Here is a 144,179-nt window from a genome sequence, read left to right as displayed (position 1 = left end):
GATGGTTCAGGTCTTGTGTCCTTCTTGTGTCCCTGCTCGAACTGCTTGTGGTATCGTTATACTGCGCTTGAAATTCCTGCGCTGACATTGACAACGCGATTATTGCACAGAGTTGCGCTTGAGATCTGGCTCCTTACTTTTAGCGCGTTATTCTGCATTGTAACGATTTGATGTAAATGTGCCTCATTTTGTCTGCAGAGATCAATTGAAATTATTGCGCTTTTAATTTGAGTGTGCCTTCGTTGCTCTCTTCTGTGGCGCTCTATTGGTAGTGATTGGCGCTTTGCTGCTCGTGCTTTTCCACACGCCGCCATTTGGTTGTTGTTGTTTTTCCCTGCAAGGCCGTCCTCTAGAGCCCGCCCCGCCTCCCAGCTGAGCCCCCCTCGCCCCTCCCCCTCCTCCCATATATGCCAGCTGCACCCACGCGCAGCGTCTACGCGCAGCGACCGCGCCCCATTCGCGCCGAAGGTGCGCCAAAGGTAAGCCCGTCTACGCCCGTCCGCGCCTGGACCGCGCCCAGCGCCAGAGCCCCTGGTCCTCGTAAAGTCCACCCCTCCCGCATTACTTACGATGCCACCACCCTCCTAGCCCTCAACCCCGGCCGTTCCCCCAACTGCGTCCAAGCTGCTCCTGGACACACCCATGGACCCTTTTCCTGCAACTCCTGCAAGTTCGACGGCACCAAGAACAACTCCTCATCTACGAACACACAACAGATATCCGACCCCAACCACCTACAATGCATCCTGCTGAACACCCGATCGGTCCACAGGCACGCCATTGACCTCTGGAATCTACTAGACACCATCTCTCCGGAAGTCGCCTTCCTAACAGAAACATGGATGAACGCCACATCAGCCCCAGACATCACCATTGCCATCCCGGAAGACTATAAGATCATACGCAAGGACCGTACTGGCCACACAGGAGGAGGTATCGCTATCGTCCATAAGAAATCCATCCACATCTCAACCAGCTCAGACGTCAATCTCGCCATCTCTGAACACCTTCACTTCCAGATCCACATCGAACCCAAGACCACACTCAGAGGCACCCTCCTTTACAGGACACCAGGACCCCGCGCACAGTTTAGTGAAGACATCACAGACTTCATCACTCCACACGTGCTCCCCTCCGAGGATTACATCCTTTTGGGAGACCTCAACTTTCACCTTGAAAACAACAACGACCGCAACACCACCACCCTTTTGGACAACCTCGCCAACCTCGGACTTAAACAACTCGTCACAACCCCCACCCACATCGCAGGTCACACACTCGACCCTATCTTCACCTCCAGCAAACATGTCTCCTTCAGCCACACCACAGCTCTCCTTTGGACTGACCACAGCTGCGTTCACTTTACCTACAACAAGCCCACTTCCAACAACCACCCCCAACCCACTCTGCAGAGAAACTGGAACAAAATCACCATCGACCAGATCTCCTCATCGATTCTTCAAAACCCCCCAGCCCACTCCTCAAACCCAGACCAAGCAGCCACCAACCTCACCCAATGGTTATCCAACAGCGCCGACATCTTAGCACCACTGAAAAAACGACAAATCAAACTAGGCAGCAAGAAGGCCTCCTGGTTCAACGATGATCTTAAGAAATCCAAGAAACTCTGCCGCTCCCTTGAGAAGGCCTGGAAAAAAAACCCAACCACCAGCACCAAGGACGCCTTCAAAAACGCCACCCGCATACACCACCAACTGATCCGGAATGCCAAGAAAGCCGCTTTCAAGGACCGACTAGATAACAACGCCCACAACAGCAAGGAATTATTCAACATCGTCAAGGAATTTACCAACCCCTCGGCCAACTCCAACGACATCACCCCCTCTCAAGCCCTCTGCGACTCCCTAGCCTCATTCTTCCACAACAAAATTGCAGACATCCACAACAGCTTCGACAACCAACCCGAAGACCAACCCACCCAAACCCTTGCAGGACCCCCACCCCCCCTGAACATCCTCAATGACTGGAAGCCAATCTCCACTGAGGACACCATCCGTCTGATGAACTCTATCCACTCAGGATCCCCCACAGACCCATGCCCTCACCACATCTTTAACAAAGCAGACTCCATTATAGCACCGCACCTCCGAGACGTCATCAACTGCTCCCTCAACTCCGCAACCTTCCCGGAAAGCTGGAAACATGCCGAACTCAGCGCCCTCCTGAAGAAACCCACAGCTGACCCCACCGAACTCAAAAACTACCGCCCTATCTCACTCCTTCCATTCCCGGCCAAAGTCATCGAGAAAGTGGTCAACAACCAGCTCGCCGCATTCCTCGAAACCAACAAATCCCTCGACTCCTCACAATCCGGCTTCCGAGCCAAGCACAGCACTGAAACCGCCCTCATCGCAGCAACAGACGACATTCGAACTCTACTGGACAATGGAGACACAGTCGCCCTCATCCTCCTCGACCTCTCCGCAGCCTTAGACACGGTCTGTCATAGCACCCTTTTACAACGCCTCAGAAACGTCGGAATCCATGGAAAAGCACTGGAATGGATCACCTCGTTCCTCACCGGAAGAACCCAGAGAGTCCGCCTCCCACCATTCAAGTCAGAGGCCACTGAAGTCATCTGCGGCGTACCACAAGGATCTTCACTCAGCCTCACCCTCTTCAACGTATACATGAGCCTCCTCGCGGTCATCGCACGCCAACACAACCTCAACATCATCTCCTACGCCGACGACACTCAACTGATCCTATCACTCACCAGAGACCCTAACACTGCCAAAACCAACCTGCATGAAGGAATGAAAGAAGTAGCCGAATGGATGAAGCACGCAAACAAAAGGACAGCCGTCTGAAACTGAACTCAGACAAAACAGAAGTCCTCATCCTAGGCACCTCCCCCTCCGCCTGGGATGACTCTTGGTGGCCAGAGGCCCTTGGAAAAGCACCCATCCCGACGGACCACGCAAGGAACCTGGGCGTCATCCTGGATTCCTCACTCTCGATGAACAGACAAGTCAACGCCGTTTCTTCATCTTGCTTCAACATTCTTCGCATGCTCAAAAAAACATTTCGCTGGATCCCCACCGAAACTAGAAAAACAGTCACTCACGCTCTGGTCACGAGCCGACTGGACTACGGAAACACCCTCTACGCCGGTACCACCGCAAAAATCCAGAAAAAACTCCAACGCATCCAGAACGCTTCAGCCAGGCTCATATTAGACATCCCGCGTAAAGAACACATCTCTGGCCACCTGAAAAACCTCCACTGGCTCCCCGTCAATAAGAGGATCACTTTCCGGCTCCTAACCCACACACACAAAGCACTCTACGAAATCGGACCCGAATGCCTCAACAAACGACTGTCCTTCTACACACCCTCCCGCCAGCTACGATCCTTCAACCAAGCCCTTGCCACTGTACCTCGCATCAACAAATCCACCATGGGAGGTAGATCCTTCTCCTACCTGGCAGCTAAAACCTGGAACTCACTTCCCACTCACCTTCGCCTTACTCAGAACCACCTAGCATTCAGAAAGCAACTTAAAACGTGGATATTTGACAAGTAATTCCCCACCCTCCTTCAAGCGCCTTGAGACCCTCTGGGTATGTAGCGCGCTATACAAATTTTTGGCTTGACTTGACTTGACTTCGGGAGGGGGCCGCGACAGCGTCAGCAGGGCTCCGATGGTTCCGTTCCGTAGGTTCGAGGATGAGCCGCGACAACGTCAGCAGGGCTCAGTGGGTCAGAGTCTGTTCTCCTCAAAGTTAGCCGCGATCAGATCAGCAGGGCTTTCTTGTCCAAGATACAACTGCCGACTAGATGGAAGGCAGGCTGTCTTATAGTACTGGAGCTCTTTGATGTCCGGACCCTCAGAGGCAGGAGGCCGGAGGTCCGAGGGCCAGGCGCCCGATTGTCTGGCGGTTGGTTCTTTGATGCTTTGGACCATGCGTCCAGGGGATCCCAGACGCCCATCAAGGCCTGGAGCCAGCCCGCTAGGAGGTCCAAGGTGTGATCGAAACCAGCCCCCAGGGACTTTTCAGAGGTGTGAGGGAAACCAGTTCCTCGGAAGGGGGCCGGAGGTGCGATGGAGGTCTTGGTTTCGGGTACTTGAGGAGTCGTTCACCCCCCGGGCGGATCTGGGCGCGCCGAACGAGCATGCTTGGCTGTAGCCAGGAGTGGCCAGGGGCTGCCGAAAGGAAAGCAGGTGGCCGGCCAGCCGGGGTGGCTAAACATGGAGTTTGATGGTCACGTGCACGGGTGCAAGAACGCGGTCTGGGGATCGTCTCAGGTCAGGGGTAGAAGTGTCATGTACAGTTCTGGGTGGATGGGAATCAGTTCCACCCGTAGATCCGGAGCTGCGGAGATCAGCGAGGACCACGCCACGAGGCCGGGTCCAACACACATGCACAACCACACACAACCACAACCACACACACACAACCACCCACACATACAACCACACACACACACAACCACACACACACAACCACAACCACACACGCACAACCACAACCACACTACTACACAAACACACACAGCCACAACCACACACACAACCAGACACACACAACCACAACCACACACGCATAAACTCTCAACCACACACACAGTGTGGTTGGAGTAGTGTGGCTCACTGGTTAGAGGCGGCAGACCCGGAAGCAGAGAATGGCTCGGGACCAGGGTTCAATTCCTGACGCGGCAGGGTCGTGGACCAGGGTCAGCGGACTCGATAATTCTCGCCTCGGTGCCTACTCTAACCAGGGATCACACTCAGCAACTCTGGGCATTAGCTTGCCTCATCTCTACAACGGCCCCCCGCATTCATCGCGGATGCCTGGTTTCACCTTGGAGATACCCAGTAGGGACCATCTCACAGGGATAGTCAGGACGGGTTCCCCAGCGTTCTACAGCACCACAACGCCTCAGGGCAGCAGTGTGCTTTAATAGACACATACATATACATATACATATACACACACAGCCACTCCCACACACAACCACACACACATCCACAACCACACACACAACCACACACACACACAACAACAACACACGCACAAACACACAACCACACACAATCACACACAGCCACACACACAACCATAACCACACACACACCCTCACACACAACCACACACAAAACCACACACACATAATCACACTCACAACCACATGCACAACCACAACCATACACACACAACCACACACACATACAACCACACACACACACACAACCACACACACAACCACACACACAACCACAACCACACATGCACAACCACACAAGCACAACCACACTACTACACACACACACACAAACACACACAGCCACACCCACACACAACTACACACACACACACACACACACACACACACCACAACCACACATGCATAAACCCTCAACCACACACAACAACACACACACAGCCACACCCACACACAACCACACGCACAACCACAACCACACACACAACCACACAGACAACCACAACCAGACAATGACACACACACACAACCACACACACAACCACACACGCACAAACCCATAACCACAACTACACACACATACAACCACACACCGAACCACACATACAACCACACACAACCACATACACACACACAACCACACACACACACACAGACACACCCAACCACACACACACACAACACACACACAACCACACACACTCAACCACACACACACACAACCACATACACACACACACACAAACACAACCACACACACCAACACAACCACACACAACCACACACACAACCACACACACACACAACCAAAACCACACACACAACTGCACACAGCCACACACACAACCAGAACCACACACACAGCCTCACACACAACCACACACAAAATCACACACACACAGCCACACACACAACCACATGCACAACCACACACAACCACAACCACGACACACAACCACACACACAGACAAACACACACACATACAACCGCACACACCACCACAAACACACAACCACAACCACACATGCACAACCACACAACCACAACCACACACACAACCACAATCACACACACAACCACACAGACAACCACAACCACACAACACACACACAACCACACACACAACCACACATGCACAAGCCCACAACCACACAAATCACACACAGCCACAACCACACACAACCATACACACAACCGCACACACACAACCACAATTACACACAACCACAACCACACACACAACCACACAACCACACCATCACTCATAAACCACACCCACACACACACAAAACCACACACAACCACACACATACACAACCACACACACACCCATACTCACACAAACACACACACAACCACAACTACATACACACACAACCACACACTGACCCACACACACAACTACACAACCACACACAACCACATACACACACCCAACCACACACACACACAACCACACACACAACCACACACACACACACACAACCACACACACAAACACAACCACACATAAAACCACACACACAACCACAACCACACACAACCACACATACAACCATACACACACAACCACAGACAAACACAACCACACACAGGCACACACACAACCACACACACACAACCACACACACCACCGCAACCACACAAAACCACACACACAACCATAACCACACAACCAACCGCACACACAACCACACACACACACACAACCACACACACAACCACACACACACAACAACACAAACACACAACCACACACAAACAACCACCACCACACACACAACCACAACCACGCACAACCACACACACACAACCACACACACACACAACCACAACCACACACAACCACACACACAACCGCACACAAACACACAACCACAAACCACACACAACCACTAACACAACCACACACACACACAACTATAACCTCACAATGGCACACACACAACCACACACACATACAACCACACACACACAATCACACACACATCCCAAACACAGAACCACAAAATCACACACACAACCACACACACACAACCACAAACGCATAAACCCACAACCACACACACACAGCCACACCCACACACAACCACAATCATACACACAACCACACACACAACCACAACCACACAATGACACATACACAACCACACACATACAACCACACACACAACCAAACACATACACAACCACACACACAACCACACAACCACACACATACAACCACACACACAAAACCACACACACCCAACCACACACACAATCACAACCACACAACCAGACACACACACACAACCACACCATCACTCACAAACCACACCCACACACAACCACACACACAACCACACACAACCACACACAACCACACACACAACCACACACACACAACCACACACACAAAACCACACACACACAACCACACACACAATCACACACACAATCACCACAACCACACACACAAACAACCACACACAACCACAACCACCCACACACAGACACAAACACACACACACAACCACACAAATACACAGCCACACACACACAACCAATGACACAACCACAACCACACACAACCACACACACACAACCACAAATACAACCACACACACAACCACACACACACAACCACACACACACAACCACACACACAACCACACAACACCACAAACCACACACAACCACAAACCAAACCCACACACAACCACACACACACACACACGCACAACCACACACACAACCAAACACATACACAACCACACACACATACAACCACACACACACACACAGCCACACACACACAATCACAACCACAACCACTCATACAACCACACACACAACCACACACACAAAACCCCAACCACACACACAACCACACACACACAACAACACAAACACACAACCACGCACACACAACCACAACCACACACACAACCACAACCATGCACAACCACACACACACAACCACACACACAACCACAACCACACACAACCACACACACAACCACACACAAACACACAACCACAAACCACACCCACACACAACCACACACACAACCACACACACACACAACCACACACATACACAACCACGCACACAAACACATACAACCACACAACCACACACACACATCCACACACACACAGCCACACACACACAACCACACACACAATCACAACCACACATACAACCACACACACAAACAACCACACACACACAACCACAACCACACACACAACACCACACACACACACAACCACAACCATGCACAACCATACACACAACCACAAACACGCACAACCACACACACACACAACCACACACACACACAACCACACACACACACACACAACCACACACACAACTACACACACAACTACACACAACCACTTACACAACCACACCCACCCACCACACACACAACCACACACACAACCACATGCACAACCACACATACACACAACCACACATACACACAACCACACACATAACCACAACCACACACACAACCACAACCACAACTACACCCAACCACACACAACCTCAACCACACACACAACTACGCCCACAAGCACACCCACAACCACACACAACCACACACACAACCACAAACACACACACAACCACAACTACACACAACCACACACAACCGCCACACACAACCACAACCACACCCACAACCACACACATACACAACCACACACACAACCACACACACCTAAACAAACACACAAAACCACTGACACACAACCACACACACACAACCACAGAGACACACAACCACAACCACACAACCACACACACACACACAACCACACACAATCCCACACACACAACCACACACACCTCGCCCCCTTGGCATTCCCCCTTCACCTCCATGGCACAAGCCCTTCCTCCCACTGGCCTGGCAGCTACCCTTCACCCCTTGCACTCACCCTTCCCCTCCCTGGCACTCACCTTTGACCCTCCTGGCTCTTACATTCCACCTCCATGGCACTCAACCTTCATCTCTCTGGCACTCACCCTTCATCCCCCTGACCTGGCACTCAACCTTCACCTCCGTGGCACTAGCCTTTCACCCCCCTGGCCTGGCAGCTACCCCTCACCCCGCCACTCATACTCCCCTTCTCGGCACTCACCCTTCCCCTCCCTGACACTCACCCTTAACCCTCCTGACTCTTACGTCTCATCTCCCTGGAACTCACTCCTCACCTCTCTGGCACTCACCCTTCACCCCCATGGCCCCAAGAACAAAAAATAACAAGCATTGGCATAGCCAATAGGTCTCGCCTTTGGGACCTTATAAGTGTTTAGCCACGGAACAGTTGATATCGTTGCACCAAGGATATTGTGCTGCATAACTAAATACTTAGAAGGTCCCAAAAGCGAGACCTATTGGCTATGCCAATGCTTGTTAATTACTGAGACCCCGGGACAAAGCCAAATGAAAGCACTGCTCCTGGGGAAAATTAAGCATTTCCAATAAGGTAAGAGGCATTAATGTATATAATAATATTGAGGTACAGCAACTCAGAATAATCTCCTCTACCCATCCCAGGTAAATCTGGTACCCCTGTCAATCTCTTCCAGTAGAAACAGTGTGGCCTCTTGGATCACCCGGCGTCATCTCTCCCAGAGACAGGATTCTTGATCTCTGCTTGATGCATCTACTTAGCACTGTACAATCCACCCTCTAATGGCTGTGATCATCTGTCCAATGTCTTGAGACTCTTGACCTGAGTGAGTCATTTTCGCCCAGTTGTTAATTTCTCCTACCTCACTCTGTTGATTTCTTGAGTCCTTAGGATTCCGTAAAGATAGACTAAATCCTTGAATCTTGTTCAATGCCTCCAGCCTCGGACGTTGCAGCCATCACGAGCCTGGCAATATTAATACCACCACAATTGTTACCTGTTCCTCTCATTCTGTCACCCACACCTCCAATGTTTGCCTTGGGTTTTTGGCATTTCTACAGTTGGTGACTACATCCACTGTGCACAGTGGTGCAAGCAATGTAACTTCCAGATCTTCCCCACACTCTGCAGGTCTGTTCCTTTCCCCACTCATGGCTTCACTCCTCTTTGGATAGCTCTTGTGCATCTTATCTTCCTGCTGGCTTAGTTTTGGCTTTTTGTTTACCTTAAAGGTAGCCTCCACACAGCAGCGCCCCATGCAGATAAGAGCGGTGGGGCGGTGTGTCCAGGTGGGTGGCAGGGGGTATCGACAGACGACAACAGAAATTGTATGATTTATTTCATTTTCCCTCATGGTCGTCGCTCAAATCCCCCCAACCCGGCCCTACTTCCACCTGCACGGGACGCTGCTGCCTCCGCTGCTTCTCTCAGGTGTCTCGTCAGCACAGCACCCCATGCAAGACTCCAGGTGTCACATTCCTCTAAACAACGTGGGTCCCTTTTGCCCCTCCACTAGTGAAAAATAGTTTACTAGGTAGCCTCCTGCAGGCTTTTATCTGTTGACAACCTCAGTGTCTCTTGAGAGGCCCGGTGTCAATATTATTGCTATGGCACAGGCCTCAGTTTACCATCTTGATTTCACTGCGCACGTTTGTGTGGGGTTATACCTGCCATTGCGTTTAGATTTGTTTGTGGCAAAATGCAATTTATTGCCAAATATATAGCCACAATATTTCCTGACAGTGGACAGTGCCTCCCTAAGCTTCCGCAGCTAGATCCCACTGTCTGCATATAGATGTCATCAACTGTGCATCCACTTTTTCCAGCACCCCAAAAATCATAATATATCTCAAAGACAATCTCATTTGTTAGAGCTACTCATATTCGTGGGCGACTACTTTCGGGGAGCTACAGATGCATTTTGTTAGTGTTGTTTTAATCACATAATGTGCCATGTTTTTGAATTACATGTTTTGTCCATAGTCGAATGAACATTCATACTGTATTCACAAATATATACTTTTGTGTTGGCCACACAGATGCTTAGATCAGTCGTTTAGTGAATGTTAATAGCTACAATCCACTAGGAATAATCCATAGTGAAACTCCATAGTTTATGACTTAGGAAAGCGTTTCAAGTGAGAGATTTGAGTAAAAACAAGTTTGGGATAGAATGAACCTCTTAGAGACAACCTTCATGTCTTGATATTTCAGACCTAGGTTGCATCTAGCTGCTCTGTTGTGAATAAGGTGAAGTTGTTTTGCAGATTTGTCGTAAGCCAACTTGCAAGCAGATCAGGCTCAATATCAGTGTCTTCTCTAGGTGAAACCTTTTTGCATTGTTGTTGTTTTAGGAGTATCTGAAACTGAAATGCTGTAGAAAGATCACCAATGTTACAGAAACATTGAACAGAAGATTATAAGTCAAACTATGATGGGAACAATGTGGGAAATAAGAAGAGGTAAGTACAGCAGTGGTTTTACATATCAGTCCAGATGACATTTGTGGTGTATCAGGTGCCATTTCTGTTGGTAGTCTTCAGGAACCATGAGGAGATTCTTGACTGGTTTGTTCAATAGGAGAGTTAATAGCCTAAACCAAAAAAAGGTGCATGGAGTACTTATTTGGATTCAGCCACTCGCTCATTATTAGGGTTGTTACAGGATAAGTTGACTAGACATGTTAAGGAAGGCGATTTAGGTTGCAGATGGGGGTTGCGTTTCATACTAATTTAGAAGAAACAACACAACATTTGTACAAGGCCATTATGTACAGTGAGACAGTCCTCCTAATTTCTTCAAAGAGTGTGGAGAGTAAGCCTAGAAGGTCGAAAAATGTAGGGGTAGCAAAGATAAGGACTTTTCCCCATAAATTCGAAGAAGTGATGTGTGAGACTAACAGTGGCACAGGGAATAGTATGTTCATCTTTGTCATATCATGTATAAAGTGAGGTTGAGAATGTGAGGTTGGGACTGATCCAGCAAATACCAATTAGGTGGTAGGTGGCAGATATAGCAATTGAGATGGAAAGAACACTATGAAGGATTCCCAGGGGTGGAAGGATGCTGTCTTGGTGCATTGTGAAGGGAAATATTTTTTATGTAGACTGATATAAAGAAAGAAGATGTTTTCAGTTTATTGCTGTGTTCAAATGACATTTCGTCACCTTCAAATGCAGAATAGGTAATGCAGTTGCCACATGCTGTTGGAGCGAGAGGATAAGCGTAGTAAGCGACAATTTTGAGTGTCATCAGAATATATCTGTTGAAAAGATCTGCAATACTGTGGTGACCATGCAGAACTTGAGATGCACTGCCCTGATCAATATAGTACCATCAATTAAATTTTTGAAATTTGAGATGAGTTGTAGATGCACATGCCATGCATTATTCTACAATTTTGCAGGTGGCTCCAGAATTGTCTCCAAGTCTTAAAAAAGTAACATAGGGACAATTTATTTGAGAGCATGAGTGTAACAATACCCCCCTTAGAGTCTTAGAGTCCCTTGACATCTTAAGGATTTTTTCTGAGCAGTTTCTTTTTTCTTCTTTTTGTTAATAAAGCTTTTGCTTCACAATTATTCCATCATCAGGGTGGCACATTTCTAACATTGTTTACCCAATTCAAGGGAATCAAGCCCTGCGCAAACCTGCTTTCACTTCTCAGCATCTCTCATTCCACTGAGAAAATAACCAATAATATAAACCTTTTCATCAATAGAATTCACATTATTGGCTAAAGCATTGACACTGTTGTCGCCAACTTCCACAATGCAGCCCTTTCACACACCACCACCACTCCTTCCTATTGCTCTCATTCACAAGCATATTGGACAGCTTCTGGTCCCTCAAAAGTGAGTCCTGCAAACTTACAAATGACTCTGGTCATCTATGATAAAGTCTTTCTCACTGGCAGGTGTTACTCCCTCTATGAACTTTCCTCTCCACCCTAAAAACACAAGTTTTATCCTCTGTTTACAGAATAAAGTCAAACTACTGCCGCCTCATTCCTCATATCTTCTGCCTGGACATGGTCCTAGAAAAAACAACAGCACTGTCTTTTTCACAAAACCTATTGCCAGTGGCAGCTGCTGTCTAAGGAAAGTGGCGAGTAGTGTGGGGGAGAATAAAGAATAAATTTAAAAAGTTACTTGTCCGCCGGCAGCCGCCTCGCTGCTGTACTTCAGTCCTGTCCCGTCAGTCCATGGGCTGGTGCAGAGGATCCCAGACCCTTGTGAGATCCCCTACACTAATCCAGATGCAGCTCTCATGCTGGTAATACTAATAGGTAGCATGAGAGAAGCGCCTGGATTGGTCGAAGCGAGCTGGTCTGGCGCTCAGTCAGGCCCTGGGAGCCTGTGCCTGTTGGCTGTGCAGAGGTTGGAGAGATTTCAATCAATTAATCAGGATTTAAAAGCACGGCTAATCAGCCAATAGGTGCCATGAGCCTAAGTGCGCATGCCTGGCTGGCCATTGTAAGACAACCAGGCAAACGGACATGCACACTTACATTGCTCACCACTGTTCCACCCAGCTGTAGCTGATGTCAAGGAAGCCCTGGCCTGCTGAGGCTTTGGCTGTCAGCCTACAGGCTGAAAAAAAATTATAAGAACGTTTTTTTATTACCATTTAATTTTTTATGATTGCTTTTGCTGCTTAGGCACACCACAGTGGAGCAATGCACCTTCACCCTAATGGAGGAGCCGCCATTGCCTATGCAAGCCCAGTAATCATACACTTCTGTCATGGCTGCAGCATCAAAATTGCAAATCTGACAGTTGTTGACAATGCTCCTTAGATCACTGACAAAGGTAAACCCTGCATTTCTGGATTCACGTTTTGCATTATTCCAACATCAAGTGGTTGCGTTCTGGAATTGTTTATTTTAGTCCCTTCTCTCTTATTAGGTTTGATGTTAGGAAAGACCTTTTGATTTTTCCAAATTTATAAATGTAATATAATTACTTTTAGGGGGTTTCAGACCAGCTGTCTTCATCCATTGGCCTACAGTGTCATTCACATTTGTCTTCTGGTCTCTACAACATACAGCATAGGGCAATAAGTCAACCTGCTTTAGCCACTGGCTGACCTCATTGTGAGTGCAGCATATTGCCCTGTCAAAAGGAGCACAAGTAAACATGAATTTGCTGTCTCTGCAGGTTGCTGCTACTATACCGAGGCACTTTGTGAAAACCCATGGAGAAAACTTTATCCCAAAGGATAAAACCTTGAACTGATAATGTACCTTGTTTATGAGAAGGAGGAACATTTTGTGTCCACTGGTATGTGTAGGTACTGATCCCTGATGTCTATAGTTGTCATAAAGGCCCCTCTTTTAAGGCATGGGATAACCTCCTGTAGTGTTGTCATCTTAAATCTTTGTGTCTTTATAAAATTGTTCAGCACGCTTAAGTCTAAGATGGGCCTGAGTGTCTTGTCCATTTATAGTACAAGAAAGTAAAAGGAATAGACTCCTTAGTTCTTTTCCTTTGATAGTGGAACCCTTGCTATTGCTTTCATGAGGAAGAGATCTGTGACCTCTCAACACAGATGCCGCTGTTCTTTGTTGCATGTCTCTGTCTTTGGTTTGATTGTTGAAGGTCCCTTTCACAATGTTATGCAGGAAGCATGTTGAATTATGTTCAGTATGCATGTGTCAGAGGCGATTTCCTTCCCCTCCTGGGTGGAACATATGATCCTGCAAATGTACAAGTGTTTTATTTAGAAGTACCCCTGTTGGTAAGTCTTTTACTGGAGGGTCCGACCCTGTTGGAGTTGTTCCTCTTCCTCTGGGTCTTCCACAAAAGCTGCCTCTCAATGGTGAAGAGTACTACAACTGTGATGGTGCGCTTGGTGTGGCACTTTGTGATTTGGATGTGAAAAGCTGTAAAGCTCCCGTTGTGGGCTTCTCTTGTTGGGTGTAATCCCTCCTTATGTTATGTTATATTAACCACATTTGATATAGCGCATAACGAATCATCGCCGAAGGAGTGGCTTGGTGCTAGGCTAATACAGACAAGCAACACCAATTACGCTAGAGCAAGTGAATAAAATAGCAATGTTTTTTAAAGTTTTTGTAACTTTCCAAATTAGGAGCATAATTGAATATGCAAAGGTAGTTTGTTCCAGTGGAAGGGAGCAAGATAGGAGAACAATCTCCCGGCATATCTGGCCATGCGAATTGGCGGAATTTGCAGACTTTGCAATAAGGGTTGTCTTTACATCTTAATAGTCAGGTTGGGTTCTGCTGCCTGAGCTTGCTTTGCAGGTATTATGGAGTATTCCCATATAGTGAACAATGTGTAAGACAGCATCGTCCAGGAGGATATTTTTCTCATACAGTCAGAAAAGCGGAATTTGACCTCTTCTTGGTCAAAAGAGATGGCCAATTGTGTGAAATGAAATGAAATGAAAGCGGGATTTCTATAGCGCATGGCTGCCCGGGAGCGTCCCAGCGCTGAGATTGCATTGACAGCTGAGGGGAGAAGCAAAGGGGTAGAAGGGTCAGGGTTATTGCGGGAAAAGGTGAGTCTTAAGTAGCTTCCGGAATTTCATGTGGTTAGGTTCGGTACGTAGCTGGGTTGGCAGGGCGTTCCATAGAGTTGCAGCTGTCACCGAAAAGCGACGCCCTCCAGTGCGGGCTTTCTTGACTCTGTGGACAGTAGCCAGGTTACCTTGGGAGGAACGTAGGGACCTGTTGGGTTTATATGGGTAGAGCATGGCCTTAAGCATCGGGGGCCCTTGATTTCTGTGGGTGGTACATAAGGCCTTGAATTTGACCCTTTCACGGATCGGCAGCCAGTGGAGAGCTTTTAGGGCTGGTATGGCTGTCATCGATGTATGAGATTGTCCCGAAACTACTTGCCTTGATGATCAGTTCAAGAGGGGTGCAACTTTGACAAAAACAAGGACCCCCTGCTATGGATCAATATCCTGGGACAGGGCAAACAATATATGTGAAATAACAATCCCAGGCATACAGGCAAGGTAATGGCACACTAGATTGAGGCAAACACATAACTAATTCAATATGAAAAAATACATTTTTAATATAATAATCTTTTTATTGTGAAACATATGTATTAGTACAATGTTATTTTATCAATCTGGATCAATGTATTGATTTTTATTGTATGTCTTTATTATATTAAAAATGTATTTTTTCATATTGAATTAGTTATGTGTTTGCCTCAATCTAGTGTGCCATTACCTTGCCTGTATGCCTGGGATTGTTATTTCACATACAGTGCAAGAGGGGTAACATAAACGTTAAGTAACATAGGGCTAAGTGTGGATACCTGTTGTACCCCTTTGTCAATGGGCATGTTGTGAGATTTAAAGATGTTCTGAGAAATGGATTGGGTACGATCTTTTAGAAAGTTGATTAACCATTTGAGCGCTTTTCCATAAACCTCAACGTCATGCAGCCTACAATTGAAGATCCTATGTGAGATTATATCTAAGGCCACTGTTAGATCTAGAAGTACTAGCATTGCTGAGGTGCCCATATCCAGGGACAGTCTAATAGTGTCAGTGACAGCGATCAGCGCTGCGTCTGTTCTGTGGCACGCTGTAAAGCCAGACTGGGAGTCAAGGAGCTGTGTTTTTCCAGGAAAGTAGAGAGATGCTTGTTTATGATGTCCTCCATTCATTTGCCAAGGAGAGGGGATAGTAAAATGGGATGGTAATCAGATGGACTGCTTAGGCCAGCTTTTGGTTTTTTTAAGATGGGGAAGACTAGAACAGTTTTGCATGTGGAGAGGTTAAAGAGGGACATGAAGGAAGGAGCAATTACGCTGGTGATGCTCTCCGTAATGCTAGGTAGACACAGGTCTAGTGGAGATCTAGATTTGGCAGATTAGAGCAGTCTGCTCTAATGTACATGGTGAGAAGCTCTCCAAATGGTAAGTGGTCATAGGAGAGGGCAGATTGGAATCAGGTGTGTTTTCAGACTAGCTCCAGGTCCTAGAAAGTTTGCATGGATTTTGTATTTTTCCCTCAAAGAAATTGGCCAGTGTGACGCATAATTCTCGAAAAGCTGGGATATCATGCACACAGGCACACAGTTCAATAAAGTCGTTGAGTGTTTTAAAAAGAGCTTTTGTACAATTTCCTGCTTGCCCAATTTTCAATTTAAATATTATGATGGTAGCTTTTAAGCAGCAATTTTAGTGCTTCTTTATCTGAAAGGGATTTAGTCTTATGCCATTGCCTTTCAACCTTTTGAGGGGGGCGACTTGGTCAAAGCCCTGAATGAGAGAGTCATGAAAACTGCCCAGAGCAATGTCCATGTTTGAATCACACAGAAGCACAGGGGGAGAAAATTTCATAGCAAAAGTGAGACTGATTTCTATTGTCTCTAATCCAGCCTGCTCTCTTTCTTGGGTAATACAGATTCACCTGACTTAGACATATGGAAAACTATCAGGTAATGATCCGTCCAAAGCACCCTACACACAATTGGCAAAGATCAGGTCTAAGGTATGACCTGCCGAGTGGGTGGGACCCACCATGATCTGAGTTATGCCCAACATCTCCATATCAGCTAGAAGCTGTGCTACCTCATAATTTTAAGTATTTTCAACATGGAAATTAAAATCCTCCAATAGTACATTAGTGCTTGGAAGCCAGAATATATGGAGCAATGTGTTCTGCTTGAAGTGGACACTCTTTGCTCCCAGCGGATGGTAAATCAAAGCGTCCTTCCAAAAATCAGTAGCTGAGAGTTAAATTCTAAAAATAATAATTTCTACCCACTCAGCCAGCAAGGTCTCGATTTACTACTATATTGACTGTGTTTCTGAAAGCGATAGCCACGCCTCCCCAGGTCTAGTGTCTCTTTCCAGATTTAGCAATTGATATGACTCTGGGAGAGCTAGTGGAATACATGGTACCATGGCTGCACTCTGCCAAGTTACAGTTAAAAAACACACGTCTGAAGATAGGGGGATCAACAAGCCGCAAAGTTTTGTTGCATGCTTTGACATTGGTCTGATATTACAATATGAGCTATTTAAAGCACTTGTGTAGAAAGGGACATGTGGCTGGGAGTAGCGAACAGTCGATCGGACTTCTAACTCTTTATAGAGGTTGGGCACTTGGAGTTAACTGATACGGACCTAGCAGCTAGAACAGCATGAAGCGGAGAGGGAATAGAGGAACGGGGGAACCTGCATGTTAAACAAGTGACAGGCCCTTCTTGGATAGAAGGGAAATGGCCAGGGCAGTGCTAGAGGAGGACGCCAGAGTACCGGGGGTAGAATTGTAGAGTTGAAGCTTTGCGGAGGAGTAGTATAGCTTTGTTATGGAATTAGATTTTCTAGTTAAAGCAGTGAAGTTCTGGGTTCCTGGCGACATTCAGGCATGGACTGGTACAGAAGGACTTGCCTTGGGCCTTCCTTTGGTGCATCCTCACCTTCATTTGCCCTAAAGAGGCGTCTCTGACGAGTGAGCAGAGATTACCTAAGCAGTCTTGTACTTTTTCAGGTGCTGTAATGCATCATCCACTGTGGTGCCAAAGAGGCTGTCCCCTGTGAGAGGCATGTTTATGGGAGAGGCTTGCATCTCCTTTTAAACTGTTAGCTTTGCTTCTGAAAGTGGGAGCCTTGCAAAGCTGTCTGCTGACCATGTCTGCAGCTTTAAGTGAGGACGTTTAGCAAGTGTTGGCTATTTATTTGCCTTCCTGAAGTACAGTTTTCACTCCTGTATTTCTCATGAGATATTGCATTACATATTGCATTAGGTCCTCAGTTTTGTCCCATTGTTAATAGGCATATATGTTTAGGAGTGCACTGGAGTAGGCGATGCACCACTGTGCTGCTGATGATCTTTCACTTTTGGGGCCCACCATGTTCACTTGTCTTCTCTGCTTATCAGGACTGGGTCTTATAGTGGCTGGTGCATTTGCTATTTTATGTGCCGTTGTGAGTGAAGCCTCTGCCACTTTGCCCCTGACGTAACTTTGTAACCAGGTAGAGCGCCTTCACTTCTTTTCTACCTTTAGTGTGACAGCAAAAGGCCTCCTGTCTTTGGTCCAGGATGCTGTACAGTCTGGACACATAGTGGTTCTTTTCCTGTAAGGGTAGAAGTGTTTCCTGGTGAAAACAAGAACCAGTCTGTTCATCTTTAAGCTGTATACAGTGCTGTCATCTGGTGCAAAAGTATGGATGGGTAGGAGTTGACTCCTTAATACATTGAATATGTCCAAAGAACCAACAGCGGACCTCAGATCCTGCACCTCTTTCCGTGTTAAATAAAGTGAGGTCCTGTGCACTGCAATCCTGTACCCGCCATTGATTGGTAACAGTGCGTCGCAGATAGAAACTGACACTTTGAGCTAAATGGTGCACCAGGCGGATATGTCTCTTTCCAATAAAATACTACATGATGTGTCTTTGTAGAAATAAATTCAATCATTTTAGACTTTTGGATTTGTGTGTCAGGTGATTTATTCTTGCGGGTATACTTGATGGGAGCACATTCCCCATGGACCATACATGTATTGGGAAATTCTTTGTAGCTTATTTCTGACACTGATTCCAAGACATTGATAAACCCTGAAGAAGTTCAGAATTTTTTTTTTTTACTGAACGAAATGCGTTGGCTGAATGATCTTTTCATGTGAAAATGCCTGTTTTACAGAAGATAATAAAGGATTGAATTTATTTCTACAAAGATACATCATCTTGAAGTTTATTGGAAAGAGACATATCCTCCTGGTGCACCATTCCACTCAAAGTATACATTGAATATGTGTAGAGATACAGCTACTCATCTGTAGTGTCTTCTCCTTGGAAAGATTTATTCTTGAGTTGCCCCTCCTCTGGTTCCTCTTCATATTCAAAGAATTCCTCTTCTGCCTCTTGGTGGGGCTCTGGTGTGGATGGAGGATGCAGCTCAATGGGTTCTCCTACATTGGTCTTTTCTGTCGATGACTTTTAAGGGATTCTGAAGGTTTTCAAGGAGTCATCAAATGTGTTCTTCCTCCTCAGTATGGCCTCCATCTCGAAGCTCTGTTTCTTCCTTTTGACTTTTGAGCATATCCCTCCTGTGATCTTGCTCACACTTTGGAGTCGAGGACAGTTCTGAGGACTTGCCTCAGAAGTTGTATTTTGGTCTCAACTCTTGGACGTCTTATTGCCTCTGTCTCTTTTCAATCTCCAGTGTTTTCAGCACCAAGGTTGCCTTTGTGTGCCTCAAGGCTGAATATTTCGGTTCAGCTGTCCTATGCCCTGGAGGTGGTACCTGGCCTTTCTGGCTATCACCATTCTTTTCTGCAACTATTCTTACTCAACCTCAACTATTTCTTCTGTGTCAGAGCCCTACCCCTTGTGCCAATACAGTTTCTTTGGGGTTTTCCTCTTTGCTTGACAAGACCAGATCTGTAAGCAACCTGTTTTTGCTGGTAGACCACCATAGCATGATGTGCCCACTTCTGTCGACTTCAGGGGCTTGGCCTGAAAAGCAGCATATTCCTTTGATTTGTGGTCTTTCATGAAACAAAGGTTGCACACATCTGTCTGTTGTTCTTCTGTGCAAACTTGGGGTGGCAGTTGGTTCAAAATCTAAATGGGATGTGATCCATACCTCTTGCTCTTTCTTTGACCCAAATGGTTGGTACTTCCTTCAGAAACTCTTAGACGAATTTCAGATTTCTTCAATGCCTTTTTGAATTCCTTGTCATTTGTCTGCAGTTTAGTTAAAATCCTCCAGGTTTTGGTGACATCATAGAACTTTGGATGAAAACATTTTCATTCCTTGGTGCTCTTGCCTCTGCTTCCAACCCAACGGTGAAAAAAAATAATCTGAATATGGCTACCAGGACAAAGAGACAGGTAGGAATGTGGCCCACAACAAAATAAAAAGAGAGAAAAGTGACTAAAAGAGACAAATCCAGACCCGCTCACTAGATGGCAGAATAATGCACAGCATGTGAATTCAAAATATGGAGCACTCCAAGGCAATGGGCCTCTAGATCAATCATCTTTAAGTACCAGTATTCTAATATGATATCATCCTCCACCAATATGTGAACGATATGGATCCCACTACTGAAGGTTGGCTACATTCCATTCATTCATGGATGTCTGATATGTACAACAAACTTAACACTATTATAACAGAATTGGTTCTTATCAACAGTAAAAAAAAGTGCATGCTCAGACCTTACTGGGCTATGACCAATGCAACATCCCCATTTCTCTCTCCTCTTCTCCGCCATGCCAAAGGTCACACCAACAAAAACCTCAAAGAGCCTGAAACCAAATCTGCCTTCTGTGCAATATCACCATTTCTAAAGTCCAACACTATCCAAACAACTGTAAGAACTCTCAGCCTTGTCCACATTGGAAGACTGAACACATTTCTTATTGGTCTTTTAGACACCACACTCCTCCCACTTCAAGTAGGTTTCCATGTATCTTTTCTTCAGATCACCAGAAAAAGTGAGCACAATTATACATCTACAATAAAACCTGGCTACTTTACTAGGAAACTCTCCTTTGACATGTATACATGTACCACACCTAGCTCCAACCAACTGATTTTAGATGGTCAAGAAAGAATCCTTCTCTTCACTTTCTAATTTCTCAATCACACATTCATCGACACCCCGCCTCACTGAAATATCGCTTACTTATAACGACACTATATTTCGTTATGCCATACCGTAGCTAAGTAATTTCCTGTATGCTGCAAGCTTGTATGTTTTGTATATTCAGTAAACTATTTACAATACGTTACTTATAAAGTTCCTCCTATAAAAAATCCCACACTATGTCATCTCTATATGCACCTTATTTAAATGCTCTCTGTGTTACTGTACCTTATTAACACTTGATGCTTAGTTCTATGTAAATTGCTCCACTATACCTGGGGTATTCAGCTGTACAGAAATTCTCGAATACAGTGTTTCTTAACCTGTGGTCAGCGGCCCCTGGTCACAAAGCCTACTCATGGGGTCCGTGACTGCATAGAAAATAAACATTATTAATAACATAATCAAGTGTACACAAATAATGAAGCAAATTTGAAATTTGAAGATCTTAAAACATTTTGTAAATGTGAAGGAATTCGAAATTAGAGGCTAAAAATTAAATTAGTATCCTTAAATTGGTTCGTGATAGCAGAGCAAGTGCATCAAACAAAGTATAGTTTGGACAATGAGTGGCCTCAATTGAATTTAGAAAAGCTCCAACTTTCCTAGTAAAATAAAAAAAATGTATATCCGTTTGTGAATTACATAAAATAGTTCATCATTTTTATATTTGTTTAATGAATACTTGATTCACAACCAAAAACTCTGTACATAATCTATTAACTGTTGAATCGAAGTCCACAATCATATCACAATGTCCATCCACATCCACTTATTCACCTCCATTGCCTTGTGCTACAAAATTCGTTCCATCTGGCTTCCTCCCCCTGTTCGTCATCCTCCGCTTTAAGCTCGGTCATGATCACCCTAGTAACTAGAGTGGTGACTACATAACCCTGCCACCACCCTAACCCACTCCAATTCCTCTTCCTCATTTCCCCAAGAGCCCCACATGTTTTCAAATTTGTGTGGACATCCCCAGGACCTAATAATTTTGTGTATTGTTTTGAAGTTCAATCCTTGAATATATACTACCGTAATATAATTTCAAGGAAGATGATATTCCACGTTGATGCTTTGTTTTCAATATAGAATGGCACAAATCCATGTTTCTCATTGGGTTCCGAGCATTTATACATTCTATTTGGCAATGTTGGTTGTTCTCTATTCTCTCAGAGAATATCATTATCGAGTCTTACGTTTAATGCAATGCTACTATGCAGGACCAGCATCTTCCCTTCAGACTGGCACCCATGTCTTGGTATTAAACATCGAGCTGATTGAATAGGGCACCTTGTCATGTTCCCTAAAGAAGATTAAAGTTATACATTATGGGTCTGATTCTCAAATCTTAATTTCCATGAATAGGTGTGACCGTCTTCTTGAAAGTAATAACCACGTCCACTCACCAAGAACGTCTTTGTATATTGAGCCTTATGATCTCATTACTCCCAGTCGTCTTATGGAATCTGGAAAGAAGTCCTCACACTTGAAAGAATATAACCTCTTAGTAATGAAACTTGTCCGGACTCATAATAAATATTTTGGCAATTGAATTCTCTCTATGATTTAATAAACATAATCAGAGCTCTCAAACCACTATCCTTTACGTCCCCGCTCCATTCGAGTTTTGTTCACAATGCCCTTTGGAGTTGCTCAAATTTAGGTCCATAGACATAGGCAATATGAAGATGGCTAACATCATGGAAGATATACACATTCCCTTAATTTATTACAGAGCTACATCCACTGAGCAGGTAACCACTTTACATCGAGTTCTTTATTGTAGCAGAGCATTTACAACACTTGGTACTGCACACAAAATATTTGTGTTTTGTGTGCAGTTGAAAAAAGATAACAGAATATATGAGAGTATGTAATTCGGACAGTACCATACAGTAGTTATTTATTTTTCACATCACAAATTGCATTACACTTATTTACAAACTGAGACAGACTAAACTACCCGGAATAGCATGATTCTTTTTTAATTGACGAAAGGCACAATTAGAACCCAGGTCTTCATGTACAAGGTAAACACCAAAGTTACTAGAACAACTATTCCTATCCAAGGGCGTGCCCTTCAGACACTACCCAATAAACTATTTTTTTCCAGAAAACTCTGCAAGACAATTTGTAAATCAACATGAGATGGAATCATAATGCATTGCAAATAACTCAATGGCGGGTTAACCCCTTCGCTGCGGCGGCTATTCCGCCGCAGCGCTAAAGGGGCGGGGCGGCCGCGCGGCCGCCGCATGCTGGTGACAGAACCGCTCCGTCACCAGCTACAGTTGAGCTGTGCTGGTGACGGAGCGGTTCCGTCATGACCCGCCCCGCTCTTTAGAACGCCCGCGCAGGCGCGAAATCAGCGCCGCGCAGGCGCGGCGGCCGGGCCATGACGGAACCGCTCCGTCATCAGCACAGCTCAACTGTAGCTGATGACGGAGCGATTCCGTCATCAGCATGGAAGGGGTTAATGCTGGAAATCTGAATCCTCAGGATTTTTGTCACAAATGAGAGAATGGATACAGACAATAACTTAAGCCCACAAGAGGTGATTTCAGTTTCAGTCATACACTCTATAAATAATCTTATTAGAACATATAATAGGATTTATAATCTACGTTCTTCATTCTCAGGCTTTCAGTTACAGCAGAGTATGATGGCCCAATGAAAGAATGCAATAATTATTGTGATTTCAAACATTCTTCATGTTAGATGGATTGACATTCATTCATTAGCTGTCAAAGGATGGTTTAATGTTAATGGCGGTAGGCGATACTCTGAATGTGTTAAAGTAGCAATGCTATGTAAGCAAAAGTAATGAGTCTTTGAAGTGTTGAAACAAAGCAATTATATTTTCATTTCATTTAGTTAGGGGAAGTAACTTCTGAGTAAATTGTGAACATTGAATGTTTAGCTATTAAAAAAAGTTATTTGCTTAGGAGACTATAAAGCTCTGGTAAACTCTGGAGTTGATTTTGAAGAGCTTTTCTTGTTTCGATCCAGATTTTCACAATTGCCATTCTGGAGTTCCCTTTTCCACTAGGCCAGCTCTTGTAATATCCCTGGCTAGTACCTGTAAAATTAATCTGTCCATAGTAGTTAATTAGTTGTCCTCAACTCATCAAACCAGGTTTAGGGAATAATTTATCTTAATTACAATTGGTCCTTGTTAATTTGTTAGGTCATCCACAGATAGGGTCACATCTCTCTTTATAAAACGATTTCGAGATAGGAACTGGAGGTTGAAATCATATTAAGGTACAGGTATTGCATGGTTGATTTCATAGCTTGGGAAGAGAGGTAAGTAGACAAATGGTTCAGACCTGTAAAGCATCTTTGTAGTCTACCCTGCATTTTAAGCTGCTAAGGGTTTTCCTCCCCCGGTGCTGGGATCCCACATTTACCATTGTTCATGACGAGCTCAGCTCGTCATGAGTGTATGGAGGTGTACATCATGACGAGCTGAGCTCGTCATGAGCGTCCAAGGGGTTAAGATTATGGGTTTTGAATGGGGAAGGAGACATTACGTTAATTTAATTTAGCTAGTCAGAGGATTGTGTTCTGAATGCATCTGATAACTCTAGAGAGACTACTCATTCTAAAGCAAAGACATTACAGGGAAGTTATGTTTCTTGATGAGATACAGGAAGGTCAATCTAGAAGATGCATACAATAATTCTGTATTGTTAACAATGTTAGGTGACTGAAAATTATGAATATGAGAATTGGATAATACTGTAGTCATGAGTAGATTGGGGCACTTGAATAACCACAGTGCAAGAATCAATAGAATTGGATAAAATGGGGCTCCCTTAGACACATGGGCAGATATAGATATCCTGTTGCCAAAGGGGGAAGTACTCCATAGATGACAACATGAAATGGTTTGTTGTGTTTCATCAACCATACAGGCTGCCAGTCAAAGTACATAAGAAAGACAGGTCATGTTCTGAGATGTGCTGAAGAGGTCTTGGAACCGAGGTTGACTTGTGGGAATATCCCAGGATATAATGAGTTTGGCAATTTGTCCTGCACAAAATAGATATAACACTGGAACTTGCAAGGAATGCATCCATGATAGCATCAATACTAGGAGTCCCATTGGTCCACCAGCCAATGCCAGGTCAACATGGAGTGGAGGCTGATTTCTCTGATAAATGCCTTCTGGATTATATTGAGGCACTGGTAAACAGGAGCTACGCAACTCATTAGAGAGTGGACCAATCGGATGCACCAAGTAGCGTCTATAAAGGCAGTCCTGCTAGTAAATATGAAGTGAGAAAGAGCTGGGGCTGCTTCAGATGAGTAAATTGATTGGACCTAAACTGCTCATGTTCCTATATTATTGAACATATTGATTTGTTTTATTTATTATTGTTTAATTTTATTTCTTCTGTTTCACAGAGAGTAATGTTTAGGTTGGTGTTAGTTGAGACTCGGTTTATGGAGAAAGTATAGGGGACGGGGGTTTAAAATTCCAGTGTGTTCAGACTATTGAACGGTATTGTACTTGCTACGTTTTTGAGTCACTGCACCGGCTGAAATGTTTTTAATAAAATATTACTTAAAATAAGAGGTGGTTTCTGTATTTTGGGGTAGAAAGGTGGGCAATATTTGAGTTGCATGCGGTGCAGAAATCAGTAGGGGGCATGGCAGAGAGGGTGAATTATAAAAAATGCAGTCGGTGATGGAAGTGCAGTAATCTAAAGGATAAGACATAAACGGCTTCGGTCTTTGGTAGTGTTTTGGTATTTGAGGCACTTAGAGGAGGCAGGAATCAGGAGAATGAATTTTAGACAGGTTATGTCTGTGGACACCTGAGTATATTTGTTGATGTTTAAGAGGTACAAAAAAGTGGGATAGTAAAGTGTTGGGTTTTGGGAGAAGGGATTATTTGGGATATGTTTGAGTAAAAGTGCAAGAGGCAGAAGGAAGTGATGGTATACTGGATATAAAAATATTGCTTAAATATGTTCTTTAGGAAGCTGGTGTATACTGCTGCCTGGTCTGTGGGAGTGATTGAACTTCAGGTAAATAGGGATGAAGAAGCAGGAACAGGAAAACAACAAGATACTGTGATTGCGGCATGTTTGCATTAAGGGGTGCTTGGATTTTTGGAATCACCTGGATGACTCTCCCTAGGCGCATCTTGACTGTCTCTTTCTGATACCCGTTGCAGGGGGCAGAACTGACAGCTGGCATCTTTGCTCCCATAGGCCCAGCAGTCTGGCCCTACACACTCGCAGCAGGCATTGTGGAACCACCGGTACCGTGAAGCTCCTACAGACTCGCAGGATTGACGGCATCGCTTCATAGACATGCAGGAACCGAAGTACAGGACAGTGCAGAGAGCTGAGCCATTGCCAGGGGTATCTTCAAGCGCTAGAGTAGGAAGAGAGGTACAGAGGTCAGACAAAGAGTAGCCAACTTTATACACAGAGAGACATAAGGGCCAGGACTCAACAGTTGAAGAGATTGGCATACAGCTAAAGAATGAGGAACAAGGGTCAGTCACCATTGAGGATGCGAGACATTCGGCAAAAAGCAGATCTTCTACCTGTCCTATTTAGATACAGTCTAATAGGTTGGATCAGACATCTGCTGCTTTTTGCTGGATATTCTACATCTGCAAAGCTGTAAATAACCTCCAGACTACTAATAATGGTATAAGATGAGTCAGACACTGATGAGACATTTAAAGAGAAAGTGAGGCGAGGCGACAGAGGAAAACAATTTTTTGACAGGATCATCAACTGTTTAAAAGTTTATACCAAGAGAGTTCAGAAAATAGGAGTCAGTCAATCAGAAAATGATGTGAAATAGCCACTGAGGAACCCTGCATGTAATGTGACATGCAAAATGGAGACAGCAGTCAGCTAATGAAGAGGTAGCTGCAGAGAGAGAGTCATACTGGGCAGGCATTAGCCTTACTGAAGTCAAGTATCAAAGGGCGGTCAGGAAATATATGGCTCCCTTCAAAATTAGAGTTCAGCAGCACAGACAGTAACCTGATTTGTAAATAGTCAGAAACTTGGACTAGCCATGGTGCAATACACTAAGCTGGTAATTAGGTAAAAGAATCAAAATTACAAATACAACTATAATTATCTCTGCATGTTTTTTTGTTTCTGGACTTGCCTGCGGTACAAGATTTACTTCCAAGTAAAGATGCCTGGAAATAAAGCTAGTTACTCACCAATGCATTGGGCCTAGGCGACTAAGCTTAGCTTGAATGAAATAACCTTACCTGTAACAGTATCGCACCTTAATCTTTTGTACGGATTGACATAATGTGTATAATTGTACGATATAGAAAATGGTTTCACTGATTTCTTTAAGCTTCCCCAAAAATATATTCATGGGATCCACTTGACGCTGAATGTAGCGCGACAATGTATTTGCTTCAAAAGATCAACTGATTAGTGTTAACATGAGTGCAATTCCACACTTTTGCTTGACACCTGTAGATTATAGGCTATTCCCTAGGTTTATCTTAAACAGACATCAAGCTGAAAAGTGTTGTTATAGTGCAATACCGCTGACTTTTGCATCATGAACGTATTCTTGATGCATGTAATGTGAATGAGGGAGCAAGTAATGCCCTTAAGGGAGGTAGGTTAGTGGTGGTGGCAGGTGGCTATCCAACTCTTAATACTGCTTGTCCGCCCTATGCATATTGTCTGATCTTTAAGAACAGAGAGTAATGTTTTGTAAATGTGTAAAATTAGTGCTTTGTAGTAGCTCTAAAGATGTCATGTAATCGTACGTTTCCAAAGAGCATCACAATAGCCACTTTCCTACTTAGAGTGTTATTTAGATGTACCCCTCACTTATTTCCTTGCAAGCTGACAGCATTCGTGTATGTTGCCCGCTTTTTAGTATGTAACATTGAATGTAAATGCATCTGAACCCTTTAGCAAGAATCCAAAACCCACAAGTAGGTATTGCCCCGGTTACTTACCGGTAATCTTCATTACTCCAAGTATAGTCTTCCTCGCCACATGACTTACATAGTGAGCTTCAGCTCCACACCAGAACCCTCCAAAGCAAAAAGTTAGCCTCCCATCCCTTCCCAAGATGGCCGACCCATTACCACCTGACCTCTATAAGAGGCGGGCCGGCCCAACCATCAGCCTGAAACAACCAAACACAAACATGAAGCCGATAGCCAGACAGGGAGGGAGGGATGGGAACTCATGCGGCGAGGAAGACTATAAGTAACCGGGGCATTACCTCCTCGTTAGTCTCCCTCGCCACATGACTTACATAGTGAGCACATACTAAAGCCAAGCGGCTTCATGGAAAACTCACAAGAAACCAACAGACCAGAAGGAGATGTCCACGAAAGAGGGCAAACCCAACAGACCAGGACAAGTGGAAGGACCTCCCAGGAGAGAGGCAACCACGAGTAGGAGAACCAACCCGGGACCGAAGACACCGGGAAGACCGAAAAACAAACCGGATCCCAGAGACACCAAATGCCGCCAGGAAAACCGCCCCAACCGAAGGAAGGCAGAGGTAGGCACGGGACCAGACCGCACGGAGCCAAAAGGGCAACAGCAACCAGGGCCAGAACAGAACAGAAAGTGCAGGCCTGACCAACACACCAGGGCAGCCCAACAGGCAGCACAAAGCGAGAGGCGAGCAAAAGCCCAAAGAGAGGAACCGAACGAACAGAGGGGCATCCCCACCACAGCGACCCAACAAAAAAAATCACTAGCAGAAGAGACAACCAGTCCGACCAACACAGCAATACCGCAAGGGCGATCACAACCCGCGAGAGAGCCGAACCAGAAAAACTGGGAAGCGGCACCAGAGCCATCCAACAGACAGGCAAGAGCCGGAAAAATGGGAAAGGGTGCCGAAAAGAAACAGAAGGGGGACAAACCCCCGTCACACAAAGGGCCCCCGGAAGGGACCGCGACTCCAAGGAGAGAACCCAGGCAGGAACCAGGGAAAACGAACCCAGGAAGGAGCCGGAAACGACACCGAAGAGACCCGGAGGAGAACCAACCGGGCAAAGGAGAAAAACCACAGGCCCGCCCACGGCCAGAAGAGAGGAGAAGAGGCAGAAACAGCCAACCTGCCAGGCACGGAAACACCCCGCTCAGGGACAAAGTAAACCGGCCCAGGAAGAAACACAAAAAAGGGAGCGAGCCGCCGAAGAGAGCACCCAGGCGGCCAAACAGACAGCCAGCCCACAACCAGGCCCAGCCCAGCGAGGCAAAGAAGAACTGACTGGCATAGGAGCGCGACAGCAACACACCAAAGGCGTGAAGAACAGAAGGGCAGGGCGAAGACGAGTCCGAGCCATGACAAGATACCCAGGGAGCCACCAGAGCCAACAGGACCCGGGACCCCAAACCAGATACAAAAACCAGCAAGGGAAAGAGAAGGCAGGGGCAGGACACAAAACCCGCACCCCAAGAGGCAAAACAAGGACCAACAGCAGCAGGGTCCAAGCCAACCACCGCCGAAGCAGATGGAGACGCACACAGGGGAGCACCACCAACCGGAGGAAACGCAAAGCAGGAAGCCCAGGCGAGAAGGCCGAAGAGTCAAACCCGAGACCCAAAGGAAGCAGACAGGACCAGACGGACCCAGGAGACTCCCGAACCAGGCACCAAAATCGGCCCGACCCGACGAGAACAAGAGCGTACAGGGCCAGAAAGGCCGGAGCCAAAAATGACCCATGCAATGACAGCACCAATGCGTCAAAAGACAACAGGGGCGAACCCCGCACACACCCCAGAACACGAGGCAGGGGACAAACCCACCAGAAAGGCAACCAGCAAGCCCCAGCAAGGCAGGGGAACAACCCAGAGAAGCCAAGGACCGGAAAATAGAAGCCAGATGGAAAAAACACCCGCAGGGAAACCCACCGGCCTAGCACAGACCGGGAACCCAAGCATGCCCCCAGGAAGGCAACACCAACACACGGGAAGGAGGAACCCTGAGCCCAAGACCCGCCGAGGCGGGGAAACGAACCCTGGTCCCGGGCTAGACACCTGCAACAGGGCCTGCCGCTCCAATCATTGAGCCAAACTTCACACAGCAGAGCAACTGAAGAGCCACAGCGAGGGCGAAGAGGGCACGGAGTATCGAACGGTCCTCTGAATCCTGGAAGAGCGACCACTAGTAGGGAACATTGGTGGCATGACCGGCACATCGGGCTCGACCGAATCCGGATGGGCACTGCAGATTTGAGGTGGTACTGACCCATTCCCACGGGAGGCCGAGAAAGCACAGTGCTTCAGCACTGGTGGGATATCGGCGCTGTTGGACCTGGCCTCGTGGCGTGGTTTCCCCCCGCGACACAGCTCCCCGTTAGCCCAGCTCCGTACCTAGAAACCCCTAGCTGCCCTGGCCATGTCCGACCAAACGCCCACGACCCGCATTGGCCTGTCCCCGGCCACCTTCCTAGCCTGCGCGCCCTGAACACGCAAGGCCCCATAAGCCCCCCGGCAGCCATTTCCCTTCCCGAGATCCCTGACTCCATGGGCCTAGCATGACCCCAGCCCCAGCGCAGCGTAGGCTCCAGACGCGCCAGCCCCTGTTGGGAGGGTGAGGGCTACCCTAGTGAGAGAAGACAAGGAGTTTCGGTGGCACCTCCGGCCTCCCCTGAGAGACTGGTTTCTGTCACACCTCTGGCCTTCCCCTGGGGGCCAGTTTCGATTGCACTTCTGGCCTCCCCGAGTGCTGGCTCCAGACCTGCTGGGCGTCTGGGAATTCCCGGACGCATCCTCAAAGGGATCAAAGGACCAACCTCCAGACCTCACCCATGGGCCGCCCCCAAAGCCTCGGACCTCCGCCTGTGAGGGTCCGGACATCAAAGGGCCACTGGACTATATCAAGGCCCGCCCCTGAACTAGCGGCAGTTGTATCTTGGACAAGGAAGCCCTGCTGATCTGATGACGGCTGAACTGAACCTCGTGAACTCTTGAAGCCCTGCTGACGCTGTCGCGGCTCGTTCTTGGAACTGAAACATCGGAGCACTGCTGACCTCGTCGCGGCTCGAGCTTGAATCTTGAAGACCTCTACCGAACCTTCTGAGCCCTGCTGGCGTGGTTGCGGCTCCCCCAGAACTTCCTCCAGAGCGAGCCCTGCTAACGTCGTCGCGGCTCAAGGAACACTCTAGTCCGTCTGGACTATCGACGCTACCAACCCGAGTTGAATCATCACCAAGTGAGTAGAACCTCCAGTGCGGTTACCATCATCCATATCCCCCGGCTCGAGGATTGAGAGCTGTGCGCAGGGTACGCTCCGTACTGGCCTACGACCCTAAGACTGTCCCGCTACCCCATCCCTAAAGACTTGAGACTTTCTGCGATCCCTCGATCATTGTATCTAAGAGTGATAATACTTTTTATGTGATTATAAAGAAGTTGATAACAAAACCCACGGTGTGGTGTCTGTTCGTAAGTGTGGTGTGGTCCTCGTGTGTACAATTCTCTACCTGAGGTCTTCCCCGGTGGAGATCTCTCATAAAGCTCGGCATTATTGGTGGGAGAGGTGGGTTACGGAGGAGTTGGGTAGACATAACCTGCCCTCTGGGATCGCCCCTGCTAACAGGCGCTAACTGGCGCTAACTGACGCCGACGATCCGCTGCCTGAGGAGCATCGGGGGCAACCGGAGGCCGGGCACTCGCCACTCACTGCACCTGAAGAGCGGACCCGCTGGCTCCCACTATCTGGGAGAGAGTGGGGAAGAAGTTTCCCCCCCCCATCCGAGAGGGCGAGGCAGGCGCTGGCGGCTAACACGCAGATCAAATGGGGAAGCCCAAGGGGAAAGTGGAGGAGGCTGCGAGCTCTGGGGCGGCGGATGGAACAAGACAGGCCCCTGCGGATCTGCAGCAGCTACAAACCTGTATCCTGGAAGCCATCCAGGCCACGAAGAAGGCGCTGCAGCAGGATATTGCCCAGGTGGTGACGGGACTGGAGCTTCTGCGAGCTGATCATGATAAACTGAAAGACAGAGTTAAAAGTACAGAAGACACCCTGCAGGAGATATTGCCTGAGCACAAATCCATGGAGGGACGGCTGGTGGATGCGCTCGATCGCATACAAGCACTGGAGAGGAGAGCAGAAGATGTGGATAACCGCGACAGACGCAACAACGTGCGCTTAGAGGGCCTTCCGGAACAAAACGAAGGTGATGACATGATGGGGTACCTAGAGCACTGGTTGAAGACGGAAGTAGCGCCGAGTTTCCTTACGTTGGAGCGGGCGCATCAGGTCCCAGCTCGACCCCGTAGACCGGGCCAGCAGCCCCGTCCAGTGGTGATAAAACTGTTACATTACAAGGACCGAGACTGGCTGCTGCTAAGGGCCAGGGACATGGGCCCTTTCCAAGTGGACAACAGTAGGGTAACGCTTTTCCCTGACTACACGTTTGAGACTCCGAAACTGCGCGCCTCCTTCCTGTCACTTAAGCGAGAACTACGAGCGGAAGGCATAGCATACTCGCTCCTTTTCCCGGCCAAACTCAGAGTAGTGGTGGATGAGAAGACGCTCTTCTTCCCTACATCGGCAGACGCTTGGGCATGGTGGGACACTTACAAGGCTGGTACTGATGGCGCAAAATACAGAGCCGAAGAGGAGCGGAATCGGCAACCAACCCGGAAATCGAAGAGGCTCCGTAAGCACCGACAGAGTCACAGACAGTGAGAGGAGGGCAGCATTATGTTATGTTATGTTATGTTATGTTATGTTATGTTATTTTATTTTATTTTATATAGCGCGCGGATGCCGCAGTCAAGTGGCGTCCCGGCGCTTTGGAGATTTGAGTAACACAACACATCAGAGAAGGTCAAAGAAAAGGGCCTAAACTGTAGAGAATAGGAAGGTTTTTAATGCCTTCCTAAAAGGAAGCAAGTCAGGGATGGAACGGAGAGGGGCTGGTAGGGAGTTCCAAAGGGCAGCAGCCAGCACTGAGAAAGAGCGTCCACCCATTCTAGTTTTTTTAAAACGTGGCACAATGGCAAGATTTAATCCAGCAGAGCGGAGGGCTCTGGCAGGGACATAATGAAGAATAGTCTGTGAGAGAATAGGAGGGGAGGCTAATTTAAGAATTTTAAAAGTTAAGCAGAGAGCTTTAAACTTAATTCTTTGCCCTACCGGTAGCCAATGGAGATCTTGGATAGTTCGACGAGCCGAGACAAACTTCGGGAGGCCGACTAGCATCCTGGCCGCCGCATTTTGGACCCTCTGGAGGCGGGATAGCTCGGCCTGATTTAGACCCAAAAACAGAGAGCTGGCGTAGTCCAATCTGGTAAGAACCAGGGCTTGGACTATAATCTGTCTGGTCTCCGCATCAAAAAACTTAAAAATAGGTCGAAGACACTGCAGAGTACCTAAGCATGTGCCAGCCACACGTTTAGTATGGGAAGTAATAGAGAGCTTGTCATCAAACCACACCCCGAGGTTTCTGACTTCAGTCACGGGGGTGAGAACAGGGCCTAGTTCAGAAGGCCACCATTGATCTCCCCATAACCCACTTTCCCTACCAAAAATAATGACCTCGTTTTTAGAGGCATTAAGTTGGAGTCGATTGTTCGCCATACAGCCAGCCACAGCTTTTAGAGCTGACTGAAAGGTGGGGGCATCCATGTTGGAATCGCCATTAAGTGCCACCGCCAGCTGCGTGTCATCGGCGTATGACACCAAGGAGAGACCAAAACTATGGGCAACCTCGGCCAATGGCTGAACATATAAATTAAATAAGGTAGGGCTAAGGGCCGATCCTTGGGGAACACCCTGAAGTATAGGGCGAGAAGCAGAGACAAAAGGAGGTGTAGATACTTTGAAGCCTCGATCCTTAAGAAAGGAACGAAACCACCTCTCCAACTCCTGCCTCCACCAGACGATGTAAAAGAATCTGGTGGGACACCGTATCGAAGGCGGCACTGAGATCCAATAGGATCAGTGCCGCCGTCTGACCCTGGTCCAGCAGCTTCCTGATGTGCTCCACCACAGCCAAAAGAGCAGTCTCGGTGCTATGACCCGCACGGAATCCGTTCTGGGAATTATCCAGTATATTCCCTTCCTGCAGGTGAGATGATAAAATATAATTAGCATGCGCTTCTGCTAATTTGGCTGGCCAGGGGAGAAGGGAAATGGGTCGATAGTGTTCTAGTTTAGTAGGGTCAAGGGCGGGTTTTTTAAGAATAGGAATGACCGTTGCTTGTTTCCAAGCCTTGGGAACACTGCCCGTGCTAAATTACAAGCAGTGATCGATTTGTCGGGGACTGTGAGGACTCGATCATGCGGGAGCTCGGACTTGGAGGGCCATGCCACTGGCTCGGAAACGGACCTATCAGAACTAAATGGTGCCAAGGGCCCAGTGGTGACACCGCAGACGTCGGGAGGGCTAATTGACGTTTGATAATGGAGACGATTCATGCTGACTTTGGATGATGCCTGGAGAGGACCGGAGCCAACCGATGCTGAAGGACACAATAAAGTAGGATGGATGTTCGGGAGTGATTGAGGGGGATTGTGGGGTCGGGGGGAGGGTGCCGAGAGTAGTTGGGGGGGCTCGAGGTGGGATGGTTGGGGGGGGGGATTGCTGTGTTGGGGCTGGGGAGGAAGAGTGCGACCCTGTGCGCCTGGATGCAAACTACTGCTAGCTTTCATCGGACAACATGGGACTATGGCTAGTACTGGAACTGTGAAATGTGTAACCTGGAACGTGAGGGGACTACATACGATGGCAAGGAGGCATAAAATGCACGCTTACTTGGTTCGGAGAGGGGTGCAGATTGCGCTCTTGCAGGAAACGCATTTGCCGAAGCAGGAGGGCATTGCGCTGTAAAGAAGATGGAGGGGGCAACTGTTCAATACCACATACTCTGCATTTGCAAGGGGCACGCTGGTCTAGATACGAGCGGGGACCCCTTTCCAGGTGATCAGGCACACAATAGACCCAGAGGGCAGGTTTGTGGCAGTTGAAGGGAAACTGAAGGGCAAGGACATAGTGCTATGTAGTGTGTACGCGCCCAATACTGATCAATCGTCTTTCTTCACAAAACTTTCCGGAGCACTGGCGGGGTTCTTAGCGGGCCCCATTGTTATGGGTGGGGACTTTAATTCAGTAACAGATACTGTATTGGACAGGTCCCATCCGCCTCTGGGAGCGTTCCCAGTGCACCGTCTGGTGAAGCGTAGATTCGAATGGCAAGAGAGTTGGGAGTTGCAGGACGCCTGGCGGGTGCAACACCTGACAGCGAGGGATCACTCCTATTATTCTAGCCTGCATGACCTCCATGTCCTCCTTGACACCTTCTTATGCTCCCCACAGGTGCTCCCGGCGGTGACAAACACAGAATACTTAACTTGCACACTATCTGATCATAATCCCTTGCTGCTCACCCTTAATTGGATAACTGAGACCTCACGTGTCCCATTGTGGCAACTGAGGTCGGACACACTAGATGACTTACTGTTTCGAGAAGCGCTGGGGGATAGGATCACACATTACTTTGGAGTAAACGATGGCACCGCGACATTCAGAGCGATGGAGTGGAACGCCTTTAAGAGTGTTGTTAGAGGCCACTGTATTGGGAAATATACCGGAGCGCGCAAGGCCTTACTAGATGATCTGGAGTAGGCGGAGAGAACTCTGCGGGAGGCTGACATAGCGCGCCCCAATCATCCGGAATTGCAGGAGACGGTATGCACCGTATGCACGGCCAAGGAAGCGGTGGCCGCTGAAAAGGAGCGGCTCCGCTGCTTTGATCATAACACTTATATGACAAGAGCACATGCGGAGGGGGATAAGGCGGGGACGCTACTTGCCTGGTTGGCTAACCCCACAAGGCGTAGCCACCCGATCTTAGCCATAGAGGGGGAGGATGGCCTTACGCATGACACCCAAATGGAAATACTGGAATGCTTCCGCTCGTATTATGAAACGCTCTACGAGAGCGCGCTGGAAGGGCAGGATAAAAATATCGATGCCTTTCTGGAAGGACTGCAGTTGCCGCAACTAGAACAAGAGCAGGCGGAGGCCCTGGGCAAGAATATAGAACTAGGAGAGATTAGGAGCGTGGTGAAGAATATGGCTCGTAACAAGACCCCAGGTTTGGATGGGCTGCCTATAGAATTTTACAGCAAATATATAGAACAATTGGCTCCGCGGCTCTGGGTAGTGTACAACGAGGCTAAGTCTCGGGGTAGACTGCCTGACTCCATGTGTGAAGCTTTGATGATACCGTTGTTGAGACAAGGTAGAGAGAGCAGGTACCCAGCATCCTATAGGCCACTGTCTATGCTGACGACGGACTACAAAATTCTGAGCACCATACTGGCGACCAGGTTATTGCAGCACATGTCAGAGCTGGTCCATAGTGACCAATCTGGATTTATTCCCACCTGAAACACAACTGTCAACATACGCCGACTGATACGCCTGCTGGGAGAGCCGATGCCAGACACGCAAACGCCTGTAGTACTATCGATTGACATTGAGAAAGCATTTGACAGTTTAGAATGGGAATACCTGTACAGGGTCATGCAAAGCTTTGGCCTCGGAGATGGCTACATACGCTGGACGAAAGTGCTATACGCCTCGGCGATGGCACGAGTACGGGTGGGCTCCCTCGTATCGCACCAATACCCGGTGTGCCGCGGCACTAGACAGGGGTGCTCACTTTCCCCCCTGTTATTTGCATTACTGATAGAACCCTTTGCAGCAGAAGCCAGGAAGGGACATTTTTATAAGGGCCTAGTCTATCGGGGAAGTCCACAGATTATTTCGCTGTATGCGGACGACCTCTTGTTATTCCTAGAGAATGCGAGTGAGGCGTTGGAGGGGGCAGAGAGACTCCTGGTGTTATTTGGCAGGCTATCCGGTCTAAAGGTTAATTGGTCTAAATCTTGCTTATTTCCATTACGACAGGAGGAAACGAGACCCGCCACCCGTCCACTGCTTAACTGGGAGCCTGACTGTCTGAAATATTTGGGAGTGCACATATATCATGTCAAGTCAAGTCAAGTCAAAAGATTTATATAGCGCGCTACATACCCGGAGGGTCTCAAGGCGCTTGAAGAAGGGTGGGGAGTTACTTGTCGAATATCCAAGTTTAAAGTTGCTTTCTGAATGCTAGATGGTTCTGAGTGAGACGAAGGTGAGTGGGGAGTGAGTTCCAGGTTTTAGCTGCGAGGTAGGAGAAGGATCTACCTCCCATGGTGGTTTTATTGATGCGAGGTACGGTAGCAAGGGCTTGGTTGGAGGATCGTAGCTGGCGGGAGGGGGTGTAGAAGGAAAGTCGTGTGTTGAGGCATTCGGGTCCAAGTTCGTAAAGTGCTTTGTGTGCGTGGGTTAGGAGTCGGAAAGTAATCCTCTTATTGACGGGGAGCCAGTGAAGGTTTTTCAGGTGACTAGAGATGTGGTCTTTACGCGGGATGTCTAGTATGAGTCTGGCTGATGCGTTCTGGATGCGTTGGAGTTTTTTCTGGAGTTTTGCGGTGATACCGGCGTATAGGGTGTTTCCGTAGTCCAGGCGGCTAGTAACCAATGCATGGGTGACCGTTTTTCTGGTTTCGGTGGGGATCCAGCGAAATGTTTTTTTGAGCATGCGAAGAATGTTGAAGCAAGATGATGAAACGGCGTTGACTTGTCTGTTCATAGAGAGTGAGGAGTCCAGGATGACGCCCAGGTTCCGTGCATGGTCCGTCGGGATGGGTGCTTTTCCAAGGGCCTCTGGCCACCAAGAGTCGTCCCAGGCGGAGGGGGAGGTGCCTAAGATAAGGACTTCTGTTTTGTCTGAGTTCAGTTTCAGATGGCTGTGCTTCATCCACTCGGCTACTTCTTTCATTCCTTCATGTAGGTTGGTTTTGGCGGTGTTAGGGTCTTTGGTGAGTGATAGGATCAGTTGAGTGTCATCCGCGTAGGAGATGATGTTGAGGTTGTGTTGGCGCGCGATGGTCGCGAGGGGGCTCATGTATACGTTGAAGAGGGTGGGACTGAGTGAGGACCCTTGGGGTACGCCGCAGATGACTTCAGTGGCCTCTGAGTTGAATGGTGGGAGGCGGACTCTCTGGGTTCTTCCAGTGAGGAACGAGGTGATCCATTCCAGAGCTTTTCCTTGGATTCCGATGTTTCTGAGGCGCTGTAGAAGGGTGCTATGGCAGACTGTGTCGAAGGCAGCGGAGAGGTCGAGGAGGATGAGGGCGACTGTGTCTCCATTGTCCAGAAGAGTTCGAATGTCGTCTGTTGCTGCGATGAGGGCGGTCTCCGTGCTGTGTTTGGCTCGGAAGCCGGACTGTGAGGAGTCGAGGGATCTGTTGGTTTCGAGGAAGGCGGCGAGCTGGTTGTTGACGGCTTTCTCGATGACTTTGGCCGGGAATGGAAGGAGCGAGATGGGGCGGTAGTTTTTGAGTTCGGTGGGGTCCGCTGTGGGTTTTTTCAGAAGGGCGCTAAGTTCTGCGTGTTTCCAGCTTTCCGGGAAGGTGGCGGAGTTGAGGGAGCAGTTGATGACGTCTCGGAGGTGTGGTGCTATGATGGAGTCTGCTTTGTTGAAGATGTGGTGAGGGCAGGGGTCTGTGGGGGATCCTGAGTGGATGGAGTTCATCAGGCGGATGGTGTCCTCAGTGGAGATTGGGTTCCAGTCATTAAGGATGTTCAGGGGGGGTGAAAGTCCTGCAGAAGGTTGGGTGGGTTGGTCTCCGGGTCGGTTGTCGAAGCTGTTGTGGATGTCTGCGATTTTGTTGTGGAAGAACGAAGCTAGGGAGTCGCAGAGGGCTTGAGAGGGGGTGATGTCGTTGGAGTTGGCTGAGGGGTTGGTAAATTCTTTGACGATGTTGAATAATTCCTTGCTGTTGTGGGCGTTGTTGTCTAGTCAGTCTTTGAATGCGGTTTTCTTGGCAGATCGGATTAGTTGGTGGTGTATGCGGGTTGCGTTTTTGAAGGCGTCCTTGGTGTTGGTGTTTGGGTCTTTTTTCCAGGCCTTCTCGAGGGAGCGACAGAGTTTCTTCGATTTCTTAAGATCCTCGTTGAACCAGGAGGCGTTTTTGCTGCCTAGTTTGATTTGACGTTGCTGCGGACCTGCTCGAGGGCAATGTGGGCCGCTGTATACGGGCGTTGTGGGGCAGTATGACATTTTGGGCCACCCTCCCGCTTTCGGTGATGGGACGTATATACCTGGTGAAAATGATAGCCTTGCTGTGCCTCCTTTACTACTTTTGCACACTGCCTGTGTGGATACCTAGATCCATCTTTCAACAATTGAAGTCTTTACTGATATCTTTCCTCTGGGGCACGGGCAGGCGTAGAATAGCTCTGACCACGTTGCTTCGTCCGAAAGATGAGGGAGGTCTGGCGGTCCCTGATTTCGAGCTCTATTACTTGGCAGCTCAATTGCAGATTTTCACGCAGGAGGTGGCGAGGGTGTATTGAGGGCCGGAGCACAAGAGAGAGAGGGGTACCCCCCGGCATGTGCTGGCGTTCATAGCCCTGCAGCAGAAGCTGACTATCAGAGATCTATCGCTGGAAGAGCAGACGTACAGACTCTGCTGGAACCGAGCACAGAGGCGAGCGGGGGTACGACACATGTACGCACCTAAAATACCGCTGGGTATGGTGACAGCACTTCCTCATGGCGGGGATTGGTCGCGGTTGCAGGGATGGGAGGATGCGGGGCTGCAGATGCTGGGAGATCTATATGGGGATGGGGCGCTGATCCCATACCAAACCCTGCAGGATCGTTTTGACCTCCCGAGGGGGGACTTCCTGATGCATGCGGCTATAATACGGGCGATGCAGGTACATTGGGGGGAAGGGATCCAAGAGCCCACCACATCCATGGCTTGCCAATACACCATGATGGCAGCCGGCACGTATATAGCGGTGACGTGCCTCTACTCAAGGATGCTGCGCGAGACGCTGCAACCCCTAACAGCACTGAAAACTGCATGGGAACTAGATTTACAGATAGAGATCCCTGATACTACTTGGGTGCAGATAGTGAGGCGGGCGAGGAAGAGCACGAGGAACGCACGTTTTCAGTTAATACATTTTTACGTCCTACATAGAGCCTACCTTACACCAGGGAAGATTGGGAAGTATTTTGGTGTGGTGAGCGTGGCATGCCCTAGGTGTAACACGATAGGAGCGGACCTGGGACATATGCTTCGGGACTGCACACACCTACGGGACTATTGGAGGGAGATTATTGAGACATTAAACAGTGTGACGGACAGGGAGTTACAATTCACCAAGGCGGTAAGTGTGCTGCACTGTTTCCGCATACACCCAGGAATAGGATTTCGAGCAAATTTGTAGACATGGGCCTGATCTTAGCCAAAAGAGAATTAACAAGAAATTGGAAATCGAAGAACTGTCAGACGCTCATACGATGGACTAATGAGATGCTTAAGTGGGCAGCGAGTGAAAGTACACTTAGATACCAGCTAGCCCGCCGCAGGTCGGATGACAAAGCAATGGAGGCAGCTATGGAATGGGAGATGCTAGTGCAGACTTTGCGAGACAGCACAGTGGAGGAGGAGGAGGGACTCCCTGAATTAGGCGATGAGGCCCCCATACACATACCGGGAGCACATTCTCAATAGTGCATTAGTCACTCCTGACAGTACACATACACGTATATCAACGTAGAGCTCAGGGGAAAACACTCGGGGTGGGTGGGAAGGTTGGGGGAGGAGGGAGGGGGGGATCAGGGTGGAGGGAGTTGAAGGACAGTTGGAGGCAGGGGTGGAAGGGGCGAAAAAGTTAAAAGCGGAATAAGGAACTCCTGGCAAGTAGAACAACCATATTCAAGGGATATCAAGAAGGGGGATCCACCGATTGACGCCGCCCGACCTACGGGTTGTGGGCTTAATGGCTGTGTGAAAAATATATGTGATACGAGAGTGGCGCATTAGCGTCAGCGGACCAGGAGTAATGTAAGAATATGCTGTGGACTGTGTTTTCTGCAATAAAAACGGTTTAAAAAAAAAAATTAAGGTTTATCTCCTTAGTGATAAAAATCAGCCGAAATGCATGAATATCGCTGAAAAGTCAGCGATATTCATGCATTACCGAGCTAATGCTCTTAGCCATGTTATCCACCTACCATTGGATAACATGGCTAAGAACTGCTCAGCGGCAGGTGTTAGCTTTTGGAGATATTCGCGCTTAGCACGAATATCTCCAAAAGTTGGTAATAGGAGATAGCGATGTTAGCGACTGTTTCCAGTCGCTAACATCTTGGCACGCCCACTTTGCATGTCATTAGGGATAAATATCACTGACATGCAAAGCGGGGCCCAAGATTGTCGCTATCTTCTACTAGCTGTCGCTAACTGGTGTTAGCGACAGCTAGGTAATAGGGAGATAATTTTATCTCCGCTTTCTTGGCTTTTAAAGCCAAAAAAGCGGAGATAAACCCCCTTGATAATATGCCCCCTGGTAACTAATTCGGCCTTTGCTGTTTTTGCAGTGCATTGCTTTCACTTTTACAATGCTCCCGCTTATACATAGTCATCAAAAATAACCTGCGTCGCAAGAGGCTGGGTAGTAGCCTCATATATACTTTCATTTTTCCTCATAAAGGCAAGTGGGCTCTACTGGCTTCCTGGAGGCGAGTCTCTTAAAGGGCACTAAATGAGGTTCTAAAGTTCTCCAAATGTCACTGGACTACAGATCAGCTGTAATTACACGTCACAGGACTGAGGTGCATTATTAGAGCTCTCTGAGTTTTCTGTACAAAACTGCTTCAAAGCCCCAGTGGCACGCATTGACATCACTGTGTATGGGGTCTCAGGAATGGAACAGCAGATGTACTGGAGGCCAAACATTAGAGTGTTTTGGTTAATCTGGGTGGGTCCCACTTCTGGGATTAAGGCACTGGCCTGTGTTCAATATCATCATTGAGATAGGAATGGGTGTTGCACCACATGAACGCGATGCACTGGCTGAGCGGTGTATTGTATTATAAGTGCATTTATATCGCACTTACTACCCCATACAAAGCATTTAAGTGCTTTATGCTGAGCAGCACATTGCTCAGTGGTTAATCCTGTGGTTGTAGATTGTTGTTGATTATTGGGATTACGTTGTAATTAAAGAAATCCTTGAGCCAGGTATATATAGCACGCTGGATTTAATAAAGCTTAGTTCCAAGTTAAGTTTCAAGTAGGTAAGTAAAAGATGACAAAGCCCCACCAGGAGTAGCCTCCCTGCTGCTCAGCCTGCATCCACCAACTGCCACTCATCCCATCTCCAGACCCCAAGACTTGCATGACATCACACACATCCAACATTCCAAACATCATCAAGCAGACCAGCACTCATTCTGGCTGAGCAGTAGGGAAGAGAAATGTAGGGAAGAGGAATGGCAACACATAAGTTATAACAGATTAGTCTTGTGCTCTCAAGGAAATCTTTTTATGTATTTGCTGCAGTTTCTGTGGGGCAGATTAGACAAACAGGGGTTAGATGTTTTAGAGTAGTTGGGGCCAGGGCCGTTTCTACCATTAGGCAAGCCTAGGCGGCCGCCTAGGGTGGCAAAAGGGGGAGGGCGGCAAAAAAACAAATGCGTGGGAGGGGGCACTTTACGAACCATTGCATTTAAGCTGTTGCCTGCAATTGGAAATGTGTATCATGCGTTGGGCCAGTCGATAGACACTTCGGAAGTAAACTGAGGAAAAACCAGCAGACAAGCAGATGGAATTAGGAGGTACAAGTCAGTAAATGCGCGCCTATTTATAGTACAATAGCACAATAATTGGTTGTTGTGCCTCTTTTCTTGTGAGTCCATTGGCCTCTGTGTCCACTGGCATGAAACATACAAATTTGCCTTTTTCTTTCTCACTTTTCCAAACTAATTAGATACGCTGGCCTGGGTAATCGTACATAAGAAGCAGGGTCGCACTGGCCTATTGGCCAATCTGGCAGCTCATGAAAGCATTAGCACTTTAAAGAAGGCATTGCTCCTTCAAGGGTCCTTAACGCTTTCAGAAGGACATGGAAAGGGGATGCTCCTGTGTCACTGACATTTCACGTTTAAGCATTGCATGGCCTCATTTCTCACCTAGCCCCGGGGACACTCAAGAAGCCAAAGCACCCTTCTTGCGCAAGTACCTTCCAAACACCCTGTCCTCTGCCCATTGAAGACGCGCCATTTGCCCATGACTTCCTGGGAGGAGCCACACCCCTTGCGTGTAATGCATTATACACGTCACTACAGAGATTGGGTTGAGGAAGCTTGATGGTCCTGGGGCGTCTTCCTTATTATGAGTTCTTCGGAAGTACCGTCATCAGAAGAGATGCGCACGCTTGCAGTACTCGAAGAAATACGGTCATTCTGAACTTCAGAGTTATTTCTGATGAAAAAAACTGGGAGATAAAACCTGGTTAGATTTCCACGGAGGACGAGGTGACCAAGAAAATGACCAACCTCGCAATCTCCAAAATGGGTGTAAATATGGCACTGGAGTTTCTTCCTTTGGTGAAGTTTTGTTCTTCACTGGCGGTATTACTGCATTGAAATGACCTGCAACTTGTAATGAGGACCTAAGCAGTAAGCACTCCGAGTTCAGCACAGAAGAAACATTTTCAAGCAAGCATCAGTTTTAGAACATTGTATTTCAGTACGTCACGTATTTGTGTTTCGTTTCCAGGGTCAAGGGAGTTGTGCTGCAGAATGTATTTACCCCATGTTCCTAATCCAAACCATAGTGTCACATGATGATTAAATGGATTGCGTTTCTAGACTATTCTTTTGTATTCTTTCCTTTTGAATAATAATTTGAGTCATTGAAGTCACTGCAGCTCACAAGTGTTCACACGTTTTCATGGCCTGTTAGCAAGCCAAAGGGCAGGCAGGGCGGGATGCATGGGCACCCAGCGCATGCTTTGGGACTAGACTTTGTGTCACGCACGCCATTAAACAATCTCACCAGGTGTCCAAATCACGTATTTTGTATTCTCATGTGTGCAAAGCTCCAACGAGTTCGTTAAACTCAAACAATTTATAACTGAAGACAACTCTGAGTAGTGAGAACGGAGACCACCAGAACCCCAGTAAATATATCCAAGTCTTTTTTGCAGTTGCAGTTTTATAGAGCGCAAATTTGGTTCAAGAGCATTACAGCATTTTACAAGAGCACCAGAGATTACATTACACAAGGTTGGATTCATTTTTTAAAGGTAGTGGAGAGCTCTGCCCGTTAGGAGACATCTCATGACTATGCACATCACATGAAGGTGAGTGAGAGGCAGCTCCATCGGGGGCTGCACAAATGTCTGCCCTAACAGCGCTGTGGGCTGGGCTGGAGATGGGAGAGGTACGTGGGCAAACAGGTGTTTGACAACAAGCACAATGCAATGTATGTATCAACGGATGGGATGGTATAGACAGTATGCATGAAAGTAACAATGTGACCGCGGTACCCTGCTGCGAAGGCCCGTCTCCTCTGCTGTTGTCAACCCGCTCTCTCCCCTTTGATGTACAACATTGTTTGTCAGTCACAGATCATCAGCCAGGCCTTCAGGGCAGGTAGCAGGCAGCAGGGGTCTGACGACGTCACTGAACTTCATATTGTTTTCAGTTCTACCAAAGATGACCCCGGGTCAACCGGTACAGACAGCTACGTCAGATAGAGGAACATAATTCCCTGGGAAGGTGTTTCATATATTGTTCTCATAAGACTAATTTGGGAGTGTTTAAGAATGCGGTATAGAAAACAGTCTTTGTAAAGCGAGGAAAGTTTTGTAAGGGTGGAGGTATGCAGAGCGTGGGCTTAGACCATCTAAGACGTATGACCAGCTAAGTGTTGGACCGTGTTCGAGCGTGGCACGAAGTGGACCTGGCGAGGTGGGAGAATGAGTGAAAGGTGTAGTATGCGAGATGGAATCTTTAATACGGATTTGACAGTCCAGATTAGATAGAGAGGCACTAAAGTAGGCCCCTGTTCCCCAACACCTGGATGACAGGGGGAGAGAGTGATGGTAGTAAAAGGGAGGGGGCGTCATTTTTCAATTATCGCCTAGGGTGGCAAAATACCTACAAACGGCCCTGGTTGGGGCTATGTAAATTCAAGTGAATGACTGGTGGTCTTAACAGCTATGTCCTCTAACATTATTATCATCACAAAGTTGCTATATCTTTTGCGTGCAGCCAAAAACTCTCAGGGCCTCATCTATAAGAAAATTATGCAGCGCGGCGCTGCAAGCCATTTAGCTGTGCCATGCTGCATCATCTTCAAAGCACAGGGATTCATCGTATTAACTATAATCCGACGCATCCCTTTGCTTTCCTCTGTGTGGGTGTACAATTGGCTGCCATGCGCCAGCACACGCACCCTTGCGTCGTTTTGCAAGGGGGTCTGTGCTGCAGGAATAATTGGGTTTGTGCAGGAAGGGTAATGAAACTGTTATCGGATGGATGCACAGCGGTATTTTATTAAGAGGTAAACGCTCATCTGTTAAGTAGTGTTTATGGTTGTTTTTATGGTGCTCTGCAAGGTGACGTCGAGGGCCCAACGACGTCAATCAAAATACTTTAGAACGTGAGACTAGAGGATCTCTAGTCTCATCCCTTTGCTGGCACACACTTGGTTGTCTTTCCTTGGGTCAAAAAAAGACTTTCATTCAATGTTTCTTATTGTGTGTCTTTTAATTTTGCTTCAAGATTGAATTCCTGATTTGCGACATTGTTTCTTATGTCTTCAAAATCATTATCAACAATATTGAATTCAGGCAATGTCTTTCAAACGTGTCCAATGCATTTCGGGCATTTTTAACATGCCCTTCATCAGGGAATTGACACTCTCCGTCGGTACACCGAGCGTCCCTCTGAGCAATCTGGGGGGGCAAATATTGTTGATAATGATTTTTTTTGACCCAAGGAAAGACAACCAAGTTTGTGCAGGAAGGGACACCTATCTGCACAAAACCTATAATTAATGGCATTTTCTTTTTTCTTTGTGTGCTGTAGAATTTAGCACGCCTAGAAGGAGGAAAAAATAAGGAGAAATAAAATAATTTCTATGCTTCCCCTGGGGAAGCATAGGATTCTGACACATTCCCAATTTTACAAAATGTTGTAAATTAGGGAATGCATCAAGTTCCATGGATGTTGTGTGGGACCACCCACAGTGACACCCATGGAATGAATCTTTCATGGAGAGTAATGCTTGAAAGGTGCCCATATTTACATAGCCATGAAAGTTCATGCAGGTGACTTTGCGTCACCTTGTAAATCTGGGCAAGCCTCTTGCGCTGGCGATGCGTCAAAAACAGTGACGCACCGGCAGACCAATGGGCTTGTAAATAAGCCCCTCAATATTTCCTTGTCTATTTGTACAGTCATTTCTTTACACTTGCAAACCTTGAGATGATCAGATGTCCTTGCAGAAGCGGTGGTCTACAGGGCTCCTAGCAGTGGACAAACAGTTTCTTGTGTATAGTGGCTTTTACAAACACCTAATATAGCACTATCTCACATGCAATTAAGTCATTTCCTTCTACAGTTTGGCATCCTTCATTTGCATGCTATCTCAAAAATCTTCCCCTGTATTCATAAAACCATGGATGAAAAAATGACCTAAACTTCGAATTGTCACCCCTCCTTGTTTTCTTTCGAATTGCCCTCTCTTCACTCTCCATCTTCTGCATGACTCCTCTCTCGAAGTACAGCCTATTCTAAGTCTCAAGCCTGTCTGCCTTAATCTCTATCATTGTAAAATACCTACACCTCATTTCATAGATCAGAACCTCTCCTCCTTTGAAATCATTCCCCTTGCAATCTAAAAATACCTAATCTCGTCTAGCCGATCTGTTATTTTTTTTTTTATTTCATCGGATTTTATTACAAGATTTTGTAGGTACAGTACAGATATGGTGAAGGCAATATTGTTGTCGGTGTACGCCAGTGGGGTTACAATTGGCGTCACTCGTTCCGGCTTGCTCATGTAGGCGACTGGTAGAAAATGTCATAGGCTAGGCATACTGCGACTTGGCCTTGTTTGTGTATTGCCCTCCTAGGAAGGAAAAGAAAAAGTGGGAAAGAAGAGATAGAGTTGTGGTCGATGCTATTGGCGTCTCTTGCTAAGTGCCATCATGCTGGAGTACACCTATGTGTGTGTGGGGAGTGTGTTGGGGTGGTGATCCCTGTAAATTGCCTACGGAGGCTTGCGTGATGCCAGGTAGTTGTCCAGGGCATGCCACATCTCTCCCTTCGCGGTAGAGTTGGGTGTGTGCTTTGATGTTATGTTATCAGCTCCTCTGAGGAAGCTGATCCAATTAAACCAACTCTTGAAGGATGCTTTCCCCGTGTCTTTCCAGTTTGCTAGGATTGTCTTGATTGCTGCTGTGAGTAGGATGACTATTAGCTCGCTGTCATTCTTAGATTGAGTTTCTTGGGCCATGAAGGCCGCGACTACCCCTGCGAAGTCTTTTTGCAGTGGGAATCCCATTGTGCTATTTGTGAAGTCTCTTTTTTTGTTCCAGAATGTTTTGACTTTGGGACAGTGAAAGAGAAGATGAGCAAGGTCACCTTTATGTTTGTGGCAGTTCCAGCATAGGTCGTTGTCTCGGATCCCTACGGCCGCTAGTTTGGCCGGGGTCCAGTATGCTTTGCGTAGGAGCCAGTATTTTGTCTGTGCTAGGATTGGGTGACTTTGTTTGTGCTTGCTGAGTTCCACAGGTGAGTTTTTTTCTTATCATTGAAACACCTATTTTGTTGGCCTTCCCAATACTCTAGTGTCTTGACGTTTAGCTTTGTAGAAGTTGGGCTTAGTAGTTTGTAAAGGTGCGATGTTTGGTGGCTAATTTTGTTTAGGTTAGACGTTTATTGTAGGATTGATGGGGTTATTTTGTTTAGATCTGCCTTGGTGAGTGCCAACCTTATTTTTAGGAATCTGTAGAAATCTATGTCTGGTAGATTGTGGAGAGATTTAAGGGTGTCAAATGTGAGTGGTGTGCCTAATTTTTCCAGTTGGCTGGGGGTGGAGATGCCTCGTTCGTACCAAGAGCTCATGTTTAGTGTCTTGTCCTTGTATTTTATTTTTGTGTTGAACCAAATGGATTCCCACCTTGTATTGTTAATGCTATTCTCCATTTTCTTGTCTACTTTAAGAAGAGCGTTCTTAGTGTTTTTAAAAATGGTGCTGTTGGCTTCAGGGTGTCTGTTGGCTGAGAGTAGGGCTAGGGGTTCGAGACCATTTAGGATTGCTCTTTCTAGCGGTAGCCAAGCCGGTGTGAAATCATTTCCCTTGCAATCTAAAAATACCTAATCTCGTCTAGCCGATCTGTTATTTCTACCAACTATTTGGTCACAGAGTTTGAGTGCCTGGAAGCACTGAAGAATGGGTGTGCAGTGTGTTGACAGAGTTAAGGATGCTCAGCGCTCACCTTAGTGCACATTATGTACCTCTGCAGCCTAAGTATACCTATCTGTATGTGTGGTTAATATTCATCTTTGTGTACTCAGCAATTACTTTAAGTACTGACCTTTGAGCAGTTGGTTCTCTCCTCTGTGCAAGCAGTACTGACACTCTGACTCAGCACGTACCACTTTATATTTGGCAAAGCGTGTGCCTGAAAAAGGATTCCAAGCGGAGTGGTGTTTGCTGTGGTGCTAACTGTGCATGTGAAATTCTGATTTACGCACACTTGAAAAAGTTCCATGGTGCGCGAATTCGAATTTTACACTATTTGTCAAGAACATCCTCACCAGCTTGTACCTCCCGAAAACGTAATTGCAAACAACAATTTGCACATGGAAAATACCACTTGACTTAGAACCTCAAGTCAGCCTCAAACAGTTTGCAACTATACTAGAAAGTGAATACGCCCAGTAGTTGTAACTAGGGCCTTAGTTCTCACGTTAAGGTCAGTTCAGCACTGGCTGCTTAATAGCATCTCTACCATTGACTCTTGCATGAGCAGTTACATCTGTACTTTCAGCATTCACATCTGTGTAAGCAGATGTCACATGTTTCCTCTCAGAGTGCCCCTCTATTTGATCAGCACTCTATCAAACATCAGGGTGCAATACCACACACTAAGTACTCAAATCAGTGAGGTCAATACTCATCTCTTTACATTCAGTACCCACTGCTGTGAATTTAGAACTCACCTCTGTGAGTCCCTAGAACCAGGTGGTGCTCATGATGCTGTTGTTGAACCTCTTCCGACACAGGCAAGGAGAAGCTGCTCCAGCCCAGTGGGGGGTCGTTGTCAGAGACAGTGGAGAGTGCACGAAATAGTGATGGGATGGGGGCTGGAAGATCTTCAACAGAGCTGCGTGAGGCCGGATGAGTGTCCACTCTACCCCTCTCCTTACAGAGGCCTGGCCAGTGTGGGGGAAAAGAAAAAACAAGAATAGACATTGGCAAAGCGAACAGGCATTGCCTTTTTTTTATTACTGCTAGCAAACACCCAACATCAGTCACACACCTGCTAGGCCAGCCTTCCTTTTACACATGGACACACCACTGGAGAACACAAAACATACCCTTAAACATGTAAACACTTGAGTAAATAATGGTGGTGGTAATAGTTGTGATGGCTATGATGTGGTTGTAGTAGTGGTGATAGTGCTTGTAATAGAAGTGATGATTGTGGCAGTTGAAGTGGTGGTGGCAGCAGTAGTAGTAGTGATGCCTAAAGTGTCAGTCGTTGAGATGTTGGTGATAGTTTTAGTGGCACTGGTGAAATTGGTAGTGGTGGTGGTGTAGTGGTGATAGTGGTAGCAATAATGTTTGTGAAAATGGTGGTTATGATAACAGCTGTGATAGAGGTGGTGGAAGTGATGATAGTGACGGCGATAGTGAAAGTGATGTTGGTGATATTGGTTCCAATGATGGCATTAGTAATAACATTTACAGTGACAATGATAGTAACGGTTGTGTAATGATGTAGAAATTGTGGCAGCAATAATGGTGATGGTGCTGTGGTAGTGGTGGTGCAGATAATGGTGGTGGTAGTCGTGGTGGGCATGATGGTGGTGTTAATAGTAATATGCTAATAGTGGTTGTAGCAATGGTGGTGGAGTGGTAGAGGGAACTCTGGCATGATAATGATGGTGATTGTACTGGCACTGGCAATGATGGGGTTGGTTCTAATATTGGTGATGGATATAATGGCTGTCATGGTGGTAGTAATGGCAGTTGTGGTTATTTTTATAACAGTAATGCTGATGTTGGTAGTAGTGGTGATAATGTTGAGTATAAATAATGTAAAAAAAATTGCGGTGGTTCTAATTAGAACAGGAGTAAAGATGGAGGTAATGGTGGTGGTGGTAATGGTGTGGTAATGGTTGAGTCAATGATTATGGTGGTAATGGTGGTTGTAATAGTCAGGGCCACTGGAATTATGCATCAGGAGAAGGCTAAATAATGGGGCCGGTTTTAGTCATTTATACAGCCAGAAAAGGCAAATTATGCGGAAAAATGCAGCACATTTTATAATAGTATTACTTCATTATTTAGTCATTGTTAAACTTGGTAACACTGGCTGAGCATTGGTTGCACTCACTAGCACCAGTTTAACACCCACATTTAGTAATAAACAACAAAAAGGTGACCCGTCCAGTTTTGCCAACGGCCTTCCAGTGTGCTGCAAGACTTGTCGCTCCATATTTAGTACCTTTTGAACCATTTGAGCCAGAAACAAAAAAATATTTTTGTTAAAATCTGCAGATTGAGCGGCAAATGACAGATTATGTGACAAATGCAGTAAATCTATAATTATGCGAAAACCGCTGCGGTCATACAATCACATAATTCCAGTGACCCTGGTAATAGTGGAGGTGGTGGCAAGTGGTAATGAGCAGATGGTATTGGTGGTAATAATTGTAGTGTAGAAATGGTGGCATTTGTGGTGCTTGTGGTAATAGCGCTAGTGGGAATTGGGGAGGTTGTACTCGTGGTGATATTGGTGGTAGTGGTAATGGTAGTGATAGTTATGTTCTGGATGTGGTAATGGTGGTCGCAGTAGTAATTGTTGCGGTGGTAATAGTTGTAGTAATGGTGGTGGTGGCAATGCTTGTGGTGGTAATGGTAGTGGTGTGGTAGTAATGGTAGTGGTAATGATGGTAATATTGGTAGCAGTGTTAATGATGGTAGTGTAATAGTGATGGTAGTAATGGTGGCGGTATTGGTAATAATGGTGGTAATATTGGTGGTGGTGATACTAGTGGTGGTAATGGTGGATATGATGTTGGTCATAATGGCGGTGGTAGAGGTGGTAATGGTGGTGATAATATTCAAAGTGGTAATGGTTAATGGTAATGTTGGTGACTAAAATTGTGGTGACTGGGCAGTCGCACACTGGTCATAGGTATGTCTCAGTCCTTTCCCGGACATCATGGTAAATGAAGATCAATGTAGATGTTAACTTACAGTTTTTCTTGTCGTCGCTCAAGTGTTGAGGCACAGCCAGTGATGTTAGCTCCTGTCACCAGTGTTTAGTTCTTTTGAACTCTTCAGAAGGGCAAAGTGTCTCTTGAGGGGAACATGACTCCCTGCTTTCTGTTTGTGGATAAGTGCCAAGCAGCTCCCAGATGCAGACGCATGGCTTTGGAAGCCGATCACCAACCTTCCTAAGGGACAGGAGCTTGTATACATTGCCAGGGAGTAGAGTCACATACTGGTCACAGGTTTATCTTAGTTCTCCCCAGGCCATCATGGTAAATGAAATCAAGGTAGTCCACAACTTACAGTTGTTTCTTGTGGTCGCTGGGCAGTTGAACCACAGTCTGTGCTTCTAGACCTTGACACCAGTGTTCCATTCTTCTGAACTCTTCTGAAGGGCAAACAGTGTATTGGGCGACTATGACCTGCTGTTTAGATTCTGGGGATAATTGCCAAGCAGCTCCCAGGTACGGACATTTTGCTCTGGAAACCTTTCACCACCTGCCCCAATGGGACAAGAGCTAGTATACACATTGCTGACACTGAGTCACACACTGGTTGCACATGTGTTCCAGTTTCCCCTGTGTATCATGGTAAATGCAATTCAAGGTAGTTCATAATTTGCAGTTTTTGTTGCGGCAGCTTGAGTGTTGAAGCTAGGCTTGTGCTACTAGCCCTTGACACAAGTACTGGTAATGACAATGGTGGGCGTAATATGGGTGTCTGTGGTAATGGCGGAGAAAATGATGGTGGTGGTAATGGGGAAGGTAATGGTGCTAATGGTGATGTCATTTTGATAATCAGTGTGGTTCAGGTAATGGTGGTTTTAATGGTAGTTGTAATAGTAATAGTGGTGGTACCTGTATTGTGGTGGTGGTGGTGATAATATTGGTGGGCCTCGTTACAGTGATGGTGATAATGTGTTGCTGGTACTTGGCGAAGTTTGTGGTGGTGATGTTGGAAATTCGTATTGGGAGCTGTGGTAATGAAGGTTGTTGTGTTGCTATTGGTAGTAATATTGTAATATTACTTGTGGTGTTCATGGTAATGTTGATGTGGCAATGTGGTTGCTAATTTTTAAAAGAATGAGTGTCAAAGATCAAGGTTTTGCTCATAATTCTGTAACCAGCTCTATCAAATGTTAGATTGCCAAATACCAAGGCTGTTTTGTCTCGGCTCCAACTCATGCCTCTTTCCTACACCACCAGACACATCCTGCCTCTATATCTCAATCTTTCAGGTTATTTTTCATCCCTACTTTCTTCCTATGTCATTGTTTTCCCAGGTGTCTCTCCCTCCTTCGCCCCCAGTTTTGTGTGTTTCTGTCTCTTGCTCTGGGTCAAAGTATGATGAGTAAAAATAAGTGCCAGTCCTCAAACATGGGTGCTGGTGGACCTCCCTACAACTAACAGCTAAAAATCAACCCTGGATGCTGTGTGTCGTAATTGTGATGGAAGATGGTGATGGTGGTGGTGATGATTGTGGTCATTGCTGTGGTAATTTTGCAGTAGTGGATATGGTGATGTTAGATATAATAACAGTTATAATAGTGGCAGTGATACTGGTGGTGCTGGTGGAGGTGGTGGTTATTTCTATGGCTGTAATGGTGGTGGTAGTGGTAATGGTATTACCGGAGGTGGTTGTAATGGTGACAGTGTTGACAATGGCAGTAGTAATGGTACTGATGGCAGTGGTAATGGTGGTGTTTGTGCTGGTGGTATTGGTAATGGTGGTAGCAGTAGTAATGATGTTGGTAGTTGTAATTTGTGTGGCAGCCTTGGTGGTAATGGTGACACTGGTCATGATGATGGTGGTTATAATAGTATTGATAGCTTCATTAATGGTGGTAATAGTTATTCTGGTTGCTATGGTCGTGGTAATGATGGTAGTAATGGTAGTAATGGTGGCAATGATGGTAATGGTGGTGGCAGTGGTGATATTGGCAGCAATATTGAAAGTGGTGGTGATGGTAATGGTGATTCTGGGAGTGTGGTGAGAATGATGGTGGATTTTGAAGTTGTGATGGCAGTGGAGGTGGTAATGGCGGTGGTTGTGATAGCGGTAATGGTGATGGTAGTGTTAATGGTTGGAATCATGTTTGTGGTGATTTTGCAGTGGTGGTAATGGTGGTGATGGTTATAGTCCCCATCATAACAGTGGTGGTGATATTGGTGGTAGTAGTAACTGTTGGGGTTGTCGTAATGGTGGTGGTAGTGATGGTGGTGGTACAGATAACAGTTTTGGGTGTAATCTTGGTAACAGTAGTAATAAAGGTGCTGTCAATGGTGGTACTAGTAATCATGCCAATAGCAGTTATACCTGTGGTAATTTTGGTGATTATGGTGTAACTGTAGCAGTAATCACATTTGTGACAATGGTGGTAAATGTAATGGTGGTGTTAATGGTTGCAGTAATGGAAGTAGTAGAAGGGGTATTAATGGTGATGATGGTGGTAATGCCAGTGGTAATGGTGGTGATGACAGAGGTAATGGTGGTGGTAATGGAGATGTTGTAGAGGTGGAAATGGTAATGATAGTATTAATAGTAATGGTGGTACTGGTGATGGTGAAAATGGTGGTGAAGACAGCGGTAATGATGGGGTTAAGACAGTGGTAATGATGATAGGAATCATGGTGGTGGTTGTGTTGGTGCAAGTCATAATAGTGGTGGCAGTAATGGCAGTGGTAGGGGTGGTAAGAGAGGTGGTGATTGTGGCAAAATGGGTTATCGTATGTAGATAGAAGTGGTAATGTGTGTGCGATATTAGAGGTGGTAATGGTCATGGAGGAGATAGTGGGGGTGATGGGAATGGTGGTTGTGGTAATAGTGCTGATAATGGTGGTGTTTGATATATGGTGTTGGTGGTGTAATGGTGGTAGTAATGTCAGTGGTAATAGCCATACTAATAATAGTGTCTCCTTAGTACAAAGGCACTACAGTGTCAAGATATCAAATGTTTGTGAATTGGTGCTGTGGTACTGTATTACAATTTTGAAAACATTACTATGCATTGTTGTTGTCACTGTGAGGAGCAGGGGCAGCGCAGACGTTTGCAGATTGAGATAAACTCTTTTGCCTGCCAGTGTTTGTTCTTCTGGTTGTGGAACCAGACAGTAAGCAGGAAAAGTGCAATCACTCATACTGCCTGACACACCTGGCGTGGAACTGCTTAACGGTGGGCTGGCAGGAACTGTGAATAGCATTGCTTACAAGCCCATAGCTGAAGGAGGGTGACTCAGTCTCCGCCCTCCACGTATTCTTTCCTATGACCTGAACTGACGTGTGAATGTCATTCCAACAGAGCAATGGCTGAAGGAGGCTGAAACAAACTCTGTATTTAGAGTTACTAAGAATATGATGTACGCATGTTCAAGGTTAAAATAGGTTGGTGAGACAGCATAAACTTTCACTAGGACAGACTAAAAATGGACTTGCTTACAATTCTGAGCATATCGTTAAAAGACTAGAACAAATCTTCATCGCTCTGAGAGCATCCCAGAAGTTTTAAATTTTAAATCAAAACTTTAAAAAAAAATCTTTTAATTATGCTCACCAGAAAAAAATCCCAAACTTGCTACCCCACTGCTGCTTTATTCTGCACGTGTCAAAGACTGTACACCATTTGTGAGAAAAAATATTGATCGTGAGGAATCCATACAGTGTTAAAAAACCAAGGGAAGATACCCATACCAGCAGTCCAGGAGGTTGGAGGCTGCTGCCCGCACCTGCTTCCCTCTCTACCCAGGAACTGGCCTACCATCAGCCACCACCGTAACTATTTTCATCCGTTCTTTCACTTATGTAAATTTTGACTGTTGTGCCACCTGTATGTTTCATTTTGTTTTTCCCCAGTTTTCTTTTGGTGCTTGCCTCCGCTCTGCCGCTGCTGCCCTTACGGCCCCTTCCCCGGGACAGCTCCCGCTCCCAGCCTCTCATCCCTCCCCTACTTAATGGAAGCTGCTGCGCCATTGCGCAACGGATGCTTGCAGTTGGCACGCCAAAGCCGCGCCAAAGGCAAGGATGCGCGACCAGCGCCGGGGACCCTCTATCTCAAACCACTACAATACAGCCGCCCTCCACACACTCAACCCCGGAAGACTCAGAGACTGCCAACACGCCATGCCAAACACCACCCATGGCCAGTTCTCCTACCTCCACTGCAGTCAGACCCTCACCACCACCCCGGCCACCAACACCAGCAGCACCAACACTGGAGACACCCTAAGATGCTTCCTCCTCAACTTGCACTCCCTGCACAAACACGCTGTCAAGATCTGGAACATACTTGGCTCTCTCTCGCCCGACATCCCCTTCTTCACGGAGACCTGGACCAACGCCTCCTCCACCCCCGACATCAACACTGCCAACCCGGACGGATACAAGATCTAGAGGAAGGATCGCCCCATCCACCCGGGAGGAGGCCTCGCCCTCGTCCACAAGAACACCCTTCACCTCACCACCTCCAGCGAAACCTTCCCCTCTTCCGAACAGCTGCACTTCAAGATCCAGACCAGCCCCAACTCCACACTCTACAGCACCCTCGCCTACAGACCCCTGGCTCCAGGCCCACTTCGCCACCACCAAAGTCGACCTCATTGCACCCCACGACATCGCCTCAACGAACAACATACTAATCGGAGACCTGAACTTCCACATCGACAACCCCAGCGATCCTAACTCCACCACTCTCTGTGACAACCTCGCCAACATCGGATTCAAGAAATTCGTCACCACACTGACTCACAGAGCAGGACACACCCTTGACCTCATCTTCGCAGCAGGTAACAGCATCTACTTCAGCCACACGACACAACCCCCATGGACCGACCACCACTGCATACACTTCATCGTCGACAAACCCAAGCCACCCAAACCAGCCCCAAGCCCACCAAAAAGGAACTAGAGTAAAGTCACAGATGAACAACTTAACTCCGCCCTCATCTGAGATAATCACACCCCGATTCTCCAAGGTCAACTTAGCAGCCAGGGAATTCCACATGTGGATCTCCAGCGGCGCAGACAAGCTCGCCTCGCTATGCAACCCCAACAAACAGAGCCCCAGAAAAGCCAAATGGTTCACCACTGACCTCCAAGAAGCCAGACGCACCTGCAGATGCCTGGAGAAGAACTGGAGAAACAGCAAGACACCCAAAAACGACACCACCCACAAGGACACCATGACGGACTACCACAACCGAATCAGAACCACCAAAAGGTCTTTCATCCACAACAAAATCCTCACTAACTCCAGCAACTCCAAGGAACTCTTCAGTGTCATCCAGGAATTCACCAACCCCTACAGCAAAGCCACAGACATCACCCCGTCCCAAGATCTCTGCGTCAAGCTTGGAACCTACTTCCACCTCAAGATCAAAAACCTCTACGACAACTTCGTCGACCAGCCGCCAGACACCACAGCCAACCCGCCCCCCATGACATGACAGCCAGCCCACCATCTCCACCTGGACGCTGATCACGGCCGAAGACACCGCCTTGTCCATGAAAGGCCTCCACGGGGCGTGGCTTGGACGCCAATGGGTGAGGCGGCGTGAGCAGGAAACTCCGCGCTCGACCCCGAGTTTCTCCTGTCTAACCCTCCTGAAAATGCCTGAATTAGACACAAAGTGTGTCGGAAGGTCTGCCTGGAAAACTCCGACCTTCGGTGGGGACCCCGGACCGCCGCAACGACCCGGGCGTGGGTTTCTTTCTCCCCGGCTCCCGGGAGTGTGGGGCAAGATGGCAGCCGGGACCTAAGACAAAGAAAGGGCTGCTCTGTCCGCTTAGCAATCGTGCGGACGGGACGCCTGCCGAGGGAACCACTGTGCCAGGAGAGACGACGAGTGAACTGGTCTGGGAGACCAGAGGTGTGCAGTGACGGTGCGACTTGAAGGCAGCGGCCCCAAACACCTCGGCTTTGGCGCTGGATCCAAGATGGCGGCTGCGGCCCGGGGACCTCTCCGCACTTAACGGGAGGTCGGCGGAGGTAGAGACCAAGACTAGAGGTAGCCCGCTGCATCCGGCGACCTGAGACCTGGCAGTGACAACGAAGACAGGGGGCTGTGGTTGGCTGAGAGACGGAGCGGCGCCCTCGCACTGCGCAAGGAGATTTGGGCCCCTGGGAAACCCCGTGCTCCACCGGAGGAACGCCTGGATATACATGACACGAGCACTGAAAGCAGGCGCACGACGGACGAGGCCCGCAACGACCAGGAGAGCCAGCTAGCGGTCTCTAGTGAGTGCGCTGGGCTGGACCTGCACCAGGGACTGCGGAGGGGGGGCAGGGGCGGGTCTAGGCCCTGCATGCACGACTAACGGGACAGGAGGAACTGTGCGGCCTACAAATCGGCGGACCCCAGAGGGCAGGGTGTTCAGGGACCGTGCCGGGCCCTGCCTGCAACGACTGGGGGAGTAGCTGAGGGCCCGCAACTACCAGCGAGGAGGGCCACGAAGAGGCACTTAGGAGGCCTCCCGACAGGGCCGGTGCAACATTGGCGCAGAGGGCTCCAAGACTGGCAAAACGAGCGGCTCCATGATTGCAGGAAGCTCACGTGGCAAGACAGGCCGAAGTGCCCCCTGATCGGAGTGAGAGATAGGGCCTCCCCCTTTTGCGCAGCAAGACATTTGGCATACCTCCTCGGCCCTGGGTACGCTGGCCGGAAGCAGAGACTAGGCCAGGACTACTTCCGCCACCCAGCCAAGACCTCTGTGTACTTGAGGTGCTTCGTGAGGGGGTGTTGGACAGTGAGACCTCTCACAGGAGACGCACCTCCCTGCGCTATATCATGAAGCCGAAGGGTAAGAAGGAGGAAGCAGCGGGACAGGAAGATGGCCAGGGTGCGAGGAGCGACCTTGAGGAAGAATAAACGAGTATAGGGATACGCAAGCACCTGGACAAGATATTGGAGGTGATAGCTGCGACCAAAGACTCACTTCACCAAGATATTGCACAGGTGGCGACTGGGCTCGGGCTCCCTGCACGCAGACCACGCAAAACTTGCGGACAGGGTGAGAGAAAACTAACTCACTATCCAAGAACTGAAACCAGCACAGACTACAGCGACGGCCAGATTGGAAGACGCTCTTGAACGCCTGGCAGTGCTAGAAAAGAGGGCCGAGGACTCGGAAAGTAGGAACCGGCCCAATAATATACGCGTGGTGGGCCTGCCGGAAAAAATAGAGGGGGCTGATATGGTGGCATATCTGGAGAACTGGCTTCGGATGGAGGTTGCTCCGGAGGGGTTGTCTCCCTTCTTCACGCTCGAGAGGGCTCATAGGGTGCCAGCTAGGCCGCCATTGCCGGTCAGTCCCGCTCGGCCGGTGGTGGCCAGACTGCTACATTACAAAGATAGGGACGTCCTGATCAACAGAGCACGCACAGCAGGACCCTTTAAGGTTGATAATGCCACCGTTACGATTTTCCCAGACTACACCCAAGATGTCCAGAAGCGTAGGGCCTATTTAGTGATCAAAAAAGAACTGCGTGAGGAGGGAATTCAGTACTCCCTGATATTCCCGGCGAAGCCCAGAGTTATATTGGATGGCTCAACGCACTTCTTCCAAATGCCTGAAGAGGCATGGATTTGCTTTTGACACGTATAAAGCGGGCACAGATTGTCACACCCGTGGTCATTCCACTCCGCCGAAGCCCTACCAAGTGCGCAAATCTCAACGCATACGAAAACGCTCAAAGATTCAGCAGAAACAGCAGCTGCTCCAGATGGCGCAAGATCGTTTGGGGGCACTGGTTGCGACGGCGGAAATTACGGGATCGCAGACCACAGAATCGGCGGTAGGGTCTGAATCGGATGGGGACAAGAGGAGATCGGACGCTGAAAATTCAGAGGCAGACAGCTCCAAAGGACCCGTAGTCACGCCACAAACAGCTGATGGGATACTGAGTGAAGGATGAGGGACATGGTCCTCTGGGCCGGGAAGGGTCCTTCTGTCCCGCAGCTTCCTGGAGCAGTGCCTGATGACATTTGGACGTTCCTATTTTCAAATTGGTATTCTTTGAGGTACGTAGCGGGGGGACTGGGGCGAGCGCTGTTCCCTATTGGACTGAGCCGGACTTCTGTTGCCCTTGAGGCTACCTGTGGTGACTAAGACGGAATAGTGTTGGGTGGTTGTTGAGCAGTTTGGATGGGGGCTGATAGGCTACTATTGGGTCCTGTTCTGGGGGTGGGGTGGGATGAGGGAGTTTTCTGGGGTTTAGAGTTTGGGGGTTGGGCACATGTTTGGGCGTTACTACTGAGGAGAGGGCGGAAAGGCGAAGCTACACTGATGGGAACATTACGTGATTTGAAGTGTATTACTTGGAATGTGAGGGGATTACACACTATGGCTAGGCGCCACAAAGTGCATGCTTATTTATTGCGGAGAGGAGTGCACATAGCTCTATTGCAGGAGACACATCTTACCAGGGCGGAAGGTCAGGCGCTGCAGCGTAGATGGAGGGGACAGGTCTTCAGTACAGCTTATTCAGCGTTTGCGAGGGTAGTGCTCATTTGGATACGGGCAGGGATCCCATTTCAGGTCACCAGGCAGGTCTTGGACCAAGAGGGCAGGTATGTAGCAGTGGAAGGAAGACTCTATTGCAGGGATGTTGTGCTGTGCAGTATTTATGCCCCGAACACCGAACAGGCTGGTTTCTTAGCTAACTTGTCGGGCTTGCTGGCACCCTTTCTTGTAGGCCCGGAAATTGTGGGGGGAGATTTTAATGCTATTACTGATGTAGACATGGATAGATCGCATCCTCTGCTGGCAGCGACCCCGGTTAGGAAACTGGCTAAAGCTAGATCCGACTTGCAGGAAGGTTGGGGACTGTTGGATGTGTGGCGTACACAACATCCACATGATAGGTGTTACTCATTCTTTTCCTCAGTGCATGATCTCCATGTTCGAATTGATGCCATCCTGTGTTCCTCCTTGCTTGCTCGTATGGCAGGCTACACTGAGTACCTTGCCAGAACTAACTCTGACCACAACCCGCTACTGATGTCACTTACCTGGCAGAGGGCGAGAACGGCGATTCCGACGTGGTGATTGTGCCCTGACACTCTGGAAGACCAGGTGTTTCGGACGGAGGTAGGTGAAGGGATTGACCATTGCTTCCGGGAAAATCGGGGTACGGCGACCTCGAGGGCGCTTGAATGGGATGCCTTTAAGGTGGTCATTCGAGGGATCTGTATTACTAAGTACTCAAGGGCTAGGAAGACAGTGGTGGAGGACGTGGCTAAAGCGGAAAGGGATCTGAGGGACCTAGAGTGGCAGAGGCCGGAACAACCATCCCTGCAAGAGCAATTGGTGGAAGCAAAGGAAAAGGTGGCAGCCGAGACTGAGAGGCTGCGGTGCTTAGACCACAGAGGATACCTGGTGAAGGTTCATGCGGAAGGGGACAAGGTTGGTACCCTGCTGGCCAAACTGGCTGACCCAGTGCCGCGGAGTGGACCCATTATGCAGATAACACTGGACACTGGCGTCCTGACTTACTCGCAGGATCTAGTGGTGTCACGCTTCGCCTCTTATTACGGAGCACTATATAGCAGTCGAAGGGGGGAAACGGAGGCAGACATAGAGGAATACCTAGAGGGGACCCCTCTGCCACAGTTGGATGAGGGCCAGGCTGATCTGCTGGGGCAGGACATCACACTGGCGGAAGTGCGTGGTGCAATTAAGCACATGGCCCGGAACAAGACACCGGAGCCGGAAGGGCTGCCAATTGAATTCTACGCTCAGTATATTGATGCGTTGGCGCCTTCCTTGGTGGAGATATATCAGGAGGCAGGGAAGGAGGGCCACCTACCATGCTCGATGCGCGAGGATTTGATAATTCCCCTTCTGAAACCGGGCCGCTCGGATTTGGATGTGGCTTCGTATCGGCCGTTGTCCATGCTATCGGTGGATTTCAAAATCCTGAGCAGTATACTGGTGACCCGATTATTGCCACACATGACGACGCTGGTCACACTGACCAGGCGGGGTTTATTCCAACAAGATGTACGGCTTTGAGTATTCGTCACTTCCTTAGGGTTATGGCGGAGAATCAAGACGACCGGAGCTCTGCAGCGGTCCTTTCTGTAGATATAGAGAAGGCGTTTGACAGTCTGGAATGGGCCTTCCTCCGTAGGGTACTAAGTAGTTTTGGATTGGGTGAACAGTTTGTGAGATGGATGTCGGTGCTGTACTCTTCGGCCATGGCCAGGGTGAAGATAGGTGAGGTGATCTCTGACCAATATCCAATCAGGAGAGGGACGCGACAGGGGTGCTTGCTGTCACTGCTGCTGTTCGCGTTGGCGATAGAACCCCTTGCGGTCCGGGCAAGACCAGGACGGTTGTATAGGGGGCTGATGCACCGGGGAGACCAGCACTACATTTCCCTGTATGCGGATGATTTACTTCTCTTTCTCCGAGTTGCCGAGGCCGATTTACAGGGGGCTAAGGCCATGTTGTCATGCTTCGGGATGGTATTCGGTCTTACGGTAAATTGGGCTAAGACGTGCCTCTTCCCGACTCGACAGGGCCTGCCTCCTCCCGCAACTTTGGGGGAACTGACGTGGGAACCGACATGCCTCACCTATCTGGGAGTTCGGGTTTACCATAATGAGAGAGATTTGTTGGAGGGTAATATAGGCCGCTGTGTTCGAGCTTTGAGGAGGTGCATGAAGTTTTGGGCGACGCTCCCCCTGTCGGTAATGGGCAGGGTGGGGTGGGTTAAGATGGTGGCACTCCCCAGACTGCTGTATTATTTCCATACCTTACCGATCTGGCTGCCGCCGAGAATTTTTAAAGATCTGAGGTCGCTGATGGTGGGTTTCCTCTGGGGCACCGGTAGAAGATGAGTAGCACTGACGACGTTGATGAGGCTCAGATTGGAGGGTGGCCTGGCAGTGCCTGATTTTGAGCTTTATTATCTGGCGGCCCAGTTGCAGGTTCTAACACAAAATATAGCGCAGGAATATCGGGGCCCGGAGAGTAGCTGGGAAAAGGGAATACCACGTCATGTACTGGCCTATATAGTTATGCAACAGAAACTCGAACTGCAGGACCTGACTGGAGAGGAGCGGACCTTGCGAATATGTTGGAATATAACACAACGTAGGGCAGGGACACCTCACCTGTACACTCCGGAGATCCCACTGGGCATGCTGACGGCGCTGACGCACGGCGGGGACTGGTCCCCACTAGCAAATTGGGAGCAGTTGGGTGTTCAGATGGTAGGGGACCTGTATGTGAAAGGGGAACTAGTGCCCTTCCCAGTATTGCAAGACACGTATGGGCTCCCAGACGGGGACTTTTTGATTCATGCTGCGATTACGACCGCGATTCAAAAGCACTGGAGAACGGGGAAAATGGAACCGGTGTTAACCCTTGCTTGCCAATATACAGTGATGGCTGTGGGAACTGTTAAGGCAGTGACATGCCTCCAATCCCGGCTGTTACGAGAGGGCATGCGTCCATTGGAGGTTCTTAAGGCGAAATGGGAGGAGAGCATAGGCCGACAGATACCTGATACCACATGGGAACAAATCCTCTAGAAGGCATGGAAGGGCACTAGGAACGCTCGCCTTCAACAAATTCAGTATTTTATACTGCATAGGGCCTACTTAACGCCAGGGAAGATCCGGAAATATTTCCAGGTCCAGAACGCAGCATGCCCAAGATGTCGGGAGGAGGATGTTGAAATAGAACACATGCTATGGTCTTGCCCGCGAATGGAAGATTATTGGGAGGAAGTGGGGGAGCTTTTGAACACAGTAACTGACAGACAGCTAGAATATGATATGGCCACCTGCCTGCTGCACTGGTTTCCATACATTGCTAAAACCAAGGTTACCAGTCAATGTATCGATCTAGGGCTTCTGCTAGCTAAGCGCGAAATCACCTGGCATTGGAAGGCGAGGGAAGGACCATCAAGGGGGCGCTGGAGGAGGGAATTCTGCAAGTGGGCGAGCTGTGAAAGTGTGGTTAGGCTCAGACAAGGCGCTAGAGGTAGCCAGATCGTGGGAGGCCCTAGTTCAGACTCTGAAGGATCAGCAAGTGCCAGAGGGGGAGGGTTGAAAGACCCACGTTCCAGTGATTACTACATACAGTCTATAGCTTTGCCAGCCTATCAGTGACACGGTTGAGACGGGTTGTGAGATTCTGCAACTGCCCACACCGCCGTTATTGTAGGGGGGAGGGAATTGAGGGGGGTAGTGAGAGCTGACATGGGGGAAGTCACTGTTGATTGGGGTACGTGCGAAGATGATAATTGTTGAATCTAGGATACTTGCATTAGCCAACTATGGCATGCTTTTCGTGCATTGGGAAATGGAAGAGGGACAACAGAAACAACGATGCCAAAGAATAGCAGTGCAGTTAAGTTAATATTGGCTCCAGTGATATGTTTACATTTGTTTGTTGGGGGGGATGGGAGTAAAAGAAAAGCAGATGCAAGGTCCTATGGTTGACCGGTCTTGGTTATACGTATATGTCACGCATGCATATGCCCTCTTCCTGAGTAATGCCGCCCGCCCTCCGGGTTGTGGGCTAAATGGCCATGTAATACGAGGTCCAATGACATATGCCCAGCACGCACGGGTAATAGTGATGTTGACCGGAATAAGTGTATACTATACTAATCTGCAATAAAAATATATAAAAAAAAAAAAATTAAAGGCCTCCACTCAGGGGCTCCCACTGACCCCTGCCCCCACACATCTTCCACAGAGCCACCACTGCCATCGCACCCGAACTACAACGCATCATTAACACCACCTTCGAAACAAGCACCTTCCCAGACGACTGGAAACATGCAGAAGTCAGGCCCATGCTCAAGAAGCCATCAGCTAACCTCACTGACCTTAAGAACTACAGGCCCACTCGCTCCTCCCCTTCACGGACAAAGTTGCGGAGAAGACAGTCAACAGCCAACTGACAAGATTCATTAAAGGCAACGGCATTCTCGACCCATCCCAATCCGGAATCCGAAGCAACTACAGCACCAAGAACACCCTATTTGCTGCCACAAATGACATCCACACCATCCTTGACCAAGGGCACTCCACAGCCCTGATCCTACTCGACCTGTCAGCAGCTTTTAACATTGACTCCTGCACACTCGTCACCAGACTACACAACGCCGGCATACAAGGAACCACCCTAGATTGTATCAGATCATTCCTCACCGGAAGAAGCCAAAGGATCAGACTGCCACCCTTCCTCATCGATCCCATGGAAATTCCCTGCGGAGTCCACAGGGGTCATCACTCAGCCTGACCCATAGCCCCCCTCGTCCCTATCGTCCGACACCATGGACTCAACATTGTATCCTACATTGATGACACTCAGCTCATCCTCTCCCTCACCAAAGACCCCACCAACGCCAGACTCAACTTCCAGAAAGGAATGCAGGACGTGGCAGTCTGGATGACCAACAGGTGCCTAAATCTCAACGCCGAGAAGACAAAAGTTCTCGTCCTCTGAACCATCCCTTCAGCATGGGACAACCCCTGGCGGCCCACCACCCTTGGCAGCCCACAGACTCCCACGGACCATGCGAGAAACGTCAGCATCGTGCTCGACTCATTCCTCACCATGAACCGACAGGTCAATGCCATCGCCTCCAGCTGCTTCAACACCCTCTGAATCCTCCGTAAGACGTTCAAATGGATCCCCCTGAGTCAAGGAAGACAGTCACCACACACATCACGAGCAGTCTAGACTATGGAAACGCACTCTATGTCGGCTTAAATAAGTCCCTACTCTGCAAACTTCAGACGATGAAGAACACCGCTGCCAGACTCATTCTCGCCATCCCTCGACACGAGCACATCAGCCATTACCTACAAAACCTCCACTGGCTCCCCGTGGAGAAAAGAGTCATTTTCAAAATTCTCACCCAAGCCTACAAATGCCAACACAACACTGGACCGAAATACCTCAATGACAGAATCACCCTCCACGTACCCAAAAGAATCCTTTGATCAGCCAACCTTCCACTGGCCAAAGCCCCTCGCATCCACAGAGCCAAAGCAGATGGAAGATCCTTCTCTTACATCGCGGACAAGACCTGAAGACTCTCAAGACCTGGCTCTTCTGCTAAACAGCCCTGCTGACCCAGACCCCCTCAGCGCCTTGAAACCCTCACAGGTGAGAAGCGCGCTTACAATTCCCTGATTGATTGATTGAGCATGGCAGCTCTGGCAGATGGCCAACTAACTGCGATAGTAGGTCTCTGGCAGGCAGGGAGAGGCATGATGAAAGGTCTCTGGGTGACAGATCGAGGATGGAGTGTTAGCAAGGTGGACCAGTTCTACTGCTAGACCGCACGGCATCTGGGGCCCTATTACATATAGGGTGAACTTTTCCTGTTTGGGCCACGGTGCACCTTAAGCAGGTGTGTTATATCCTGCTTATGTTATCATATCTATCACTGGTTACCTATCTCCCTGCTGCTCAGCCAGTGTGAGCATTGGCAGTGGAATGTTGGTGTGTCTGTGATGCTTGGAATGCTCTGGTGCCTGTGTGGATGGGTGGTGACAGTTGGAAGATGGGTTGAGCAGCAGGCAGGCTGCTCCTGGTGGGGCTGGAGATTAAGGATTACCAGGCTAATGAACATTTGTACCTAATTACTATCCTGCAACTACAAGACTAATAAAGAAATACTTCAAAGACAATTTAGCTACTTTTAATAAGATTCAACATATTTTTGTTGACAAGCTGGGCCTGGACTTAAGTGTGCTCCAACATTTAAAGAAGCTGCCTAAGACTAAGAGGAAAGCGTCAAGAATGGAGCTCCAGGCAAGCCAGCCCCACGAGTGTCCTTGTCAGCGGACAGCCCGAGCCTGGACATGTTTCATTGGACATTTAAAAATCACATTCATCCCTGTGTGGTGTGAGCCTCACTACTTCAACAACCTAACACTGGTACTTTCTACACCAATTTGGATCAACTAGTGTTGTGGTTGCTACAAGCATGCACGTTTAAAACAGCCGTTAGACAAGGTGTTTTCTTCTGTTACTTTACATTCATGTGTGTGATCCTCCCACATCGTTCAGCAGAGGCTTACAAAGAGTGTACAGCTTGCTGAAAATTGGAACTGAAATGTATTAGAGTCATCTTTAATGGATGTTATTGATATGCTATTTCCTTGCCAATGTGTGTGCACAGGGTTGGATTGGGATTGAAAATCGGCCTGGGCACGCAAAAAAATGTTGGCCCACATTTGCATTATGCCTTTCCTCAAATGACTGTTTCGGTGCAATCTTATAAAACAAAGCAATGGTGGGGGGAAATGCACGCGTCAGTTTACACTGCTACACTGCTGAAACACACCTGGAAACAAGTGAGGCACTTCTACTCAGGCCCCCTGCCCCCGCTCATTAGGTGCCCACATTAATGGGCCGGCCAGCGAGACAAAGGGAGTGATCTCTGTCTGTTGCTAAACAGGAGGTAATGAACGCCCATCTGCCTATAGAAAGGCCACTCAGACACCCACTGGGCCGCTGACTGTTCGAACAATAGAGACAGCGCCCACATCGGCCCCCAGACTGCTCAAAAAAGCTGCCCACAATATGAACACGGACACCGGCCCCTCAGGCATTGCCCGAATGTGCACTGGATCGGGGTGTTTCTGCACTGTGCCTTCGCTCTTCTCTCCCCTTACGTTTGTGGAATGTGTACAAGCTTTGGGCTGGCACCATTATGTTTCACTAGCATGTTTCACTAGTTATGGCTTTAGAACAGTATTTTCACAATGTGATCTCGGTGCCGGTAACAGGTGGGGGGTGTTGTATCCTCGTGCTGTCTGCTGAGCTCGCCTCGCCGCATGCTCTGGAATGTGGAATCCTGTGCCTAGGCATTCCGGTGATTCCAGTGCAGCGGTTGGCGTGGGCTCTTCATCTATGGATCTCGCTTCTTCAATAAATCCTTATTTACCACAAAATTGAGAACTGTCAGTTTCCCTCCTTCCTGGATACTTCACTGGCGACTTGGTGTAAACGAACCTACGCGATTCCTGAGCCTGCAGCCCCGGTATCCCCGGACCATGATTACCGTTGTGAACATGAAATGCTGAATTCTCTCCTCTGTGCCTGCCGAGCCTTCATTATCGAATTGATGCCACGCTGGTGAAAATCCCGCTTTCTTCACATCAAGCGGTGAGATTATTTTCATTTTAATACTTTTCTCTGTACTTTCATCTGCGCGAGTTGACGCGTGCGCTCCACCACGCGCCTGAAAATCTCAGCGCGAGCCAACGCTCAACATTCTCTGCATTCCAGCCTGGCAGCGTCAGCACAAGCAAGTGCAAGCATCGCCTATTCTATTTGTTATTGTGACATCACAAAGCTTTTCATCAAGGCAGGCAGCGTCAGCACAAGCAAGTACATGCAGCATCTGTTCGATCTGTTTTTGTGACATCACAAAGCTTTCTTCAAGGAAATTCTTGCATTCTTCTTCATGGAATAATTCCTCTAAAGAATTTTTACCACTGTGTATGACATCACAATACCTAAGTAAGACATTTTCTGTAGTCTGGTAAAGTTACATTCATCAACTTTTCCATTCATTATTCTGCATCTCAATGGAAAGTTTTAATGCGCCTCCGCCATTTTTGGCCAGTCCCGGAGAACCACCTTTGGAGTGGAAACAATGGCATGAAGGGTTTGAAGCCTATCTCGAAGCCATTGGTGGTGAGAACTACACGGACAAACGCAAACTTGCAATACTAAAACATTCGCTTGGCGCAGAAGGAAGACAAATTCTGTCACATTTACCTCCAATGACATTAGATAATTCATCTGAAGAAGAAGTTGATGTCTATGAAAATGCAATTATGCAACTCGACAAACAGTTCATAAAAAAAGTCAATGAAGTGGTGGCACGTCACAAGTTTCTTAGCAGAAAACAACTTCCCGTTGAACCAATTGATTCTTTTATCAAAGATTTAAGGATCCTGGCTGCAAAGTGCAACTATCAACAATTCCAAGATCAAATGCTAAGGGACCAACTTGTGCATAATGTCTCTGATGTGAAACTTCAAGAAAAATTACTTGACGCAAAAGACTTATCTCTTTCAAAAGCACTCGACATCGCACACCGATTTGAAGATATGAAGCTAGGCATCAAAGAGTTGTCCGATAAAAAACCAAAAGAATCCTCTTCCGAAAATCCTAGTATATCGGTGGTCCAAAACGTCAAGAAGAACCCATCCACTTTTACTTCCAACAAACCTTTGATGGCCTCTACTTCTCATCAAAGCTTTAGAAAGGATGTCGTTTGTTTCAAATGTGGCTTTCCTGGCCATGTAGCAACAGATAAAAGGTGTCCCGCTATAGGACAATTTTGCAACTATTGCAAGTCTAGGGGTCATTTCTCCAGAATGTGTAAGAGTCGCAACAGGTCGAAGTATTCTAATTCTGACCCGAGACGCCCCAGATTCTCTGAAGTTCAACCTGTAGACATTGATGACGACGATGAGTACGACGACATCTGCAACGTTTATGAAGTTGGGGAAGATAAAAAAGACTCACCCTTTTGTATGCTTCAAATTGGGTCCAAATCTATAAAAGTCATGGCAGACTCTGGTGCTAAATACACTCTAATTGGTGATGACGTATTGCTAAAGGAATTTCCAGATGTCATATCGTTATTTCCCTCTGACATAAAGTTAAGGGGGTATGGGAAAAAACCCATTGATGTATTTGGATACTTTCCTTCCACTTTGTCATTTAAGGGCAAGTCAATTCATGCTAAAGTTTATGTTGCTAAGGATGGATCATGCTTACTAGGTTGGCCACAACAGAGAGAATTGATGATGAAACTTGATCCCAATCACCCCGATCAGGTTTTAGGTTACTCTGACTTCATCAATTCTGTTGAGGTAGCCCGTGACAACAAATGGGAAACTATTTTTCCACAGGTTTTCTCCCCTACTTTGGGTCTACTCAAAAATTTCAAGCACAAAATTATTCTCAAACATAACGCTGTTCCCAAAGTACATAAAGTACGCAACATACCCTTAGCCTTACGTGAATCTGTAAAAAAAGAACTTCAGAGGTTATGCGACTTAGATGTAATCGAGGAAATTGAATCCTCCGAATGGCTCTCGCTAGTGGTCGTAGCCCACAAACCCAACGGGAAAATTCGTTTATGTGTGGATATGCGTGATTTAAATTCAAATGTATGGGTGGATAGACATCCTTTACCCAATATTGGTGAAATGTTCGCTAAGCTCAAGGATGCATCTATCTTCACCACATTGGATTTATCTAACGCATATCACCAGATAGCACTTCACGATGATAGCAAGCATCTGACTTCGTTTATAACCACTGAAGGTGCATACAGATATAAAAGGATGCCTTTTGGGTTAGTGTCCGCGTCCTCAGTGTTTCAACGTGTAATGCACAATATGTTTAAGAATGTGTCCAACGTGTTATATTTTCAGGACGACATCTTGGTTTTCGGCAAGGATGAATGTGAACATTCTGAAATTTTGTTTAAAGTCTTGTCTATCCTACAAGACAATGGTCTCACTCTTACCAAAGAGAAATGCAAATTTGGGAAAAGTTCAGTAGATTATTTAGGCCATTCCATCAGTAAACAAGGCATCTCTCCCAAATTAAGCTTAGTTAGGGCTATTGAAAACGCACCTGAACCGGGCAACAAGGATCAACTTAGATCCTTTCTCGGTTTAGCCGAATACTATGCCAAGTTTATCCCCTCCTTTTCTGATAAAACCTCTCACTTACGTAATTTAATGAAAAATCATCAAGAGTTTGTTTGGGATGATAACTGCAAATGTCAATTCAATTTCATCAAACAATGCATAATTTCTGCTCCTGCTTTGTCCCCATTTGACACTAATTGCAAATCATTCATCGTCACTGATGCAAGCAATGTCGGCATTGGTGCTGTTCTGATGCAAAAGCAACACAGCGGCTTTGTCACTATTGCTTTTGCATCAAGACCACTACGTGGTGCTGAAACAAAATACTCTACTCTTGAAAAAGAAACATTGGCTTGTTGGTGGGGAATTGAATACTTTCGCAGGTATGTATATGGTACAGATTTTGTTGTACGATCGGACCATCGTCCCCTTGTTGACCTGTTTACGACCAAAGGGTGTGGTAAAGCCACCTCTAGAATCGCAAGATGGCAGTACAAGCTGCAAGATTTTCACTTTTCCGTTGAGTACATCCCCGGTGCAAAGAATGTTCTTGCTGACTTCCTTTCCAGGCTTCCCGTGGAAGACGACAATCATGTTGCTCCCGATAATGACCCTGACAAAGTGGTGTCAATTTGCGAAGTGTCCAATGGTTGCATTCGTGAAGACGATTGGGTTTTGGCTTGTAATAGTGACCGTGATTATTTGGATGTTGTATCTTATGTCAAAAATGGTTGGCCTCCCAAGAACAATTTATCTTCTAGTGTTTTGCCTTATTTTCAAGTAGCTCAAGAGCTCTCCGTCCAGGGAGAAACTCTCTTGAGAGGTTTACCGTTGGTGGTTCCGGATAGTTTAAGGAACACCGTGTTAAACATGGCTCATGAGGGCCACCCAGGCATGTCCAGCATGAAGAAAAGAATAAGAAGTGAATTTTGGTGGCCTGGTGTCGATAAATTAATCGAGAAAAAAGTAAGGTTCTGTGTTGAATGTTGTGTGAGTGATAAATCCCAAAAGCCTGTTAAATATCACCACGATTCTATCTCAAGACCATCTAAACCATGGGAGTGTGTTTCTGTAGATATTGCCGGACCCATGTCCTTTGGTCAGGGTCCCATGTACGCCATTGTTTTGATAGACCAGTTCTCTAGTTGGCCTGAGGTGAAATTTTTCCCACATGTATCTTCCAGAGTGGTTATCGACTTTCTCAATTCAATTTTTGAAAAAGAAGGTTTTCCTTCTTCCATCCTTTCTGATAACGGCACACAGTTCACCTCCTCCGAGATGAAATCTTTTTGTTGCAATCATGGCATCCTACACAAGCACTCTTCTGTTTACTATCCTCAAGGGAACGGAATGGTCGAAAGATGGATTAGGGTGCTCAAGGAGGGTCTACAGCTTGCTGTGTGCAACGGTGAGAATTGTCTCGAGGCTGTTAAAAAACTTTTATGGAGTTATCGGAATACTCCTAAGGCTAATGGTGAACTGTCTCCCTTTGAAATAATGCGGGGGAGGAAAAGTGTATGTAATTTAAGCCAACCCTGGATGCGAAACCTTGTAGATGGTAAACGTTCTACTTGTCGTTCCCCTGCGGTGTCTTCCAATTCCAGTAATCCATGTAAGGTTGGTGACTGGGTGCGTGTGAGAAAGTCTGGTTTTCTTAGATCTGGTGTATCTCGCTTTTCTGACCCATTGTTAGTCGTAAGAGTGGGCAGGCAGGTTGTAGAGCTGTCAGACGGGAATGTTTGGAGTCTCTCTAAAGTTGTCAAAGTCCCACCCTTTCTTAGCAGTTCTTTTGCCCCCAACCGTACAGGGACCTCTCCCTCTAGTTCCAATTCTCGCCACCCTCCTGTTTTCCCTCGTTCCTTTCGATCCATTCCCGTCCAATCTCCTCATTCAAGTTTTTCCCGTCTGAGGAAACCTCCTGTGTGGCATAAAGATTACATTGTTGGTGAATAACCTTTTCTTCCCAAATTGTTCTCAATGAATAATCCTTTTCTTTCCAATTTGTTCTCAATGTGATGTGACTGTATTAATTGCTCTGCTTGTATGTATTAACTGTTAAGATCAATGCCTTTTCTTTTCTGGTGAGGAGGATGTGTTGTATCCTCGTGCTGTCTGCTGAGCTCGCCTCGCCGCATGCTCTGGAATGTGGAATCCTGTGCCTAGGCATTCCGGTGATTCCAGTGCAGCGGTTGGCGTGGGCTCTTCATCTATGGATCTCGCTTCTTCAATAAATCCTTATTTACCACAAAATTGAGAACTGTCAGTTTCCCTCCTTCCTGGATACTTCAGGGGGCCATCGGAGGTGAGACTAGTTCGTTTTTTTTTTTGTGTTTGCCTCTACATTAAAGTCCAGTCCACTGTGTGCCTGGTTTTAAGCCGTTTTAGATGCGGGTTAAATTTCATACATAACGCGGGCACCTCACCGTGTTTGTGTTGTCATGTGGTGCACTTGAGGAATCCCTGGTGATGACGTCCTTCATGTTAAGCTGTCAAGCTGTTGTCCAATGCCTGTCAGCTGAGAAATGCCATGATTCACCCGGCATGCATCACCGCTGCAGGCCCCCATCGTGTGTGAAGCAGCACTCGTGCATCGGATCTCCGGAGGCCCCTATTCCGGAGCTCAACATAACAGCGCCGGTAACTAGATCTGAATTTAAATCAAATCGGATATTTCACTGGTTCACGGTGTTCTTCTGCTCCGAACTGATTTCTGAATATACGATTAAAAAAACTCACATTTGTGACTGTCGTCTTGCCCTTGACATTGTTCCATATCAAGTTTTGGATGTGACTGGTATTGGTTTCATGTTTCAAGAAGTGCCAGGGGGGAGATGTGTTTGTTTTTAAAGTTTGGTTAGTGTGAGACATTGCACACAGGTTGTTTTGCTGGTACTTCGTCACAGTGCTTGCACCTCGAGCAAGTCTTTGTTGTTGTGGAGATTACAGTGAAATCTAGATTTAGACGCAGTGCACTACAATAAAGGATCCGCCTTCTAATTGGCGTCATGTGTGAGACTTTTGAGCTGGGAACTTTTTGTTGACTTTTGATCTGTAGGCTAAAACAGTGAACTTCAGTCGTTACTGGCATGTGTAGTGTGTAGTTGTGATGCAAAGGCACTACATGTTTCATTTGCTATGTGGGGTGCACCGTACTAATGTGTGCGCAGAGTAGTGCTACTTGGGTGAGAGGTCACTCACCGGTGTGGGGTACATGTCTAAAACTACAAGAGGAATAGAAAAAAAGTTTGCATTTATTTAGTGTTTATTTTGGAGACATGTTTACCTGTATTATATTGTTTTAGTGATGTCACATTTCAGGTATCCTTACACAAGGGAAGTTCTTGTATTGAAGTGGGTGGTGGTCACATTACACTTCCACACTGCATTCCCTTACATGAGGGGGGTTCTGGTTTCTTAGTGAGTTGTTTCCCATTTCTATGTGTTGTAGTTACATTATGTACATATCGTGTTGAGTTCTGTGTGTAAGTCGTCATGCGCTACTTGTCTTGTTGGTTCGTTTTGTGTAAGTCGCCATCAGCTACAAGTCTCGTCTTATCGGTGTGTAAGTTGTCATGCACTTCACTTCACTTCTTGTTTGTTTAGTTTTTGCCGCCTACACATGTTGTTATTGGTTGTGTAAGCCGCCTCGCGGTTTATGTTCCATACATATGGTGTGTAAGTCACATGGTGCTTCTCGTGGAATTTGGTTTTACACCCCCACACAGGGTAGGTCTTAAGGGTTGTGTCCCAGTCACATTACTTTCACCCTTTCTACAGTTGTGGCTCATGGGTGTTTGTCTAAGGGTTGGTTCACCCTTTGCTACATTTTACACATTTTTTAAAAACTGTTTATTGGGGAGGATGGATTATATTGCTTGTCAAAGTTTTATTGTTGCTTGTCAATATATACCTTTCCTTCCAGGTTACATAGTGTTCAGACTTTTGTAAAGTTGTATTTTAGGTTCCTTCCCTGAGTCTTGAACTTTTTCTCTGCTCATGTATATGCTTGTTTATAGTTCATCACTTGTTATATTGATTTCATTTTTTATTTAAAAGAAGGGGGATATGTTATATCCTGCTTATTTTATCATATATATCCCTTGTTACCTATCTCCCTGATGCTCAGCCAGTATGAGTGTTGGAAGTGGAATGTTGGTGTGACTGTGATGCTTGGGTGCCTGTGGGGATGAGTGGGTGACAGTTGGAAGATGGGCTGAGCAGCAGGCAGGTTGCTCCTGGTGGGACTGGAGATTAAGGAACACCAGACTAATAGACCGTTGTACCTAATTACTATCCTGCAACTACAAGACTAATAAAGAAATACTTCAAAGACATTTCGGCTACCTGTGTTAAGATACAACAAGGTGCATCGGGTGCAAACAGGGAAAGTGTGCCTTATTATGCTGAATGCGCTGCTCTCAGGGCAACTGTGAATTTGTGCTGCACCACAGCAGCATATTCAAGATAAATACGGAGCAGCTGTCCTTGCTCTGTCAAGAAGTACAGGATCTCTTGGCCAAGTGAGCCACAGGGAGAGCGCCTGCATCAGAAGTAGGTAGTGGCTATTAATCCCGCTACATTTGGTGCCAAAGAAGGGCGGAGGACTTTGTCCTATTCTAGATCTGTGCCTTCTCAACCTCTTCGGGAAAAAGAGAATACCAAAATGCTCACACTTGCCCAAGTCCTGTCTGCCCCTCGGAGTGTGGTCGGGAGTTCGTGAAAGTGATGGTCAGAGGTTGCAGCTCATCTGCGGAGGTAGGGGGTTCCAGTCTTCCAGTACCTCGACAATTGGCTGTTGAAGGAGGGCTCACCCCAGGAAGTTGTCTCCTACCTACAGACTATGGGGAACCTCCTGCACTCGCTGAAGGTCGTTATCAACATGCAAAGTCATACCTAACTCCCTGTCAAATGCTCCCTTCCATTGGAGCAGTTCTTATCTTCCTGAGTGGCGAGTCCAGGATATTCAGGCTATGAATCCGATGTTTCAGCCTCTATCTTGCATTTTGGTGAGACTGACACTATGGCTTTTGGGCCTCATCCATTCTGCTTGTTAATCATGCCAGTTGCAAATACAGGCTCTGCAGTGTGACTTGAAGTCTAGTGGTCAGAGTATCAGGGAAATCTCAACGATACGGTTCCGATCTTGGGATAAAACTGCAAGAGATCTGCAGTGCTGGCTAACAAACCACAATTGGGTCAGTGACAGACCCCTCTGTCTTCCCCAATCAAATCTGACTGTAGTGACAGATGCATTACTCCTGAGCTGGAGCATCAATCTGGGAGAGGTGGAGATCAGAGGACTCTGGCCTCAGGCGGAGTCCAAGCTCCACATCAGCCCGTTGGAGCTTCAAGTGAATAGCTTGGCATTGAAAGTCTTTCTTCCTTCGATCAGGGGAAGGCTGGTGCAGGTGTTCAAGGACAATGGCACATGGTATTGCAACAAACAGGGTGGGGTGGTGTTGTGGACCCTCTGTCAAGAGGCCCTGCATTTTTGGACATGGCTAGAATATCAGGGTATTTCCCTGATGGTTCAATACCTGGCGGGCTCTCTGAACACCAAATTGGACAAACTCAGCTGAAGATGCCTAGCGGATCATGAAATGTGCCTCTACTAGAGGTGGTGCAAGGTCTCTTTCTTTAGTGGGGAGAGCCTTGGTTAGATCGGTTCGCCACCTCCAAAAACATTCAATGTCTGCAGTTTTACATCCTGGAGTTTCCAAGGCGACTCTCTCTCGGAGAGGCTTTTCTTCTCGAGTGGAGCTTTGGCCTCCTACGCCTTTCCGCCAATGCAACTCCTGCCTAGAGTTCTCAAGAAAATCAGGAACGACTGGGCCCAAGTCATCCTTGTGGCTCCAGATTGGGCATGAACGGTTGGCTTCCAACGCTGTTGAGCATGACCAGCAGTCTCCAGTCAGGCTGCCACCTCAAGAGGATCTTCTGTTGCAGCAATGGGGGAGGGTCCTACACACCAACCAGCACACCCCCTCACCTTCATGTGTGGAGATTGAGCAGCATAGGTTGACAGCTTTCAACTTTCCTCCCGAACTCTGTGATGTTATTCTGGCAGCCAGGCATCCCTCCATCAAGTCGGTATACGCCTGCCATAGAGATAAGTTTGTGTCACGGTGTGGTTTCCACAACATTGAACGCTCTTTCTGTACCTTTATTTAAGGTTCTCTTGTTTGCTTCCGGCGCGCACAATGCCGACGCAGTGCAGAATTATGCCACCGGCGTACAGGGTACTTGAAAATCTTCCGGGTCCAGTCTGACGCCTAGGTAAAATTCTGACATAAGGAATCTGCAGCTAGGAAGAGTCTCTACCAAAGGTAAGTAATTTTTCATTACACAGCAGGCTGCCATTACCCAATGTGTAAATGTACACTGCATGCAATTACACCTAGAGATTGGGGCAGTAGTAAAACTGAAATCCTGCAACTTGCAAACCTTTCTAGGATCACTACTGATAATGTTTGTTAATTTCAAAAAGAAGTTGAATATATATCACTCAGTTGGACACATCACCCCTTCTCCCTCCATGAAAAAGGTAACTCTAAGGTCAATACATCATCAGTTCTAGAAGGTCACAACACCTTCAGATAGACAATGCTAGACACATCCTTTTAAAAGTACCATAATGCAGGTGGCCCACATTACACCATTTCAGTCCTGATGGATACAGCATCTTCTGGTTAACACAACCCTTTCCCCCCTTTGGCACCTCACCCACAGCCGAATATACTGCGCTTAAAGAATGCATATTGCTCCTGGCTAGCATACCACCAACGAACACCTCACCCACAGTTAAGCACCACACAGCTGAATGCAGAATTACCATCTGGATGCACCACCTGAGCTGAGAACATCATCATTTTCTGTATAAACGACCTGCAGCTGAAGACAGGTCCTCTCAGTTAGACATTTCAACTCCATCTTGAGATATCACCACATGTGGCCATATCATCCCCATTTTAAACACTATCATCTACGGGTCACATCTCTCTCCTGCAGGACAGTCTACACTGAGCTCCAGAAAACACCCCAGTTAACATATTAATCCCACCTTGACCCACTACCCAGGGATAGCAGCACCCCAAATGGGAAAATCATCCACATATAAGCAGAGGATTACAGGACACATACATACAGCCATTTACAACCTTCCCATTAGAAATATTAGTCATGTATGCTACAACACCCTCTGCTAGAAACCTTACTCATCGGCGCACATCAACCTCACTAGGAACCCCTAGGAGGTGACTCAGTCCCTGTCATCTGTAACAGCACATTTCATTTTCACGCCATGTTGGAGACACCATACCAGATGTGAAGTGTGTCCTTATACTTACCTACACAGCCACAGCACGGCTCCCACAGTGTCCCTAGGCAGAGGGCACACTCCCTGCAGCATGGACAGCCTGCCTCTTTGGGTTGGCACTGGCACAACTCCTGCGGAGAGCACCAGAACATGTCACAGCCTGCCCTGGAGGAGTACCAAATACAGCCACTGAAAAACTAACAGGGTTTTCTAGCAAAGACTAGGCAAAATACAAAGTAAGCAAAGTTTATATTGCAAAAAAGTGACGCACTGGGGGCGCAAAGGGCCTGTGAATAACCACCCTGTGTTTTTCCCTGACTTAGCCCCAAGGCCCCGAAGACACAAGTCAATGCAAACTGGAGGCTGTGGTGAGATAGAAGACTGTGGGCCTCATTTAGATTGTGTCTGAAGGGTAGCTCCACATTGTTTACCCTGCCTCATTTGCCATTGACTGGGCAGCCATGGGACCCCTGTGTTGCAGTGACGGTGGTTGCACCCTATTTATGTCGCCACAGCCAACACTAATTTTCCCTGCCCATGTCTGCCATGCAAGAATGATACACCCAGGAAGAGAAAACAAACAATGCCCACAATGCTAGGGGAGACAACTCCGTGCACGCCACAGCCAGTTATTTTGACTTCCCCAGTCCCAAAAAGCCACTGGAAGCACCTACAAACCTGTAACAAGCTAATCACCTTTAAAATGCTAGTGCTTACTTTGAAGGTGAACTGTTAAAGCCTAATTGCGGCGAGAGCTTCTTTGGAACTAACCAAAAAATCTCCCCACCATCAGACAGCAAGAAGGAAAATAAGTCACAGGCACCCAGTGTTTCAAAGTTTCCTCCTAACCTCGCCATGTGAGACCATCACTTTCTTTTTACTGAATAATCAAACGAGCATAACCAATCCAGGAAAACTGCTTTGTTGGTGATTTTCCCTTAAAAGCACAATGTTAGAAAGGGAGTAAAAGAGTGCTGTACGTGTAAGTGGGAGGCCTGGAATGATTCAATAGCCGTTCAGCAGCTGTGGAAGGTGTGACATGTGGGAGAGTCGCTTGGTTGTTGACTCCAAAGCCCACTGGAGCAGGGAGGTTCACAACAGTGACAGATGTGGTGCTCCGTTAAGAGATGTGTCTTTAGCTACTTGGCGAGTTATTGGCCTCTCTTTTTAGGTAGACATCGTTGTGCTTCCAACACAATTATGGCAGCAACATAACCCATCCTTCATGTGAAATGTCAACAAATCAATGTCATTTCTTTTCCCACTCAGCGTTATGACGTTAGTGTCGGTTAGCGTTGACATGACACTTGACTATCCCAATCTACTTACTAGCCAGTATGTTTATGTGAAGAAATGGTTAGTTGTCTCCTGTTGTTTACCTGCAGGAGGCACTTGCTGACGTCACTGGCGCATAGGGCTTTATTACAGCCATTCGCAGGGTAGATGAGAGAATAGCACATGACCGCCAGGATCAGCGCACAGCCATTGGGCCAGCAGCACATCTTCATTCACTGTGCATTTATGGAAGTGCTGAAATAGAATTTCCAGGTATTCTGAAAGGAGAAGAGATAGAGAAAAGAAATTAAGTAGAAGTGAGAAATGTGAGGAAGTGGGACAGGGATTGACCAACCAAGATCAACACCTGATTCCCAGCATTCAATGCCAAGAGCTCACGCTTCTAAAATCCAATTTCTAGAGCATCCAAACCTAATACCATTATGCTCTGGGCACACATTTAGCAACTATAATACTCCAGAGTCTAAATGCCTAGATCGCCTAAATATGAGACTCAATGTCTACAAAACCCAAATTCAGCACCCAGATAACCCACTTCCAACACTCAATATCCAGCACCCAAACTATGGGATGTATGACGTTACAACGCATACTTTTACAACGCCTACCTTAACAACACATTTTTTACAGCGCAACATCCATTACAACGCATACCATTACAACGCATGCCATTACAACAAATTCTTTGAAACAACCTTTACAACGCATACTACATTTACAACGCATACCATTACAACGCATAACATTACATTGCATGTAAGGTAAGTATTGGATGGTGTAGGGGTAAAAATTACTATTCTAACTCCAGGGGGTGCAACAGTAGGGTAAGTGTTGGATAGTGCAGGGGTAAAAATTACTATTCTAACTCCAGGGGGTGCAAAAGTAGGGTAAGTGTTGGATAGTTATGAAGATAAGAAGGATGACTAATCTCGGTGGTTATGGCGCTTAACAAGTATATAGGCAGATTATGTCACCTGCGTTAGTAGCAATATGTGTTGTTGGGTGCCTAGGCATGGGTCGTCATCCTTACCCACCAGTAATCAACAGATTCCAATATGTATAAACAAGACCTATCACACCAACAGAAACTAATCAACAATAAATTTTAGTACAATAAGTCATTTCACAAAAATCATGGAGGTCCGGTGGAAATTGTAGTTCATTTAATTTTTTGAGGCTTTCCCCAAGTCCAGCCTAGGCGGAGGGCGAGAAAGCCTCAAAAAATTAAATGAACTACAATTTCCACCGGACCTCCATGATTTTTGTGAAATGACTTATTGTACTAAACTTTATTGTTGATTAGTTTCTGTTGGTGTAATAGGTCTTGTTTATACATAAGTGTTGGATAGTGTAGGGGTAAAAATTACTATTCTAACTCCAGGGGGTGCAACAGTAGGGTAAGTGTTGGATAGCCTAAGGGTACTATGTGTTGTAATGCTATGCGTTGTAATGGTATATGTTGTAATGACTGCGTTGTAATGACATGTGTTGTAGTGGTGTGCGTTGTAGTGTCATGCGTTGTAATGGCTGCGTTGTAAATGCATGCGTTGTAATGGATGTTGCATTGTAAAAGTTTCTTTGTAATGGTAGTGCGTTGTAAAAGTTGCGTTGTAAAGGTTGTTTCCCAAACTATGCACTCCACGATAAAAGCACTGGAATACAACACTATATGCCAAAATTACAAAGCCATTCTGGTGCTAGTCCTATGCTTAGTTTTAACAATGTCTCCATTTACATCTGTCTGGTATCCACAAAGATACATTTCTAGCAGGCATAACTGCATTTACTTCTGTGTAAATGTATGCCACGACTTCATACAATGATACAGTTGTAAATCCAATGCTGGATTTCAGGAGTGGGTGGATCAAGGCGTGGCTGGTCGTGAGAGATTGTAGATATTTACAAAGTCCTCTTCGACCCTTTCCCAACTTGGAAATGGTTGGAGATTTGCCCTGACACAAAGCTATAGTAGATTCACTTCCAGGTTGTGAAGGGGAACAGAAACATCTCCAAAGTTGGTGAGTGTGCAGATGTAAGATATTTGCCATAAGAAAAATGTTTTTGCTTAGGAAAAAAAAGGAAAAAGAGTGCAATTATCTAAGGGTCTGCCTTTGCCAATTGTGTAAATATGTATGCTGTAGACAACTACACATTGGAGAAATAGCAACACGTAATAATGTCACACAGAGGCACAACTAGAGACATATTTCGGGTGGGGCTGATAAAAGTTTCAGGGGGGGGAGGTTTGATTGTGACCTGTGAAGTACTCGAATGCGACTGGCTGCTCAAAAAGTGTCTGTGTGTCAGTCCAGGAAGCTGTCTCAGGCCGGGCTGTCACACACGACAGGGGGGAGGGGAGTGGGGTTGGGGGTAAGGGGGCTGAAGCCCGTTGAGCCCAATGGTCGTTGCACGCTTGATGTTACATGTCTTTGACAGTAGTAAACAGAAAACCTGTAACTAGCTTAGCTTTCAAGACTATTACTGCCAATGTTTTAGAATTCTAAAAAAGTAGCACGTTTACAGCCATTTGTACAAGAATCTTTCCGGGTGCACATTTTCTTTTTTGGTGTGAGTTAGACCGTACATGTTTAGAACACTCAAATCTAATAAGCAATCTCCATAAAAAACGAAATCTAACAATTAATGGCCAGCACCCAAATCAAACTGCAGTGCCAACGTCAAAGCACACCCAACACCCAATCAATAAATCGATCAATCAAGGAATTTGTAGAGCATGCTACTCACCCTTCAGGGTCTCAAGACGCTGAGGGGCTCGCTACTGCTCGAACAACCAGGTCTTGCGTTGCTTCCTGAAGGCGAGATGGTCCTGTGTCGGCCGGAGGTGGGTGGGGAGGGAGTTCCATGTCTTGGCTGCCAGGTAGGAGAAGGATCTTCCTCTGGCATTGGTTTTGCGAATCCGTGGGACGGTGTCGAGGGCGAGGCTGGCGGAGCGGAGCTGGGGGGTAGATGGGCGTGTAAAATGCGAGGCGGTTGATGAGGTACCTGGGGCCCGCGCCATGGAGAGCCTTGTGTGCGTGGGTGAGGAGTTGGAATGTGATCCTCTTGCTGACGGGGAGCCAGTGCAGGTCCTTCAGGTGTGCAGAGATGTGGCGGGGGATGTCCAAGATGAGTCTTGCCAAGGCGTTCTGGATGCGCTGTAGTCTTTTCTGGAGCTTGGCTGTGGTCCCGGCGTAGAGGGTGTTTCCGTAGTCCAGGGGCTGGTGACGAGGGCCTGGGTGACCGCCTTCCTGGGTGCGGTGGGGATCCATCGAAAGATTTTTTGGAGCATGCGCAGGGTGTTGAAACAGGACGATGAGACGGCGTTGACTTGCTTGGTCATCGTGAGGGAAGAGTCCAGGATGAAGCCCAGGTTGCGTGCGTGGTCCGTTGGGATGGGTGCGGTGCCCAGGGCAGGTGGCCACCAGGAGTTGTCCCAGGCGGAGGGCGAGAGTCCGAGGATGAGGACTTCCGTTTTGTCAGAGTTCAGCTCTAGGCGGCTGAGCTTCATCCATTCCGTGACGTCCTTCATTCCTTCCTGGAGGCTGGCTCTGGCGGTGGCGGGGTCGTTGGTGAGGGAGAGGTATCAGCTTTGTGTCGTCGGCGCACAAAGGACTTCGGTAGCTGCTGACCGGAATGGGGGGAGGCGGACTCTCTGGGTTCTGCCGGTGATCCATTCTAAGGCGGCGCCTTGGATTCCGGTGTCGCTGAGGTGTTGTATCAGGGTGCGGTGGCATACCATGTTGAAGGCTGCTGAGAGGTCCAGGAGGATGAGTGTGGCGGTGTCCCCGTTGTCGAGCACAGACCTGATGTCGTCGGTGGCTGCGATGAGGGCGGTCTCAGTGCTGTGGTTGGCTCGAAAGCCGGACTGTGACGGGTCGAGGGATCCGTTTGTCTCGAGGAAGGCGGAGAGTTGTTTGTTGACCGTCTTCTCGATGACTTTGGCAGGAAACGGGAGGAGCGAGATGGGTCGGAAGTTCTTGAGGTCCGTGGGGTCCGCGGTGGTTTTTTTCAGAAGGGCGCTGAGTTCGGCATGCTTCCAGCTCTCTGGGAAGGTGGCTGATGTGAAGGAGCTGTTGATGACATCGCGGAGTTGGGGTGTGATGATGGAGTCGGCTTTGTTGAAGATGTGGTGTGGGCATTGGTTGGTCGGGGAGCCGGAGTGGATGGTGTTCATAGTGCGTGCGATGTCTTCAGTGCTGACCGGGTTCCAGGTGCAGAGGGTGGCCGTTGGGTGCGTTGGTTCAGTGGTTGGGTCGTTGGTCTGTGCGCCGAAGCTGTCTTGTATGTTGGCGATCTTGCGGTGAAAGAACGAGGTGAGTGAGTCGCAGAGGTCTTGCGAGGGTGTGAAGTCGTTGTTGCTGGCGCTGGGGTTGCAGAGCACTCCTATCATACACCAAATATCCAGTGTAACCAAACTTAACACATGTCTAAAAACACAGATCAAAACTAGAAGCAAAGCACTACATCTCAACACTCTAAACCCATCAGCAAAACACATATTCCTACATATAAATATTTTGTAATACCTTTATTGATTATAAGGTGATGATCAAGGAAACAAAGCAAGGGCCATGCACTACTACTAGTTTACATGTTTTCATACTACTTACTACATGTCGACACCTCAGTGGTAAGACAAGGATCAGAGTCAAAGTAACACAAAATGGGGGCAAGTGTTTACTGCACTTGGTAAACGCCTACACCATAGGCTAAGGTATTTACTAAGTACATGGAATATCTCTTATTCGAAGTCTACCCACATCTCAATGTGGCAGCGTTGGATTGGTAATGAGGGCACTCGGGCAATGCCCGAGGGGCCGGTGTCAGAGCTCCAGCTGTGGGCTGCTTTTTGAGCAGCTTGGGGCCGATTTGGGCGGTTTCTGAGTTGTTCCATGCCACCAACGGCCCAGTTGGGTTCTGAGTGAGTGGCCTTTCTGGATGTAAATGGGCGTCCATTACCTCCCTTTTACCAAGGGGCAGAGGTGTCACTCTTTTTGTTTTGCTGGTCCGGCCCATTAATGTATGCATATTGAGCGGGGGTAGGGGCCTGAGCAAAAGTGGCCTCCCTCATCTTCAGGTGTGCTTCACCAGTGTTAACTAATCCTTGCATTTTATTTTTAACGCTTCCCCCCCACACCTTTTTAATAACATTTCGCTGAAGCAGTGTTTTGCGGCAATGTAATATGCAAATGTGGGCCACTTTTTTGCGTGCCCGGGCCGATTTTCAATCCCAATCCAACCCTGCAATGGGGCATAACCTGCTGCGTACGCGTTTATCACACTGAAATCCGCAAGTTTTGTATTTTTATTGCCATTTTACTCTCCAGAATTCACCCAGATTTGCCTTGCGAATTCTGTCGGAAGAATACAGCAGGGAGGTGATAGTTATTGGACAACTCCGAATTCCGATCCCTGCGCAAGAACTGGCCTTCATCTCTGAACTCTGAATCGAGACCAGAGCATAGTTTAATTTGTGAACAAGTAAGCGCAGGGGCCAAACCTTTTTTGTGTGAGTCTGCTGCTATTGCTGCCAAATGACAACTTTTCGTAATGTAATGGTTGCTTTAGTCCTGATTTCACCACATGCTTCTTTCATCTATCAACACAACCTCCCTGGCCATTTATCTGACTTTTGGAGGTTCGTATTCATTCCTGCATTCTCTATTTGCCACTGTTTTTCTTTCTTTCTCCTCCTTCTCCTTTTATCCTTTCTACCTGATTCGGTCTAGTTCTGGGTCAAACTCTGAGGATGAAACATAATTCCAATTCCCAAAAATGAATGCTGGTGTGTGGGCCCAAGCCATTTATCACTGTGATAAGCTGAGCCACCATCAGGCATCCATTGCATTGATAGCCCCATACCCTCTGCTGCCTCTTCTCATCTCAAAATCCCAACTTTCAATGCCCAGCATTCAAATGTAACACCAACTCCCCAAAAGACCCAGGTGTCTGTCAAAGTCCAGAAAACACAGAATCAATGTTCAGATTCCAGATCCTCCAAGTAGGGATTGGCAGTAGGGCTACTGCCAATCAACCTGTTGCCAAGCATCTAAACTCAAAAACAAGAAACTAGAACCCTAATCTTTGCATCCCGAGCTTACCACCCAAATTAACAAAAGTTTAGTACCAACACTCAGCATCAAATGTTGATTACTTCCTATTTAATATCAGCTATCAAGAGCATCCATGTGCAACACCCTCTTCTAACAGCCAATGTGTAGAAATGGGTTCCCTGATAGAATATTGAAGGTGAAAACACTGATGGTAAAAATATCGAAAAAAATATATAGATTGTAAAAATATCAACTCCCTATAATTAAACAGGTAAGTACAAAAATATCAATCAAAAATATCAAAGTTAAAAATATAGATGTAAAAAACATCGATTTAGAAATATCAATAAAATAATATATATTAAATATATAAAATATTAATATTACCTTTAACAAAATTAATTTAATTTAATACACATTTTAACTAAATATAAAAATTAAACTTCATTAAAAAAAATTAACACACACATATTATAATGTATACTTATACATATATTTACTTTAAAATAATTTAATAACTATAATCTTCATTACATTTTTAAACGTTTAAATTATATAAAAATAAAATATATACATTTATCAATAATTTAAAATAAAAACCCTTCTATTATTAATTAAAACATTAAACTGATAAAACAAAATTAAAACGCATATTTCGCAATACAATAAATAAAACAGTAAGGAAAATGTTGGACAGCAAAATAATTACATGTACTATTCCAACTGCAATGAATGCAACAGTAGTGAAAATGTTGGATAGCGGAGGGGTAAAAATTACTACTCCCACTCCAGTGAGTGCAACAGTAGGGAAAGTAGTTGATAGTCGCGAGGTAAAAATTTGTATTCCCTCTCCAATGAGTGCAACAGTAGGGAAGGTTTTGGATAGCTGAGGAGTAAAAATTAATATTCTCACTCCAGTGAGTGCAACAGTAGGGAAAGTATTGGATAGTGGAAGGGGTAGAAAATACTATTCCCACTCCAATGAGTGCAACAGTACAGAAAGTGTTGGATAGCAGAGAAATAAAAATCACTAATAACATTTAAACAATTAAAAAAAGAAAAATTCTTAAAAATAAGCAATATTTAAAAAATATACAATTAAATTTAGGAAACTTATAAAAGAACACATATTATAATGTTAATTACATAAAACAAAAAGATACACATGTTATATAAAATAAATTAATAAATATATTTATAAACAATAGTTACTTAAAAGGAGCAAATATTAACAAACAAACAAATTATTTAAAACATAAATGTATTTATTGTATTTCTATCCTATAACACCACACAAATAAAAAAAGATATGAACATTTGTATTTACATTTATTTCCATAATTAACATAATTAACCATGAATAAAAAATATAACATTAAAAAAAGATAAACATTCATGAATAAGAAGATCGGTTGACAGTGTACCCTGTAATGACCTAGCACCTGATCTGTTATCCCTGGTTAATATATGTTAAATGGGAGTTCCCCCTAGGTCCATGTGTGCACACTGTTAATATACCCACTGCCACGGTGCAACCCAATAATGGATAATAACAGATTACAAAAAAGCAAAGGTGCACCACTAAACAAATAAGAAGAGAAGTAATTGGTCTATCTCCATAAAACTTTTCTTTAGTATATTCTTTTATTCACAAAAATTCTTGTTCAAAAGAACACAGCTGACGTGTTTCCTCCAGTAAAGGACTTCTTCAGGGCTGAAAATATAACAAACATAAATATACACATAAATATGCACATATACATATGACATTTAAGCACTACATAATACAAAGATAATGATACAACATATAAAGCCATTGAGATAGGACTGCTATATACAAAACTTAGGATGTCATATGTTGTATCATGATCTTTGTATTATGTAGTGTTTATATGCTATATATATGTGTATATTTATGTTTGTTAAATTTGCAGCCCTGAAGAAGTTTTCTGTGTTCTTTTAAACATAAACATTGTTTGAGTATACATTCTTTAACACTATAATATCCATAACATACACCTAAAATTAATTACAGAATTACCATAATTACTAATTCATTAATTTAAATAAAAATAACAAATAATTATTAATTCATCTTTAAAACATAAATTACTTCACACCCTTCACACCATTTATTCCTATACACACCACAATATACACCTAAAATTAATTACACAATTACCATAATTAATTACTAATTAATTAACGTAAACGAATTAACAAATAATTAATAATTAGTGTTTAAAAAATAAATTAGTCCCCACCATTTACACTATTTATACCTATAAATACCACAACAAACACCTCAAATAAATTAATTACACAATTACCATAATTAATTGCTAATTAATTAATTTAGATTAATTACCAACTAATTCATAATTCATCAATAAAAAATAAATTTCTTTCCACCCTTCACACCATTTACACCTATAAAAACCACAACACACACCTAAAATTAATTACAGAATTACCATAATTAATTACTAATTAATTAATGTAAATTAATTAATAACTAAATATTAAAATATTTCTTTACACATTTAACACTATAACATCACAATTAAACAAATATTAATAAATATAAATTATCCAATAAATTGTATGTAAAAAAATTACTTCCCACCCTATTCCCATATAAACCCACAGTCTACTACGGAACCTAAACACAAATTTCAAATACAAAAATAACTAATAACTACTATGAATAATCAATAAATGTTATATCATTAAATTACTTCCCACCCTATTCCCCTATAAACCCACAACCCGCTATGGAACTAAAAACACAAATTACATTTACATTTTTTTTATTAATAACTACTAACATTTTAACACGTATAGAGCCAGATGTAGGTGGCTAAATACCGGTTGGTAACGCAAAAATTCGGTAAATTTCAGCGTTACCGACAGGCATTTAGCCACTCCTAATGTAGGTAAGGAATCGGTAAATACAGATTCCTTAATACTGATTCCTTATTGCTCTTGCATTTAAGGAATCGGTAATACCGATTACTTAAATGCAACGTAGGAAGCACATTAAAGAGTGCTTTTGAGCCTTTAGAAATCGATAATGACCACCAACTTCAAGTTGGTGATAATTACCAATTTCCTTTAAAAAAACACTTTTTTGCTTTTTTTAAAGTGCCATGTGTCACACATCCATGCCGTCAGGGCATGTATGTGCGCCACATGTGCACACGTGCACATTTCAAGGGTGGCACCCTTGAAATACCTCTCGGTATTATCGATTCAGTAATACCGAATCGCTAATACTGAATGTCTTCACATTCATTCATATGCCCATAGAAATGAATGGGTAGGTGTTCCTTATTACAAATCTCAATTACCGATTCGGTAAGAAGGAATATTAAGGATTCTGTATTTTTTACCGAATCTTTACCTACATAGGAAATACCGATTTCTTAATAGTGAATCGGTAAAATTTGCTATTAAGTAATCGGTATTTCAGATTTACCTACATCTGGCCTTATATTTTTGCAAACGATATTATACACATCGATATTTTATAAATGGATATTACTTACCTAAAATCTTGACCACGAGAATTTTTCTGTCGATATTCCTGACCCATGATTTTTTTATCTTGATATTTATGCAATACGATATTTCTTCCTCAATATTCTTTCTCTGCCGTAGAAATGTATCTATAAAAAAGGTTGTTTTGTAGCGTGCTGCATATCATAAAATGGTCACTTCTTAATGGTATGGTTAAGGTAATATTAACTTGCTTTTTATATAGTACTTCACACCATGCTTATGTGGTTTCTAAATGCTGTAAATAACATTTGTTGTTATTATCAAATTTAGAGTACTACATTTACCGACCTCGGAACTTTACATACATCAGAAGTGTGAGAAAATGACTCTTTTTGCATGATCACCCCCAAAGTTTAGGACTAATGCTGCTGGGTTTTCAACTCTGAAGGTGCACTCGGGGCTGCCAACCAGACCTCTGTGTCAGTGTTCTGACCATTAAAACATGTATGTCTGATTGGCTCACCCAAAATTGCCATAAGTTAACTTGCTTATAAGTCCCTAGTATATGGTACCAGGGGTACCAAGGGCTTGTAAATTATAGTGCCCCTCATTGACTGCAGCATTTATTATGCCATCATAAGTATGACAAGGCAAAGCAAGACTTCCGCCCTGCCATTGCTGTTTGGCAGAGGAGTTTTCGAACTTTTAACTCATCATTGTCATTTAAACTACTGACAAAGTGCAGACCTTCCATTTTAATAAATAAGTCACCCCTAAGGTAGGCTTACCGAGCCCTAAGGCAGAGTGCTGTGTATTAAAAAGTAGGAAATGTGTTTTATTGATCCTAACAGTAAAAACCCCAAATTATTGTGTTTGCCGTAGAAAGAGTCCCATTGACAAGCACAGGGTTACAGGCTGATAACTCAGGTGTGCAAACTTCTGAATGGGACTACTAAAGTTGGTACTACAAGGCATCAAAAGAATAGTCACATTAAACATGACGTGATGCCCAAATTGAATTTAATGTAACTCTTAACCAAATGGCTTCTTTAGAAAGTTGCATGTCTATTGCTTGCTCACTTTGCCACTGGATTCAAGCAAGCCGGGCTAAAGATGGCTGGAATGCCAGAAACCGGTCCTCGGAAGTTTGTTTCCGGTCCAGGGAAGACATGGCTTGGCAGTTCGGGCTGGACGTTTCCCATGAGGCACAGGGTCAGACTGATTTGCATATAGCCATGTCTGAACTGGGGTGGCAGAGTGGGCTAAAGAACAGGGATGGATTAAACCCAGATCTTTTGACTGGGTGTGAGTGTTTGATTGATTCAGATGCTCCGTCCATCACCACCCCCTTTTGTACCGTATATCTACATCCTCAGCATCCTGTATCCCTAGCTCAGTACCACTCCATTGATGTCTATGGAGGCTCACCCAAAGAGCCTGCAACTGGACTGGAGTATCTTTGATGTGACTACAAAGTAACTTTCCTGCCAAGCCTCACTGGTCCCTGTGATTTTCTCCCTGTTGTAGTTGGTCACCCAAAGTGCACCAGAGTAACTGAACTCGACTTAACAAAACTTTACACATGTTTTCACATTTTTCAAAGTAACCACTAACCGCGGTACTTGCAAATGCTTGTTTGCGGTTTGAAAGAAAAGCAGTGATGTATTATGTGCTTAATCATTTATATCTCTGGAACCCGCTGGTGGATTTTGGTATCTAAACATTCATTAAAATGTGAGATATTTTTATGAATTGGTGTTGAATTTTCTTTGTGCCATGTTTCTTTCTTGTTCAACTGTTTTGGTACTTCTAAATACTTTACACTTGTTTCTTTGATAAAGCCTGACTACTCGAAGCCATAGCTACCCAGTGTTGATCTAAGGTTTTGCAATCAAGCAGGACTGGACCCAAGATGGGTTTGTGAGTATAATACATGGTGCGTTAGCAAAACCACACCATTTAATAAACCTCTTTCATCACAAGAAGGATATAAGGCTGAGTCTGCGTCTCTTGTATGACAATCAGGTGGCTGCATTTTCAGCAGCGAATGTTCAACTCACTGAAGCATCCTACCTTATGACAAAGTTTATATGTAGCCAAGAGGCGAATTCTAGAGTCTGACTGGAGATGAGAAGATCCCAATCCTATATTTTTTCAATTACAACTCCCATTGTGAGTAGATCACCTTTAGGTGATGGAACCGTTTTGTTTTATGGTTTTGTCTGTTATGTTAATATATTTTATATGGCATGCAAATCACCCTAAGAGGGGTATCTCGACCCGAGTCAGAACACAAGCCAACAAGACATTACTACACTAAAAGACCACTGTCTTCAGTAATTTTCTAAATTGGAGATGATCCGTACACATGTGAATGTGCAAAGGTGATCCATTTCAGTACAGAAGGGCTAGATAGGAAAAATTCATGCCTCCTGTACAGGCCCCTCTGACCAGTGGGTCTGTCAGCAACACTTTGTCACTGGATCTAAGCAGTCTAGGAGGGAAGTAATTTGAGAGTCTAGATGATAGGATTGAGAAAGTGCCCTCTTTCTGCATGGTTGCCCCCACGTTTTGCCGAACTGCTGATGCACTTTGACTGAGTGTGCCCTGGGCTCCTGCCAGTCACCCGTTCTGGTCCCCACTTTGGTTGGGAGAATCGGTGGGAAAACCAAGTTAGGACGAGAAGTGGGCCCTCCTTTGCCAACCACACCCCTACGAAATAGGAAGCGAGGTGAAGCACACTTCTCAGTCCCCTCCATCTTGGAGATGGGGGAATCAGCCAATTAAGGAGAGTGGAGGGTGGCATAATAAGGGGTGTACCTACACCTAGGAAGGGACCCATTGGTCCCGACCTGAACACCCCTTTAGCGCCCCTAAATCTAGTATTTAGGGGCAACCCCAAACCTTGTGTCCTCAGATTCGAGGAAGAAAAAAGAAGGACCGAAGCGCCATGCTGACCCATGAAGAAGAGGTCAACTATTGCTTTGGCCTCGACCTGTCTACAGCAAGGAAACCAGTGTGTCCAGCAGTCCCCCAGAGCCCCGAGGACCTGCCGTGCACTCACCTTTCAGATTCTGTCTCCTGAGAGCACCGAATTTGCTCAACAAAGACTCCAAGACCAGAATCCGGATTCCGGCGACTCTGCAATTCTGCACCACTCCACATTCGACGCCCACGGCCCGACTTTGAGTGGCCCAACCCCACAGGAAATCGCCCCAGTGATCCTGACCGGGTATCTGGTGATCCCCGACCTCCCTCAAGCCTCAAGACGACGTCTGTAGCCCCAACCTGAAGCGTTCCCCTACCGCGACCGGAGCTGGTAAGAAAATCCAACGCCAGAAGATACCACTGCACCCGACACCCCACGGCCTTGAGTGGCCAAACCAACTGTGTCAAGGTATCTTCCAAGAACCCAACTTACCTCTCCAGCCAGTGGTCTCCTTCAGGAAGTCTCCCTGCCTGAGCCTGCAGCGACTTTGCCGAACTGAAGGTCTCCTTTGAAAAGCACAGGGCCCCTGACGTCTCCTTGGCACCCTGCACTCAGCTGCCCCAGATCTGTTGGTGGTGCAGCTCCTGTGCTAATTTATTTTTAAAAATGCATCCCAGAATGGCAGAAATAGCCGAGGCCTATAGATAATGCTCGGCGGTTGGGGGACAATATGGTGGGCAGCAAAAAGGAAAGTACTCTGCCTTTTCCCTCTTGCCCAGAGAAGACAAGGGAAGTGTCCACTTATCCTGCTCTGCCGCTATCAGGTGACTCACCCCCTTTTCTTTCTTTATTTTCCTCTTCTCTCTTTCTGTCTCAGCCTCCTCACTTGCTGAAAACCTTGAATTCAAGAAATGGCTCTTGGCCTCTCTTGGCCTCTCTTTTCTCTCCTTTCCTACATTCGTTCCGCGTGAAATGGATCCAAAAAAGAAAGAAACACTTTTGTTGGAAATATCGTCTTTTTCTGGCATTTTTTTATTCCAAAGTGCAGCCTCCTGATGGAAAGAAAAAAAGGTTTAAAATACGGAGGAAAAAAAGCTAAATAAAGCACAACAGAGTGGTTGCAAAGTGGTGAGATAGGTTTTATTCCCACTCAGACACATTAGAGCCACTTTGCAGAGTTTGCCAGCTGAAGCGTTACTTTCGTTTTCTTGTCAGCATTGTTTTCCTCAGGTGGACAAGAGCACCATTCCTGGAGGTTCTGCAATACCTGGTTAATGCTTGGAGTGGAAAATGTTTCATGTGATCCTTATAGCTGCTTTCCTTATTTTAGTTTATAAAATGTGTACTGCAGCTCTGTGTTCAAGTGTGTGGTCTTTTTAAACCATACTGCTTACTTTTTGTAAGGATATAAGCAATGGGCATTGAAATGGGTCCCTTCCCCTTCCAGGCCCTGTAGTCATGTCCTTAACATTGCAGGCAAAAAACTCATTGATTTCTGAATAATAACCTATGAGTGTTTGCTTTTTCCAAAATGTTGTTAATTTTTTTCCAGGCAGCATATTACTCTTGTCTATTGCATAATTTGAATTGAGTCACATCCAGGTGTTTATAGCAGGGCACAACTGGGTTCTAGCTGAAGGCAGTGCGAGTTTTTCTCAGTGGGGCAGTATGGTGTTCAGTAAGGGAGAGGATGTTGCACTACAGCCAGAGCTGCTGAATTTGGAGTGGGGAATCAAGTTCAGCCCTCATGAACAGACCACTTTCCTGAGGGAGCACATTCCAATGCTAGACCTTAGAAGACCCTGGTGTCTTAGCATCAGCAGGTGGACCCTAGTGGTGGCAAATGTGGGTTAACCTTGAAGGCCTGTCCACCACAATCTATACTGAAGTTCACCTCCAGTCTTGCGGCAGGCCTACGAAGAAGCACACCCTAGAGCAACAGTGACTCTGTAACTGAGGTCACAGGGCCCTGGAGGCCAGTCCTCTTCACCCACTGGTACTTCCATTAGCCTTGTTTCAGCTGTAGTGGTACAACCCACCACGGATCAGCAATGCAGGATTTGCACGCACACCAAACCAAGTTTTCAACCTTCACGGTCTCTCTCCTTCATGCACAAGCAGTTCTATTGTGTGCTGCCTGCTTTGGGGAGACAGGAATTATGCAGCAATGCAATACAAAATTATGTCGTAGTGTTGACTAACGTATGCAGCAAAATAAGGCTGAAGCATAATGCGGTAAATTTTCTGAAACTTTATTATTTTGACATTTTTACACATACTAGCAGTCGCTGCAAAGTTTTTGCGCCATTAGTACCAGTATAACATACAAAAGCAGCTGTTAGAAAAGTGACCCGTTAACCTTCGCAGCAACACAGGTAACTTTGGATACGTTTGAGTACAATCACTTTTTTGTTAAAATCGTCAGTTTACTCAGAACACCTACGTTTAACATGAAGTGCTCACAGCACACACAACCTACGCTCAAGGTCCAGCACTCTGGGTAAATTCTTTTTCCTCCTGATCATGAGTGTACCGGTTCCGGCCCCTGCACAACCACCAGTCTGCGGAGGTCAGATTTCTGCTTTATGCATCAGTTTCCACATCCCCTGTATTTTTCCTCTGGTAGGCATGCTTAACCTGCCAACATTTATCACGGGGGAAATGCACGCTATTCCTCATTTTTAGTGGGAAAAAGTAGAATTAGAGGTAATTATCGCACCTGGTATATTCCAGACCCGGAGGTATGGGATATCCTGCCACTCCTAACGAAGACCTTTGTGTACAGCATCCCGGCCACCCACACACAACCCTCAATAGCCCAAACACCCAAAATGACCGTCAAAACACTACATCTAATACCCAAAACCAACAGCCCGTGCCCAACGCACCCACTTTTCCCACCCAATAAGACACTCACCCACTGCCCACCGCATTCACATCCACCACCCAAAGACCAGCGTACATAAAAAAACAAAGCCCAGATTTCCCAAATGCCCCAGCGCCCATCACTAAATTCAACGCCTAGTGCCCATCACTGAATTCAACACCCAGTGCCCATCACTGAATTCAACGCCTAGTGCCCATCACTGAATTCAAAACCCAGTGCCCCGCACCCATTTCCAGCAGCCAATGTCCAGATTGCCTAAAAAGCAAGAAACAATCCTCAGACCACCCACACCTACCACACCAGGCCCAACAGACAACACACACAGCACCCAGGGCAAAGATCAAAGCTGCCAGTACCCACCAACAAGGTCAAATGACTGTTATGTTATTAGCTCGGTCTGCACTAAGCTGACGATGTTTGCCCGCATTGTTGTGTTATGCTGCACTGAAATTTGTTACTATAATTGGAATCCTAAAATGCCACAAGTCATTGTAGAATCGTGTGTGTCATACTTCTTATTGTAATCGGAAAAATGCCAATGAAAACAAATATAAAAAAAATACTAACACACATACTCAGTGGCACAATGAGATACAGAAGACTACACTGACAGTCACACGGAACTTTATTCAAGTCATTATCTTCCATTCTCTCTCACCTCCTCCTATGTCCCCCATGTCCTTCTTCCCAGCTCTCCCTCCCACTTCACCTTGCCTCCCCTGTCCCCGTTTACTCTGAGAGTTCCTTGTTTCCCCTTTAAGGTGTATCTCCATCTTTCATTTCCGTTTCCTCTTCCTTCACTGAATCCCCCTTCCTTCTCTCATGCACTCTTCCCTTTTCCTTGCTTCTCCATTCTTCTCTCGCCCACTTTTCCTTTCCTTCCTCTCCGACCTTTGTGTCTGCTGTCTTCCCCACAACTTGCCTCTCCATTCTTCACCGTCGTTCTCTCCCTCCCCTTTGCTTCCCGCTCTGCTTTCTACTCGTCCTTCCAGTTCTCCATCTCCTCCCTTTTCTTTCTCTCTTCTTCATTTCTGTAATCCTCCACACACTCTTTCTATTTTTCTCCCCCGATTCTTTTTCTAGCTTACACTTTTAGTCTCCTGCGTACATTTTTGTCATATTCAGTTTCTTAGTTCGAAAACGCGTTGGTTCTTACCTGGAGAGATGCCCGTCGTCTGCCTCTGTGTGTGTAACTTCCTGTCCTTGCAAGTGAGAGGTACTGGGAAGGCGGGAGCTTTACTTTCGCCTCCTGTCCCAGTGTTTTCTTTTACTTGACTCGCTCACACTTTGTGTCTTTCCTCTCTCGGGGAGCTGGTGCGGCGGTAAGGTAGGGGGAGGGGCGAGCGGTGCTCCACACAGAGCTTTAATTCTTCAGAGTCGGAAAAACAGGATCAGCACATCTGGATGGAGGCCTGAGCGGGAGGAGGGAGGACAGAGCCCCTCTCAGGGGGCCGGTCTTCCCCAGGCACAGATTGAGTTCACGTTTCTGCACTTTATTTATTTATTTATTTATTTATTTATGCATTTTTATATAGCGCGGACTTTACCCGAAGGCGTCAGAGCGCTTCACATTAGGAACAGAAATGAAACATAATGAGAAACATTACAGAAGAGCAGATTACTAAAACATACGTTACTTACATAAGGTAATAGTGACAATTGTGAGCAAACAAAAAACATGAGGTAGTAAAAATTGTGAGCAACCAAAAATACATGAGGTAGTAAAGGTAATAATGACAATTGTGAGCAAACAAAATACTTGAGGTAGTAAAAATTGTGAGCAACCAAAAATACATGAGGTAGTAAAGGTAATAGTGACAATTGTGAGCAAACAAAATACTTGAGGTAGTAAAAATTGTGAACAACCAAAAATACATGAGGTAGTCAAAAGTGCACAAGAGGAAAAGTGACAAGTGGGCAGTTATAAGAGAAAACAGAGTATAATTTGAGGTATAATACTGCAATAAGTGCTAGGCACAAGAACAGGCGTTACGTAGGCAAGGTGGCACTTGTGCAAGTATCAAAGGTAAAAACATGTGAGAGGTAGCAACCGTGTGTTACAAGGGCAAAGTGTTGTGTGCATGTTACAAAAGGGCACCGAACACAAGTACATGGAGAATACTGCAAAAAGGCAGACACTCCCACCACAGGAAAACACTGGGAAGGCACTCCCATGGTCATGGAAAGTAGAAAATATCAGTAGTGGGAAGTCTTCCTCCGAATAGCAAGAGGACGTGAATTACTTTTGGAGGTGTCTCTGGAGGAGGAGAACTTTGAGGTCCCTTTTGAAGGCCTGGGAGGAGGCGGTGGTCCGGAGCTCAGGCGGAAACGAGTTCCAGATTCTCACTGCGTTGCCTGAAAAGGATTGGGCCATTGTTCTTTCCTTCTTGAAAGTGGGAGGTTCAAGCAGTAGATTCTCGGCATTGCGTGAAGGTCTAGAGCCTCCAGAGAGTTTCAGTTTATTCACCAGGTAGCGGGGAGAGGAGGAGTGCAAGGCTTTGTGGGTGATACAAGCGGTCTTGTAGATAGCTCTAGCCTCGAAGGGAAGCCAGCGGAGGGTGGATAACAACGGTGTGATGTGATCGCTTCTTTTGGCCCCATAGATGAAACGAGCTGCTGAATGGAAGACAGACTTAAGTGGGGACAGGTGAGATTTGGGGAGGCCAGTAAGAAGAGAATTGCAGTAGTCTAGTCTGGAGAGGACCAGCGATTGCACCAGGGTTATAAGGTCCTGCTCCGGGAAGAAGCGACGGATTCCCCAAAGAAGGCGCAGTTGGTAGCGAGCAGATTTTGCAATAGAATTGATGTGGGGAGTTAGATTGAGTTTTTTGTCTAGAATGACACCAAGAGATTTTGCGCTGTCGACAATGATGGGTTTGTTGTTTAGTAGATTCATCTGATCCATCCATGATTGAACCGGGGGAGGAGAGAGTGAGGAGGAGAAGAGGAGGAATTCAGTTTTGGAGGGATTCAGAATTAATTGATGAGATGACATCCAGTTTTGAATGGAGTCAAGAGTAGATGCACTCCAGACTGAAGGCCCACACACACAGGAGAGGAAGGAGGCGGAGCCCACATACTCTAGGAAAGCTGAAACCACTATCTAAGCAATCATTTTATAGTTCTCTCAATCTTTTAATGCAGCGTAGAGAGCGAGAACAAGGGAAGGCCCGTCTCTGTTTAAAAGTGAAAGTAACTGAGTCGGAGTGACACACAAGGTGCCCTCCTCACCACTTCTAACCTGCTTTGTTGAGACCGGTTGTGTTGATCCTGAACCTCTGCACCTTGCTGACAGTGACGTACACCAAGCTGACAGTGACGTACACCATGCTGACAGTGACGTACACCATGCTGTCAGTGAAGTACACCATGCTGACAGTGACGTACACCATGCTGACGTACACCATGCTGTCAGTGAAGTACACCATGCTGACAGTGACGTACACCAAGCTGACAGTGACGTACACCATGCTGACAGTGACGTACACCATGCTGTCAGTGAAGTACACCATGCTGACAGTGACGTACGCCATGCTGACGTACACCCTGCTGTCAGTGAAGTACACCATGCTGGCAGTGACTACACCAAACTTAAAGTGACGTACACCATGCTGACAGTGACGTACGCCATGCTGTCAGTGAAGTACACCGTGCTGGCAGTGACGTACACCATGCTGGCAGTGACGTACACCAAGCTGGAAGTGACATGTACTTCTTATTAACTCCTTTACTCTTCATATTGTTACCTGGGTAATTATCATTGACCAATTATTGTACTTAGGTATAATCTGTTCTGCTACAACTGTCAATGCGTGATTTGACTTCAGTGTCTTCTTGCGTCACTCTGAACAGCGTTATGACACTGGCTGCGTGTGAGTACACACAGGGCCGGTCCTAGGATTTGTGGGGCCCCGGGCAGAATAGGAACATGCGAGGCCCCTATAATTTGCATAAGATTTAACCTGACAGGAAGTGACCTCATAGGCAGGGGCGGCTGCTGACATTTGAAAGTTGTGAGGCGTAAACTAATTTGCATATTGCACCGCAGCGATCGAGCACAGTGAGTTAGCCCGAACCACCTTGCATCCATCCATACATCATTCATGCATCCACCCATCCATCCACCCACCCACCCTGCATACATCATTAATTCATGCATCCACCCATCATGCATCCGCCCATCATGCATGCATGCATCAATACATCATTCATGCATCCATCCACCCAACCATCCTGCATCCATACATCATTCATGCACCCACCCATCCATCCACCCACCCATCCATCCATCATGCATTAATCCATCATGCTTGCATGCATCCATCCATACATCATTCATGCATCCACCCATCCATCCACCCACCCATCCTGCATCCATACATCATTCATTCATGCACCCACCCATCCATCCACCCATCCATCCATCCATCCATCCATCATGCATCCACCCATCATGCAAGCATCCATCCATACATCATTCATGCATCCATCCATTCACCCACCCATCCATCTCATCATTCATGCATCCACCCATCCATCCATCATGCATCCACCCATCATGCATGCATCCATCCATCCATACATCATTCATGCATCCATCCATCCATCCACCCAACCATCCTGCATCCATACATCATTCATTCATGCACCCATCAATCCATCCATCATGCATCCACCCATCATGCATGCATCCATCCATACATCATTCATGCATCCACCCATCCACCCACCCTTCCTGCATCCATACATCATTCATTCATGCACCCACCCATCCATCCATCCACCCATCCATCCATCCATCCATCCATCATGCATCCACCCATCATGCATGCATCCACCCATCCATCCACCCATCCATCCTGCATCCATACATCATTCATTCATGCATCCACCCATCCACCCACCCATCCATCCTGCATCCATCATTCATGCATCCATCCACCCATCATGCATGCATCCATTCATTCATCCATGCACCCATCCACCGAACAATCATTAATGCACCCACCCTGCATCCATCCATCATTCATGTATTTACACATTTCTGCAGCAGATGCTTTAACACACTGAACTATCGCAAGTCATTTGTACAAGCTAAACATCGAAAAACACACTCTTACCTTGCTGCCGGTCCCGCACACGTCACAGGCTCACAGCGCCCCTGGCCAATCCTGGCGCCAGGGGCACAGGTACCCTCTCGCCCGCAGCACGCCCATTAGGGCTCCTGATGGGCATGCGCAACGCCGCCAAAACACAAGTGCGCATGCGTGGGCACAGGTAAAAATTCACCCCCCCGTCCCCACGCATGCGTACTTGTGTTGCCGTCTGTGCATTATCATGTCAATGAATCAACATGACGCCCGCCCGGCGGTCTGACGTCATGTTGATTCATTGACATGATTGTCATGAGGGAGCTGCGGGCAGCGTTGGGCAGGGGGGCTACGCCCCCACGCCCCAATGGACGAACTGCGCCTGCTCATAGGGTCAGGAAATAGGCCCAGCACCAAAATAAAAGTGGCCCCCATTAGTGAATTAGTTAGCTAGAAAAGTGTCAAAATTAGGGCAGTTTTTAACTTGTAAAGACATGCTATTTACGTTTTTTGTAAGGTATGAGAGATTGCATAATTTGATTTTGCTGCAGGCAATGTTTGTTTTAATATCATGAGAATCAACATTAAAAACATGTTCATCTGACCATAAAGCAGGCAAACAAACAGCCCAAAAAACAGGTCAAATACTAACCTGGCAGATTGGACCATTACACACTGCCTGATTGCCCTAATGTCCAACCCGGCCACTGTGTTATACAATTATTGTGCTGATACAGGATCATTGTTTTTGTAGGTAAAGTAAAGGACAAGAATATAGGGTTCGGTAGGGGCCTGTTTCAATGTCGATTTTAATTTACCACCAGGTAAAGACTCGAGGGACCTAGCGCACTGAAAGCCCTAGTCCAGCCAATTTTACATTCTGATTGTGCTACTCTTCCTGCACCTCTTGTCTGGCTGCTATTACACCTATCTGCTCCCCCCGCCCCCTCTCACTTGATTCCGTATTTCGCACCCCTTTCATTTACTCTGTGCTCCCTTTCCCTAGTCCTGGGTGAGCTGAGCTGTTTTCAGTGTGAGGCGCCGTCATTCTATCTTTCCTTAAGCGCCCTGTAGGTTATCCTGCTTCTTATTCAACCAGGGGCAGGGCGCACTTCACAGGGGAGGGCTCTTGAATGACCTGTCTAATCGCTGCTATCCTCATGTAGATGCAGCGATTAGACCAAGGCAGGCAGATATTGATTAAATCCCTTGGGCCTCCTGGGCCCCCTGGGCCTCCAAACTCTGAAGCATGTGAAAGCGCGAGGCCCCCTGGCTGCGAGGCCCTGGGCCGCTGCCCACGCTGCCCATGCCTAGCGCCGGCCCTGAGTACACAGCTAATAAACTGAAGCCCAAGTATGTCCGGAATGTACCGGTAAAGACACAGGACTACCTTTAACCCACCCAAACAATGTTTTTCCTTATTTTTATTTGGTCTGGCTTGATAGCGTAGCTGTCTGCGCGGCCTATTGTTAGCAAATGTTTGAAATGTACACAGTGTGGACTTTGGCTGCGCGGCTGCGCCTCATGCAAATGCTTGTTTGGTGCATCATTCTGCCACCTAGAGTGCTTGCCTTGCAATACAAGTGAGACTGTTTTGTGTTTCAAGTGTACATTGAGTCGTGACCAATTACATTCACTATCACGTAAATGCAATGTATTCAAATATTATATATATATATTTTAGTCTAGGCAGCAATAAATAAATAAATAAATAAATATATATATATATATATATATCCCATAAACTTCCAAGTTAGACGCGCACTCAGAGGTAAAGTGGTACACAGTGTCGCTTTATTTGCTGTTACGCGTTTCGGAAGCCAAAACTCCCTTGCTCACACAGCAAGCCATTAGCTTTCCACCAGTTACATACACACAGCGTGATAGCCATAGAAACAGGACTGTACACATTTCATTTTGGCTGACATCTTTGAGTGTACTTTCTGTAACGTTCTTGTACACACAGTGTCTCTTATTCACACAACCACTTATTTACAAAAGTGATTAAGTACATTTCATCATTACTTCTAATCTCACATTTCATTCGCCACAGTGGCTGATTGTGCAGTGACTGTTTCTAAACCCCTCTTCTTTCGCCTAGTGGCTTAATAAGGGTTCAATGTCTCTGGTTAAAGCGTTATCTTTAAAAACAAAGAAAAAAGTGCAAAAAACGTGAACTATAGGTGAAGAAATTTCTACTTAGTGAAGAAGTCTTCTACTCTATTTTCGTGAATCTTCTGGGTGACAGGCTCAATTCCTCGTGAAGTGCACGTGATCCCTAATATCTCATCTTGATTCCGCCTGTTAGAGTAAAACAAAAATTAAAATTACAATCTTATTCTCATTAAAAACATATTTCCAGCTTAGATATTTAAACCAACATTCCTTCATTGTGACAACCTTATATAGATTTGCATTTCATAGGTACAGGATTCTTACTTTATTTCTTCATGAATCATATAAATGAACTACCAGTTCCTCATGGTCATTGTGCCCATTCGGTTGTCTTGTTTCTAGTTCTAAAATCCATTTAGACTCTTTTTTCCTCAACTGCATCTCTCTGTTACCCCCTCTTTGATTATGTCTCACCTGTTCGATTGCAAAGTATGTTAGCAGATTGCAATTCGATCTGTGATATTGCGCAAAGTGTCTCGCGACTGGGTATTGAGGGTCCTGATTTGTGATTGCCCTAAGATGTTGCATCACCCTATTCTTAGCCATTACTGTTGTGCTGCCCACATATCTTTTTTTACACGGACATTCAAGCACGTATACCACATGTGTAGTGCTGCACGTGAGGAATTGTGTTATCTTTCTTTTGGTCTTGCCATGAGGGAGATCGAAGTCTTTTCTCATGGGGCTATACTTGCAGGCTTTACAATGCCCACACGGAAAGAAACCTGCCAGATTATGTTGTGTTTACTAGCATTGGCAAACTGTTAACTCCTCCTACTTGTCGACTGTGCATTTCTATATGACCATAAAACTATATGTACATAAAACCTTCTTGTGTACTTGTACTGCCTTCTTTTGAGCCCCTGTGTGGGTATAAAAGGACCATGCTCCTTCTGTTTGGGGTGGTACTTCATACATTACTGAAGGGTGCTGTGTGAATGTAGTTCCACCTCATGAGGTTTATTGAACTTTGTATTTTCTATTCGTTTCTGTGCCAACTTCTTCCTATTGGTCCGAGGACTTGTGCAGAGAAGGGCGAACCCCTTGCACTAGTAGGCCTTGCTGAGGCCCACTACTACACACCCATCTATTCTTTCACCTTCCAGTTCATCAGTTCACCCATCCATTTTTCCACTTTCTATCCATCCATCCAATTATCATTTAGTTCACAAGTCGATCATCCATCCTTTCGCTGTTCCATCCATTCATCCTTTCACCTTTTCATCCATCCTTTCACCTTTTCATCCATCCTTTCACCTTTCCATCCATTCATGCAATCATTCATCCATTGATCATTTCGTTCACACGTTGATAATCCATCCTTTCACTGTTCTAATTATTCCTCCTTTCACCTTTCTGTTAATCCTTCCATCCACCTATCAATTCTTCAACCCTTACAACTGATCCTTTCACACTTTAATCTATCCATTCTTTCATCGTTCCCACCATCCAGCCTTGCACCCTTTCTTCCTTTGTTCTTTTCACCCTACATCCCTTCAACTTTTCCTTTTACATTTCTTCTTCCATATTTTCTACATTTCGCTTTTGACCCTTTTTTCCGTTGCACTTCTTTTCCATTTTCTTTCCTCACATTTTGTTTCTTTCCTTTCTCTTCCCTTTGGCTCTGTTTGCTACTGTCTGCCCTTTTTGGATGTTTTCCTAATTTCTGTCTCCTTCATTGAACTTGGCTTACTCAGACACCTTTAGCAGGCCCCAGATAGCAAACAGGGTCATGGGTTGAAGTGGCTACCCCCCTCTTGAGCTGCTAAAGCAGGGGGTCAAAAGGCCACTGCCCACAAGGGTGACACTGCCGTACATACCAACATTGTAAAACTGGGATGTGGGAGATTTCGAAATGAGGGTATCATGTTTTCACGTTGTTGGCTGAGTCAGGTCTGTTGGCATGTATGCACTGCTGTTTATCATTAGAGTGTTAACAAGCAATGGTAAATTCAATCGGTCTGGGTTGCATTTTAAATACTGAACAAAATATATATATATATATATATATATATATGCTTACTTCCCACGGCTCTTTCGCGGTGGAACCTCCCACAGTCCGGTGGCACGTTCACGGCTGGCAGAGCCCCGCCAGTCAATTATTTCCCATAAACTTCCAAACTTCCACAGTGGCTGATTGTGCAGTGACTGTTTCTAAACACTGTGGCGAATGAAATGTGAGATTAGAAGTAATGATGAAATGTACTTAATCACTTTTGTAAATAAGTGGTTGTGTGAATAAGAGACACTGTGTGTACAAGAACGTTACAGAAAGTACACTCAAAGATGTCAGCCAAAATGAAATGTGTGCAGTCCTGTTTCTATGGCTATCACGCTGTGTGTATGTAACTGGTGGAAAGCTAATGGCTTGCTGTGTGAGCAAGGGAGTTTTGGCTTCCGAAACGCGTAACAGCAAATAAAGCGACACTGTGTACCACTTTACCTCTGAGTGCGCGTCTAACTTGGAAGTTTATGGGAAATAATTGACTGGCGGGGCTCTGCCAGCCGTGAACGCGCCACCGGACTGTGGGAGGTTCCACCGCGAAAGAGCCGTGGGAAGTAAGCAGCTGATTTTGGTGGAACTGCCGGCCCGTATTGAGGGAATCGAGTCGCCGGGAATGAAGCGTGAGCGACGCCTGTATGAGACAGCAAGCGGAGAAGCCCTTGAAAGCCTGAGTGAACATCCCGAAGGTAAGCCCAGATTTCGAAGCCGGAACTTCAAAGACTGAGCGTGGAGACGCAAAGCCCTTTGAAGGAAAAGCCGAGAAGACGGGGGAGCCGACGGGTGTTAAGAGGCACGGGAGGAGCGAAAGGGTACCGAAGGGCTAATAACGGCACAAAGACCGAAAGGACAAGAACGCCTGCACGCTTGCAACGCGCAGTTAAAAAAGTACTAATTGCGAAAGTTTCAACAGAACATAAAAAGCGCATCCGGAACTCCGGATTACGGAGGGAGGTTAAGTGGCACAGATACGCTTTAAGAAAAGATCTACAAAGACTGTAAAACGTGAGCACACGATCACGAAGCTAGGTGATAGCAACCCTAGCGTCTGATCACGTTATTTTCCAGCCCAATGAACCAAAGTTGTGACAAACTTTAAAAACACTCGTGACAGAACAAAGAATGGACGAAGACGCGCAACGCAGACGCGTGGCCCAGACACTATTGGCTAGAGCACCGGGAAAAGGGCAGCAAGTAGGTGCCCAGAAGCAATTGGAAACCTCATTAATAGGTAAACTAAGAAAATATGAAAAACTTAAGAAAAATGAAACGTCCAAATGGTGGGAGGCAGTGTCTCTACAAGATTATGTAGACAAAAACATGATCCCAAGAGGACTGAGAATATACATAACACCTTCTCATGAGTCTCCCAACCCACGCATGCTGGAAGAGTGGTTTGAAAACTCAACAAGCAGTTCCAAAACAATGTTGTGTATACTGGTGAAATACGCCTGGGAGGATAGAGATCGAATTCTCAAAGAAATACTGGAGCTAGAGGAAGAACTCAGTAATGAAAGTGACCAAACGAGTGTAAAGAAATATAAGGAGGAAATGAATGCCAGACTAGTCCAGTATGAAGAAGACATAAAACTAAGAAAACAAAGAAAACTGCATAGAGATTGCAATGACTATGACTCCGGGCGCATTCTAACATACAGCAAAAAATATGACCACCTGTATGACATGCAACAACCTACATCGTCCAGCAAGTCTCCCCAGAGCCAAGGAGCGGGACCAGACATAGGCACCGCAGATGGATCAGATACGGAGGGTTCTATACACAGCACAAGTACTATCGCTGAGATGGACATAATTACATCAAAACCGACGTATTTAGACAAATTCCGAGCGCTGAAGAGGGGGCGGCAGTCGGGATTATTCTCACCCCCTCCAGTGCAAAGAGGAAGAGGCACGAGAGGGAGACCCCGGGGGAAAGCAAGAGGAGCCGGAAGAGGGTCGGACGAAGCAAACAACGCAGGAAAAGAAGGAAACAAAGGAAGAGGAAAAGAAGTGGAACGCGAGCCAATGGGAACCAGGCGTGGGGGCTACAAGAAACGCAACCAATAATGGATAACAACGAAATGGTAAACAAAACTATAGTAAATTTATCGAGTAGAGAATTAACGGATGTTGAAAAGAAAACTTTAAGTTTGGGTCTTTCATTCTGTCCGACAGAAATATTCAACTACAGTGAGACCAGAATTGACATGTTCCGGTTCATAAGAAAATTAAAACTAAGAAAATGGCACGCTCGCAAGAACAACACTAGTAATTGGAACACACAGGAAATCATACCCCCAAGTCAGCCCTTATTAGAGGTGGGAGACGCTAATGCCATCCAAATAGCGCAGGACCTACTACATGAAGGAGACATTACAGGAACATACACCCGGGAGGTTGGCGCAGAATCATTAAACTTAACTACAGACAGAGCTGCCATGACTAGTTTTAAACCAAAATCTGTGTTCTTCCCCAATCTCCCACACGATAATGTAGACACTTTTCATGATGTAACTACCAAGGCGCTCATAGAATACAAGCACTGCCCAAGAGGAAAGGGAGGAGGTTTCAATCTAAATGCAAAACAAAAGAAAGCCATTGAATCCCTAGCAAATGATTCCTCCATTATAATACGCCCAGCAGATAAAGGGGGAAATGTGGTGATACAAGATCGGGAGGCATACATAGCTGAGGCAGCAAGACAACTAAACAATGAAAACTATTACTGTAAAAGTAATGGTAGCATATACAAAAATAACATCCTAACCATGTGGTCTAACTTGAGCAAGTGGCAGGAGGAAGGTCTCCTGTCTTGGGAGGAGTTTACTTTCTTGAAGAAAGATTATCCCAAATTACCAATAATCTATTTTCTTCCCAAAATACACAAGAACCCACTTATACCACCAGGGAGACCCATAGTGTCATCTATAGGTAGTGTGTATGAAAATGTGTCAAAATATGTGGAATTCTTCCTCCAGGAACATGTGAAAGAGCTACCTTCCTATGTGAAGGATACCCAAGACTTTCTGAAAAAGATTGATACCATAAATTGGAAAGCTGAGTACATGTTAATAACTATGGATGTAAATTCATTATACACAATCATTGAACATGAACATGGTATAGAGGCATGCATGCATTATCTGAGAAAACGGAACATAATGTACCTAGAGCACACAAGGATGCTAAAGGAAATGATAAGAATATGTTTGGAAAATAATGTATTCATGTTTAATGGTGAACTGTACAAGCAAACAACTGGAACTTGTATGGGTACGAGCTTTGCGCCGAGTTTTGCGAATTTGTTCTTGGGCAAATGGGAAGAGGAGATAAAAAATGACCCCCAGTACAGACAGGCATTCGAAAAAGTCATAGTATGGCTTAGGTACATAGATGACCTTTTTGTAGTGTGGAGTGGGAATGATGCAGAGGCTGATGAATTTGTGAAACTTTTGAATACCAATGAGTACAACATAAAACTTACTCATCAAAAGAATAGGCATAAGGTTGAATACTTAGACGTAGAAGTAAGAGCAGAAGGTGACCGTTTAAGAACAAAGTTGTTCAGGAAGGAGACTGCAGGCAATAGTGTCCTCCATGCTCTTAGCAGCCACCCTGATACCTTAAAATGGAGCATTCCCTATGGGGAACTGCTGAGAGCAAGGAGAAATTGTTCTAGCACAGAGGAGTACAAACAAGAAAGCGGAATAATGATACAGAGATTCAAAGAGAGGGGTTACCCCAAATGGGTTCTAGATAGAGCCCTGGTAAAAATGGAAAATGTGACAAGGGAAAGCACATTAATAACAAAAGAGAAGGCAGCGCAAGAAAACGACACCACCAGGGTAATCCTAACATTTAACAGAGGGTCTCACAAAGTAAGAAAAATAATTGCAAAAAATTGGAACATCCTTAAAAGCGACCCTATCATTGGCCCTGATTTAAGCGCTAGACCAGCCATTACCTACAGGAAAAGTCATAGCCTGAGGGACATACTCACGAAGGGAGACATCACAGACTACAGGGATAGGAACCAACATAATCTGGCAGGTTTCTTTCCGTGTGGGCATTGTAAAGCCTGCAAGTATAGCCCCATGAGAAAAGACTTCGATCTCCCTCATGGCAAGACCAAAAGAAAGATAACACAATTCCTCACGTGCAGCACTACACATGTGGTATACGTGCTTGAATGTCCGTGTAAAAAAAGATATGTGGGCAGCACAACAGTAATGGCTAAGAATAGGGTGATGCAACATCTTAGGGCAATCACAAATCAGGACCCTCAATACCCAGTCGCGAGACACTTTGCGCAATATCACAGATCGAATTGCAATCTGCTAACATACTTTGCAATCGAACAGGTGAGACATAATCAAAGAGGGGGTAACAGAGAGATGCAGTTGAGGAAAAAAGAGTCTAAATGGATTTTAGAACTAGAAACAAGACAACCGAATGGGCACAATGACCATGAGGAACTGGTAGTTCATTTATATGATTCATGAAGAAATAAAGTAAGAATCCTGTACCTATGAAATGCAAATCTATATAAGGTTGTCACAATGAAGGAATGTTGGTTTAAATATCTAAGCTGGAAATATGTTTTAATGAGAATAAGATTGTAATTTTAATTTTTGTTTTACTCTAACAGGCGGAATCAAGATGAGATATTAGGGATCACGTGCACTTCACGAGGAATTGAGCCTGTCACCCAGAAGATTCACGAAAATAGAGTAGAAGACTTCTTCACTAAGTAGAAATTTCTTCACCTATAGTTCACGTTTTTTGCACTTTTTTCTTTGTTTTTAAAGATAACGCTTTAACCAGAGACATTGAACCCTTATTAAGCCACTAGGCGAAAGAAGAGGGGTTTAGAAACAGTCACTGCACAATCAGCCACTGTGGCGAATGAAATGTGAGATTAGAAGTAATGATGAAATGTACTTAATCACTTTTGTAAATAAGTGGTTGTGTGAATAAGAGACACTGTGTGTACAAGAACGTTACAGAAAGTACACTCAAAGATGTCAGCCAAAATGAAATGTGTACAGTCCTGTTTCTATGGCTATCACGCTGTGTGTATGTAACTGGTGGAAAGCAAATGGCTTGCTGTGTGAGCAAGGGAGTTTTGGCTTCCGAAACGCGTAACAGCAAATAAAGCGACACTGTGTACCACTTTACCTCTGAGTGCGCGTCTAACTTGGAAGTTTATGGGAAATAATTGACTGGCGGGGCTCTGCCAGCCGTGAACGCGCCACCGGACTGTGGGAGGTTCCACCGCGAAAGAGCCGTGGGAAGTAAGCATATATATATATATATATATATATATATATATATATTTTGTTCAGTATTTAAAATGCAACCCAGACCGATTGAATTTACCATTGCTTGTTAACACTCTAATGATAAACAGCAGTGCATACATGCCAACAGACCTGACTCAGCCAACAACGTGAAAACATGATACCCTCATTTCGAAATCTCCCACATCCCAGTTTTACAATGTTGGTATGTACGGCAGTGTCACCCTTGTGGGCAGTGGCCTTTTGACCCCCTGCTTTAGCAGCTCAAGAGGGGGGTAGCCACTTCAACCCATGACCCTGTTTGCTATCTGGGGCCTGCTAAAGGTGTCTGAGTAAGCCAAGTTCAATGAAGGAGACAGAAATTAGGAAAACATCCAAAAAGGGCAGACAGTAGCAAACAGAGCCAAAGGGAAGAGAAAGGAAAGAAACAAAATGTGAGGAAAGAAAATGGAAAAGAAGTGCAACGGAAAAAAGGGTCAAAAGCGAAATGTAGAAAATATGGAAGAAGAAATGTAAAAGGAAAAGTTGAAGGGATGTAGGGTGAAAAGAACAAAGGAAGAAAGGGTGCAAGGCTGGATGGTGGGAACGATGAAAGAATGGATAGATTAAAGTGTGAAAGGATCAGTTGTAAGGGTTGAAGAATTGATAGGTGGATGGAAGGATTAACAGAAAGGTGAAAGGAGGAATAATTAGAACAGTGAAAGGATGGATTATCAACGTGTGAACGAAATGATCAATGGATGAATGATTGCATGAATGGATGGAAAGGTGAAAGGATGGATGAAAAGGTGAAAGGATGGATGAAAAGGTGAAAGGATGAATGGATGGAACAGCGAAAGGATGGATGATCGACTTGTGAACTAAATGATAATTGGATGGATGGATAGAAAGTGGAAAAATGGATGGGTGAACTGATGAACTGGAAGGTGAAAGAATAGATGGGTGTGTAGTAGTGGGCCTCAGCAAGGCCTACTAGTGCAAGGGGTTCGCCCTTCTCTGCACAAGTCCTCGGACCAATAGGAAGAAGTTGGCACAGAAACGAATAGAAAATACAAAGTTCAATAAACCTCATGAGGTGGAACTACATTCACACAGCACCCTTCAGTAATGTATGAAGTAGCACCCCAAACAGAAGGAGCATGGTCCTTTTATACCCACACAGGGGCTCAAAAGAAGGCAGTACAAGTACACAAGAAGGTTTTATGTACATATAGTTTTATGGTCATATAGAAATGCACAGTCGACAAGTAGGAGGAGTTAACAGTTTGCCAATGCTAGTAAACACATCCTGACAGTTACATTCTACTAACAGCTGCAAGGACAGCTGCAAACTCACCTGAGCATGTGCGAAGGTGGAAAATGCTAAATATAGTTCATTTCTAGGCAGATTACAAGAGCAGTCAACACTGAGGAAGGACAGAGCACATGGTGAGCACATGGCAGCACATGACAAACAAAATGGCTGCCAGAAATACAAAATGGATTCCACAAAATGGACAAGATAGCCTCTAAATACCAGATGGCTTCTGCTAATGCTAACCCAATCGCTGCCAATTCACAACAGACAAACCTTTTAGCGTTAGCTGAAGACATTCGTTCCTCTTGGGTAATCTAAATATTCATCCCGAACATCTATTAGCATTATTTCGGCCACCTCTTTATTCAACATTTGTTGGGCCTTTGTTTCTGCAACATTCCCTTTGGCAGGTATACAAGCAGAGATGCAAATGGAGCAAAGCATTGGACCACATTGGATACATACACAGCATGTAAAAAGTATCGTAATCATTACACGCAGGATAGTCAGTAGCTTCCAGCCCCAAGCAGAAACAAGAGTCCAAAACCATCCAGCAAAAGTCAAGTACCAGTCTCTGGATGAATTTCTGCAGAAATCTTATGCAGTTTTGATATTGCGTCATATACTAAAGGTGAGTGATCCGGTACGAATACCCAACAGCTGCTACCGATGATTCGACATGCACCACCTCGATCAGCCAGAGCCACATCTAGAACCATTCGGTTCTAGAGAGCTACAATTCTTGCAATTTGCAGCTCCTCTGTAATGTTCCCAAGTGCCATAGCTGTCTGATTGGTAACAGCTTCCACAACTCTAGTCAATCATCTTATTTTCCTACTGTTTAATGCAGCACGCACAAAGAAGAACAAACCCAAATTAAAATCGACATATTGTTGCAGAGTAGTGTCAGTTTGGTCTACTTTGTCAGCACTTATTGTCCTTTTGTATCTATTTCTAGAGATATCGTCAAACAATTTAAGGTCCAGGTGATATGATGCAGGGGCCAGAAACACAGGGGGCAATAGAAAGGACACATAGCACACACCTGACCACCCAGCAGGTATTTGATATTATCCTTGGCTATCTCAGATAAAATAAGTATTATGTGAGGCTCTAAAACTACTGTTATTAACACCTTCAATAGTCAGAATTACAGTACATTCACTTATCCTCATTGGAATTCTCCCAGTACTACTTATACATCGATCTGCTTTAGCTCTGGTAACAGAAATCACAAATTGTTCATTACTGGTAAAAGTTCTCATATTCGTGAAGACATATGGTGTTGAAATATTGTCCGGTTGATACTCTTCCCATTTGGCCCCTTTGGCTTGAGGATAACCATCTTTATCTTGGTAGCAAACGTTATTAAGGCAAAAAAGAAGCCCGCCTACTGTTCGCCTTCCAGATGCAAACAAAAGCGCATACCAAGCTTGACAAGAACCTTTATGGGAAAATGGAAGAGGAATAAAAAGTGTTCCTCCTTTCTTTTGATGTGCAGGTATCCTCCCACACACCCAACAGTTGGTAGTATTTGTGGCATTATGAGTATGATGCAACATCTGGATGAATGTATTGTTTAGGTAGGGTTGTCAATGCTTCTGCTCGTGATATGGAAGTGTGAAGTAGTGATGTTCCATTGGTACTGGAGTAGTGCCAACAAAAAGCTGTCGAGCAGGAGCCACTTTCTCAACTAACCAGGTGAATATTGTCATAAACACCAGAGCAACAACAAACCCTACAGCACAAATGATTCTTTTGTTATGCATTTTAGCAACAGCGATAATTGATCTTTCTACAAACTCGTTGAAATAATCGTTGGAGCTCTTATCCCTGGGCAGCCGCTGATTTCTTCACTGAGGGTCAAGACGGGTGTCACTAGGACTGATCCCCCCCTTGCCATATCAGCGTTCCGTTTCACTAACCCAGGGCGGTAGCTCAACCAGGCTTTCTCGGCAAAGCAGATTCTTTCCTTGGTCACAGTTGATATCGGGTTTCTCCAGCGATCGTGTGGTCCGGGAAGCCTCCTTCAGATTCGTCAGGTGAAATAGCTTGGCCTTTCTCCGTTTCCAGGATCTCTCAATGATCCGTCAGCACAGCAGGTTCCACCAAGGCAGGCGACACATGCTTACAGTGTGTGCTGTGGACCCAGTTCTTCTGGTTCGTCACTCGAACTGCTGTTCTCGTGGCCAGAAGCACTTGCTAGGGTCCTCGCCACCTCGGCTCCAAGCTGTTCGACCTCTCGAAGACTTTGACCATAACGTGGTCGCCGGGTCGGAGATCGTGGGCCTCACCTGCAGATCTGTCAGAAATAGCTTCTCGAACCTGTTGATGAATAGAGATCAAACTGTCAGTTAACTGTGCCAGATAATCATTCATCAGAACACAAGGTACATCATGTATGGGGCGTGGCTTAGGAACTCCCCAAATGTTCATTGGTCTCCCAAATACCACCTCATATGGTGTAAGGCCAGATCGTGAGTGTGGCACCGATCTTATGGATAACAATGCCAGAGGTAGTGCATCTTGCCATTTCAGAGACGTGGAAGCCAGTATTTTCGCCAACTTTAGTTTCAAAGTAGCGTTGTACCTCTCCACTAATACTGCTGATTGTGGGTGGAAGACTGCATGGAATTTCTGCTTCATCCCTAATCCTTTCAGGACATGCTCAACAACTTGCCCAATAAAATGAGGTCCATTGTCACTCCACAAAAGTTTACAAACACTGTATCTAGGGAAAAACTCCTTAAGAAGCACCTTAGCTGTAGTGAGAGCTGTATTATCCTTTGTAGGGTATGCCTCTATCCATTTGCTGAAGTCACATACCACCACTAGGACATATTTTAAGTTATTTCAGCGTTCAAGTTGGATGTAATCTGCAAAACTTCAAAAGGTGCAGTCGGTGTAGCAAACCCTCCTGTAGGAGTTAGTGTCCCTTTACCAGGATTATACTTCCAACAATTCAAACAGGACTGTACTACTCTCTTAGCTGTGCTGGCAATCTCAGGATGCTCCCAAACTCGTGTAAGCAATTTCGTTATTGCTAGAGCTCCAACATGTGCCAGTCCATGTGCCATATGAACCATAGGTTGTAAATAAGCTGCAGGCAGTTTCCATCTATCCATGTCTTTGTTGCGCCAACAACCCTCATCGTCCAATATTCCTTCTTTGGCCCATTGCTCAAGTTCTGCTACAGAAGCTGATCTCTGTATATCTAGTACTTCCTCTCTAGCATCATGCCATCGCTCAGCTTGTGAATTCACTACGTACATACTCCATTGCTCACTGGACCGAATGCCCCGTCCTTTACCCGAGGGGTTCTGGCCTTTTTCTACTCTAGGCACCATAGCGGCGGCAGAATCCGCCCGCAACCTAGGCGTCCTGTTCGGGCCTAGCCTCCAGCTGGATGCCTTCGTCAATAAACCACGGCGACTTGCATGATACTACTCCGCATGTTATGGATCATTGTTTTTGTAGGTAAAGTAAAGGACAAGAATATAGGGTTCGGTAGGGGCCTGTTTCAATGTCGATTTTAATTTACCACCAGGTAAAGACTCGAGGGACCTAGCGCACTGAAAGCCCTAGTCCAGCCAATTTTACATTCTGATTGTGCTACTCTTCCTGCACCTCTTGTCTGGCTGCTATTACACCTATCTGCTCCCCCCGCCCCCTCTCACTTGATTCCGTATTTCGCACCCCTTTCATTTACTCTGTGCTCCCTTTCCCTAGTCCTGGGTGAGCTGAGCTGTTTTCAGTGTGAGGCGCCGTCATTCTATCTTTCCTTAAGCGCCCTGTAGGTTATCCTGCTTCTTATTCAACCAGGGGCAGGGCGCACTTCACAGGGGAGGGCTCTTGAATGACCTGTCTAATCGCTGCTATCCTCATGTAGATGCAGCGATTAGACCAAGGCAGGCAGATATTGATTAAATCCCTTGGGCCTCCTGGGCCCCCTGGGCCTCCAAACTCTGAAGCATGTGAAAGCGCGAGGCCCCCTGGCTGCGAGGCCCTGGGCCGCTGCCCACGCTGCCCATGCCTAGCGCCGGCCCTGAGTACACAGCTAATAAACTGAAGCCCAAGTATGTCCGGAATGTACCGGTAAAGACACAGGACTACCTTTAACCCACCCAAACAATGTTTTTCCTTATTTTTATTTGGTCTGGCTTGATAGCGTAGCTGTCTGCGCGGCCTATTGTTAGCAAATGTTTGAAATGTACACAGTGTGGACTTTGGCTGCGCGGCTGCGCCTCATGCAAATGCTTGTTTGGTGCATCATTCTGCCACCTAGAGTGCTTGCCTTGCAATACAAGTGAGACTGTTTTGTGTTTCAAGTGTACATTGAGTCGTGACCAATTACATTCACTATCACGTAAATGCAATGTATTCAAATATTATATATATATATTTTAGTCTAGGCAGCAATAAATAAATAAATAAATAAATATATATATATATATATATATCCCATAAACTTCCAAGTTAGACGCGCACTCAGAGGTAAAGTGGTACACAGTGTCGCTTTATTTGCTGTTACGCGTTTCGGAAGCCAAAACTCCCTTGCTCACACAGCAAGCCATTAGCTTTCCACCAGTTACATACACACAGCGTGATAGCCATAGAAACAGGACTGTACACATTTCATTTTGGCTGACATCTTTGAGTGTACTTTCTGTAACGTTCTTGTACACACAGTGTCTCTTATTCACACAACCACTTATTTACAAAAGTGATTAAGTACATTTCATCATTACTTCTAATCTCACATTTCATTCGCCACAGTGGCTGATTGTGCAGTGACTGTTTCTAAACCCCTCTTCTTTCGCCTAGTGGCTTAATAAGGGTTCAATGTCTCTGGTTAAAGCGTTATCTTTAAAAACAAAGAAAAAAGTGCAAAAAACGTGAACTATAGGTGAAGAAATTTCTACTTAGTGAAGAAGTCTTCTACTCTATTTTCGTGAATCTTCTGGGTGACAGGCTCAATTCCTCGTGAAGTGCACGTGATCCCTAATATCTCATCTTGATTCCGCCTGTTAGAGTAAAACAAAAATTAAAATTACAATCTTATTCTCATTAAAAACATATTTCCAGCTTAGATATTTAAACCAACATTCCTTCATTGTGACAACCTTATATAGATTTGCATTTCATAGGTACAGGATTCTTACTTTATTTCTTCATGAATCATATAAATGAACTACCAGTTCCTCATGGTCATTGTGCCCATTCGGTTGTCTTGTTTCTAGTTCTAAAATCCATTTAGACTCTTTTTTCCTCAACTGCATCTCTCTGTTACCCCCTCTTTGATTATGTCTCACCTGTTCGATTGCAAAGTATGTTAGCAGATTGCAATTCGATCTGTGATATTGCGCAAAGTGTCTCGCGACTGGGTATTGAGGGTCCTGATTTGTGATTGCCCTAAGATGTTGCATCACCCTATTCTTAGCCATTACTGTTGTGCTGCCCACATATCTTTTTTTACACGGACATTCAAGCACGTATACCACATGTGTAGTGCTGCACGTGAGGAATTGTGTTATCTTTCTTTTGGTCTTGCCATGAGGGAGATCGAAGTCTTTTCTCATGGGGCTATACTTGCAGGCTTTACAATGCCCACACGGAAAGAAACCTGCCAGATTATGTTGTGTTTACTAGCATTGGCAAACTGTTAACTCCTCCTACTTGTCGACTGTGCATTTCTATATGACCATAAAACTATATGTACATAAAACCTTCTTGTGTACTTGTACTGCCTTCTTTTGAGCCCCTGTGTGGGTATAAAAGGACCATGCTCCTTCTGTTTGGGGTGCTACTTCATACATTACTGAAGGGTGCTGTGTGAATGTAGTTCCACCTCATGAGGTTTATTGAACTTTGTATTTTCTATTCGTTTCTGTGCCAACTTCTTCCTATTGGTCCGAGGACTTGTGCAGAGAAGGGCGAACCCCTTGCACTAGTAGGCCTTGCTGAGGCCCACTACTACACACCCATCTATTCTTTCACCTTCCAGTTCATCAGTTCACCCATCCATTTTTCCACTTTCTATCCATCCATCCAATTATCATTTAGTTCACAAGTCGATCATCCATCCTTTCGCTGTTCCATCCATTCATCCTTTCACCTTTTCATCCATCCTTTCACCTTTTCATCCATCCTTTCACCTTTCCATCCATTCATGCAATCATTCATCCATTGATCATTTCGTTCACACGTTGATAATCCATCCTTTCACTGTTCTAATTATTCCTCCTTTCACCTTTCTGTTAATCCTTCCATCCACCTATCAATTCTTCAACCCTTACAACTGATCCTTTCACACTTTAATCTATCCATTCTTTCATCGTTCCCACCATCCAGCCTTGCACCCTTTCTTCCTTTGTTCTTTTCACCCTACATCCCTTCAACTTTTCCTTTTACATTTCTTCTTCCATATTTTCTACATTTCGCTTTTGACCCTTTTTTCCGTTGCACTTCTTTTCCATTTTCTTTCCTCACATTTTGTTTCTTTCCTTTCTCTTCCCTTTGGCTCTGTTTGCTACTGTCTGCCCTTTTTGGATGTTTTCCTAATTTCTGTCTCCTTCATTGAACTTGGCTTACTCAGACACCTTTAGCAGGCCCCAGATAGCAAACAGGGTCATGGGTTGAAGTGGCTACCCCCCTCTTGAGCTGCTAAAGCAGGGGGTCAAAAGGCCACTGCCCACAAGGGTGACACTGCCGTACATACCAACATTGTAAAACTGGGATGTGGGAGATTTCGAAATGAGGGTATCATGTTTTCACGTTGTTGGCTGAGTCAGGTCTGTTGGCATGTATGCACTGCTGTTTATCATTAGAGTGTTAACAAGCAATGGTAAATTCAATCGGTCTGGGTTGCATTTTAAATACTGAACAAAATATATATATATATATATATATATATATATATATGCTTACTTCCCACGGCTCTTTCGCGGTGGAACCTCCCACAGTCCGGTGGCGCGTTCACGGCTGGCAGAGCCCCGCCAGTCAATTATTTCCCATAAACTTCCAAACTTCCACAGTGGCTGATTGTGCAGTGACTGTTTCTAAACACTGTGGCGAATGAAATGTGAGATTAGAAGTAATGATGAAATGTACTTAATCACTTTTGTAAATAAGTGGTTGTGTGAATAAGAGACACTGTGTGTACAAGAACGTTACAGAAAGTACACTCAAAGATGTCAGCCAAAATGAAATGTGTGCAGTCCTGTTTCTATGGCTATCACGCTGTGTGTATGTAACTGGTGGAAAGCTAATGGCTTGCTGTGTGAGCAAGGGAGTTTTGGCTTCCGAAACGCGTAACAGCAAATAAAGCGACACTGTGTACCACTTTACCTCTGAGTGCGCGTCTAACTTGGAAGTTTATGGGAAATAATTGACTGGCGGGGCTCTGCCAGCCGTGAACGCGCCACCGGACTGTGGGAGGTTCCACCGCGAAAGAGCCGTGGGAAGTAAGCAGCTGATTTTGGTGGAACTGCCGGCCCGTATTGAGGGAATCGAGTCGCCGGGAATGAAGCGTGAGCGACGCCTGTATGAGACAGCAAGCGGAGAAGCCCTTGAAAGCCTGAGTGAACATCCCGAAGGTAAGCCCAGATTTCGAAGCCGGAACTTCAAAGACTGAGCGTGGAGACGCAAAGCCCTTTGAAGGAAAAGCCGAGAAGACGGGGGAGCCGACGGGTGTTAAGAGGCACGGGAGGAGCGAAAGGGTACCGAAGGGCTAATAACGGCACAAAGACCGAAAGGACAAGAACGCCTGCACGCTTGCAACGCGCAGTTAAAAAAGTACTAATTGCGAAAGTTTCAACAGAACATAAAAAGCGCATCCGGAACTCCGGATTACGGAGGGAGGTTAAGTGGCACAGATACGCTTTAAGAAAAGATCTACAAAGACTGTAAAACGTGAGCACACGATCACGAAGCTAGGTGATAGCAACCCTAGCGTCTGATCACGTTATTTTCCAGCCCAATGAACCAAAGTTGTGACAAACTTTAAAAACACTCGTGACAGAACAAAGAATGGACGAAGACGCGCAACGCAGACGCGTGGCCCAGACACTATTGGCTAGAGCACCGGGAAAAGGGCAGCAAGTAGGTGCCCAGAAGCAATTGGAAACCTCATTAATAGGTAAACTAAGAAAATATGAAAAACTTAAGAAAAATGAAACGTCCAAATGGTGGGAGGCAGTGTCTCTACAAGATTATGTAGACAAAAACATGATCCCAAGAGGACTGAGAATATACATAACACCTTCTCATGAGTCTCCCAACCCACGCATGCTGGAAGAGTGGTTTGAAAACTCAACAAGCAGTTCCAAAACAATGTTGTGTATACTGGTGAAATACGCCTGGGAGGATAGAGATCGAATTCTCAAAGAAATACTGGAGCTAGAGGAAGAACTCAGTAATGAAAGTGACCAAACGAGTGTAAAGAAATATAAGGAGGAAATGAATGCCAGACTAGTCCAGTATGAAGAAGACATAAAACTAAGAAAACAAAGAAAACTGCATAGAGATTGCAATGACTATGACACCGGGCGCATTCTAACATACAGCAAAAAATATGACCACCTGTATGACATGCAACAACCTACATCGTCCAGCAAGTCTCCCCAGAGCCAAGGAGCGGGACCAGACATAGGCACCGCAGATGGATCAGATACGGAGGGTTCTATACACAGCACAAGTACTATCGCTGAGATGGACATAATTACATCAAAACCGACGTATTTAGACGAATTCCGAGCGCTGAAGAGGGGGCGGCAGTCGGGATTATTCTCACCCCCTCCAGTGCAAAGAGGAAGAGGCACGAGAGGGAGACCCCGGGGGAAAGCAAGAGGAGCCGGAAGAGGGTCGGACGAAGCAAACAACGCAGGAAAAGAAGGAAACAAAGGAAGAGGAAAAGAAGTGGAACGCGAGCCAATGGGAACCAGGCGTGGGGGCTACAAGAAACGCAACCAATAATGGATAACAACGAAATGGTAAACAAAACTATAGTAAATTTATCGAGTAGAGAATTAACGGATGTTGAAAAGAAAACTTTAAGTTTGGGTCTTTCATTCTGTCCGACAGAAATATTCAACTACAGTGAGACCAGAATTGACATGTTCCGGTTCATAAGAAAATTAAAACTAAGAAAATGGCACGCTCGCAAGAACAACACTAGTAATTGGAACACACAGGAAATCATACCCCCAAGTCAGCCCTTATTAGAGGTGGGAGACGCTAATGCCATCCAAATAGCGCAGGACCTACTACATGAAGGAGACATTACAGGAACATACACCCGGGAGGTTGGCGCAGAATCATCAAACTTAACTACAGACAGAGCTGCCATGACTAGTTTTAAACCAAAATCTGTGTTCTTCCCCAATCTCCCACACGATAATGTAGACACTTTTCATGATGTAACTACCAAGGCGCTCATAGAATACAAGCACTGCCCAAGAGGAAAGGGAGGAGGTTTCAATCTAGATGCAAAACAAAAGAAAGCCATTGAATCCCTAGCAAATGATTCCTCCATTATAATACGCCCAGCAGATAAAGGGGGAAATGTGGTGATACAAGATCGGGAGGCATACATAGCTGAGGCAGCAAGACAACTAAACAATGAAAACTATTACTGTAAAAGTAATGGTAGCATATACAAAAATAACATCCTAACCATGTGGTCTAACTTGAGCAAGTGGCAGGAGGAAGGTCTCCTGTCTTGGGAGGAGTTTACTTTCTTGAAGAAAGATTATCCCAAATTACCAATAATCTATTTTCTTCCCAAAATACACAAGAACCCACTTATACCACCAGGGAGACCCATAGTGTCATCTATAGGTAGTGTGTATGAAAATGTGTCAAAATATGTGGAATTCTTCCTCCAGGAACATGTGAAAGAGCTACCTTCCTATGTGAAGGATACCCAAGACTTTCTGAAAAAGATTGATACCATAAATTGGAAAGCTGAGTACATGTTAATAACTATGGATGTAAATTCATTATACACAATCATTGAACATGAACATGGTATAGAGGCATGCATGCATTATCTGAGAAAACGGAACATAATGTACCTAGAGCACACAAGGATGCTAAAGGAAATGATAAGAATATGTTTGGAAAATAATGTATTTATGTTTAATGGTGAACTGTACAAGCAAACAACTGGAACTTGTATGGGTACGAGCTTTGCGCCGAGTTTTGCGAATTTGTTCTTGGGCAAATGGGAAGAGGAGATAAAAAATGACCCCCAGTACAGACAGGCATTCGAAAAAGTCATAGTATGGCTTAGGTACATAGATGACCTTTTTGTAGTGTGGAGTGGGAATGATGCAGAGGCTGATGAATTTGTGAAACTTTTGAATACCAATGAGTACAACATAAAACTTACTCATCAAAAGAATAGGCATAAGGTTGAATACTTAGACGTAGAAGTAAGAGCAGAAGGTGACCGTTTAAGAACAAAGTTGTTCAGGAAGGAGACTGCAGGCAATAGTGTCCTCCATGCTCTTAGCAGCCACCCTGATACCTTAAAATGGAGCATTCCCTATGGGGAACTGCTGAGAGCAAGGAGAAATTGTTCTAGCACAGAGGAGTACAAACAAGAAAGCGGAATAATGATACAGAGATTCAAAGAGAGGGGTTACCCCAAATGGGTTCTAGATAGAGCCCTGGTAAAAATGGAAAATGTGACAAGGGAAAGCACATTAATAACAAAAGAGAAGGCAGCGCAAGAAAACGACACCACCAGGGTAATCCTAACATTTAACAGAGGGTCTCACAAAGTAAGAAAAATAATTGCAAAAAATTGGAACATCCTTAAAAGCGACCCTATCATTGGCCCTGATTTAAGCGCTAGACCAGCCATTACCTACAGGAAAAGTCATAGCCTGAGGGACATACTCACGAAGGGAGACATCACAGACTACAGGGATAGGAACCAACATAATCTGGCAGGTTTCTTTCCGTGTGGGCATTGTAAAGCCTGCAAGTATAGCCCCATGAGAAAAGACTTCGATCTCCCTCATGGCAAGACCAAAAGAAAGATAACACAATTCCTCACGTGCAGCACTACACATGTGGTATACGTGCTTGAATGTCCGTGTAAAAAAAGATATGTGGGCAGCACAACAGTAATGGCTAAGAATAGGGTGATGCAACATCTTAGGGCAATCACAAATCAGGACCCTCAATACCCAGTCGCGAGACACTTTGCGCAATATCACAGATCGAATTGCAATCTGCTAACATACTTTGCAATCGAACAGGTGAGACATAATCAAAGAGGGGGTAACAGAGAGATGCAGTTGAGGAAAAAAGAGTCTAAATGGATTTTAGAACTAGAAACAAGACAACCGAATGGGCACAATGACCATGAGGAACTGGTAGTTCATTTATATGATTCATGAAGAAATAAAGTAAGAATCCTGTACCTATGAAATGCAAATCTATATAAGGTTGTCACAATGAAGGAATGTTGGTTTAAATATCTAAGCTGGAAATATGTTTTAATGAGAATAAGATTGTAATTTTAATTTTTGTTTTACTCTAACAGGCGGAATCAAGATGAGATATTAGGGATCACGTGCACTTCACGAGGAATTGAGCCTGTCACCCAGAAGATTCACGAAAATAGAGTAGAAGACTTCTTCACTAAGTAGAAATTTCTTCACCTATAGTTCACGTTTTTTGCACTTTTTTCTTTGTTTTTAAAGATAACGCTTTAACCAGAGACATTGAACCCTTATTAAGCCACTAGGCGAAAGAAGAGGGGTTTAGAAACAGTCACTGCACAATCAGCCACTGTGGCGAATGAAATGTGAGATTAGAAGTAATGATGAAATGTACTTAATCACTTTTGTAAATAAGTGGTTGTGTGAATAAGAGACACTGTGTGTACAAGAACGTTACAGAAAGTACACTCAAAGATGTCAGCCAAAATGAAATGTGTACAGTCCTGTTTCTATGGCTATCACGCTGTGTGTATGTAACTGGTGGAAAGCAATTGGCTTGCTGTGTGAGCAAGGGAGTTTTGGCTTCCGAAACGCGTAACAGCAAATAAAGCGACACTGTGTACCACTTTACCTCTGAGTGCGCGTCTAACTTGGAAGTTTATGGGAAATAATTGACTGGCGGGGCTCTGCCAGCCGTGAACGCGCCACCGGACTGTGGGAGGTTCCACCGCGAAAGAGCCGTGGGAAGTAAGCATATATATATATATATATATATATTTTGTTCAGTATTTAAAATGCAACCCAGACCGATTGAATTTACCATTGCTTGTTAACACTCTAATGATAAACAGCAGTGCATACATGCCAACAGACCTGACTCAGCCAACAACGTGAAAACATGATACCCTCATTTCGAAATCTCCCACATCCCAGTTTTACAATGTTGGTATGTACGGCAGTGTCACCCTTGTGGGCAGTGGCCTTTTGACCCCCTGCTTTAGCAGCTCAAGAGGGGGGTAGCCACTTCAACCCATGACCCTGTTTGCTATCTGGGGCCTGCTAAAGGTGTCTGAGTAAGCCAAGTTCAATGAAGGAGACAGAAATTAGGAAAACATCCAAAAAGGGCAGACAGTAGCAAACAGAGCCAAAGGGAAGAGAAAGGAAAGAAACAAAATGTGAGGAAAGAAAATGGAAAAGAAGTGCAACGGAAAAAAGGGTCAAAAGCGAAATGTAGAAAATATGGAAGAAGAAATGTAAAAGGAAAAGTTGAAGGGATGTAGGGTGAAAAGAACAAAGGAAGAAAGGGTGCAAGGCTGGATGGTGGGAACGATGAAAGAATGGATAGATTAAAGTGTGAAAGGATCAGTTGTAAGGGTTGAAGAATTGATAGGTGGATGGAAGGATTAACAGAAAGGTGAAAGGAGGAATAATTAGAACAGTGAAAGGATGGATTATCAACGTGTGAACGAAATGATCAATGGATGAATGATTGCATGAATGGATGGAAAGGTGAAAGGATGGATGAAAAGGTGAAAGGATGGATGAAAAGGTGAAAGGATGAATGGATGGAACAGCGAAAGGATGGATGATCGACTTGTGAACTAAATGATAATTGGATGGATGGATAGAAAGTGGAAAAATGGATGGGTGAACTGATGAACTGGAAGGTGAAAGAATAGATGGGTGTGTAGTAGTGGGCCTCAGCAAGGCCTACTAGTGCAAGGGGTTCGCCCTTCTCTGCACAAGTCCTCGGACCAATAGGAAGAAGTTGGCACAGAAACGAATAGAAAATACAAAGTTCAATAAACCTCATGAGGTGGAACTACATTCACACAGCACCCTTCAGTAATGTATGAAGTAGCACCCCAAACAGAAGGAGCATGGTCCTTTTATACCCACACAGGGGCTCAAAAGAAGGCAGTACAAGTACACAAGAAGGTTTTATGTACATATAGTTTTATGGTCATATAGAAATGCACAGTCGACAAGTAGGAGGAGTTAACAGTTTGCCAATGCTAGTAAACACATCCTGACAGTTACATTCTACTAACAGCTGCAAGGACAGCTGCAAACTCACCTGAGCATGTGCGAAGGTGGAAAATGCTAAATATAGTTCATTTCTAGGCAGATTACAAGAGCAGTCAACACTGAGGAAGGACAGAGCACATGGTGAGCACATGGCAGCACATGACAAACAAAATGGCTGCCAGAAATACAAAATGGATTCCACAAAATGGACAAGATAGCCTCTAAATACCAGATGGCTTCTGCTAATGCTAACCCAATCGCTGCCAATTCACAACAGACAAACCTTTTAGCGTTAGCTGAAGACATTCGTTCCTCTTGGGTAATCTAAATATTCATCCCGAACATCTATTAGCATTATTTCGGCCACCTCTTTATTAAACATTTGTTGGGCCTTTGTTTCTGCAACATTCCCTTTGGCAGGTATACAAGCAGAGATGCAAATGGAGCAAAGCATTGGACCACATTGGATACATACACAGCATGTAAAAAGTATCGTAATCATTACACGCAGGATAGTCAGTAGCTTCCAGCCCCAAGCAGAAACAAGAGTCCAAAACCATCCAGCAAAAGTCAAGTACCAGTCTCTGGATGAATTTCTGCAGAAATCTTATGCAGTTTTGATATTGCGTCATATACTAAAGGTGAGTGATCCGGTACGAATACCCAACAGCTGCTACCGATGATTCGACATGCACCACCTCGATCAGCCAGAGCCACATCTAGAACCATTCGGTTCTAGAGAGCTACAATTCTTGCAATTTGCAGCTCCTCTGTAATGTTCCCAAGTGCCATAGCTGTCTGATTGGTAACAGCTTCCACAACTCTAGTCAATCATCTTATTTTCCTACTGTTTAATGCAGCACGCACAAAGAAGAACAAACCCAAATTAAAATCGACATATTGTTGCAGAGTAGTGTCAGTTTGGTCTACTTTGTCTGCACTTATTGTCCTTTTGTATCTATTTCTAGAGATATCGTCAAACAATTTAAGGTCCAGGTGATATGATGCAGGGGCCAGAAACACAGGGGGCAATAGAAAGGACACATAGCACACACCTGACCACCCAGCAGGTATTTGATATTATCCTTGGCTACCTCAGATAAAATAAGTATTATGTGAGGCTCTAAAACTACTGTTATTAACACCTTCAATAGTCAGAATTACAGTACATTCACTTATCCTCATTGGAATTCTCCCAGTACTACTTATACATCGATCTGCTTTAGCTCTGGTAACAGAAATCACAAATTGTTCATTACTGGTAAAAGTTCTCATATTCGTGAAGACATATGGTGTTGAAATATTGTCCGGTTGATACTCTTCCCATTTGGCCCCTTTGGCTTGAGGATAACCATCTTTATCTTGGTAGCAAACGTTATTAAGGCAAAAAAGAAGCCCGCCTACTGTTCGCCTTCCAGATGCAAACAAAAGCGCATACCAAGCTTGACAAGAACCTTTATGGGAAAATGGAAGAGGAATAAAAAGTGTTCCTCCTTTCTTTTGATGTGCAGGTATCCTCCCACACACCCAACAGTTGGTAGTATTTGTGGCATTATGAGTATGATGCAACATCTGGATGAATGTATTGTTTAGGTAGGGTTGTCAATGCTTCTGCTCGTGATATGGAAGTGTGAAGTAGTGATGTTCCATTGGTACTGGAGTAGTGCCAACAAAAAGCTGTCGAGCAGGAGCCACTTTCTCAACTAACCAGGTGAATATTGTCATAAACACCAGAGCAACAACAAACCCTACAGCACAAATGATTCTTTTGTTATGCATTTTAGCAACAGCGATAATTGATCTTTCTACAAACTCGTTGAAATAATCGTTGGAGCTCTTATCCCTGGGCAGCCGCTGATTTCTTCACTGAGGGTCAAGACGGGTGTCACTAGGACTGATCCCCCCCCTTGCCATATCAGCGTTCCGTTTCACTAACCCAGGGCGGTAGCTCAACCAGGCTTTCTCGGCAAAGCAGATTCTTTCCTTGGTCACAGTTGATATCGGGTTTCTCCAGCGATCGTGTGGTCCGGGAAGCCTCCTTCAGATTCGTCAGGTGAAATAGCTTGGCCTTTCTCCGTTTCCAGGATCTCTCAATGATCCGTCAGCACAGCAGGTTCCACCAAGGCAGGCGACACATGCTTACAGTGTGTGCTGTGGACCCAGTTCTTCTGGTTCGTCACTCGAACTGCTGTTCTCGTGGCCAGAAGCACTTGCTAGGGTCCTCGCCACCTCGGCTCCAAGCTGTTCGACCTCTCGAAGACTTTGACCATAACGTGGTCGCCGGGTCGGAGATCGTGGGCCTCACCTGCAGATCTGTCAGAAATAGCTTCTCGAACCTGTTGATGAATAGAGATCAAACTGTCAGTTAACTGTGCCAGATAATCATTCATCAGAACACAAGGTACATCATGTATGGGGCGTGGCTTAGGAACTCCCCAAATGTTCATTGGTCTCCCAAATACCACCTCATATGGTGTAAGGCCAGATCGTGAGTGTGGCACCGATCTTATGGATAACAATGCCAGAGGTAGTGCATCTTGCCATTTCAGAGACGTGGAAGCCAGTATTTTCGCCAACTTTAGTTTCAAAGTAGCGTTGTACCTCTCCACTAATACTGCTGATTGTGGGTGGAAGACTGCATGGAATTTCTGCTTCATCCCTAATCCTTTCAGGACATGCTCAACAACTTGCCCAATAAAATGAGGTCCATTGTCACTCCACAAAAGTTTACAAACACTGTATCTAGGGAAAAACTCCTTAAGAAGCACCTTAGCTGTAGTGAGAGCTGTATTATCCTTTGTAGGGTATGCCTCTATCCATTTGCTAAAGTCACATACCACCACTAGGACATATTTTAAGTTATTTCAGCGTTCAAGTTGGATGTAATCTGCAAAACTTCAAAAGGTGCAGTCGGTGTAGCAAACCCTCCTGTAGGAGTTAGTGTCCCTTTACCAGGATTATACTTCCAACAATTCAAACAGGACTGTACTACTCTCTTAGCTGTGCTGGCAATCTCAGGATGCTCCCAAACTCGTGTAAGCAATTTCGTTATTGCTAGAGCTCCAACATGTGCCAGTCCATGTGCCATATGAACCATAGGTTGTAAATAAGCTGCAGGCAGTTTCCATCTATCCATGTCTTTGTTGCGCCAACAACCCTCATCGTCCAATATTCCTTCTTTGGCCCATTGCTCAAGTTCTGCTACAGAAGCTGATCTCTGTATATCTAGTACTTCCTCTCTAGCATCATGCCATCGCTCAGCTTGTGAATTCACTACGTACATACTCCATTGCTCACTGGACCGAATGCCCCGTCCTTTACCCGAGGGGTTCTGGCCTTTTTCTACTCTAGTTTTCTCACAGGGGAAACCCAATAAACCCTTGTAGGCTTGGGCAATTTAATATTTCAAAACAAAAAGTGCTACAAGGGACTTGTTTTAAGTATGTTGACTCTTAGTTGGCAAGTGGTTTATCGAAATCCACCCGTTTGTATCCACAGGATATCGAATTCGTTTCAAAACAACATCAATGTAAGGAAGGGTAAATTTAAGAAAGAGAGCTAGAGAAGGTGGATTTGTTCCAAAATCTTTACTTAGTAAAAATGAAAAGGGATGCAGACATAAATCAATTTAAGCAAAAGGGTCATGAACTAAGAAAGACAATCAATTTCTCTATAATTCAAAACCAAAATATCAACTCCAAATGATACAAACAAACAACCCAGATTAACAATCAAATGTGGTTGTGAGGTGGCGTCAGATGACAGCCTTAAAGGAGATGATAATTAGATGTCGACGTTTCGGTCTAGGTTGTATTCATCAGAAAGACCATCATCAGGACGATGTTTTGTTTCGATGCTTTAAGCAACTCCCTATGTTAAAAATAAATCAATTGTTACTATACACGTATTAAAAACTAAATAAATCAATACAGTTAACAACCTTACAAAAAGCTCTTCTAGTATTTAGCCAAAAGATTATAAAATTTCAAAAGAAAGTATCAACCCCTTCCTGGTGATACCTTCCAGCATTTAAAATTCAAAGATACAGTCAATATGACTAAGTGCATGGTAAATCAAATTTATCGGTCAGACAGCCTGAGTATTTCTTATTCAGCTGACATTCATAAATCATCATTTTTGAAAACAGTTGATAGTCTTATTTTTGAAGAGAAATTAAACAGAGAAGTCATGATGAGAACCATTACTCATATGTTCTATCATTAACCTATAAAACCTATTTTCAGGGAATTTGCACAATTGATTACATTTTTACTCAAATGCAATTCTAATAAAACAAATCATATAAACAGAGCAATAATGCATTCTATACACAACGATCCCAGAGTTTAACGTAAAAAACATGTTCAATACTTAAGAGACATATTTGAACTAGTGCTACTACAGCAGATTAATGGCGTCGTACAAGCAAAAAACATTCGATTTTGTCAACTCAAATCCTATTCCACTGTCTCAAACGAGCATTGAAATCACATTAAAGGTATGCCATACCAGAGGAATTCTTTTTAGAAAAGGCCGCGTAAAAATTGTTCAGGCGGTCTGTCGAAAAAAATCTAAAGGGAGACAAACGGGAACCCGATCAGTTTGTGTGAATCAGATCAATGCAACTTGGAATTTAAGGTTGAAAAAACTAACAGTTACCTTGTTACTGGGCAGGTGTTAATTGGGTAGTCCAGGTCAGTTAATGTGCTGGTTTTATCTAGAACCGATAAAATTAATAATAGGGCATTAAAAGCGTGTGGGACTATTTCAATATAGCCAGTTTTAATTGTTAAAAAATTTTTGTCTTAACAGTAACGAAATTTGCACAATACTGAGGATTCCAGCAAAAGAGCTAAAGGAATTCTGACTCAAAATAGTGAGCATAGTTAGTCACGAGCCGTTCTAACAAGGAATTAAAGAGCTATAATTCGGTGCAAAGCATCGCGCCAAATTTCTAAGGTGTACTTACATTCTTCACAACTCCGGTAGCACCGCAAGGTCAGCTTCAATTCGTAGCGATACGCCGAATGAGCTCATGACCGCGGATGTTTATACATGCTAACCCGGAAGTAGTTCGAATGCGAAGCAAATCGTGAGAATATTCTCTGAGCGAAACCGAATTACCAAAATAAGGGCAACCTAAGTGGTTCGAAGGTCAGCCTAGTTTGGGCCATATGTGTGTAGATAAGTAAAATAAAGTTAAAAAATCGGGTGTAAATCGCATTTAGAATTGGCGCCATCTTGGAACTGGTAAAAATACCTGAAACTAATGATGGACAATTCATGAAGGATTGCATCCATCTTTGAATGGGAATGTAACTGAACTAAACGGAGACAGAGGAAATAGTGGATTTAGTGATGACAGAAACGATCACACAGAGTATATATCTGACCCAAAACAACATTCATCATGTGGACATTACAACTTGTCAAATGGAGAAAATATATATATCAATTAAGGTTTATGTCCTAATGTGTTAATTTTCTTTTTAACTCAGGCATGCTAACGCGTGCCATTCTGTACACGAATTAAGACCCCTTTTGACTGAGTCAGCTAGACAAATCCAGCGTTGTTCTTTTATAGTCAAAAGGTGATCCACATTCGGTTGACGAATGTTGGGTTTAATGACTTCTACAACCCACCAAAGAAAATCATTCTCGGTGTGGTTTGCAAGAGAAAAATGCTCAACAAGTGGGGCATTTTCCGTATGACAACGAATCCTTGATTGGTGTTGTAGGATTCTTTTTTTGATAGGTTGAGTTGTCTTGCCAAAGTACCTCATGCCACAAGGGCATTCTATACAGTACACGACGTTAGTCGTATTGCAATTCGAAAAATTCCTCAGTTTGTAACACTTGTTGTTAAGCTCAAATTGCTTAATATTGCACGTGGTGTTACATGCCAGACAATGTTGACACTTGTAATGTCCCTGTAAGGGGCTCAGTTGTCGCATATTGTCCACGAGAGAACAGTCTTTCTTGTACTTATATGCATGGACCAAACGATCTCTAAGGTTTTTAGCTCTCTTGAAGGCAAAGAGTGGCTTCTCTGTCAATTCAGGTAAGTCAGAGAGCAAAGACCAGTTCTTGGAAATCACTTTTTTGATTGAGTTTGTGGAAGTCCCAAAGGTTGTCACACACACTAGCTTTGGTTCTGTAGTTTTGGTTTTCACTTGCAGCAAAGATTCGCGATTATTATACCAAGCCCGTTTTAAAGAATGTTTCAGAAGTCTGTTGGGATAGCCACGGGCCAAAAGTTTCTGTTTAAGTATAGCTGCTTCCTTGAAATAATCTGCTCTTCTTGTGCAATTCCTACGAAGGCGCAGAAACTGCCCGAAGGGCAAACCGTCCCGTAAAGCCTTAGGGTGGCAGCTATCATATTTCAGCAGCGTATTTTTGGCCGTGGGTTTGGTAAATAGGGTCGTGAACAGGGTGTTCTCTTCAGTTACTTTAATGGTGATATCTAGGAAGTCTATACTCGAGTTGTCAGAAACTAAAGTAAACTTAAGATTGGGATTTTGTGTATTGATCCAATCGTGAAAATTATTCAATTCAACAGTAGTTCCATGCCTTTCTTAAATTTACCCTTCCTTACATTGATGTTGTTTTGAAACGAATTCGATATCCTGTGGATACAAACGGGTGGATTTCGATAAACCACTTGCCAACTAAGAGTCAACATACTTAAAACAAGTCCCTTGTAGCACTTTTTGTTTTGAAATATTAAATTGCCCAAGCCTACAAGGGTTTATTGGGTTTCCCCTGTGAGAAAACTTGTTTTGGCGCAGATCCCTTTCTGCTGCGGGTCACTTTTTGAAGTGGTGTTCCGAACGGTGAGACTGTGGTCTCCATAGCTATTAGATCTTGTGTCAGTCGGCAAAGTTCATGTCTGAAGCCGAGACACTTTCCTACACGGATGAATACATTCAGAAAATTTCTTCAGGTCCATCACTATTAGGTAACAAAGGACCTTCAGTCCCATTACCGTGTGAATCCGACCTAAACCAGTTGGAAAGATTGCGTAAAAAACTAGTTCGCACAGAGTTGCATGCTAAGTTTTTGACTGATTGCCTTAACGCCAACATCATACCCACTGGCCTTCAGATCAGAAACATCCCAATCATTTTCACTGAAGACGAAGATTTTAAATTACACTTTAGTTTTGCTTCCAATAAATGTTCACGCACCTGGATGGTGCTGAGCATAGAGACAGCCCTCAAACACATTAAAAATCTGGTGAAAGATATTGAAGCACTTGAGTTGAAAATCAATACTGATTCCAGCATTGTGGATGCTAAAGCACTGCTGGATAAGATCTCTCAGACCATCAAGGATTTTGAAATTTTCAATCAACAGAAAAAGACGTCTAAACTACAACTAGACATAAAAAGATATAACAAAGAGAGAACCTATCCTTACCTTAATAAAGATTTTTATCAACCACAAGGACAACAGCAAGGTCCCTTCCGTGGCAACCCTAGAAGGGTTACCTTTTCGGGCACTGATTCTGAGTCTGAAAACGAGGTGGGACCTGAATACCAACAAAGAGGGGCACAAGAACAACCATCCACGTCAAGGCAACCTTTTTTAGGACAGGTCCAGAGAGGACAAGGTCAACCAGTCCGAGGAGGATTGAGACAATCACGCAGAGGATGGGGTCGCAACAACTATACCCCAGGGTACAGACGGACCCGGAACCAGTACTACGAGTGGTAGGAGAAAATGTAAGTGTACCCATATTCAACCTTTCCTCTCACTCCCTTTCTACTGATGAAATTTTTGTTCTTTCCCAAGGATTATCTTTTGTCCCCACGTATAAAAATGAACTGTTCATTACTAAACTAGAACTTTACAAGTTCTTCAGAACAGTGCGTCTCAGAAACTTTTTTGCGAATAGAGATTCAATTCAAATGGCCGATGCAACTGGGCTACGCCCGGTTTCCAACTTCTTTCCGACCAATAATCTAATTGCCAAAGAAATCATAACATTTGAAAATGTTGTCCTGACTGAGATCGAACACCTTTTTAAACATCCTAAATGGGTTCCGTTCAATCTTAATAAGGCACAACAACAAGCCTTGTTACATCTACAATCCCTCCCAGATACCATCATAAAACCTGCTGATAAAGGAGGGGGGATAGTACTCTGGGACGAGAAAGCATACGACTCCGAACTAGAAACACAACTTTCAGTGACGGCCAATTACAAAAAACTCCCAGGCAATCCAACATCACAACTAGAAGTTAAAATCAGAAACTTATCAGTTACAGGAGTCAATAGTGGCTGGCTAAGTGAAAAGGAGGCAGCTTTTTTAATCAACAAAGCTCCCACAGTTCCGGCAATATATATACTGCCAAAGATTCATAAAAACATAACCAGTCCACCGGGGCGTCCTATTGTGTCAGGGTGCAATTCCATCCTCAAGCCCCTGGCACAATATGCAGACTTCTTTATCCGCCCTTTTGCCACAGAGAAAGAGAACTATATAAGGGACACTATGGCAGTCATCAATAAAGTGGAAGGCATTCACTTCGATAAGGAAAATGAACTTTTAGTTAGTATGGACATCGAAAGTTTATACACAAATATCCCTCAGGAGGAAGTGCTAAACATCTTACTTTCACTGTTGGAAAGTAGGGAAAGACCACATCAGGTTCCCTCTGACTTTATAATTGACTGCCTGCGAATACCTCTTTGTGAAAACTTCTTCATTCACAAAAAGTCCTTCTTCCAGCAACAAAAAGGAGTAGCCATGGGCGCAGTTTTCGCGCCCGATATAGCGAATATTTATGTCTCTAGTTTTGAAGACACATTCGTCTATGGCTTGAACAACCCATTCGTAACCAACCTTAGATGTTGGTTACGTTATATTGATGATATTTTTTTCATCTGGCATGGAACTACTGTTGAATTGAATAATTTTCACGATTGGATCAATACACAAAATCCCAATCTTAAGTTTACTTTAGTTTCTGACAACTCGAGTATAGACTTCCTAGATATCACCATTAAAGTAACTGAAGAGAACACCCTGTTCACGACCCTATTTACCAAACCCACGGCCAAAAATACGCTGCTGAAATATGATAGCTGCCACCCTAAGGCTTTACGGGACGGTTTGCCCTTCGGGCAGTTTCTGCGCCTTCGTAGGAATTGCACAAGAAGAGCAGATTATTTCAAGGAAGCAGCTATACTTAAACAGAAACTTTTGGCCCGTGGCTATCCCAACAGACTTCTGAAACATTCTTTAAAACGGGCTTGGTATAATAATCGCGAATCTTTGCTGCAAGTGAAAACCAAAACTACAGAACCAAAGCTAGTGTGTGTGACAACCTTTGGGACTTCCACAAACTCAATCAAAAAAGTGATTTCCAAGAACTGGTCTTTGCTCTCTGACTTACCTGAATTGACAGAGAAGCCACTCTTTGCCTTCAAGAGAGCTAAAAACCTTAGAGATCGTTTGGTCCATGCATATAAGTACAAGAAAGACTGTTCTCTCGTGGACAATATGCGACAACTGAGCCCCTTACAGGGACATTACAAGTGTCAACATTGTCTGGCATGTAACACCACGTGCAATATTAAGCAATTTGAGCTTAACAACAAGTGTTACAAACTGAGGAATTTTTCGAATTGCAATACGACTAACGTCGTGTACTGTATAGAATGCCCTTGTGGCATGAGGTACTTTGGCAAGACAACTCAACCTATCAAAAAAAGAATCCTACAACACCAATCAAGGATTCGTTGTCATACGGAAAATGCCCCACTTGTTGAGCATTTTTCTCTTGCAAACCACACCGAGAATGATTTTCTTTGGTGGGTTGTAGAAGTCATTAAACCCAACATTCGTCAACCGAATGTGGATCACCTTTTGACTATAAAAGAACAACGCTGGATTTGTCTAGCTGACTCAGTCAAAAGGGGTCTTAATTCGTGTACAGAATGGCACGCGTTAGCATGCCTGAGTTAAAAAGAAAATTAACACATTAGGACATAAACCTTAATTGATATATATATTTTCTCCATTTGACAAGTTGTAATGTCCACATGATGAATGTTGTTTTGGGTCAGATATATACTCTGTGTGATCGTTTCTGTCATCACTAAATCCACTATTTCCTCTGTCTCCGTTTAGTTCAGTTACATTCCCATTCAAAGATGGATGCAATCTTTCATGAATTGTCCATCATTAGTTTCAGGTATTTTTACCAGTTCCAAGATGGCGCCAATTCTAAATGCGATTTACACCCGATTTTTTAACTTTATTTTACTTATCTACACACATATGGCCCAAACTAGGCTGACCTTCGAACCACTTAGGTTGCCCTTATTTTGGTAATTCGGTTTCGCTCAGAGAATATTCTCACGATTTGCTTCGCATTCGAACTACTTCCGGGTTAGCATGTATAAACATCCGCGGTCATGAGCTCATTCGGCGTATCGCTACGAATTGAAGCTGACCTTGCGGTGCTACCGGAGTTGTGAAGAATGTAAGTACACCTTAGAAATTTGGCGCGATGCTTTGCACCGAATTATAGCTCTTTAATTCCTTGTTAGAACGGCTCGTGACTAACTATGCTCACTATTTTGAGTCAGAATTCCTTTAGCTCTTTTGCTGGAATCCTCAGTATTGTGCAAATTTCGTTACTGTTAAGACAAAAAATTTTTAACAATTAAAACTGGCTATATTGAAATAGTCCCACACGCTTTTAATGCCCTATTATTAATTTTATCGGTTCTAGATAAAACCAGCACATTAACTGACCTGGACTACCCAATTAACACCTGCCCAGTAACAAGGTAACTGTTAGTTTTTTCAACCTTAAATTCCAAGTTGCATTGATCTGATTCACACAAACTGATCGGGTTCCCGTTTGTCTCCCTTTAGATTTTTTTCGACAGACCGCCTGAACAATTTTTACGCGGCCTTTTCTAAAAAGAATTCCTCTGGTTTGGCATACCTTTAATGTGATTTCAATGCTCGTTTGAGACAGTGGAATAGGATTTGAGTTGACAAAATCGAATGTTTTTTGCTTGTACGACGCCATTAATCTGCTGTAGTAGCACTAGTTCAAATATGTCTCTTAAGTATTGAACATGTTTTTTACGTTAAACTCTGGGATCGTTGTGTATAGAATGCATTATTGCTCTGTTTATATGATTTGTTTTATTAGAATTGCATTTGAGTAAAAATGTAATCAATTGTGCAAATTCCCTGAAAATAGGTTTTATAGGTTAATGATAGAACATATGAGTAATGGTTCTCATCATGACTTCTCTGTTTAATTTCTCTTCAAAAATAAGACTATCAACTGTTTTCAAAAATGATGATTTATGAATGTCAGCTGAATAAGAAATACTCAGGCTGTCTGACCGATAAATTTGATTTACCATGCACTTAGTCATATTGACTGTATCTTTGAATTTTAAATGCTGGAAGGTATCACCAGGAAGGGGTTGATACTTTCTTTTGAAATTTTATAATCTTTTGGCTAAATACTAGAAGAGCTTTTTGTAAGGTTGTTAACTGTATTGATTTATTTAGTTTTTAATACGTGTATAGTAACAATTGATTTATTTTTAACATAGGGAGTTGCTTAAAGCATCGAAACAAAACATCGTCCTGATGATGGTCTTTCTGATGAATACAACCTAGACCGAAACGTCGACATCTAATTATCATCTCCTTTAAGGCTGTCATCTGACGCCACCTCACAACCACATTTGATTGTTAATCTGGGTTGTTTGTTTGTATCATTTGGAGTTGATATTTTGGTTTTGAATTATAGAGAAATTGATTGTCTTTCTTAGTTCATGACCCTTTTGCTTAAATTGATTTATGTCTGCATCCCTTTTCATTTTTACTAAGTAAAGATTTTGGAACAAATCCACCTTCTCTAGCTCTCTTTCTTTTTCTACTCTAGGCACCATAGCGGCGGCAGAATCCGCCCGCAACCTAGGCGTCCTGTTCGGGCCTAGCCTCCAGCTGGATGCCTTCGTCAATAAACCACGGCGACTTGCATGATACTACTCCGCATGTTATGGAAAATTCTTCCGTTACTCCCCCGCGCGGCAATGACGGAAGCAGTGCATAGTATCATCCTCAGTAGATTAGACTTCTGCAACACACTGCTTCTGGGGGCTCCCAACACCCTGGTCGCGAAGCTGCAACGGGTGCAGAATATGGCAGCTAAATTGGCCCTTTCACGACCGCGGTCTGCCTCTTCATCTCTTGCACTCTCGGATCTTCACTGGCTCCCCGTCCAAAAACGGATCTGCTTTAAATCTTCTTGTCTGGTTTTCAGAGCTCTGCACGGGTTGGGTCCAGTGGTGTTGCAAGACCTATTCTCCTGGTACTCTAGCGCCAGACCTTTGAGATCTTCTTCAGCATTCCTGGTTACAGTCCCCAGGATAAAAAGGGTGAGGATGGGCGGACGCTCTTTCAGCTTTGCGGCCGCCAAACTATGGAATTCCTTACCGATGTCCCTAAGGTGCAAACAGGACCTTTTGTCTTTTAAAAAGGATCTCAAAAGTCATCTCTTTCCGAGAGCAGCGTAGTGTCAACATCTTGTAGGTAATGTTTATGGTCAAAGCGCCAGGATACCCTCTGGGTGACAGATGCGCTCTATAAGTGTGCTTACAATTTACAATGCCTACAATTTACATGGAAGTAGTGCTCCGTTGCATCGCAGTCTCTCGAGCTACGCAATCTGCAAAGGCATTACCTTGTCCTATCTTATCAGTCACTTTCTTGTGTGCGCTACACTTCACAATCACTATCTTCTTCGGATATGTCAGTGCAGTCAAAAGGTTATGCACTAATTTTCCATGCATTATCTGCTTCCCGTGGGATGTAAGAAAACCTCTTTCCTTCCAAAGCAGGCCAAAATCATGGGCCACTCCAAAAGCATAGCGGATGTCTGTATAGATGTTCACACGCAAGTCAGTGCTAAGTTCACACGCTCGTGTCAGAGCTATTAGTTCAGCTGATTGGGCTGACTTCTGTGGTATGCGAGCTGTTTCCACTACTGTCTGAAGTGTGGTAATTGCATATGCAGCTAAGGTTGTGCCATCTGGTAACTTCAAACAGGACCCATCAACCCACAGTTCCCCATCTACATCTGAAAGGGGCGTATCTTGCAAATCGATGGGACCCTTCGTCTGTTCCTCAGTAAGGAACATACAATCGTGAGGCTCCTTTGGCTGAGACTGAGTCACAGGATATGGCAACAAAGTGGCTGGGTTTAGTGTTGCACATCTCTTCAAGGTAATATGAGGTGCTAACAGTGTTAATTCGTATCCTGTCAAGCGGGCACTAGTTAAATGTTGTGTCTGGTCTGATTCAAAAGGGCATCTACTGCATGGGGTACTAGCACCAACAGTTTATGTGACAAAACTATCCCTTCACTCTGACGTATGGACACAGCTGTTGCTGCAACTGAACGAAAGCACCCAGGTAAAGCACGAGCAACAGGATCCAGAACTGCTGAAAGTATGCACAGGGACGCAGCTTATCACCATGTGTCTGCACTAAAACTGACAACGCGCATCCATCTTTCTCATGCACATAGAGTGTAAAACCCTTTGTGTAATTTATTTTATTTATTATTTATTTCATTATTGCTATTTATTAAGCGCGAACGAATACCCGTAGGCGTCTCGGCGCTAATGACTGACTACGGAGTCTCTGGAAGGTACCTCTAGGGAATTATTGGTTGAAGAGCCATGTCTTTAGCTGTTTGCGGAAAAGCCTGAGTGTGGGACTTGTCCTAATTGATTGTGGTAATGTGTTCCATAACTTGGGAGCGGACACCAAGAAGCGTCGGTGGCCCCAAGAGACTGTTTTTGTGCGGGGGACCACTAGTTGATTCAAAGTAGTGGAACAGAGTTGTCTGGAAGGGACATAGGGAATCAGTTGGTTCTTAAGAAACTGCGGTCCTTCGTTGTGGAGTGCTTTGTAGACTATACACAGGGTCTTGAACTTAATCCGATTGCGGATCGTCAGCCAGTGGTAGTTCCTTATTATGTCTGAAATGGGTTTAAATTTAGGAGTTCTGGAAAGGATTCTGACAGCCGCATTCTGTTTAGTTTGCAGTTTATTGGTCACATGGATCGGAGCATTTACAAAAAGACCATTACAGTAATCCAAGGAGGATAGGACTAAGGAACTTACTAAAGTTTTTCCGGCTCTGTCAGGTAAGAACGGAAGAATTTTCTTACTAGTTTTAGTTTGTGACAGGCTGTGGCTGCCGTTTTATTGGCATGGGCCATAAAATTAAGGCCTTCATCAAAGACCACTCCCAGGTTTCTTACTCTAGGAACCGGTTTAGGAGGAACACCAAAAGATGAGGGCCACCAAACTGATGACGAGGCTGGCGAGAGTGGTCAAAAAATGACCACCTCCGTTTTATCAGAGTTAAGCTTTAAACAATTGGAAGCCATCCACTCTCCAATTGCTAGCATACCTCCCTGAAAACGTTCTGCCACCCTGTCTCCGTCACTGTTTATGGCTAGGACCAGCTGCGTGTCATCTGCGTAGGAGGTTAGGCTCATCCCGTGGGCCAAGATGACTTTAGCCAGGTCCGACACATAGATATTAAACAGTGTCGGACTTAGGGATGAGCCTTGAGGAACCCCACACGGCAAAGACAGCTGAGGTGATTGAAAATTCCCCAGGGTGACCGCCTGAGTTCGCCCTGCCAAAAATTAGGCCGACATGTCTTTTGCAACCCGTTGGATACCCATTTTTCCGACACGGTTGACCAAGATCTTATGATCGACCGTGTCAAAGGCAGCGGATAAGTTGAGCATCACCAGGACAGCTGTACCTCCTTGATCCCGGATGACTCTGATGTCATCGGCTGCTTTTATTAGCGCTGTTTCTGTACCATGGAATCTACGAAATCCAAATTGGGTGATGGTGTTTCTCGATGAAGTCAGAGAGCTGTTGATTCATGGCTTTTTCAGCTACTTTTGCTAGGAATGGGAGACTCGATATGGGTCGATAATTTTTTAGTTCGTCCATATCCAAAAGTGTTTTTTTTAAAGTAGTTTTAAAAGGGTCTTTTTCAGTATATCGGGGTAAATCCCCAATCTAAACATGGAGTTACAGACTTGTGTAATAACCGTGACAAGAGAGTCCATCACTGGGGGCAATACTTTAAAAGGACAGGGGTCCAGGGCTGATCCGGTTTTAATGGATGTAGTAATATCCAAGGTTTGATCTCTGTGAGATCAGTAAACTGAGTCAATAACGATTGAGGGGGAAAGATACAGATGGAGTTTGAGTTGACATCTGTTCCGGAGGAGAAAGCTTGGTATATTTCGTTTACTTTCGTAAAGAAGAAATTTGCAAGCGCATCACAAAGTGATTGGGACGGAGGTGGTGCTAAATCCGGAACATTTCCAGCAAGCTGATTAGTGATCTCATAAAGTTGCTTACTGGAGTTTTTCGCCTTCTCAATTTCTTCTTTGCCTCTGCAAACATAGATTTGTAGATTGCGAGTATTTCCTTAGAACTAGCTTTACTCTCTGAACTGTAGGACTTCCGCCAATGCCTTTCCCTGTTCCTACAAAGTTGTTTCTGTTTCCTTAAGTCATCGGTAAACCATGGGGCCGATGGAGTGTAATCTGGAGTGCCTTACACTGGTGCAGAACAAAGAGCTTGACGTAACTGATGAAAAGCATGGTGCACAGACAAAATATCGACTCCAAAATATCGAATGGACAAAATATTGAGTTAAAAATATCGACAACAATAAAATATCGATAACAAAAATATCGTTGGTCAAAATATCGAATAAAATAATGATAAAAAAATATCGAGTACAAAAATATCGACTCAAAAAAATTGACAAGACAAAATATTGATAAATAGTCAAAGTAAAAAATATAGATAATATGTAGAAAAAAGGTTAAAAAAAAAAATTATTAATAGTAATATAAATTGTAGTTAATGTTTAGGAGCGGGATGTTGGGTTAATAGGGGATAAGGGTGGGGAGTAATTTATTAATAATTAATGAATTAATATATGTTTGTAAATATTTTTAATTAATAATTAATTTGGTAATGAATTAATATTAATTAGTTAATTAATTAATATAATTTTGTACATATTCTTATTAGTAATTAATTGGTAATTAAATAATATTAATTAGTTAATTTCATTAATTAGAGTAATTTATTTATATATATAATTTTTAGTTATTGTTAATTAATTAATTGGGAAAAATAATATTAATTATTACATTAAATTAATTACAGCTAATGTGCTAATATTATTACTTTATTGTTATTGTTAATTAATAATTAATTGGTAATTAAATAATATTAATTAATTTTGGGTAAATGAGTATTTTTAGGGTTCAGGGTCAGTTTTGGTTTTTGGGGTAAAGGGGTATTTTTAGGGTTCAGGGTCAGTTTTTGTTTTTTGGGTAAAGGGGTATTTTTAGGGTTCTGGGTCAGTTTTCAGTTTTTGGGTAAAGGGGTATTTTTAGGGTTCAGGGTCAGTTTTCAGTTTTTGGGTAAAGGGGTATTTTTAGGGTACAGGGTCAGTTTTCAGTTTTTGGGTAAAGGGGTATTTTTAGGGTTCAGGGTCAGTTTTCAGTTTTTGGGTAAAGGGGTATTTTTAGGGTTCAGGGTCAGTTTTCAGTTTTTGGGTAAAGGGGTATTTTTAGGGTTCAGGGTCAGTTTTCAGTTTTTGGGTAAAGGGGTATTTTTAGGGTTCAGGGTCAGTTTTCAGTTCTTGGGTAAAGGGGTATTTTTAGGGTTAAGGGTCAGTTTTCAGTTCTTGGGTAAAGGGGTATTCTTTGGGTTCAGGGTCAGTTTTCCCTACTGTTGCACCCACTGGAGTGGGAATAGTAATTTTAACCCCTACGCTATCCAACGCTTTCCCTACGCTTGCACTCTTTGGAGTGGGAATAGTATTTTTTACACTTCTGGTATCGTACGGTAATATAATAGTATCTTATTTAATTATAGTATGTTACTATATATATATGTTTTAACAAATAAGATTGTAAAAATGTTCTTTTATTATTTTCATTTATTATTTAATTATTATAAGATAATGTAAGTATTTTTAAGTATATTTTAGTAATTAAATTTGAATATTAATTTAATTTAACACTGTTTTTAATAAAGTCGATATTGTTTACAACTATATTATTGTAAACGATATTTTGTACTCAATATTTTTGTACTTACCTGTTTGTAGATACAAACTCGATATTTTGACTGTCGATATTTTGTCCACGATATTTTTGCAAGTCGATATTTTGTCCCTCGATATTATTTCAGTGATCCGAAAAGCATTCTGACATTCAGTTGTCCATGGAAGGGGCACTGGAGTGTCTTTGGTCAAAAGCGCTAACATGGGTTTTACAATGTGCGAAAACCCTAATATCCATTGCCTACAAAACGAAGTCAGACCAATGAATGCACAAACATCTTTCTGAGTAGAAGGTACTGGTGTATCTAAAATTGCTTGAATACGATCTGAGGTAAGTGCACGGCCCTCCTTAGACAGAAGGTGACCTAAGAGTACAGGCCTCAGCAAGGCCCGTGAGTGCAAAAGGGTTCGCCCTTCTGTACGCAAAGTCCTCAGACTACACAAGAAATTGGCACGGAAACTGGAAATACAAAAACATAGTTTGATAAACCTTTAAAGGTGGTACTACAGCCCACACAACACTCTACAGTATTGTACAAGGTAGCACAAAGAACTCGGACATGCGGTCCCCTTTTATACACAAAGAAGGGGCTCATAAGTGGGCGGTTACAGTTCAAAAAGCATGATTTACGACCATATATGGACATTTCTAAAACATGATCGATACATGGGTGGAGTTAACGGTTCATGAAGCCCACCGAATGCACATTCCAATCTCTTCTAAGAAGAAACAGATGTTACACGTACTGAGCATGCGCTAGGCAAGCTGGAACTATTTATAGCCTGTTGCTGGGCACACTCCAGGGGTGATGGTCAGTGAAGTAGGACTTGCCTCGTGGCGAGCACATGGCGGAGTGTAGCAGACAAGATGGACGCCAGAAAACAAAATGGAGTCCGGCCGTATTTTCGAGCATGAGCGGGAAAACTAGAATGAAGACAGTATAGCATGTCTTCAGCGAATGCTTAACATTATCGCTGTTTTATTTACAACACTTCGGTCTACAATATTGCAATTTCTTTCGTGACACTTTGTGATGGTGCAATGCAAAAAAAGAAAGTAAAGACAAAGTACATTCCTCACACTTTTCAGGCGTATCGGCTGCCAACAAGATGTCATCGACATATTGAATGAGAGCCACTCCTTTAGGTAAAACAAAAGAATCAAGCTGTCTTTTCAATGCTTGGCTGTAAATACAAGGACTCTCAGTATACCCTTGAGGAACTCTACAAAATCTGTACAATCGATTATTCAAAGTGAAGCCGAACAAATATCTGCTATCAGGATGAATAGGGATCGAGAAGAAATCGTTCTTCAAATCAATCACGCTAAATGTAGTCACTGTCGGGGGAACAAAAGTAAGTAGTGTTGTTATGTCAGAAACCACTGGGTATTGTGGTACTACAATCTTGTTAATTTCTCGCAAATCAATAATGAATCTGTAAATCCTAGTATCAGTATCCTTTTTCAAAATGAGCAGAAAACATTGTAAAGGACTTCCTCCATAACCCCCACTTTAATCAAATCATGGACAATGCGAATGAGTGCTTCTTCGCCTTCCTGAGAAATTTTATATTGAGGTAAGCGTGGCAATGAAGCGCCTTCCTTGACACTAATATGCACTGGTGGGATAACCATCTGTCCTACATCTGTGTCTGAAGTAGCCCACAAAGTACTAGGGAGTGAAGCTAATGCAGTATCTTCTTTAACAAGACAAGATCTCTCAACTGTGGGGTAATTGTCATTGAAAATAACACGCACTCCTTCAGGAGAACATCGTATCGTAGCCCTGAAATGCTTGAGCATATCAAGACCCACAATATTATCTGGTGTGTTCGGAGAAAGCAAAAATGGACATGGAGCAGTGAACTTATCAACATGGTATGCAAGTGGTTGTGACAGTGGGCGAAGGGAAGGTGTTCCATCGAACCCTATCGATGTAATGGTTGAGCCAGACAGGGGAGCACTTGGAACCAATTGTTTAGATAAGGTGCAACGAGTAGCTCCTGTATCAACCAGAAACTGATCAGTAGAACCCAAAACATGTGCTGTAACTTCAACTGATTCCTTACCCCATCCTAGGCAAACCTACGCATAAGCAGAATCTTGAAAATCAGATGGCACATAGTCAGACATTTGATATTGGTTCCGTCTATCAAGAGTGTTAAACCCATCCTGTCCACATGTATTAGCATCAAACTTGGCACGATCATTCGTGCTTCCTCTAGGCACTGAATATCCTGAACGATTTCTCATTTGTCCCACGTGGGCACTGCTGAGCACGTAGTACTGGACAATCAGAAATCTAATGTCCAAACTTCTTACAATACACACACTGGTCAACAGACAAATTCGAACGGGTATAGGAAGGAAAAGACGAACCATAAGATCCACGTCCACCTCTATCATTACCTCTAGAAGGCGGACGATAAGCCTGAGCCAACATAACCTTCGTTTTTAATTCTTTAGTCTTCTTATCCTCATTACCCTTTGCTTCTAATTCCTGGCATTCATAATACTGAGCCATAGTCAAAAAAGAAACCAGAGAAGCTGTAGTCATTGAACTCTCACTGGCCTTTAGGCGACTAGCTATTCCTGGCAAAAGATTTGTGACATATTTATCGACAAACAGATGCCTACCAGTGTCATCTGTCAATGACTGGCCACTAAAATCGTGGAATGCCTCCTCAAAGTGTGTAAAGAAATCGGAAACTGATTCATCTGCCTTTTGCTTACACGATGCTAACACAGTCCAATCTATCTTTTTAGGGGGAATAATAGTCTTTAACCGCATCGCTGCGGCGGCTTTTCCCGCTGTGTGCTGCATTTTTGAAATTACCGCGTTACATGACGAGCTTAGCTCGTCATCAGCACATGGCAGGTAAGCCTGATGACGAGCTGAGCTCGTCATCAGCATCGAAGTGGTTAACTTAACTAATATAGCTGTAGGGAGATCTAAAATTAATTTACACGGTTTCTGTGCAGGCTCCCGCTCTACATCCATTTGTTCTAACTCTTTCCATAATGCCCAAAAAGTTGCACGATCATCAACTTTACGCACAGTTCTCCACATGTCAGGTGGCAATATCAAGCCGAAAAACAAATCAATATCAGGCAAAGACATGGTACAAGAGCTATTAGCACCCTCAACTTCCTCATTAAAAGCTGCTGGATTTTTACGC

General features: G+C 45.0%; 1 protein-coding gene across 1 annotated transcript; it reads right to left on the bottom strand.

Annotated features, from left to right (window-relative positions):
- Positions 1–26,580: 26,580 nt before the first annotated feature.
- Positions 26,581–95,780, bottom strand: LOC147664958 (twisted gastrulation protein homolog 1-A-like). The gene is made up of 5 exons (XM_086949860.1): positions 95,636–95,780; positions 79,193–79,366; positions 77,845–77,944; positions 49,568–49,780; positions 26,581–26,867 (listed from the first exon to the last, which is right to left on the bottom strand). The coding sequence occupies exons 2-5, from the start codon at positions 79,319–79,321 to the stop codon at positions 26,581–26,583; spliced, it is 729 nt and encodes a 242-aa protein (XP_086805986.1). The 5' UTR covers positions 79,322–79,366; positions 95,636–95,780.
- Positions 95,781–144,179: the final 48,399 nt, after the last annotated feature.

Source organism: Lissotriton vulgaris, unplaced genomic scaffold (assembly GCF_964263255.1).
Source record: "Lissotriton vulgaris unplaced genomic scaffold, aLisVul1.2 SCAFFOLD_2301, whole genome shotgun sequence".
In the NCBI taxonomy this organism is placed as follows: Eukaryota; Metazoa; Chordata; class Amphibia; order Caudata; family Salamandridae; genus Lissotriton; species Lissotriton vulgaris.
The sequence above is the reverse complement of the archived record's forward strand: the minus strand, read 5'-3'. Positions and strand labels throughout refer to the sequence as shown.

What these genes read in the sequence shown, in the direction of transcription:
- LOC147664958 (XM_086949860.1), bottom strand. Translation starts at nt 79,321, where the DNA reads ATGAAGATGTGCTGCTGGCCCAATGGCTGTGCGCTGATCCTGGCGGTC. An exon ending in TCAGCAAGTGCCTCCTGCAG is followed by an intron (nt 77,945 to 79,192) that starts GTAAACAACAGG and finishes TGCTCTCCGCAG; the next exon opens with GAGTTGTGCCAGTGCCAACC. An exon ending in GCCGTGCTGTGGCTGTGTAG is followed by an intron (nt 49,781 to 77,844) that starts GTAAGTATAAGG and finishes CACACTGGCCAG; the next exon opens with GCCTCTGTAAGGAGAGGGGT.